This window comes from Malania oleifera, chromosome 8, assembly GCF_029873635.1.
Source record: "Malania oleifera isolate guangnan ecotype guangnan chromosome 8, ASM2987363v1, whole genome shotgun sequence".
Lineage (NCBI taxonomy): Eukaryota > Viridiplantae > Streptophyta > Magnoliopsida > Santalales > Ximeniaceae > Malania > Malania oleifera.
The window spans coordinates 92,314,688-92,458,866 of record NC_080424.1 but is presented as its reverse complement, the minus strand read 5'-3'; the positions used below and the strand labels follow the sequence as shown (position 1 = coordinate 92,458,866).

Below are 144,179 nucleotides of genomic sequence, written 5' to 3'. Positions count from 1 at the left end.
TAATCACCTTATGTAAGAAATTACAAAATGAAAAGGGCTATAATGTAACAAGTTTTAGAAGTGATCAAGGTAGGGAGTTTAGAAACAAAGAGGTTGATAAATTTTGTAATGAATATAAAATAAACCATAATTTCTCAGTACCTAGAACTCCACAACAAAATGGAGTTGTAGAAAGAAAAAATAGAACTCTACAAGAAATGACAAGAACAATGATAAACGAAAATAACCTACCTAAATACTTTTGGGTTAAAGCTGTAAACACAACATGTTATATTATAAATAGGGTATCTATAAGATCAAGTATAGATAAAACACCATATGAACTATGGAAAGGAAGAAAACCTAATATCTCTTACTTTCATGTATTTGGATGCAAATGTTTCATCCTTAACACTAAAGTAATTTAGGAAAGTTTGATGCAAAATCTAATGAAGGTATCTTTTTAGGCTACTCTACAAATAGCAAAGCCTATAGGGTTTATAATAGGATAACTCTTACTATCATTGAATCAATACACATAACATTTGATGAATCAAACAATTATGAAAATAAAATTAAGAATGATGAAAAAGAAGATATTCCACAAAAAGAAGAAGATCTTGAAATAGAGGAAGAAAATAATAATGAAACTTCAAATGAAAACATTGTAGAAAATCTAGAACTACCTAAAGAATGGAAATATGCTAAAAGTCATCCAAAAGAACAAATACTTGGAGAAACTTCAAAAGGAATAACCACTCGAGCCTCATTGAAAAATATTTGCAACCATTATGCCTTTTTATCTCAAGATGAACCCCAAAATATTGAAGATGTTTTAAAAGATGACTCTTGGATTATAGCTATACAAGAGGAACTAAATCAATTTGAAAGAAGCCAAGTGTGGGAACTTATACCTAAACCCAAAAACAAATCAATCATAGGAACTAAATGGGTGTTTAGAAATAAAAAGGATGAAAATGGAGTTGTTGTAAGAAATAAAGTTAGGCTAGTAGCACAAGGTTATAATAAAAAGAAGGCATCGATTACGATGAAACCTTTGCCCCCGTAGCAAGAATGGAAGCAATTAGGATGCTCTTAGCTTTTGCAGCCTATAAAGACTTCAAATTATACCAAATGGATGTAAAAAGTGCTTTCTTAAATGGATATATAAATGAAGAAGTATATGTAAAACAACCGCTAGGTTTTGAAAATTCAAAAAATCCAGATCATGTATTTAAGTTAACTAAAGCTTTATTTGGATTGAAACAAGCTCCTAGAGCTTGGTATGAAAGGCTATGCAAGTTCCTAATTCAAAACAATTTTTCAAAAGGAAAGATAGATAGTACTTTATTTATAAAAATAAAAAACAAAGACATGCTTATAGTACAAATTTATGTTGATGATATTATTTTTGGAGCAACTCATGAGGATTTGTGTAATGAATTTGCTAAGTCTATGCAAAAAGAGTTTGAGATGAGCATGATAGGAGAGTTAAATTACTTTCTAGGGTTACAAATCAAACAAGCAAAAATGAAACTTTCATAAATCAAACTAAATATATTAAAGACATGTTAAAGAAGTTTGATATGGAAGAAAGTAAACCTATAGGAACTCTCATGAGTACTTCAACTAGTCTTGACAAGGATGAAAAAGGGAAACAAGTAGATACTAAGCATTACCAAGGTATGATAGGAAGCTTACTTTACTTAAGAGTAAGTAGACCGAATATTATGTTTAGCATATATATGTGTGCTAGGTTCTAATCGGCTCCTAAGGAATCACACCAAACAGCGGTTAAAAGAATCCTTAAATATCTACTAGGCACACTTGAACTAGGTTTATGGTATCCAAAGGAAACTGAATTTGAAATGATAAGCTATTCCAATGCAGACTTTGCTAGATGCAAGATAGATAGAAAAAGCACAAGCGAACGTGTCATTTTCTAGGACACACTTTAGTCTTATGGTATTCAAAGAAACAAAACTCTATAGCTCTATCTACAGCAGAAGCTGAATACATAGCTGCAGGGAATTGTTGTGCCCAAACATTGTATATGAAATCACAACTAAAAGATTTTAAAATTCAATATCGAACTATTCCAATAAAATGTGACAATACAAGTGCCATAAATATTTCAAAAAATCCGGTATCTCACTCAAGAACAAAACATATTAACATAAGACATCACTTCTTGAGAGATCACGTGCAAAACGAAGACATAACGTTAGAATTTGTAAATACTAATGACAAATTAGCAGATATATTTACAAAACCTCTATCTGAAGAGCGTTTCATATTCATTAGAAGAGAATTGGGTATGATGCATATTCGAGAAGTAAACTAATTTTTTTTTTTCTGCTTAGCAGGCGACTGCCACCAAGGTGTCAAGTGACTGCCAGGCTATTGACTTTTCAAATTCTTCATTGACAAGCGCCTGCCTTATTCTAGCAGGCGACTACCTCGCGGCGGGTAGGGTTTAAAACCCTATTTTATGTCATTTTAACTTCCTTCAGACGCCTGCTCCTTTCTTTCTCTCTCTGAAATTCTTCTTTCCTATTCTTTTCCACACAAATTCTTCTTCCAAATTAGTCTAAAACTGGGCAATCAAACCTACCCTCCACACCAAATCGTGAGTATAACCTAGGGTTTATTAACTTTCCTTTTCCATACAAACATGCCACGGATAAAATCGACTTGTAACAAAGGTTCTTCCTCTTCGACAAGGATCAATAATGATGAAGTGGAGAAATGGCTAGTAACTCCACATGCTAAGCAACTCTATAGGAACCAAATCACTTCAACCGAACCCATTCTAGGTAAAGTTCTTGATGTTACATTCTTCAATTCAGATTTTCCTAAAATTATGGAACTTTTCAAGGAAATTGGGTGGGATCGATTTATTACTTATCAAGCAAAAGGATACTATCCAAATGTGGTTCGGATTTTCTATACAAATATGGAAAGGGATGAGAATGGGATCAAAACAAATCTTCAAGGGCAAAATATTCATCTTACTCCCATTTCTTTGGGAAAAATTTTTCAAGTTAAGCCAGGAGATTTTGAGGTCCACATTGTTGAGAAACAATGAATAATGTCCCAAGGATTTACTTCAGAGGAATTTTTACCCTTAGTCATAACTGATACACCTGTCAACTTTGGGCATCCACCTCTTTACAAACAGCTCAATCTACAAGCTCTAATCTTGCACAAACTTATTGCATACAATATCCTAAACTCCTTCTTGGTTCGTTCCATTTTTTAATCACTATATGACCTTCAGTGATGGAATGCAATTTGGACTTGGTACACTTAGGGAGAAGGTTTCTACTATGGAAACTCATTGTTCCAACCTTATTCAGCGTGTTGACAAGATTGAGTAACATTTGGCCAGCTCTACTAAAGGAAAATCTCCTATGGATATCAGCTCTGCTCCATCAAGTGATGATGAATTTGGTGAAGAAGAAGAAGAAGAAGAAGAAAGTGGATCTATGGAAGCCTCCGATTGATGTGTTTCATCTATGAGCTATTTAAAAACTTTTGTCTATGTATTAGTGCTTTACTGGATAGTATGTTCTTTATGTTTGTAAGATTTATAAGTACTATTAATTGCAGCACTTCACTATATTTTTTTATTACTCTCCTCTCCTTTTTAATTGATGTCCAAAGGGGGAGATGTTTAAGAGAAGGGAGTGCAAAAATGAAAAATACTACTATGCTATGTTTTGTAAGACTATGAATATGTATGGATTGTATTATCTTGTATGGATCTTATATGAATCATTATATGGATCATTTTGCAAGTACCATAAATTCATTACTTATGTGACTATGATTATGAATATATCATTACTTATGTGACTATGATTATGAATATATCATGCTTGTTGAAAGGGGGAGCTATGCATATTATCTCTTAGTATTTTTTTTTTGCTCTCGATTTGTCATCATAAAAAAGGGGGAGATTGTTAGCCTAGCAAGGCTTACAATTCTTATTTTGATGATAACAAATCATGATGTGTTTAATGTGGTTTAAGTGAAAGTTTTTCAGGAAAAAGACAAAGCTTAAAGCTAGTGACAAAACTCAAAAGGATGATAAAGTTTATGGATCAAGAAAGGTCTTGAAGAGCATAAGGATTAAAGATAATTTGGTGGAAGCTCAAAGAAAAGATCAAAAACTCAAAGATGATGGAAGAACAAAGACTTACTTGAAGATCAATAGAATAAAGTTTTAGGGATGTTTGTATGTAAGTACTTCAAGTTAATTTCAAGTATAAACTGAATTAAAGCTCTCATAAAATCAAAAGAAACTCAGAAATATATTTTTAGAAAAGCCCTAAAGTATGTTTTTCAAATCGAAGAAAAGAAAGGTTTTTGAATAAGAAAAGTTTTTAAAAAACAGAAGGGTCAAGCGACTGTCCTCTTGTGGCAGGCGACTGCCAAAATAAAATGAAGAATTTTTCATAAAGGCAGTAGCATGTCAGGCGACTGCTTGAACATAGCCAGGCGCCTGGGTGGTCATGCCAGGTGACTACCTTGGTTCTGGCAGGCGACTGCCAGTGTTCTGTGTTGTGAGTTTATTCTATGACAGGCAACTGCCACTCGAATGTTGGCTTAAAAACTCTCAACAGGAAGATTTTTTAAATAGATTTTTTGGACACTATTATTTTGAAAAACATGGAAACTACTTTAAGGAAACTTTCAGGGTAAGAAATTACTTTTAAACATCTATAAATAGTCCCAAACTTCAAAAAAATTTACACCAAGAAATTTCTAGCAATCAAAGTTCTCTAAAAGCTCTCAAATTCTCTTATACTCATCCATCTTCAACTACTAAGTTATTGCTAATACAAACTTCAAAGTAAAGCCTTCAAAGTTTAAATATTCAATACTTGGAAGATATTTGGTGATTTAAATTGAGTATTGAGCTTCAAATTCTTTTATATTTGAATTACTTTGAAGTATTCTTGTGTTGAATGTTGTACTAACCTACTCTACTGTGAGAGTGTTTTCTTGTACACAAACTCTTCTCTATCTTGGTTCTTGTTTATAGAAGATTCAAGGCTATAGAATCGTTGGACCAAACGAAGGAATTTCTTTTGGAGAGGCAAGCTCTAACCTAACGGAAGGAGTGATTGTAATTGGTATTGTTCCACCCGTCAACGGAACTGAACTAGTGAATCCTTTGGTGGTTTGCCAAAGGTGAGGCCGTAGGATGGGTATAAGCCGAACCTCGTAAAACCTTATGTCTCTCTTCTCTTTCTTACTCTTTATTTTTCATTAATACTTACATCCTGCGTGTATGCTTTAAATTGTTAATTTTGAGTGTATGGTTGTTAAATAGACCAGAGGATAATTTGTTTTGGCTTGATCAGTATTGATTGCGGAAACTGAAAGGGACTATGTTGGTTGATCATCCTAAACTTATTAATTTTAAAATTTGTTTAAAAGTTAAACACAAAGAAGAATTGTAAGTTTGGAATTAACACAGGGCTTATATAAATTTAGCGTGCTTTACAATTTATTACAAGGCTATTGATACAAAGATCAAGATTTTGATTATCTTGTTGATTGGTTGTGGTTGGATTGTTTTTGTATTTATTTTTTGTGATTTTTGATATAAAACAAATAATTAAACTTCAACTAATTTTAAAATTCCAATTCCCCCCTCCCCTCTTGGGAAGCTATCCTAATTTCAAACTCTTATGGTCGGATAAGATTTCGCATCACTTGACATACAAGTAATGCCTCCAAATCTTCAATGCATGTACTACTGCAGCCAATTCAAGATCGTGAGTAGGGTAGTTCTTTTCATACTCTTTTGACTGCCTGGAAGCATACGCTACCACCCTACCATGCTGCATTGCTACACAACCAAGTCCCTTCAAGGATGCATCAATGTAGATAACATAACCCTTACACCCTTACGAGATGATCAACACTGGTGTCGTGACAAACCTTTGCTTCAATTCCTAAAAGCTCTACTCATAGTTGTTGTCCCATTCAAATATGATATTCTTTCTAGTTATCCGCGTCAGAGGCCCTGATAATGTTGAGAATCCCTCAACAAAATGACGGTAATAACTAGCCAGCCCCAAGAAACTCCTAATCTCTTGGATGTTCCTCGGTCTAACCCAATTCACTACCGCATCAATTTTACTAGAATCCATAGAAATTCCATCCTCTGAGATGACATGCCCCAAAAACATAACCTTCTCAAGCTAGAATTCACATTTGCTGAACTTGGCGTACAACTTCTTTTCTCTAAGCGTCTGTAAGACCTGCCTTAAATGCGTCTCATGCTCCTTATAGCTCCTCGAATAGACTAGTACATCATCAATAAAAATAACAACAAACTGGTCTAAATATTGGTGGAAGATTCTATTCATCAAATCCATGAATATTGCAAAAGCATTCGTCAGACCAAAAGGCATAACAAGAAACTCATAATGCCCATACCTGGTTCAAAAGGCTGTCCTTGATACATCTTTTGCCTTTACCTTTACTTGATGATAACCTAATTTGAGATCAATCTTAGAATACACCCGTGTACCCTGGAGTTGGTCAAATAAATCATCTATACGGGATAGAGGATACTTGTTCTTGATTGTCACCTTATTAATTTCCCTATAATCTATACACATCCTCATGGATCTGTATTTCTTCTTTACAAATAACACTGGAGCTCCCCACAGAGATACACTAGGTCGTATAAAACTCTTATCAAGAAAATCTTGTAACTGATTTTTTAATTCTGTCAACTCTGCTGGCACCATTCGGTAAGGTGCTTTAGAGATCAGTACTGTACCTGCAAGTAGATTAATAGGAAAATCTACCTCACGATCACGTGACAAGCTTGGCAACTCATTTGGAAAAACATCTATAACTCCTTTACTACTGGCATACTAGTGAGCTTCAATTCAATCCCTGACATTTCCTTCACAAAGGCCACGAATCCTTAACAACCACTCAGGAGTAGTCTCCTCACCTGAATAGCTGAAACTAACTGAGGTAGGGATTGCACTTACAACCCTATAAACCTGAATTTTGGCCTTCTTGGAGGTCTGAATATCACTTCTCTTGAACGACAATCTACACTGGCAAAGTTAGCTACTAGCTAATCTATGCCAAATATTACATCAAACCTGTTAGTGTCCAGCACTATAAGGTCAGTAGACAAAATTTTCCCCTAAATATCAACTGGACAACCTCGGAGCACCCTACTACACCTTACTCTTGACCTAATCGGTGTAGTTACTAACAGTTCAGTGTCTAATAAATGTGTTTCTGCCCACACATAATTTAATACACCTTATAGACACAAACGAGTGTGTGGCTCCTCAATCAAATAATACAATAACTTTAAATGAAAGCATGCTAGCCATACCTGTCACCACATCGTCGGCTATCTCAACATCACCCAACGTCAAAGCAAAAACTCTAACTGGAGTTGTATTCCTTTTCTAACCTCCACGAGGTGCCTTATAGCCTCCTCGAGCAGGTCTAGGTGCGAGAGCAACTTCAATCTGAGCCTGACAGTCTCTCATCATATGCCCTGGCTCCCAACATCGGTAGCAGATACCTTACCAGGCACGACACTCACCCGGGTGTCTCTTCCCATAAGTCAGTTAAGCTGGAAAAGACTACATACCCTGAAACCAATGATTCCCTAACTCTTGCTGGGAACCAAAAGGCATGGATATCTTCCTCTGTCTCTACTCCTCAGCCTCCAACTGCTCTTCAGCTTTTGCCATAGTTGCCCTGTCTACCAGCTTGGCAAAATCTTACAATTTCAGTATCGACACTTGCTTATATAATTCTCTCCTCAAACTTCTTTTCAAACTGTTTTACCTTCTTTATCTCGACTAGAACATTGTATGGGGCGAAGCGAGATAACTCAATGGACCTCGCCGCATATTGTTGCACTGTCTGCTATCCCTACTTCAGATTCAGGAACTCTTTAATCTTGGCTTCCCTAGACGAGGTTGGAAAATATCTATCGAAAAATATCTCCTTAAATCGCTCCCATGTCATCTCTATAGGCATTGTCCTCTGCTATTCCAGAAGTTTCATTGCCGTCTACCATCTTTCGACCTCTCTAGTTAGTTTATATGTAGCGAACAACACCTCTACTCCTCAGTACACTGTAGAACTGCAAATACTTTTTCAATCTCCTGCATCTAGTTTTCAGCGACTACAGGATGAGTTCCTCCTGAAAAAAGCGGAGAATTCATCTTAATAAACTTCTCAATCGAACTACCATGGACTGCAAACAGACCACCCTACTCTCTGGAGTTCCCTGCAATTTCAGCCATGACTTGCTGAGCCCTGCTGCACAGTACTGCGTTTAAATCGCCACCCGTAGCGCTTGAAGACCTAGCACCCTCATTACCACTAGCATGGGCACTACTGCCTCCAGGATCCATCCTAAAAAGACAATAAACTTACTTTAGGATCCTATTACCATAGCATATCATCTAACTAGTATATTATACCCGTAACTAATTTTTCATCCTTGATCTTAATTGAAGGTTCAATCCTGCAACCTAAATACCCAACTCGTGAATAGTTTACCATGGATTTCTTGAAATCATCACCCCAGGAATGACACACAAATCATCACGGAAGTCCTGCGTCTAGACTATAAGACCAGACCTCAAATTCCTTTATCCTATACTCTGATATTGTTGTTGCTACTGCATTCTAGAGTCTACAGAATCTAGGAACCTAGGCTCTGATAACAAAATGTAACAACCTGCTTAATTTACTACATAATCAACCATATTAAATACCCTGATACCATTAAATTATAACATAACAAAGTCAACTCGAACCCGTGGGTAACGAGGACACACCTGTCATACACAGCGGACACCTAAGCAGCAATAAATATAAATTTCATTCATCCAACCATAGAGCACAATACCTGAGTTACATACATTCCATCATATTACTGTATATATATATATATACAGTAATATGATGGAATGTATATATATATATATATATATATATATATATGCAATCCTCAAAATACCAAAAAATAAAATTAGGATCTTACATCAGAAACCTACTGACCCCGGTTCAAAAACTCACCCTCCTAGCGGGGTAGTAAAAACTGTCTCAACGGCGAGCTTGGTTTGCTTGTCTTTCTGGGTTCCCTGAAATGGTTTAAGCTGGTGTGAGACACCTCTCAATAAGGGAAATAAACTAAATACAATTGTGTGTCAACATGAATATTTACGTGCTATAATAAATATACAGTACATATTGCATGCTTGAAAACACTGATAATATCATAATTGAATAAAAATTATATTTCATAATTATATTGAATCATATTGTATCTCATTGCTCATAAAAATCATCTGATATAATTAGTAGTTCTGAAATTTACCTAGGATGAATAGCTATCTGATGTTATGTATTACCCCCTATGACAGGTTGTGCAGCCCGAAGGTGGGACCCGACAATGACTGGCCGACCATTGCCAAGTTAAAAATATATGTAAGTACGATGAGCCCGCCACACCCTGGTTCGGACTACCAGGTATACGTCTATAACTCTACACTAAAAGCCACATTGACTATCCATCTCCCACTCTCTCTACTAGCAAGGGTAGTTAGCACAAGTTTGAACTGAACTGAACTGTATAGCTACAGTACTGTGCTCCTGAAACTTATATGAACTATCATCTAAGTTCTGATAACATATAGTACATGATAATATACTATTTTAACATAAATACATTGATAACATTTTCTGAATTTTGTCATAACATAAATAATCACGGTCTTACGCCGGATACATACATAACTGCGGCCTTGCACCGAATATCATACATAATTGTGGCCTTGCGTCGAACATATCATAAATATTGAACTAAACATATATACTGTTTATGATACATTCTGAAATTATAATTTCTTGTATTAATCATGTTATTCCTGAAAATAATTGTAAACATACTTTTTTGTAAATCTTACTTAACATAATACAATATACATGAAATAATATTCATGCCACACAAACTGAATAAAATATGAAATCTGTTCTAGAATTACATTTTCTGGCATTTTACACTAAAACATATCCCTATGTAACAACAATATTTTCCCAAATATACTCATACATAATACATGTTTTCTGAAAATTAATCTACTATTAAATAAAAATAATTTTCATGAAAAATTACTGCTTTTGTTTACTCCCTTACCTGACTACTGGAAAACCCCTAAAATCACTAGTCCTACACTCGCAGGTTCCCTGTACAACACCCTGGAAAAAACATTGCTCCGAACAAAATTTCAATATTTCTCCAAATGCTACCATTTCTACAACTGTAGGAATGTCAAATACTCAACATAAAGTCTTACCCTAAACTTGGGATAGAGTCCAAGTTAGCCCCACTAACGATCTACTTCAACAGATTTGAAGAGAACTTCCTCAAGAGTAGCGTGGCGGCTTCAGATTGTCGATCTGGTGAAGAACGGATCCAAAATCTTAGAGTGAAGGGAGGAAAACCGAAGAGGAGAGAGAGAGAGAGAGAGAGAGAGAGAGAGGTTGTTTGCTTGATTTCTACAAAGAAAATCGAATTTAGGCTATTTATACACCTGCGCTCATCAACGAGACACGTCACCTTGTCGACGAGGCCACAAAAGGAGTTCGTCGACGAACGCTTATTCCTCGTCGACGAAATTCAAGACTGAGAATAGCCCCTCGATAAATTCTCATCGACAAGACCCGTGTCCCCGTTGATGATCCCGTCAAGCGTGTTCATCGACGAACGTGCTGCGTTTGTCGACAATACTCCTGTTGAATTCCAATTACAATTTCTTTTTCTCTCCTCCTCCTATTATTTATTTAATATAATTCACCGGGTCTCTACATGACCCGGTGAAATGGTACGCTCCTAGTAACTAATAATGTCATTCCTATATGACAATTTTTTTTTTAATTTCTTAATTGTGTTAACAAAAATATTAAAAATTAAAATAAATTTTATTAAAAAATATAAAGGCTAACTATTTGTGGTTTTACTTGATTACTTTATATTTTGTTTGGTGCAATCCCAAAAGTTCAAAGCTTGCGCCATAGGATATTGGCAGATTGTTCGCTCATCACATAGACCAAAATAAATGGACCACCTCATGAACATTCATTTCTGTCCGTGTCTGGTGTTTGCTTATTGTTCGGCTCACTGTTGAGGTGGTCCGCCTTCCGGTGCTCTCATTGTTCAGCGAGTGTCGCTGCGGTGGTCTGCATGCAAATTTCCAATTGCAATTTGGCACATAGACCAAAATAAATGGTCCACGCTCCGGTGCTCTCATTGTCCAGCGAGTGTTGCTGCGGTGGTCTGCATTCAAATTTCCAATATGCAGTCATTATTATTGCCGTCTGCATGTTCGGCCTTTTTCAAAGCTTGCCTTTCGTCTTTCAATTCTGATTGCCGTGTGCAAATCTTCGGCCATTTTCAAAGCTGCTTGTCTTCTTCAACTTATTTCTTTGACTTGCAGCTGTCATTTTTGCCAGGTCATTAGACCTCGCGGCAATTTTAAATTTGTTTAGAAGGGATAAAGAAAATAAAATAAAATATAAATAAAAAATATTAATTAAATAAATAACATAATATAATGTATTAATATAATAATATTTTATTATATTATATTATATTTTATATATATATATATATATATATATATATATATATATATACATTCAATTGATTTCAATCAATTCTTAAGGGCACCCTGAACGTCACTCACGTCTCTCTCTCTCTCTCCTCGTCTTCTCTCTTTCTCTCTCCTCAATTTTCTCAACTTAATGTGTACCGATCGGAGAATGAAAAATATTCCTGGGTTCCATTCTCCGCCACTAACATTTTTACTGAAGTGGATTTGTGATTTAGAGCGTCATAGGCACCACTCCTAGAATAGGGTAAACTCCCACTTTTTCCTCAATTCTTCCTTAAATCTTCAATCAAATTGATGGTTCGGACACCACCACAGGGTTTTAGGTTCGATCCTCATCATGTTAGTCAGAGTAGATTTTTGATTTGGGAATCTTAGGCACCACTTCAAGGCTGAAGTGAGGAGTTCAAATTATGTCAATTATTTTAGAAATTCAATCGGATAAATTATAATAGGTGATTACTAAATTGGAATATTGGTTTATATCAAATTTTTGGGAATATTTTAGGATTAAGTTAAATTGTAGAGAATTGATTAAATGGAATTTTGGGGGAATATTTTGGAATTAGATTAAACTGCGAAGATTTGATCATACTGGTATTTTTAAATATGTTAAAAATTAAATTTAAATAGGCGAAGTAGATCAAACCCACGTTTTTAGAATTTAGCCGGTTAATAGGAGCGTGTGAGCCTAAGAAATGTTAAAAATAATTGTAATTCTGAGGTTAAGTTAATTGAATTGGAAAAAATGTGATTTTAGGGTTTGGAACTTCGAACACCGTGGGGCATAGATTTAGAATTGTTAGTAGACATCTCAGTAAGTCATGTAAGGAGAATAAATTATAACAGTGATTTTTGAGAATTACTGATTGAATAATATATGAAAATGAAAATATAATATTTTACCTGACAATATTGTGATATGAATATCAAATAAAATTGTGTGACATATGATTTATACTGGAAATGCATTGACTCAATTAGTCCTTCCCGTTTTGATTATGACAAATCAAATAGTTCTTACATGTGCATTGAGCTTATTAACAGGAACTAACCTTTAGCACGCACGGATGGCAAGGATGCAAGGAAACCATAAGGACCGCAACGTTCACATCATATGGTGCCATTTGAAGAAGTAAAGGAAATGAAGGCCAAATAATTTCAATTGTATTTATTACTCATTTCAATTTGGGTCTGTAATATTAATCATAGTGTATAATAATTAATGCATTGCATGTATGTTAAAACAGATAAGCTCAATGATCATAGTTTAATCATATAGGAATCATACCCTCAAAAAGGCTATAGAAAGACCCTAGGTCCTTGTACAAGCACTTAGGAAAGTTCCGTAGTAGTGTCTGATTGTCGAATTGACTAGAGATTTAAAGAAAAATTAAGGAGAGAAAGAGCGAGAGAGATTACCTTATCTTAGGAGTGGTGCCTATGATACCCTAATCACAAATTCACTCCAGTGAAAATATTGGTGGTGGAGAATGGAACTCAAGGGTATTTTCCGTTCTTTGATCGACGCACATTAGGCCGAGAAAATCGAAGAGAGATAGAGAGTTGGCAAAGAAGAGAGAGTGACGAGAGCAGGAGAGAGGCGCAGGCTTCTGTTCTTAATTCAAATCATCTTGAGCTTTCAGGATGATTTGATTCTTCTTCCTTTTTACATATATAATATATATATATATATTATTATATATCTAATGTATATTATATTATTATTATGTACATATATATATATATATATAGTAATATATATATATGTATATAATCATAATATTACTAAATATAATTTATTCAATTTAATAATTTTTAATTAATTAATTAATAATAAATCTTAATTTAATTTTTTTCCTAAATTACTACAAATACATGATATCAGCTAACTATCCATCTAGGAGAAAATTTCAATATTATACAAATATAGAAGATGATTTACATGTTTATGGAAATTTATTATGATATAGTATGATTATGTTGAAAGGTATGATTTCACCAGACTTATAAAAGTATGAGTATAGATTTTTATGATTTATCAGTTATAGTTTAAAATATTACAATTAAATTACTTGCAGTATATATTTATAACACAATAGAACTCATGATGTCACACATTGATGATAATCTATCCCAACTTACTGAAATGTGTTTCCCCCAAAAACTTAAACATTTCAGGAAATCTAGACAGACGAGCGGTGCGAGCTCGGAGGTAGAAGCAGTGTTGGTACTATCATAGTTTCAGGGTAAGTGTTTGAGTTAGGATATATGTTTTGTGAAATTCCTAAGATATTTTATGGATTTTTTAGGACGTACATGTATATTTATGAAGACAGTAGAACTCTGATATTATATATGAGATTCAGGTACATTAAATTTTTCGCTGCATAAATAGTATGTATTTATGGACAGGTATATCTTTGGTATCCCACTTTGGGTTCAGATTGACATAGTGGATATTATCATTAGTATCAGAACATTTAATATTTTTAGTAGTATAATTTTTGGATCGCTATAGATCTTGCCTGGTCATCAAGTGAAAAATTGCAAATAGCTACCTACGCGAGATTATAAGGAATCAAGTACAATAATTATGTTGTTTAATATTTGGTAACATTTTTAATTTTTGTTTGGATTATTATTCAATTTATACTTGTAACCATGCAATTTAAAGGTAGCAATGATTTGGGCTTGATTTAAGTTTCAATTATAATCCTAAATATGACTTGAAATGAACATAAATAGATGTGTGACTTATCTTTTAAGGATATCTCTCCTAATTGGTATCAGTCTCCTCATTAACTAATTGCTCCACTTTTGGGCCCGTTTCCTCTGATTTTTCTTTGAATTCATCTATTTCAGCCGTAACTTCCGGTGCTGGGACAACTGGTTGATTGGCGATAAGCGTTTCAGGTTGGGGATCTTCTTTCTCACTTCTCGAAGTAGAGGCGGTCTTTGTTATCTCAAGAAAAACATCATGTATTTATTGGTGTGGCTGCTGGTACTCTTGAGGACTAGGCTAAGATTCCATTGGTCATTCCTCTCCTTCTAAGATGTCCAACTGTGTGCTCATCACATTGATGGTATCCTGCAATTCATTTAAGTCATGAGTACGCTGAGTGTACTGATTGATCTGAGTTTGCATTAGTTGCTGGAGCATATTTGCCATTTATGTCATGCTATCCTCAATAAGTTTTAACGGCGTACAACTCTGAGGGATCTGTTGTGGGCAGATATTGAGGTGGAGGATCATCTAGATAATATGTTGGCTCATATGCTTCTCTACCACTAATTGTGCTGATAGGGTGTGCAGTCATGGGTTCCTGATTGTATTGTGTGTTTCACTGTGGGACATTTTCAGCTAAGTAATCGAAGAACGATAATACCTGATCTAGATCCTTGCTGAAGAGTTCTCCATTGCACATGGTCTGGACAAAATACTTGCAATCAGGGGTAAGAGCAGTATAAAAATAATCAGCTAACCTCCATGAGTCAAACCCGTGATGTGGGCAAGTACTTAGTAAATCCTTAAATCGCTCCCAACAAACCCGAAATGTCTCGTCATCCTGTTGCACAAAATTAAGAATTTGTTCCTGCAAAAATTGAGTTTTCAGTGAGGGACAAAATGCATGCATAAATTCATGCTCCATATCAACCCAATTAGTGATAAAGTGAGGTCTCAATGAATTAAACCACATCTGCAGTCTATCCTTCAAAGAGCCAAGAAATAAATGTAGTCTAGTAGATTCATCAGTTCTAACACGAGAGAAAAAAATATTGCACGTCAACTCGAACTCTAACAGGTGCCGATAAGGGCACTTAGATTTCATCCCGTAGAACTGAGGTAACAATGACTTCCTCCCACGTTGCCTCATGAGATCAAGTTCTTTATTAGGCAAAGTGAAAGAGGATGCAAATGCGTATTCAGGCTGCAAAAAATCCATTATCGTGCACAGTGCAGGTGCAGCCATTTTTTCAAAATCTCAATTTTTTTCTGTTTTTGTTTTCTGCTTTTTTTTTTTTTTTTTTTTCATAAAACTAATAAAAGTGACGAGAAAAACGCTAATTTGAGACTAAGACCGACATTCCCTGGCAATGACGCCAAAAACTTGACTCACTCAAAAAATGAGCAACTCGGAAGCTATCCAAAGTATAAGAGTTACGTCATGTAATACTCAACCCAAGGGTTAGATTGTCTCCTCAGGGAATGCATTTTAATCTCAAATTTCAAGTTCATCCAATCGAAAATAAAAATGCACTGAACTCAGTTCATATTCGGGATTTTCAAAATTGTTGAGATTCATTCAAACTAATTAAAATAACACGCAAAGTGAAACCCTAAAACTAACATGCATGGAACTAAGGAGCAAACAATGGAAACCCTAATCTACTCTCAAGGAAACATTGGAACATGCATTAATTAAAAAAGGCAACCTAAAACATGGAATTAAAAACACACAATAGAAACTCAACCAAACACACACACGCGCGCAATAAAAGTCGCAAACCACAAACTGAACTAAAACGCAAACAGAAACAAAAATCTACACTTAACCAATAATGAAACACAATAATAAAAAAAAAAAATACAAACTTTGATCAAACCGACCCTAACTAAACCGAGCTTCAACAAGAAAATTAAATCTTGAATAGAAAAACAATTAATTTAATCTCCAAAAGGCAAAACATTTCTTTTTTTTTCTTTATTTATTTATTTTAGAGCCAAACCCAACTTAGTCTATTTAATTAAATTAACCTACCTCTGATTGAAAGAAATTAATTAAATACATAACCTTAATAAAAAATTAAAGTTCTCAACAATATTCAACATAAACAAAATTTCAAATAAAATGAAAAAGCTAAACTTTTACCAAGATTTAATAACTAACAATTAAAAAAAAAAGAAAGGATAAAGAAAGAAAGAAGGGAGGGAGGGAGGGAGGGAGAGAGAGAGAGAGAGAGAGAGAGAGAGAGAGAGAGAGAGAGACAGAGCAAGGAAGGAACAACTGGTCGAGACTGCTGTGGTTGGAGTCAGAGGTTGCTCGGGGTGCTGCTGGTGGATTCTTGGCCGAGGGCGCTGGAGCTTGGTCTGGGAAAAGGATGGAGCTTCTGCTCGGGTAGGTGGGTTCTTTGCTGCTGCCAGGAGTTGGAACTCCAAATATTTGGCCGTGGCTGTGCTGGAAAGTGACCAGGAGGCTAGTCTGCTCATGGGTGGTGTAGCAGCAGAAGCTGCTTCTCGGGAGCCTCACCGGAGTTGCTGTGCAGGGGAATGAAGCTGTTGGTGGTTCAGGTGGAGCAGAGAAGAGAGTAACCGAGAGAGAAGAAAGAGAGGTTGAGGGAGAGAACAAAGGGACAGAGAGAAGGGGAAAAGTTTGAGAGAAGATAGAAGAGAAGAAGAGAGTTTAGGGACTGAGAGACAGAGAATTAACTGAAAACAGAGGGAGTGAGTGAGAGAAAGAAAAAAAAGAACATGCAGGGAAGAAGAAGGGGAAAGTGAAGAGTAAAGAGCAGGGAAGAGAGATGGTGCGCGGGGGCACACCACGAACAGGGAAGAAAAAGACAATAAATAGAAGGAGGAGGGGGTTGCTGCCCTAAGTGAGACCAAGGTGGAGGATCCAAATAACCAACCCGACCCAGCCTGCATGGGCGGGTCACATCAAACCCATAGTCATATTTCTTGTCTTTTCTTTTTCTCATTATTCTTTCCATGAACATGGCCCATTTTGTCCTTCCTGGAGCCCGTTTCTCTTGAAACTCAAAACGCGGAAGTTGTAGATAATCGTTTTCTCTTTCTCCAAAAATTTGAATCGTCTCGATCAAAGCTTGGAAGGAATAGTTATGCATAAAATACGAACAAGTTCTGGTTTTGGTTCCCGAGAATTTCTTTGGGACAAAAAATGACCAAAAATTCATAAATTATGCAATAAAACTCAAAAATGATAAATTCATCACTTTATTAAAATATTAGACATAATTAGACCTTTAATTAAAAATATAAGCCATAAAGACCGAGTTAAGATGCCCAATTACACAATTTTGGCGCGTAATCAATGCATGATTTGGAGTTTGCTACAATAGTCTACGCTTTAAAGTTCTGAAGGCATTATTTATATGGTGGGAAGTGTGAGATTTTCATGAATCACAAGAGCCTGAAATATTTATTTACCTAGAAAGAACTAAATATGAAGTAAAGAAGGTGGTTAGAACTCATTAAAATTACGATTGCACCATTAGTTACCACCTAGGGAAAGCAAATGTGGTGGCAGATGCCCTGAGCAGGAAATCAGTTGGTCCAGTACTGGTAGCTATGAAAATTTAGCACTCAATTTTGGTAGATTCGGAGCGGCTTTAATAGAGGAGAGTTCTTAGGCAATCATTGCCAGTTTAGTGGTTCAACCTATGCTATATGAGAAGATTAAAGCAGCTCAGGGTGATGATGAGATATTGGAAGAGGTAGTGCCAAGAGTACCGGATGGTCAAGGTGAGGAATTCAGCGTATCAGATGACGGAGCCTTGTGTTTCTTTACTAGGCACTGTGTTCCTGCAGATATCGAGATCAGGAGAATTATATTGGAGGAGGCTCACAAATCCCTATACACCGTACATCCAGGTAGCACTAAAATGTACAAAGAACTGCGGGAGTATTTCTAGTGGAGTGGAATGAAGAGGGAGATAGTCGAGTTTGTATGACAATGCTTAACTTGTCAGCAGATTAAGGTTGAACACCAGAGACCACCAGGACAGTTGCAGCCGTTATTCATTCTAGAGTAGAAATGGGATCACGTTTCGATGGATTTCGTTACAGGGTTACCGCCAGTGCGACAGGGATTAAATGCGATTTGGGTGGTTGTTGATCACCTGACAAAGACCGCTCATTTCATCCCTATTAAAGTCGGTTATTCCATGGACAGGTTGGTAGAGATTTATGTTCATGAGATAGTTCGTGTTCATGGGGTACCAGTATCCATAGTTCAAATCGAGATCCTCGGTTCACTTCATGATTTTGGAAAAGTTTTCAGGAGGCTATGGGTACACAACTAGCATTTAGCACTGCTTTCCACCCTCAGACAGATGGACAGACCGAAAGGACAATTTAGAGACTAGAGGATATGCTTCGTGCTTGTGTGCTTGATTTTGGAGGCAGTTGGATTCAATTTATGTCATTAGTTGAATTTGCTTATAATAATAGCTATCAGGCTAGCATCGGCATGGAACCTTACGAAGCACTGTATGGTAGGAGGTGTCGATCTCCTCTTTTATGGAATGAAGTAGGTGAAAGGCGAGTTTTAGGTCCAGAAATAATACAATAGGCGTCTGACAAGGTCCAACTAATTAAAGAAAGAATCAGCACCGTGCAGAGTCGGCAAAAAAGCTACGCAGACACTCACCGCCGAGAGTTAGAGTTCGATGTGGGAGACTGAGTATTTTTGAAGATAACTCCTATGAAAGGAGTTATGAGGTTTGGAAGGAATGACAAGTTGAGCCCTAGGTATATTGGCCCTTTTGAGATACTAGAAAGAATAGGGTTAGTTGCCTATAGGCTAGCATTGCCACCAGTTCTGGATAGAATTCATGATGTTTTTCATGTTACTATCTTAAGGAAATACATCCCAGACCCATCCCACATAATCAGCTATTCAGAAATAGAGCTCAAGGATTCATTAGCTTATGAAGAAATACGAGTACGGATTTTGGATAGAAAGACACAAACATTGCACACCAAAGAGATTCAGTTAGTAAAAATTTTGTGAAAAAATCATGATATAGAGGAAGCTTCTTGGGAACTCGAGGAGAAGATAAGATAGAGATAACTGCAGTTGTTTCAAGAGGTTTAGCGGTAATACAGGTAAAGTATAAGTAGTTAAATAAAGTTTGTTTTGCAGGTACATGTATTAAATTAGTTAGTAAGTAGTCTTTTAGTTCTTATATATGTAATCTCCCAGAACATAACTCAAACCATGATATTCCTCTACCATAGTTGAGGGTAAGTAATAAAATAAGTAGACCCTTTACCTTTACGAGATGGTAGAGTGTATAATGGTGTTCAATCTAGATAGTAAATTTTGAGGACGAAATTTTATAAGGAGGGGAGAATGTAATAACTCGAAAAAAATTAGAAGGGTCCTCATCGGCGAACACAGGGGATTCGTCAACAAGGATATAAGAGGAGCTTGTCGACGAGGATAGATTTCGTCGAAGAGAAAATACCAAAAGAGGTTTTTGGGCAATCTGAAATTTGTCGATGAGGGAGGAATTTTGTCGACGAAATTCCTTAAGGACTCGTCAACCAGATGACATGCCTCGTCAACAAATCCAGGGCTATAAATAGTGAAACCCTGAATTAATTTGCAAAAACTGGCATAACAAACACTCTCTCTCTCTCTCTAAAATGTCTCCCACTCCTCCTCTTTTCAATTTCGGCCCCATTTCTCGGCGGATTGAAAATCCGAGGTGACCATGACGCTCCTGGTGAAGTTCTCTATAAGTCTGCTGGAGCTGATCCTTGGTGGAAGTGGTTTGAAATTCATCCTAAATTCAGGGTAAGGTGTTTTATTCAGAATATGCTTTCCCTGTAGTTATAAAAAAAATGTTGTATGCAGGAAATACTGATATTTTCTTCTGGAGAATGTCGTTTTCAGGGTGTTGAGTGGAGAATCTTGCGGAAGTAGGGCGAAAGTTCAGTGATGGCTTTTCAAAAACTAAGGGAAATATGCTATGCTAGGAGTTTTACAATATCAGCAGAGATTTTATATATACTAGTTTATTATCCAACATTTATAGTATAAGAGTTTTCAAAGTTTGTGTGGCTTGAGTAGATATTTATTTGGTATAGAATCTATATAGCTTTTTACAGCATATCATACTATAGAGTATTTACAGATAAAGATTGATGTGTATCACAATATATTTCAGAACAGTTTATTATAAATGTTTATTCATATTAGTATATTATAGTTTATTCAGAATCAGTATATACAGTTATACAGATCAGTTTATACAGTATGTTATGTTTTCCTAAATGCCATAACACTCAGAGTATATAGAAAGATTATATAGATAGATGATATAGGCAAATTAAATAGTATAACATCAAGATGCTACCGGTATACAGATATTACAGTACTTACAGTATAGAGTTATAGTGTTATGGTTATTTTGGAAATATGATGAAAACAGTAAAAGAGTATATATGTATATATATAGTATCAGATCCCTATGAAAAGATTACAGACAGATACAGATACAGAATACAGAGCATGGTATCGTTGCTAATAGAGATAGAGTGCAACCACATATCTCATATAGTGTGTGGGTACCGTCAACTGTGCTCGGAGAGGATGTACCTCCCCAGATCGCCAGGTTGAGGGGGCCAATTTGACGAGGAAGCAGCCAGTCCCATGCCTAGGAGAGTATGCAGTTTGGCCAGACTGAGGTAGTGTAGAGTATAGTGACTTATCTGGAGGGCCGACTAGATTAAGTTCCGCCTACGGGCCGCACAACCCTGACATGAGGGGTCAAATCATGACATACAAAGTTCTAGGGATAAAGCACAGTTATGTATACGTATATAGTTCTACAATATTTGATAAATATAGTATGATATTAGCAGTATGAAAAGTAGAAAATTCAAATTATACAATTATGTTTTAAACTGCGAAAAATGTAAGATATGCTTTATAAATTTATTCTCTATTATAGCTCAGATGTTATTAAAGTATATGTAACTTAGTCGCCACACACTAGTAATAGCATATTTCCACTTACTGAGCGTCGACTCACCCCATGTCTTTAATATTTTTCAGGTGAGCTAGTTAGGCGAGCAGATCAGGCTCACAGATAAAGAGTTTACTTGGTTAGCCTGGTTATAAGGTAAGTTTGTACAAGGTTTTGTGTTTTGGGGTAGATATTTCTAGAGAAAGATGTATTATATAGCTATGGTTTAGAGATACAGATTCCTAGTATTGTATGGTATTTACAGTTGTATGACTTATGTTTCTGCTATGTAGGTATGATTGTTGTATACAGGATTACCCCAGTGCCTTCCGAGGTCCGAGTTTCATAGCAGGGGGTATTAGAATAGTTCATATGTAAATATAAAAAAAATGGTATAAATTTTGAGGTCGTTACACCATCACTCCGAGAGAGAGAAAAAGATAAAGGGCAGGGGAAGAACAGGTAGCCTTTGGTGCACTCAGTGGAGACTCTAGATTTACCAACGATGCTATAACAGGACTAGTAAGCATATTATCCCTCAAATTCAACCTTTGCGATTCTTTCAACCCTGAAAAATCCGACAATGGACCAGAAGAAGCATTGAAATGCAACCAAACCTCTTTTAAAAATGTCATGTTCTGTAAAACGTCAACTCCCTGACTAAATTTACTACTACCCTTCTATTCATTAACCCACAGAGACTCAATTTGGGAGCCAGCCAAGCTCTGAGGCAAACCACCTTCCAAATTATTTCAAGGAAAAATGCAAATTGATCAATCCTGGAAAGTCGCCAGGGTCAAAAATTCTGGTATTTTTTCGGCAATGTTGGTGGAATTCGCTGAGAAATTCTGAAGTGCCGAAGCATTTCGGAGACTCTCTAGGATCTCCCAAGCAGGAAAGGGGTTCTTATCAATCTCAACGAATTGAAAAGTGGACATTCCGACGAAGAAGTCATTAGGGATGGAAGAAAACTAGTTGTTGCTAAGCAACAACACCTTGAAGGTTCTTGCGTCCCTTTTTAAATTTGAGTGACTCGTTTGCCATTGGAGTAGCCAACGTGGTTCCATTGACAGGGATCTATGTCAGACCATCCAAGAGATTTAGGAGGGGTTAGGCTTTACTTTGGAGCTAACATCACTGAAGCATCACTTTGAGACTCTACTGGGTAGAAGACTGAGGAAGGCCCAGCAAGGAAAATGACTAGAAGCAACTTGTACCCAAGATGGCGTTCCTCTTTCTCCATCCTTGAGAGAGAGAGAGAGAGAGAGAGAGAGAGAGAGAGAGAGAGAGAGAGAGAGAGAGGGAGAGGGAGAGGGAGATACCGGCGAGTGCAGGGGTTTGGCAATATGCCTAAGTTGCAACAATGATAACGGTATTGCAGAGACGGTGCCGGTGCTGCAAGTGGCTAAAGGTACTGTGGAGCTACATGGGGCATGGACGATGGTGACAGTGGGAGGGTGGTGTTGCGGCTCACGGAGGACTGAAGCAAGGGAAGATGATGGCAAAGGCAATGGGTTGCGAGAGAGACTCGGAGAGGGGGTTAGGGAGAGAGGTGGCACGGAGGTGACGATGAAGGAAGGCTGCATCTATAGGAGGGTGAATGAGATGGAGATTGGTAGAATGCCAGAGCGGAGAAAGGTTCATAGGGAAGGTAACGAAGGAATAGTGCTGATGGAATGCCCCTATGCATGTGCCTAGGCTCTCTCTTTATAGAGAGTCTAGCAATAATGGCGCCCAAAGAAGTTACAATAGAAGCATATTTTTCCATGTACACGCGCAGTTCTGTTTGGGAGAGAATATTTTTCCACTACTCATAGGCTCTTCTTTTTTTATTTGTTTCTTTTTGAATTTCTTTTTTCTTTGTTGGATGTACCCACAAGGTTTTTGTCCACACCCATTGTTTGTACTCCCTAATTTCCATGTATTCTTTTCAGTTGGGCATTGTTGCTTTTCCCTTCATTTTATTTTTGGAAATTCTTATATATTTATTTTTGTTGTCCCATTTTGTTTTTCCAAAGTAAAGTTTTGAGTTTTAAAAATAATACTTGATTCCCGACAATAGAAGGACCCAAACTCGAAAAAAAATGACTCAATAAAATACTCGATTTTAAAATCAAAAGACCCAGTTGAAAATTCAAAAATCTTAAAAAATCAATTTAAAATTTAAAAATCCATTCCAAAAATTTGAAAGACTCAGTTTATAAATTCAAAGACTTAAAAAAAAATTGAAGGGCTCAATCTAAAATTAAAAGATTCAACTCAAAAATTCCAAGACTCAATTTAAGATTAATAGGCCCTTAATTAAAAACTCATTTTTTAAATTAAAAGACTCGATTTAAAAACTTAAAAGGACTCTATTTTAAAAATATCCTGAACTCATTTTCGAAAATAACCGGGACTCGATTTTTAAAACAGGACTCCAATTTAAAATAGGACTCGATTTGAAAACTCGGAATTCAAGGACTTAATTTAAAACACTGGGGGTTGATTTAAAAACATCAAGACTCAATTTAAAATATCGGGATTCAATTAAGAATACCAGGACTTTCAAACACGTTCCTCCAACTTCCCAAATTCAAAGTCAACTTTTATTACATCTGATTTTCTCGAAAATGACCTGATCAAAATTGGGGTGTCGACAAATATATCTTTATTTTAGCTGTGGAAGGGCTAAACTTAAAGCATAAGTCACTTCATCATTAAACAAATGAAGGTCTTATATATATATATCTGTGTGTGTGTGTGTGTGTGTGTGTCTGTGTGTGCCGAGGGACTACTTGTGAAAAGCGTTATGAAATTGGATCATCAAATAATTGGTCTAATAGAACTTTGGAAAAACGAAAGCAAACAAAAAAAAGGAGTTTGCGTGTATTATAAACTTCTAACTCAGTTCGCTTGCAGTCATTTTTCTTAATTTTATTACTTCTACATCATTACATAAACTTTGTTTTTTTTTTATTCAAAGAAAAATTTAAATCGTATCGGGAAGATTAATTTGGAATGTTCAAATTTGAATTTATGAAAAATTTATAAAAAATTAAATATAATTTCATATTACACTTTATTTAAATTGACCCAAATCAAAATTATCTCAAAGCTAAAATATTAAACATTAAGCAAGCGATTGGATACCTGAAATCTTCTAACAGACTCTTCTCACACCAACTGGCAAATTACCTTACACATATAGGTGAGAAGGCAGGCGAGGTGAGAAGGGGGACTTCCAGCGGCGTTGCCTTAGTCATGGTTAGCCCAAAGCACTCCCCCATGTCAACTGGGTCGTTGTCTAGAGTCGCAATCTCAAACCTATGCAGCAAATTGGATAGTGTAAAATGCACAACCTGAAGAGCAAAAGAAACTCCAGGGCACATTCTTCTGCCGTTGCTGAATGGGATCAACTCAAAATTCTGCCCCCTCACATCCACATCCTTGTGGGTTGTCAAAAATCTCTCCGATCGAAACTCATCTGGATCGGGCCACACTTGCGGGTCTCGGTGAACCTTCCACAAGTTCACCACTAGGCGTGTGCTGGTGGGGACATGGTGGTCACCGACGGTGCAATCTTCTATGGATTCGTGAGGTGCTCCTAGAGGCGCGGTGGGGTAAATGATGGCTTGGATGTATACCAAGTGTTTGATATGAGTTCCCTGTAGTTGTTGCTGTCTCCCAACCTGGGCGTCCAATTCTTGTTGGACTTTCTTTAGAGTGTGGGGATTGTTGAGGAGCAAGCAGAGAGCCCATACCAGCGTCACAGTTGAGGTGTCGGAGCCCCCCAACATGAGAGCCTGCGGTCAATTATGTATACCATAGACAACACACTTGTAGTATTTGTTAATGAGATCAACTCTAAATATTGGAATCAGAATTGTAATGCTTAATCTTATTCAGATGATTTCTCCTCTTACATACCTTTTCATTTTGATTTCAAACTTTTACTATAAAATCAAAATAATATTTTATAGCAAAATATAATACTTTTAAAATATATACGAGAAAATAATAAAATACTATTGCATAACATAATATAATGCTATGGTGATTGTTTTATTATTTTGTTCTTTTATATTAAATAATAAATTATGTTACAGCGTCATAGCATGTGATATTTTTATTAATAAATTACATATTAAAAGATAATACTTATAAAATATAAGATAAAATATAATATTAATAATATTATTAAAACATAATAATAATAATAATAATAATAATAATACGTAAAGTATAATCAAGTGCATGATTATCAAAATTATTTTATTGTAACAAATTATTTATTGTATAGTAATAAAATAATATTATATAATAATTATATTTATAATATTATTATTTCACACTAAATTAATTGAATAGTATTTTTATACTAACTAGACTCATTTATGATTCCTATATTTATATATACTAACTATTGAACCAAACATGAGAAAGAAATGTGACATTCCGTTTACAATTGAATAGATTTTGATTTTGATTTCAATTCTAATTCCAATTGTGAACCAAACCTTACTTTGGTAAGATGGGCCTGGGCATATATACATTTTCAATCCATATATATAGTTTCTTATGTTTTTAAGGTGAAACTTGAAACTTTAGGGCTAGTTTGGTATCTCTATTAAAAATTATGAAAATGAAAAATAAGAAAAAGAAATTAAAAAGTTGAAATAAAATATCTAAAATTAGCAACCTATTTGATTAATATTTGTAAATTTAAAATAAATTAAAATTTTAATTAAAAATATTCATTTTTATCTATAAATCAAATAATATATTTTAAAAATATAACTAAATCATATAAGTGCAAAATAAAACAAATTTAAAAAAACTCTAATAAAAATTAAAATGATTATAATTATTTTACTTAATTGTTATATTCTAAAAGTGATAATTGAAAAGTAGTAAAAATATTTTTTATTAATTTTTATTACTTAATTTGTTTTTTGAAATCTATGGATATTTTTATTTCAATTTTTTATACTTGTATTATTATTTTATTTCAATTTTAATAAAAAGTGTGTACAAAATAAATGATTTAATTTTAAAAAAAATATTTTTGAATATTTAATTTTTTGACAGCATGTTGGTAAAACAACTTAAAATCATAAAATTTGATTTTCATTCTTTTTTAATAAATAACTGAAAAACCAACAATAAAAATAGAAAATTAGAAATATAAACAAATGCATTTTTATAATATATCTTTTCATTATTCAAAAATGAAATTGAAAAACTAAAACTAACAATAATACTAAATTGACCCTCATTTAATAAACTCTTTGGATTGAATATATAATTCATTCTTTTACAAAAAGTAAGCATGGATGTGTAAATAGGGCTTAATTTTTGTTCTCTAAGTCTATTCGACCCCAAGTAAATATTAGAATTAAATATAGATGCTTGCACTTAAACAGTATAATAGAAGAGAAAATATTAAATTAATTAATAATTATATTTTTCCGTATTTTAACATTAGAAAAAAAATTATATATTTTTAATTAGATCAAGTATTGAGCACTATAATTTTTTAATCTAACCAATAGTTAGCAAGCTTATTAAGAGTGTAGCTAATATTTTTCCAGTAAATACACCATACTTCATCCCCAGCCTAAGCTTTGTGGCGAAAAAAATATTAGGACCTGTTTAGTTTAGAATTTAAAAAATGTTAAAGAAAGAAAAGAAAAGTTTAAAAAAAATTGCATTTTTGTGTTTAGTTATTATAAATATTGAAAAAAAATAAAATAAAAATAGTTATGTAAGATTTAAAAAGAAAATTTTGATTTTATATATCATTAATATTTATTTTTTAAAATTTTTTAATCGCATTAAAATAAAATTTCATATAATAAAAAATATAACCGAAACTAATTTTTTTTCTCTATTTTTCTTTCCTTTTTTATTTTCCAAATGGACCCCATTCCATTTTCAATTTTTAGTTTTCCAAGGAATTATAAAAATTTTAATAAATTTTTAAAAATTTCAAAGTTCATATTAAAAAGGTAAGAAAAAGAAGATTTTGTTTAAATGTGTCAAATAATTTTTATTTTTATTTTTATTTTTAGATTTTAAAGCAAGCACAAAAATAGACGGCTTGTTTTCTAATTTTCTAAATTTTATGTTATATTAATTTGTATATTTCAATTTAGATTTGTGGCTGGTATATCAAGTCAATAAAATGAGTACTTTATTAGAACATTCAATCCCTAATAATTTGTGGTCGGCGAGGAGCAGGTGATGGTTGAATGGAACTGGATACTTGATCCATTTTAGGTATGTTGGTAGGGTCCTCTTGTTGGAAAACAATTAGAATTGGACTTTTCAATTGAACACCAAAAAAAATTTTATTTGTGAAGTTCCAAATATTCCCAAGATGGGTCCCTTTGGTTACCGACATCAATTTTCGAATAAAAAAATAGAAAAAATTCGACCTTTAAATGACGAAGATATTTTAATTGAAAAGAAATAACGATTTGTACCAGCCATGTAGATTTGATGAAAATATCAGGATCATAATTGGACGACATCAATAAAATCTTACTCTCCCGTCGGATTTTATAATCATGAAAATTGTCTTCTCCAAGAGATAAAAAAAAGTAATAAAGACGAAGAAGAAAAAGAAGAAGAAGAAGAAGAAGAAGAAGAAGTTATATTGATTGATTATTTACCAGACAAATCGAAGAAGAAGAAGGAGTTGTATTGATTGATTATTTACCAAGCATGTAGATTTGTTGATAGTGTCGACGCCGTAATCGGAAAGGGGAACTTATCTAGGGTTTAATGGTTTGAGGAACTTTGATCCTTTTTAAAAAAAAAAAAATTAACCTACGGAAAAATAACACATAGATAAGAGAAAACTAGAAAACATAGAAAACACCGAGAAAATCTGTAAAAAACCCAAAAAATATAATAATAATAATAAAAATTGAGAAAAATAGATTTTTGGCTGGGAGAGGAGAAAACCGTTGACGGTTTTCTAGAGTGAAAAGAAAATCGTTGACGATTATGGGGATTTACCGTAGGTCCGTAACAGGTAAACTGTAATTTTGGGCCAGTTAAAGAGAAAACCGGCAATGGTTTTCTGAGAGTCAGAAAAAAAAATCATCGACAATTTTCTCTGCAGTGCTAGCTATAAAGAAAACCCGCAAGCTTCACTTTTATTAAACAAAAAAACAAAAAGGTTAAACATGTGGGGATAAAATGAAAAAAAGAAAGAAAGAAAGAAAGAAAAACCAAGATGAATGGAAGTGGGCCAGTAGTCTTCAATTTGCAACTACTATTTCAAACTCGCTAGGCAAAAAAAAAAGGTTAAACATGTGCCAAAAATAAAATATAAATGTGATTGGCATGAATGATTTACACTGAATTTCTGATTAATAAAATTAAAGGCTAATTGAGCAATTAGAATTAATTAATCAATCACAATTTAATTTAAATCATCTCTCAAAAGTCTATAAATAGAGAGACACATAGAGAGAAGAGAGACAAACAGAGGCATTCACATAGTGAGCGACTCATATGGGGAATTTCACACACAATGTGGTAGACAGAGACAATGAGAGTTATAGAGAGAAATTTTGGCTAGGAGAGGAGAAAACCGGTGATGGTTTTCTAGAGTGAAAAGAAAATCGTCGACGTTTATGGGGATTTACAGTGGGTCAGTAATAGGTAAACGGTAATTTTGGGCCGGTTAAAGAAAAAACCGGCAATGGTTTTCTGAGAGTCAGAAAAAAAAAATCGTCAACGGTTTTCTCTTAAAGGTTGGTGGAGTTGTAGATCAAAGGTAGGTGTCAATTTTAGTTTTATTTTTTGTATCTAATTTGGTATGTGTTGGAATTAGTGTATTCCCAAGAGGGGGTGAATTGGGTATATTTAAAATTTTCTTCTTAGGTCAATTCAAATTCTAGCAACAGTATTACACAAGCCTAGGGTCTTTCTATACAATCATAAACTTAATTAAAAATTAAACGCAAACATTTAAGTGCTGAAATTTAAATTGCATAAATTAAAAGCAGTCACAAGAAATGTTATCTGGATTTGGCCAATATTGCCAACATCCCTACCTCAAGCTCACAAGTAAGAGGATTTTACTAAGGTTCGCGTAACGGATGGAGTGACACTTAATACAATACCTTAATTGGATGGTGCACCTAACTTTCCTAACTGGGTCAAAGCCAATTCAAAACTTTTCATAGAGCAAGTCTCGCTCTTCTGACCACACGTGAGGAACACAACAAATAATCAAATTTGTGTACAAGCAAACATGTTTCTTATACTAAGTAGATATTGTGGCGACCTGCCTAATTTACCATAATATTTTTTTTTCCATAATAATATTCAATATAATAATTCTAACAAATCATAATCAACCTGAACCTATGTAAATAGCAAGAAACGTAAAATCATATAGATATTAAATTATCCAATTAACACAATACCAAAGTTTACCACAACTGTCATATACATACACATATGCCAAAATATCCAAAAGTGGCCTAGGGTCACCACCCAAAAATTTGTCAGACCCTAACAAAATGATTTACCCTTCAGACAGGGTAGAATAGTTTAACCCTAACGCTACGGAAATCTATCCACTCTTCTATCTAGGGCTCCTGAGCTATTTATATAGTTGGGGTGAGACACCTCTCAGTAAGGGTGTTAGATTTGATGTATTCCCAAGAGGGGGGGGGGGGTGAATTGGAATTTTAAAAGTTCTCTCCTAGGTTAAATGAGATAGTCATATAACACAACCTAGGGTCTTTCTAATCATACACTAATTGCGTAGATAATGATATGCAGAAATTAAATCATGCACTGCATTCACACTGTAACATACACTTGCAATAAATATAAAGTGCAGAAATATAAACAGACACACGATATGTTATTGGGGTTTGGCTAATACTGCCAACGTCCCCGCTTAGGCTAACAAGTACAAGGATTACCACTATAGGCTCACTTAGCAGGTGGAGTGGCACCTAAACAATCAGATCAATTAGCACAGGGTTGACCTCAACCTTTACAACTAGGTCAATTAACACGGGCTGACCTCAACCTACACAATCCTTACCGGGCTGGATTACCGCCCCCTCAAGCCACGCCTGGAAATACTACAGTATTGTAAAACAGATATGTACCCCAATACGCATAGTATACTTAATCAATCACACATCAACAATATAGGAAGTGTAAGCTCAGTGATGCAAATAGTTGAACTATCAACACTCAATATGGTATAATTAGTAAGGTGCTCAAGAGTGCTCAAATCAAGCTATTTCTTTGAAACAATAAATATCAAATCTCAATAATGCACCATAGTTTCAAAGATGCTGCAAATACTGAGAACAACTCAAAAATATTTTCTTCAATGAAATATGCTCAAGAGTTGTTTGAAAGAATAATATAGCTTGTTAAAAAATATTTTGCACAACAAAATCAAGCTATAGGAATCTTTGCAATGACAATGCAAAGATCCTTAAGCTACTGGGTTTTTCCCAACACAAGATTTATTGAATAAAATCAGTGGGAAAACCTTGCTTAACTCCCCAAAATTAATACCAATCAACCAAGCAAAGCAATGGGAGTATGAACAATACTATTAAGCAATAACCCAAGCAAGAACTCTCACAAAGCTAAGATTAATCAATGGAATGAAGGTGTGAGAGTGTTTGGAAGTATTATAGGCAAAATGGGATTTTGGGTTTGAGAGAATTTTGGCTAATGATTTTTCTTAATCTCTGCTTAATCCTCACAAATGAACTCATAATTATAGACCAAGGAAAAAATATAACCGTTTAGGACCTACTGGGTATTATTAGAAAAATTCAAAAATGCTTAAGCACATTTAACCCTCATTAACTCAATTTTATCTCAGTTAAATTAAGTTTAACCCGGCTAGGTTCGGGTGGTTGAACTTTGGTTCGGTTGCCCGAATAGACACAGGAATAAAAGGTATTTAAATAGGTTCAGTCGCCCATGTCATGCTTCGGTAACCCGAATCAAAGTTAGTAGTCGTTGTTCGTAACTTTGAGCACCTAGTCATAGGGTTGATCGCCCAAACTCATCTGTTCAGTCGCCCGGGGCTCTTTTTGAACTATATCTCTTGGTAGCCTGAGTTGGTGGAATGTTCCTTTCGAAGGGTTCGAGCGCTCGTGGAAGGTATGCACAAAATGGTTCGATCGCCTGAGAGCCCAAGTCAATTGTTGACTTCTCAACAGTTCGGGCGCCCGAGGAGTTTTGAACTCCCGAGGTTCGGTCGCCCGAATTCTCTCATTTTCCTTAATAATATTCATTTTAAGCACATTTTTAACACTCTTTTATTTTGTATGATATATGTGAGAGTGTTGGGACCTAGAGTCATACTAGGGTCTTACTAAGGCCCTTTTGAGATAGTCCCAAAAATCTAGCGTCGGTCGACTGAAGGGTGCCCTAAGGTCATTCGGTCCCTATGGTCAATCTATGACATGTTTGAGCTTACAAACCTACATGCATGACATGCGAAGATTATTACACACCATGTCCCTAATTGCTATTACAGACCCATATTACATTAATTGTCTTTTTAATATGAAATAGAATCTTCACGGTCTTCAAGCTTCACTTCAGGTTGCCGAATGCCATTATATGAGTATGTGCCAATAAAAACCTGCACACAAAGTTGGCAACCATTAAATACCAAGGTATTTGTCATGATCAAAACAAGGTATGACCTATCAAGTCAACAAAGGGAAATAAACTAATATCAGTGTGTGGCAACATGAGTATTTTTGTGTTATACATATAACAGTACATAAATCATACTTGGTAAAATTATTTGTAACATATTTGGAAAAACATATTTTATCATAACATGGTATAACATACTGAATTTCTATACATATAAATCATCTTAAATAACTGTACATGGAAAACACCCTAGAAGACTAGCTATCTGGTGTCATATCTTAACCCCACATGACTAGGTTGTGCGGCCCGAAGGCGGGTATAAGGACCCAAACCCTAATGGGTTCCTACATATAAATTTTTCAGCGGATGCAAATAAATCTAAATCATTTTTATTACTAGAGCACTAATTAGCTTTATTACAAATATATGTCTCAATTATTAAAATGCAAAGTTTTAAAATTCTAAAATACACAAACATATTTTAAATTGTATTATGTTAATTTTTTTATTCTACTCCCGCCCATGCACTTGTTACTCCAGATTTCTAGTACGCTCCTCAAAATGATCTGAAATGTAAAATAATGATTGGGGTGAGACGACGCTTAATAAGTAAATAAGATTATTATTAGTGTGTGGTTAAAATGAGCTTTCAAGATATTTTAATTTCGTAAAATAATATTTAATACTATAACTTTAAAAATGCTTTTAAAATAAATGTAAATTTAAAAATTTTTGCATAAAACTTTTGTCATCAACTACAGCAATAAAATTTTATAAACATATACTATAACTGTTAAATTAAACTTTTAACTTTAAAAACTGTAATTATAACTTTTAATTATATACACATATATTTTTCTTTATACATTTCCTTTAGATCATCATTTAGGCACAAGAATGACTAAGTTCATATAAACTTATACTTTACTTTCAAATCATCAATAACTCAGTACATGTAATTAAATATGTATATACATATACTGTAAAAATCACTTTTAGGCCTGTTAATTGTAAGTTATGTTTATCCCCATGACTGGGTTATGGGGTCTGAAAACTGGACTTAACTGCCTAGGCGACCAAACTAAATCAACGTACATAATCATAAGTGAGATTTTCCCTGTTAAACCCTAGTCTGACCCAGGTGTGCACTCAGGAGAAATCCACTACCATATAAAACCACTCTGTAAACAGTGTGGGTGTACTCTGATCCATTTAAACTTTAAGCTGCGGTACCGAGCATTTGTAATTTTGAACTTTTTTTGTCATAAGGGGTTTTAAAAATATTTTTATTATATAATTTGTACAATTAAAATAATATGATGAAAATATCATTTTTACTCATATTTTTGTGAAATACGCAACGTAAAAAAATTCAACTCATGTAATCTTTACTCATATTTTGGTGAAATATGTAACGTATAAATAAACCAATGCCACACAATTTTCGTATTAAAATTATGTTTTTGAATAGAAATTAATTATGTAAAATACTCGACGGGTTTAGAACATTTATTAACTCTAGAATAAATGCAAGTATATTAAAGATAAAACTAGTATAATTAAATATGTGTAAAAATAAACTCAAGAGAATTTATGAAACTAACTAACATAATCGAAATTTACTTACAAATAAACTCGAGTATGAATTTTAAATAAAAATCTAACATAATCAAATTTACTTACCTCTTCTTTTACCTTGTGCTACGAATACAATGAATATCTCTGAGAAATGAGATCGGAAAGAGTGGATGAGTGAGAACTTACTCAAAAATTCTCTCTCCACCACTAATTCTTTCACTCACTAATCGTTTTCTTCCTTTGAAAATTTTTATGAAAAATGAAGGTTGAGAGTTTCCTATTTATAGAAAAATTTTGGGGAAGAATTGAAATTTGTAAAAGTGTGGGGAGGGGTGAAATTATAATTTTTTTTTTTAAATTAAAGAATGGGTAAGAGTTGAGTTAGGTATGAGTTTGAGTATGGGATAAAGATAAAGGTCATGTGGGAGTGCTTGCCACCACTCCCATTTAATTAATTCTTAATTAATTTTTAATTTTTTTAAAATCATTACTATTATTATTATTATCATTAACATTGTTATTATTTTTAAGTCATGTTTTAGTATTTTTTTTAAAAGAATTAAATTTGAATTTTGAAAACTCGTGTGTGCCCCACACAACTTCGACACCCAAGTGGGTCCTACGTAACTTCAATCGTCCTCACACGATTTTATGAGCCCTACATAGTTTCAGGACTCATGTAGACCCCACACAACTTCAGAACTCATGTGGGTCCCACACAACTTCAAGACCCAAGTGGGTCTTACGTAATTCCCATAGTTCTCATACGGTTTTATGAGTCCTACACAGCTTTGGGACTCATGTGGACCCCACACGACTTCGGCATTCATGTGGGCCCCACACAGTCTTGTGGGCCCATCATAGGATACGTATATTATTATTAGTATTCTATCATGTATTTCTACAAATTATGTCTATTAAAATATTATTTTATGTATATGTACTTATTTACGCGTACAAATAGTGTTTATCTTATGAAATTTTATTTTGACCAGGCCAACCCTAGGGAGTGACTGAGCCGCAATGGTCTCTGAGCACTCGCTAAGACAAGGTCTTTCTTAGGCATCAAATATGGAATCAAAGATTCTACAGAAAGTACCTCTATATTGATATTAACTTAATAACCATTATTATTATTATTATTATTATTATTATTATTATTATTATTATTATTATTATTATTATTATTATTTAATCGCATATATATTTTTGGGTCATCACAGCGGGACCTAGCAATGACTAACCAACCATGCTAGATCAACATAAGTCTGTAAGTACGATGGGTCTGCCCCTCCTGGTCCGGACACCAGAGGGACACCTGCGCTACAATAAACCACATCTTTTTGCCCCTCCTGGTCCGGACACCAGAGGGACACCTACGCTACAATAAACCACATCGACTTTATTATTATTATTATTATTTAATCGCATATATATTTTTGGGTCATCCCAGCGGGACCTAGCAATGACTAACCGATCATGCTAGATCAACATAAGTCTGTAAGTACGATGGGTCTGCCCCTCCTGGTCCAGACACCAGAGGGACACCTGCGCTACAATAAACCACATCGTTCTGCCCCTCCTGGTCCAGACACCAGAGGGACACCTACGCTACAATAAACCACATCGACTGCCGATCTCCCACTGTCCCTTACGGCAAGTCGTAGCACTAACATAAACATGATCGTGATCATATAGCTATGATACCGTGCTTCGTGAAAGCCTAAACCAAGCCAACCAGATTCTGAAAACATATAATATATTTCCAAATAATGATACATGGCTATCTCATAATAATATCTTTCATGTTAATATCTTCATAAAACTTTGCATAACATATCATATAAATTTACGGACCTTATGCCAGCATTTTGTATCTTGTAAATCACGGTCCTTACGTCGGTATATCATATCGTAAAAACCTTCGGCCCTTACACCGGTATTTTATATAAAACCTCGACCCTTATGCTGGCATATTGTATAAAATTCTCGGCCCTTACGCCAACATATCATATAAATTCCTTAGTTTGAAAAATCCCTCTATCATTTTAACATTTTCGTGAAAAATAACATACTTATTTTGTAAACATAATATTTCATTATCATAATTTTCATGGTAAATATTACTCATGCCACACCAAAGAGATAATAATCCTATTTCTGATTTATACATGAAATCCATATTTGGTCAACATCATTATCTCCAACATAATTCTAATATAAATACATATTTATCTGAAATTAAATGCTGTAAAATAATAAATACATTTTCATGAAATCTTGACTTAGTTTATCCCTTTACTTGACTTTTGGAAAGCCCCTAAAATGACTAGTCCTACACCCGCAGGGTTCTCCATTCAACATCCTGTAAACAACATCACCCCGAACAAAATTTCAGTATTTCTTCGAGTGCTACCTATTCTATAAAGTCTTACCCTAAACTTGAGATGGAGTCCAAGTTAGCCCCACTAGTGATTTACTCTAGCAGATTTGAAGAGAACTTCCCTAGGAGTAGCGTGGCAGCTTCAGATCATCGATCCAATGACGAACAGACCCAATATCTTAGAGAGAAGGGAGTGGGGATGAATAGGAGAGAGAAAACCTATTTTGGCTGAAAAATCTGTGTTGAATCCAAGTTTACGATTAGTTATACTCCTGCCTTCGTCGACAAGCCATGTCACTTCATTGACGAGGGTACAAAGGGAGTTCGTCGACGAATGATTATTCCTCATCGACGAAATTCAGAACCGAAAATTGCCTCCTGGTATCTTCTTATCGATGAGACACGTGTCCCTATTGACGATCCCATCAAGCGTGTTCGTCGGCAAGCATGGTGTGTTCGTCGACGAGACCCTATTTAAATTCCAAATTACAATTTACCTTCCTCTCTCCTTTCCCTTATTATTTAATTATTATAATTTTTTCCGGTCTCTACATTCTCCTCTCCTTATAAAATTTCGTCCTCAAAATTTACCATCCATATGATTCACCATCCCTTAAAGATAAATAATCTACTTATTTTATTACTTACCCTCACTTATGGCGGAGGAATATTGTGGTTACATTCAAAGTTTCGGGAGATTGCATATATATAAAATAAAATTATCTCCAAACTAAAATTCTACTTAGTAACTAAGCTATTATATATACTAACTAACCTATAAAAGAAATATCTCATAACCACTTACACCTTCTTGATTATAACTAAACCCTATTGAATAAATGTAGATATTTCTACCTCATCTCTTCCTCGAACTCCCAAGAAGCTTATTCTATTGCATGATTTCTCCATAGGACTTTCACTAGAGGAATCTTCTTATTACGTAATTCTTGTTTTTTCTTGTCCAGAATCTGTACTGGTACTTCCTCATTAACTAGTGAATCATTGAACTCTAATTCACCATAACTAATTATGTGAGAAGGGTCTGAGACGTATTTCCTCAACATGGGGAGATGGAATACGCCGTGTATCTTGGAGAACACAAGTGGTAAAGCTAACCTATAGGCAACCGGTCCCACTCTCTTTAGAATCTCAAACGGGCCAATGAACCTAGGACTAAGTTTACCTTTCTTCCCAAATCTCATAACCCTTTTTAACGGAGCTATTTTCAAAAACACATGAGCGCCGATATCAAACTCCAATTTCCTGTAGCGGGTATCGGTGTAACTTTCCTATCGGCTTTGAGCTACACTGATTCTGTATCTGATGAGTCAAACATTATCATTTGCTTGCTGGACTAGCTCTGGCCCCATAACTTGCCGCTCACCCATCTCATCCCAATATAAAGGAGAACGACATCTTCTATCATAGAGCGCATCAAACGGTGTCATGCCAATGCTGGCCTAATAACTGTTATTGTGCGTAAATTCCACCAACGACATGAACTGAGTCCAACTACCCCCAAAATCCAGCACGCATGTTCGAAGCATATCTTCTAATATCTGAATTGTCCTCTCAGTCTACCTATCTGACTGAGGATGGAATGTCGTGCTAAAAGATAACTGAGACTCATCTTTCTTCTTCACAAATAACTCTAGAGCTCCCCACGGAGATACATTGGGCCTTATAAAACCCTTATCAAGCTAATCTTGTAACTGATTCTTTAATTCTGCTAACTCTGCTGGTTCTATTTGGTAAGGGGCTTTAGAGATCAGCGTTGTACCTGGAAGCAGATCAATAGGAAAATCTACCTCACGATTAGGTGGCAAGCCTGGTACCTCATATGGAAAAACATTCGTAAACTCCTTTACTACTGGCGTACTAGTGAGCTTTAACTCATTCCTTGAACTTTCCTTCACAAAGGCCACGAATCCCTAACGACCACTCATGAGCAGTCTCCTTGCCTAAATAGCTGAAACTAACTGAGGCGAGGATTGCACTCGCGACCCTATAAACTTGAGTTCTAATTTCCTAAAGGTCTGAATATTACTTCTTTCAAACGATAGTCTATGCTGGCGTAATTGGTTGCCAACCAGTCCATACCAAAAATTACATTGAACCCGTGCATATCTAATACTATCAAATCGGCTAGCAAGAGTCTCCCCAGAATATCAACTAGACAACCTTAGAGTACTCTGCTACACCTTACTACAGACCCTATCAGTGTAGTGACTAACAGTTCAGTGTCTAACAACTGTGTTTCTAGCCCATATAATCTAATAACCTCCATAGACACGAATAAATGTGTGGCTCCTGAATCAAAGAATACAATAAATTTAAATGAAAACATGTTAATCATACCTGTCACCATAACGCCAACTGTCTCTGCATTCCTAAGCGTCAAAGCATAGACCCTTGCTGGAGCTACATTCCTCTGTTGGCCTCCACAGGGCGCCTGATAGCCTCCCGAGTACAGTCTGGGAGTAGGAGCGGTATTTGGTGGTGTAGGGTAGTCTTGCACCAGATGTCGTTGTCTATCGCAGCGATAGCAAATAGCTCCCCCCACTCGACACTCTCCCAAGTGTCTCTTCCCACAAGTTTGACAGACAGAAAAATTATGTACCGCCTGAACCCCACAACCTCCAGTCTCCAGTCTCTATCCCTATACCATAGTTTCATCTCCCCCACTGACCGTGCCTAGGTCCCTGTTGGAAGCCTGAAGGCGTAAATCTCTTCTTCTGTCCTTGCTCCTTTGCATCCATGCACTCATTAGCCTCGGCCAAGGCTGCTTTGTCGACTAACTCAACAAAGTCCTGTATTTTTAGCACTACCACCTGCTTGTATATGCCTTCCCTCAAACCTCTTTCAAATTGCCTCGCCTTCTTTGCTTCATCAGGAATAATATATGGAGTGAAGTGGGAAAGCTTTATAAATTGCGCCACATACTGCTAAACTGATTGTTATCCCTGCTTCAGATTCAAGAACTCTTCCACTTTAACTTCCTTAACAGTGGATGGGAAATATTTGTCAAAGAATAATTTTTTAAATTGGTCCCATGTCATAACTATCGGTGTCGTCCTCTGCTGCCCTAGAAGTTTCACCGCAGTCCACCACCTCTCAGCCTCCCCTGTCAATTTATAGGTGGCAAACAGAACCCTTTGCTGCTCCATACACTGTAATACTACCAAAACTTTCTCGATCTCTTGCATCCAATTCTCGACGGCTGCAAAATCAACTCACCCTGAAAATGTCGGAGGATTCATCTTGGTAAATTTCTCTATTGTGCACCCATGGCCTACAGATGAGCCTCCCTACTCCTTGGAGCTCCTAGAAATCTCAGCCATAACCTATTAAGCCACACTACATAATACCGCATTAGAATCAGCCCCGCCCGCACTTGAGGGCCCTGCTCCATCACTAGCACTCGCATAAGCACTACCTCCTCCCGGGTCCATCTTGAAAAATAATAAACGTGATTTAAAGACCCTATACTTATAATTTACACGCCTAACTTAGTTCCCTATTTTGTCATCCTTATCTTATTTGTAGATCTAGTCTTACATTATAGGAACATAACCCGGCAATAGTTTACTAAAGTTTTCCCGAAATCGTTACCTCAGGAAAAACACAGAAACCACCACAGAAGTCCTACCTCTAGACTGTAGAACAAAACCTTAAATCATTTTCCTATACTCTGGTATCATTTCTGCTACACTCTAAAGTCTATAGAACCTAACAACCTAAACTCTGATACCAAACTGTAACAACCTGCCTAATTTACCATAATAATTTTTTTTCATAATAATATCCAATATATTAATTCTAACAAATCATAATCAACCTAGACCCATAGGTACCAGGGATATACCTAGAATACAACATGGATACCTAAGCAGCAGGAAACGTAAAATAATATACATATCAAATTATCCAACCAACACAATACCAGGATTTACCACAACTGTCATATACATACACACATTCCAAAATATCCAAAAGTGGCCTAAGGTCACCACCCAAAAATCTGCCAAACCCTAGCAAAATGATTTACCCTTCAAACAGGGTAGAATAGCTGAACCCTAACGCTGCGGAGCTCTATTTGCTCTTCTATCTGGGGCTCCTGAAATATTTATATAGCTAGGGTAATACACCTCTTAGTAAGAGAAATAAACTAATATCAATGTCTGACAACATGAGTATTTTCGTGTTATATATATAATAGTACATAAATCATACTTGGTAAAACTATCTGTAACATATATGGGAAAACTTATTTTATCATAACTTGGTATAACATATTGAATTTTTATACATATAAATCATTCATATAACTATACATGGAAAACACCCTGGATGGTTAGTTGGCTGGTGTCTTGTCTTACACCCACATGACTGGGTAATATGGACCGAAGGCGGGACCTAGCAATGGCTGGCCAACCATGCTAGATCAACATAACTCTATAAGTACGATGAGTCCACCTCTCCTGGTCCAGACACCAAAGGGACGCCTGCGCTATAATAAACCACATCGATTGCCGATCTTTATCATATGCCTGCTGCACTAGCTCTGGCCCCACAACTCGTTGCTCACCCATCTCATCCCAATATAAAGGAGAACGAAACCTTTTACCATGAAGCACCTTAAACGGTATCATGCCAATGCTTGCCTGATAACAGTTATTGTACGCAAATTCCACTAGCGGCATGAACTGAGTCCAACTACCCCCAAAATCCAGCACGCATGCTCGAAGCATATCTTCTAATATCTGAATCATCCTCTCATTTTGCTCATCTGACTAAGGATGGAACTCCATGCTAAAAGATAACTGAGACCCTAGAGCCTTCCGAAAGCTCCTCTAAAAACGTGACGTGAAATGCGGATCTCAATCTAACACGATAGACACAGGCACACCATGAGAACAGACTATCTCCTGAATATAAATCTCTGTCAGTCTGTTAATGGAGTAATTGATCTTGATGGGAAGGAAATGGGCGGTTATAGTCAAACGAACTACAATCACCCAGATTGCATTCTGGCTATGCAATGCCAACGGCAGCCCTGAAACAAAATCCATAGATATGTGATCTCATTTCCACTCTAGGTTAAAAAGTGGCTGCAACTGACTTGCCGACCTCTAGTGCTAAGATTTTACCTACTAGCACGTCAAATAATGTGCTACATACTCAGAAATATCCTTCTTCATACCAGTCCACCAATAAGACTCTCGCAGATCCCTATACATTTTCGTGCTTCCGGGATAAACTGTGTACAAAGATTTGTGAGCCTCTTCTAGGATAGTCTTTCTAATTTCAGCATCAGTAGGAACACATAATCTAGAACAGAACCGCAAAGCTCCATCATCTGTAATACAAAATTCCTCTCCCTAACCACTCTGTACTTTGACCATTACCTCTGCTAATTCTAGATCCTCCTTCTGAGCAGCTTTAATAATTTCCTATAGAGTAGACATCACCACTAGACTAGCAATACATGCCTAAGGATCACTCTTGACCACCTCTATGCCGAGTCTCTCTAGATCTATCATTATCGAATACTGAATCTCCATAGCTGCCAGCGCTGGTCCCACAAACTTCCTACTTAGCGCATCAACTACCACGTTTGCTTTCCATGGGTGGTAACTGATAGTACAATTAAAATCTTTAATAAACTCCAACCACCTTCTTTGTCTCATGTTTAGTTCCTTCTGAGTGAAAAAGTACTTTAACCTCTTCTGGTTGGAGAAGATTTCACATCGGTCGACGTACAAGTAATGCCTCCAAATCTTCAATACATGTACTACTGCAACCAATTCAAGATCGTGGGTGGGGTAGTTCTTTTCATGCTCTTTTAACTGCCTGGAAGCGTATGCTACCACCCTACCATGCTGTATTAATACACAACCAAGTCCCTTCAAGGACGCATCAATGTAGATAATATAACCCTTACCCCCTGACGGGATGATCAACACTGGTGCCGTGACAAACCTTTGCTTCAATTCCTAGAAGCTTTGCTCATAGTTGTTGTCCCATTCAAATTTGATTTTCTTCCTAGTTAGCCGCGTCAGAGGCCCTGATAATGTTGAGAATTCTTTAACAAAATGACGGTAATAACCAGCCATCCCCAAGAAACTCCTATTCTCCTGGACGTTCCTCAGTCTAACCCAATTCATTACTGCATCAATTTTACTAGAATCCATAGAAATTTCATCCCCTGAGATGACATGCCCCAAAAACACAACCTTCTTAAGCTAGAATTCACATTTGCTAAACTTGGCGTACAACTTTTCTCTAAGCGTCTGTAAGACCTACCTCAAATGCATCTTATGCTCTTCATAGCTCCTTGGATAGACCAATACATCATCAATAAAAACAATAAAAAACTAGTCTAAATATTGGTGGAAGATTCTATTCATCAAATCAATGAATATTGCAGAAACATTCATCAGACCAAAAGGCATAACAAGAAACTCATAATGCCTATACCTGATTCAAAAGGCTGTCCTCAATACATCTTTTGCCCTTACCTTTACTTGATGATAACCTAATCAGAGATCAATCTTAAAATACACCCGTGTACCCTGGAGTTGGTCAAATAAATCATTTATACGAGGTAGAGGATACTTGTTCTTGATTGTCACCTTATTAATTTCCCTATAATCTATACACTTCCTCATGGATCCATATTTCTTCTTCACAAATAACACTGGAACTCCCCACAGAAATACACTAGATCGTATAAAACCCTTATCAAGCAAATCTTGTAATTGATTCTTTAATTCTGCCAACTCTGCGGGCACCATTCGGTAAGGTGCTTTAGAGATCGGCACTGTACCTAGAAGCAGATCAATAGGAAAATCTACCTCATGATCAGGTGGCAAGCCTGGCAGCTCATCTAGAAAAACGTCTGTAAACTCTTTTACTACTGGTGTATTAGTGAGCTTCAATTCAATCCCTTACATTTCCTTCACAAAGGCCACGAATCCTTGAAAACCATTCAGGAGTAGTCTCCTCACCTGAATAGCTAAAACTAAATGAGGTAGGGATTGCACTCACGACCCTATAAACCTGAATTTTGGTCTTCTTAGAGGTCTAAATATCACTTCTCTTGAATGGCAATCTATACTGGCAAAGTTAGCTGGTAGCTAATTTATGCCAAATATTACATCAAACCTGTTAATGTCCAGCACTATATAGTCAGTAGACAAAATTTTCCCCTAAATATCAACTAGACATCCTCGAAGCACCCTACTACACCTCACTCCCGATCCAATTGGTGTAGTTACTAACAATTCAGTTTCTAAACTGTGTTTCTGTGCCCACATAATTTAATACACCTTATAGACACAAACGAGTGTGTGACTCCTAAATCAAATAATACAATAACTTTAAATGAAAGCATGCTAACCATACTTGTCACCACATTGCTGGCTGCCTCAGCATCACCCGGTGTCAAAGCAAAAACTCTAGTTGGAGCCGTATTCCTTTGCTGACCTCCACGAGACGCCTAATAGCCTCCCTGAGTAGGTCTAGGTGTGGGAATAGCTCCAATCTAAGCCTGACAGTCTCTCATCATATGCCCTGGCTCCCCACATCAGTAGCAGATACCTCACCAAACACGACACTCACCTAGGAGTCTTTTCCCATAAGTCGGTTAAGTTGGAAAAGACTACATACCCTGAAACCCATGATTCCCTGACTCCTGTATCCTATCCCTATAGTAGCCACCCCTCTTCCACGAGCCATGACTAAACCCCTGCTAGGAACCAAAAGGCATGGATCTCTTCCTATGTGTCTGCTCCTCAGCCTCCAACCACTCTTCTGCTTCTGCCATAGAAACCCTGTCTACCAGTTTGGCAAAATCTTACAATTTCAGTATCGACACTTGCTTATATAATTCTCTCCTCAAACTTATTTTCAAACTGTTTTACCTTCTTTATCTCGACTAGAACATTGTATGGGGCAAAGCGAGATAACTCAATAAACCTCGCCGCATACTGTTGCACTGTCTGCTATCCCTACTTCATATTCAGGAACTCCTTAATCTTGACTTCCCTAGACGAGGTTGGAAAATATCTATCGAAAAATATCTCCTTAAATCGCTCCCATGTCATCTCTATAGGCATTGTCCTCTGCTATTCCAGAAGTTTCATTGCCGTCTACCATCTTTCGGCCTCTCTAGTTAGTTTATATGTAGCAAACAACACCTCTGCTCCTCAGTACACTATAGCACTGCAAATACTTTTTCAATCTCCTGCATCTAGTTTTCAGCGACTGCAGGATGAGTTCTTCCTGAGAAAGTTAGAGAATTCATCTTAATAAACTTCTCAATCGAACTACCATGGACTGCAGACAGACCACCCTACTCTCTAGAGTTCCTTGCAATTTCAGCCATGACTTGCTGAGCCGTGCTGCACAGTACTACGTTTAGATCGCCACCCGCAGCGCCTGAAGGCCTAGCACCCTCATTACCACTAGCATGGGCACTACTACCTCCAAAGCCCATCCTAAAAAGACAATAAACTTACTTTAGGACCCTATTACCATAAAATATCATCTAACTAGTATATTATACCCTTAACTAATTTTTCATCCTTGATCTTAATTGAAGGTTCAATCCTGCAACCTAAATACCCAACTCGTCAATAGTTTACCATGGATTTCCTGAAATCATCACTCAGGAATGACACACAAATCATCACGGAAGTCCTGCGTCTAGACTATAAGACCAGACCTCAAATTCTCTTATCCTATACTCTGGTATTGTTGCTGCTACGTTCTAAAGTCTACAAAATCTAGGAACCTAGGCTCTGAAACCAAAATGTAACGACCTGCTTAATTTACTACATAATCAACCATATTAAATACCCTGATACCATTAAATTATAACGTAACAAAGTCGACTCGAACCCGTGGGTAACGAGGACACACCGGTCATACACAGCGGACACCTAAGTAGCAATAAATATAAATTTCATTCATCCAACCATTAAACACAATACTTGAGTTACATACATTCCATCATGTTACTGTATATATATAGGAATTAAGAGTCTAAACTTTGTCTTTGTACTTTTTCAATTTAGAGGAGCTCCATCTAAGGAGTAGTCCTTTGAACAACTTAAGCATAACCTATTGCAAATGGTAGAGTTACTTTGTCCTTGTTTTATTTGGGCTGATGGGCTCATTCTCTTGGGAAAAATGGATACTTTTATTGATGTTGTATAAAATAAATGCATATGCAAAGGTATACCCAATAAATCTTTATACTTTATTTAGAATAATTTTAGACAAAAATAATAGGTTAGTCTTTGTACCATTAACTAAAATTGATTTTAGTCTTAATAATTATTCAATTAAAGTTGTCATAAAATATAATTTGATGGTATTTAGGAATTGGAGGAAAAATTAAGAAAAGATCCCTTTGATATATTGATTAGTGATTAGGCTCTTGAATATCATTGGCTACGAATATATATATACAATATTTTTAAGCAGATTGACTTGTTTTTCCATCACTAGAATAGAAAACCTTTTTCCATTTGATTTATTTCATGTCATATTCTTGTTATTTGAGCTTTTCCTTGTAAACCTTTCACAAAATTCGATGAAATCATGCATTTTCATTATGAGTTCAAGTGCCAAGATTTTTGTTTGCTCGTGTTTCATGTTAAGATTAGGAAAGCGCAAATACTAGTATTTATGAGCTGTAAAAATGATGAGAACTCGAGTTGGGAAAGGGAGGATAAAAAAATGAAACAATTTCCCTCACTCCAGAGATTCACGTGTCCAAAAAGCATGAAATAGCATTGTTTGCTCCGTAAGCTTATGATGCTCGCCACTTTTGTTTTAATCAAATGACAGATGACAATTATTGGCCGACCAGTTTTCCCACAAAAGAACCAAGCATAGATTTATCATTTGTTACACAACTTGAGCCCGAAAGTCAAACCTTTTCTTCTAAAAAGTCATTTTCCCAAAATTAAACTAGGTTCAGGGTTTCAAGGGTCTGGAAAATCGCATGAGACAATAATTGACAATCCAAAATGATGGCAGGACATCTTTCTATTATCGAGAAAAAGATCTAAAAATCCCTTTTCTAACCCTTTTGAGCTCAGAATATTCAATTCTTGATCTAACCCGTCGAAGGATCACACCCCCATACTGGGGCAATTTTAAAAGATTCAGTCCCAATTGGAGATCAAATGAACAAAGTCAAAAATACTCAATAAGAGAGAAAGCAAAAAGAAGAAAATGCAGAAGAAAAGAAAAGAGAAATGAAAATGAAACGAGACATGCTTAAGATGTGATCCTTGACCAATGACTACCCTTGATGATATTAACAAAATTTGAGCCTTGTCATATCTTTTTCTTCGATAACCGTTATCCCATAGCCTACATTACAATCCGAACAAAGTCCTGACCAGATTGGTAATACATTGTTGTCTCAAACAAATTGTTAGACTCAATTTTGAGTCCGAAGTACGTAATGACCTGATCTCGAAAGGGTACGTAGGCAGCCTTTTCGAAAGGACAGGTTCGGTCAATACTTTGTGAGTACCCCGCCACAAACTGGGGCAAAAGATATCATTTGAGGAAGGGAATTTTGAGCCTTAGTTTCCTTATTTTTCTAAGAACCCATATCCTAAGGCCAATGGACTTCTTTCGGAAACTTGTGGAAATCCATAACAGGAAATAGAGGAAGAGAAGAGCAGTGAAGGCGGAAGCAGTGTAAGTAGCAGAGGAGGCAAGGAGAAGGAAAAACTCCATGCCTGTCTACAATTTTTCTTTCATTGGCATCCTGAATGAAATGAATTACTTGGGGTTGCTAAGGGTCGGGTACGAAATATCTTTGAATTATTAGAACAACCAATACGTCTACATCTTGTTAATGTCAAACGAAATGTTAATATCTATATGGATGATTAATCGGGAGTTTTTTTCCATTTTATTATTAAAATAAAATAAAATATTAAATAATACTCTATTTGGGAAAAAATTTCTCAAACTAATACTCACGTAATTTCGCAACTTGATACTACGAAATTTAAACTAGTGGGGGAGTGGGAAGGTGATGCATGGCACGGGGCTGAGCAAATCTCGCAGCACCAAGCTGCGAGATTGAAAGCGACCTGCAAGTAGGAAGGTGACTTGTGGCACGGGGCTCTGTAAATCTCGCATGACCAACCTGCAAGATTTCTTGTGCAGAAGTTTACTGAGCTGACGCGTCGCAAATCTCGCAAGTTGGTCCTTCAAGATTTGCTTCGCCCATTCTTCAGCCCCTTCCTGCTTCAATTATCTTCGCGTTGCAGAGCAGAGAGTAGAGACCGGACAATTTTCTTTGCGTTGCAGGTTATCGTTGGCGAACGAACGTTGCTGGGTTACCGTTGCTAGTAGGAGTTGCTTGAGGAGGAAGATTATAAAAGGAGGAGATGGGGTAAGGCCTTTGAAACCCTAAGCTCATTATTTTTTAAGAGGAAAATACATATTTTTTGATTGATTGGTTGATTTGTTAGTGTGCATTATTTAGTCCGAATTACCTTCAAATCGTTGATTGAAGGTTTTTATTTCAAACTCCCAAATTTGAGGTATGTATTTTAATTTTGATCGGTTTCCATTTAATTTTTCTATTGCAATTTTTATTATAAGTGTATTGGAAATATATAACAATGATGAGATGATATATTGATAATTTTAGATCCAATGCATATAGTTCAACAATCATGCGATGATATGTTGATAATTTTAGATCCAATAATTAATAGATGATTTTTTTCTTAATTTTAAAATTGAATTATATTGCATCACTAATTAATATGTTAAAATATATGATTAGTTTCTAATATGTTTTACGCTAAAATTAAAAATATTTTTAATTAAAATTTTAATTGATAATCATGTTCTTATTATTTTAACTAACATTAAAATGTTTTTATTAAATGATAATAATAAATATATTATTATGTAATAAAAAATAATCTTATTCTTGATGTATATATGTAACATGTTATAATTTACTTCCTAACTTAGCACTTGAAATCATATGCTGGATATTTTCATAATATATGTTTTTGATTTTCTAAAAAAACTTATTTATTTTATTTATTCATAATTCTAGGTCATATTGTGCATAATAGTAGTAATAAATTATATAAAAATATGGTACCTGTTGGGGGAGAGGACAAATTAAAAAGCATGCATTGAGATAATAATTTTTCATAATTCTAGGTCATATTGTGCATAAAGTGATAAAGTGATAATTGAATTATATTTTTCGAAATGAGTTTATATAAACGACTTAAAACTTCTCAAATTGTATTTAATAAGAATTTCTGAAGAATTTAAAAATAAGTTTTATAAAAACTTACAAAACTGTCCAAACTTTAATGAAGAATACATAGAAGTACGTGGCAATGTAATTTTAATTTTTTTAAATTATATTGTATTTATATGTAATAAATATATAAACATGTAAAAATAATTAGAAAATTCAATCACATTCTTCTTAATTATATTCTATACATGTGTTTGAAAGAATAGCTAGTTTTATGACAAATTATAAATAGAATACGAATCATGCCTGATTGAACTGGGTATCCTCACGTTAATGTCATGATTTTATTAGAAGAAGTTTCATAAATTTGTCAAGATTCCATTTCTCATCTATTTATGTTACGTATCAAGATTGTTTGTACTTAGGTGATAAAGTGAAGGGGTGAAAATTATTTATTTAGTTTAGAGCTTTCATTTAAAAATTAAAAATCAAGCAACTTATTTTTAATTTCATGTACTTAGGTGATTGCTAGGGAGATCGTGAATATGATAAGGGATGATGCGTCGACATCAATTGCTACATTAAAAGAGTTCATAAATCGTTGTTTCGGCTATTCCATCTCATATAAGAAGGTTTGGTTGGGCAAACAGAAGGCAATTGCCACTACAAAAAAAAAAAAAAAAGAGTATTAGTGACGGATTTTTATTAGTCGTTATACCCGGCGTTACTAATACTTATTAGTGACGAATATTTCAAATCGTTACTGATAATAGAGTATTAGTGACGGATTAAAACCGTCACTAAAAACCTAAGCCCATCACTATAGAGTTTACACTGGATCGATCAAAAATCATCACTAAAGCCATAATATTAGTGACGGTTTTAAAACCGTCGTTATTTCTCCATTATTAGTCATGGTCGTAAAACCGTCACTAATGCTCTATTATTAGTGACGGTTTTAAAACCGTAATTAATGCTCTATTATTAGTGATGATTTTAAGACCATGACTAATACTCTATTATTAGTGACGGTTTTACAACCGTCACTATTACCCAATTATTAGTGACAATTATGAAACCGTCAGTAATGGTCTATTATTAGTGATAATGTTAGAATCGTCACTATTGCTCTACAGAGCTATTAGTGATGGTTTGAATTCCTTCACTAAAACTTTTTAAAGGGTATTAGTGACGATTTTGAAACCGTGACTAATACTTAAATTAATTAATAGTGAAATTAATTTTGTTTCCAATTACTAATTCCTGTAAAAATCTGTAATTAAATTACATTTTCTTATACATTCATAATTGCAATAAAATTCATAAATTATTCAAAATTCTAATTCAAATTAAAATACAAATATGTTATACAAATTCAAATTCAAATACAAATATTATACAAATTCAAATTTACATACAAATACATTATATAAATTCAAATTCAAATACATTTCATCTGTTCAGATAACAAAGAAAGTGAAAAGCCGCATCCGTAGTGCATGAGTCTTAACGTTGTCATAGTTGCAAACACTACAAATTAATTAAGAAAGTTAAAAAAATTAGTATACGCTTTTTGAAAAATTTTGGCAATATTTCTCCTGTAAATATGACATTTTCCATAGAAATACTCCAAACCCTAGGTATTTACGATAAACAGTTCACAATAATCCAACTAGTAATTAATTTTGCGAGTGCACAGGAGTTTCATATAATAAACATTAAATAATGTTACGTGTTCATGCATCCCATAAAACACATATATCAGAATATAGTGGATTATCCCCATAAACAACATATTTCATAGAGTAGACACAGTTGGTTTGAGATTCACTATAAAATGAAAATCCTAAGAAAGAGAGCTCCTCTCCAAAGAAAAGAAAGAAATGATACGTGCACTGTGAAGAGTGGAAATCTTAAGAAGATGAAGTATCATCTACTCCAACGACTGTAACTAGGCCAAGCATCCTCCCAAAATCAAACACTATTGCCATTAGCTACTCTAAAATGAGTGGGAGGAAGGAACAAACAAACAAAATGGGAAACAACTTTCTACAGACTTGTATGGGAAACAATGTCACTTCCTTTAGTATTCCATCCATCCCGATGGACCCTATATTACTTTTAATCTCCATTTTTGGAAATTAACAATTAATTTTTGGTTGCACATAAATTAAACTTAAACCTTGAAACATAAATAACAGACTCCAACGAAAATTAGCATAACTACCAAGCAAGCAAGAAATCAACGGAAAATAAAATCACATAGTCCAAAATTGGTCTCATGAATTTTTCTTTCCTTTTCCTAAAATTTTCAACAAATTTTCGGCAGCATGCCGTTTATAAATAGGACATTTCCCAAACCTGCAAGTCACAAAAGCATGCAATTCACAATATTTTTGCATCATACAGATGTCATTTAGATTAAGACATGCAACAACCTAAAAGTATCCACCAGTAGGCAATACACATCAATGCATCAGCCATGTAGGTGGCGTTCCAATCAAGCATGCAGTCCTAATGTCCACTACCAGCCAAAGTTCACAAGATATATCAATCCAAGCATGCAGTCCAGAAGTTAAATCATCTATTAAATTGAAGTTAGATATATACCAATCTCTAGCTGCAATGAAGACATGGATGACAGAGAAGGACGACGAGGCCGTGGATGGTGGTGGCTGCATCAACGATCCTTTACTCAGAGATTCTTTTCAAAATTGATTCGAAATGCGATAAGCCTGCCCATGTAGACAAAATGAATTTTAGCCTTTCATTTGATAGGTTATCGCTTATAGTTAAGGTATGATTTAAATATTAATTTTATTTCTCTTGAATCTTGATGCCCTTATTGTGGATGCAATATTAATGACCGCAAGAAGAACATCAAGATTCAAGCAAAATAAAACTAATATTTAAATCATACCTTAACTATAAGCGACAATCTATCAGATGAAAGGCTAAAATTCATTTTGTCTACATGGGCAGGCTTATCGCATTTCAAATCAATTTGGAAAAAAAACTCCCGGTAAACTAGATAAAGCCCCTCCATTCATTGTATACACACTGCAAATGATATGCCCACTAACAAAAATAGAAGTTATCAAAAGTAGACCTAAAGGTTAATTAACAAACCCTTCTCAATGATGGCAAAATCTAAGGAAAAATAAATATACTTTTTAAACTATTTTTTAGTCATTCAAAATACTAACTTAAATTCATTAAGTACATAAAGCCAAGAGAAAGTTATAAAATTGCAAAGTTCATATTACTTTCAAGATTTATGATACGCCTCCCCATTATTCCTATATTGTTTCCAAATCTCATCCAAATCCCAATTATTCCTATATTGTTCATATTACTTTGAAGTTTGGAGTACTAGACTCTGAATCTCCTCTTTAGTAATACTATTTCTTTTGCACAAAGTGTTTTTTGTGGGAGAGAGGCAGATTGTGTATGTTATTTTTAGTAGACATTGAAGTGATAGGATGTTCGTTGTACAAAGAAAACAGGCATTGTGTTCAAATTAGATTTTCTGATTTTTAGAAGGCGTGTGATTGAGCTAGTTGGGAGTTCTTGGATATAGTGCCTTTGAGGAAGGGGTCAGGTGTTACGTGGAGGAATTGGGTAGGGGGCTGTTTATCTAGTGCCTTTGTGAACCACCAATATGGATTGGAATCTCTAAAATCAAGCAAAACTAATATAGAAAACAACCCACCCTAAACATATGTGAACCACCAATATGGATAATCTTTAAAATCAAGCAAAACTAGTATAGAAAACAACTCAACTAGTCAATCCTTAAAAGAAGGTCCGCTTGTGTCCCAAATCATAATTTGACTGTTTGATGCACTCAAAAAGGGTTCTTAGATTCCCATCTGCTTCTAATAACAAACTAAATGTAATTAATAAATTTTATTTTCAAAATTATTTTCTAATTTATTAACATTTATATGAAAATTTTGAAAATTAAACAAAAGTGGCTTTTTCAATTTTTGATCCAAGTGTTATAAGAACTAGAAAACACTACAATTTTACTTGCTCGAACATGGCAAATGTTTTTACTCATCCTTTCAAAAATATTTTAACATTAAATGACTAATCCTATCTTTCATTTTTGTTTGGGAAAATTTTAACACAATTTCGGCAACATGTCGTCTGTAAATTGGACGTTTTCTAATAAAACTTGCACCTGATAGGTTCAAATAGAGCATTTATAAGATGTTCAAGGCACACGAGAACCTATATCCACTACCAGCATGCAATACACATCAACTGCATCTGCCATGCAGGAGGCATTCTAGACTAGCATGCAATCATGTATCATATTCACGACATTAATACATGTAACCATATCTTAAATTCCGAATATAAATAGCAGAGAAGATGCTTAAGTTTCCATTTGTTGGACGAGGAGCAGATAAGCAGTGTCATCAATGGGGAAGGGGAGAATGAATTGGAATTGGACTAGTGGGTAAATGGGTATGTCCGAAAACGTGACATGTTTGAACTCGGCTTATGTAAAAACGTCTGTTTTTTTCAACTTAAGATATGCTATGCTCATTTAGCAGCTACTCAGGTGGGACAATTCATGAAGTTTGAAGAAGCATCCGAAACATCTTCGAGACATGGTGGGATGACAACTGCAGGAGCAATTCCTGTGCCTCAGTTGCCAAAATTACAAGAAAATGTGTACAACTTCATGTTCTTCTGTTGAATGGCTTGGTTAAACCCTTCTTTTTAGAAGTAATAGTCGAGGTAGTAGTGGTGATAAGCAATAAAATATTACTACCTCGACTATTACCTCTAAAGATTCAAGTTGGCCAACCACACGAAACAAAATCCAAAAACTATACAGAAGCCATGCATGATGTGCTCTGTCATTTTAGCCCCCCCCCCCCCCCCTCACCCCCCCCCCCCCCTCCTAAAAAAGAAGGGTTTAACCAAGCCATTCAACAGAAGAACATGAAGTTGCACACATTTTCTTGTAATTTTGGCAATTGAGCCACAGAAACTGCCCCTGCAGTTGTCATCCCACCATGTCTTGATGATGTTTCGGATGCTTCTTCAAACTTTATGAATTGTCCCACCTGAGTGGCTGCCAAATGAGCATAGCATATCATGAGTTGACAAAAACAGACATTTTTACATAAGCTGAGTTCCAACATGTCACATTTTCAGACACACCCATTTACCCACTAGTCCAATTCCACTTCATTCTCTCCTTCCCCATTGATGACACTGCCTTATCTGCTCCTCGTCCAACAAATGGAAACTTAAGCATCTTCAAACTTCATAAATTGTCCCGCCTGAGTGGCTGCCAAATAAGCATAGCATATAATAAGTTGATAGGTTCAAATAGTGCATTTATAAGAAGTTGAAGGCATACGAGAACCTATATCCACTACCAGGATGCAATACACATCAACTGAATCTGCCATGCAAGAGGCATTCTAGACTAGCATGATTTAACATGAAACTCAATTTGTGATTATAATGCCTTATAATCAATTAGAGGAGCCACTTGCATCATCTTGTCCAGATCGGCGCATCCTTTCCTCTAATCGCGGTCTCCTATCAGTCATAGCTTGCATCTAGGCTCGAACGGTGGAGAGGTCTGATCTCAGTTTCGCATTCTCCATAGTGATCTTCTGCATCTGTCAAGCCATCTCCTGCTTATCACACTTGGCCTCTTGACATTGTCGTTCCATCTCTGCACGAGCCGCCACACCCATGGATGATGATGTTGTTGGGGCGATGTATCCACTTCCAAGATCTTTCACCCAGCCCACCGCTCATTGCCCAAGCACCTCGAAAGTGATCTCGAAATCTATCATGTGCGAACTCCCCTCTGAAACAAGTGCATCCCTCAGCTTGACCATCTGTGCCTAATTTCAATCATGAAAATAATAGAAAGGAATAAGTAAGACTACAACTTTGATGTTTTGAATAAAGTAATAAACTAAATCTTTTGCTTCACTTACATGTCGATCCTGCGCACCCTCGCACCACTTCCCCGATCGCCATTGGTGTGTTCTCTGATACAGATCCGGCAGTGGCTCCTCTATGCCAGCCTCGGGATCACGCTACATTATCATATAATTCATCATTACTATTATGTCATGTAATGGTCAGATCATTTTATATATAATAATTACCTGGCGATGATTTACAAATAACCTTGATCCACCACAAGCGTCGTAGGGAGTTTGCTGCGGTTCGAAGCATTTGTTTCACATATGGCCTGCAAGGAAGATGTTATGACGACATAGTAGTAACACCATTGTGAAAAATTAGTGATTAGAATACAAACACATCACCTGATGGTGTGGGTCGCGAAAATGGCGACACACCACATCCCAATCTTCTTAGGATATCTTATCGTATGGCCGCGCTTCTGCTTCATCTCCCATTGTTCGAAAATGGGCGCACATTTTCGAGCAATAGCTATTAAATTTATTACACAATTGGACGTCGACCGCCCTTCTCACATGGTCATCCTGGAGGATGTCCATATCAAACTCCTCCTGTATATATAGGTAATACAATTACAATGTTAGATAGTTGTTAATTGGCTCGTATATTAAAAGTAAAAAAATATTGAAATTAAAAATAGCTATATAAGGTTAGGGAACTTACCAAAATGCGCATGTAAATGACCATGCGCTGCTCCTAAGTCACCTGAGGCTAGCTGAATGCGGTGACTGGAGCATACTATCGGCATATAATGCCGAGCGACCTCGTCCATGCGATGCACCAATCGTTTAGAGGGGCGGTGTATCCTGGAGGAATGTCGATCTGAATCCGCTGTTTAGTCCTATCCATGTGCTCCTTTAGCGACATGTTCTTTCCTGTACCACGGCTTGACCTGACCATGGACGTAGATGCTGAAAGTAGAGTTAATTTAAAAACAACATTATAATCATACACGTGAATAACTATCATCAACAGTTGACATGTAAATAAATGAATCGTATCCATACCAACACTGCTCATGACGGTCAAAAACTCACCCTTCCTGTCAGTCGCATAAGTGGTATCCATGTTTGGCCGAGGTGCCGAAGGCTCAGACAATGGTGCTGCCGTATCAATAAAGATGGGCTCCGCCGGTCTCGAGGATGTCGGATCATCCTCATGCGATGTAGTAGTGGGCCTGAAAGGAAGTCTCCAACGTCGACCTCCTGGTGCCATACTTGCAAATAATTATACAAGTCAATATAAGAAGAATGAATTTCTAAGCTATTTACTCATGTCAGATACATAGTGACAAAAATAGACTAGTACATATATGAAGTACGAATATTAGATGGATGTAGCAGACATGTATTTTTAAGTTATTTACACATGTCAGATACCTAGTGACAAAAATAACATGCTTGCCCCCCTATACGTCCTCAATATCCGTATCATCCTCACTTTCTAAAGTGTCTTCCTCTCCACTATAGCACTCGATCCCTGTTTCATCTTCCCCATCAGTTTCCTCATTGTCAATGAAGTGAACGTCTACATAAGGATTAATAGTAATGTCAGCAGCTCCTACGTGTTCTGTCCTAGCACCATCCCTATGCAATGCTATAGGATCAGTGCTTTCTTCGACAATATTTGTTTAAGATTGCGCTGCTGCGTGGACAGATGGCTCATCTTCTTGGAATGCAGTCTCACTAGCACTCATTTTACTATCTGCCACTTCTACAATTGTGTACAAACTTCAGGGAGGAATATTTTGGGCCACATGCCATTCACCCTTCAATTTGGTGCCTTTAAGGTAAAACACTTGTTTTGCCTACGTCGCAAGCACGAAAGGGTCATTTTGATATCAGGTCTTGCTAACATTAACACTGGTGAAGTAGGCATCAGTATTTATCCCAATCTTTTTATTGTCGATGTCCCAACAGGTACACTTGAACAAGTGGATGACTCTGTTTGCTCCATAGCTAAGCTTTATAATGTCATTCAACACACCAAAGTAGTCAATATCTTTATCTCCTTCTATGCCTAGCACCACAACCCCACAATTTTGGATTCTTCTATGCAATTCGAGGGACGTTGTATGAAATCGTAACCCGTTAACAATACAACCACTACAGTGGTTAACTCGTTGATCTGGGTCACATGCCAACACGTACAAATCTTTACTTGTCATTGGTTCCTTATTGTAAAACATGACTTTCATCTATAAAATAAACATGAGTTTAGAAGAATACCGTCAATAGTGAAACCATACATTGCTTCTAACTGAAGCAGTTTTTGTTACTTACACGACTCCCAAACCAATTGATAAACTCCTTCTTATGTCTTTTGTCAACATTTCGTTCATTTTGGGCCAGGAGTTCAGCTTTATGTTCGCTATATGCAATAGTAGTACAAGTTAATATCAAGAAAGTATATAATTATGCATATGTAAATACAATGCAAAGTAAGGAATTTGGAACAATGTACTCGATATATGGAACAGTTTCATCACATTTGCTAAGGACGTAAAAATGAGCTTTTTCTAGGTCATCCATGTCAATGAAATCGTAAACCCGTATTCCCATGTCTTCCAAGCTGATGGCATGATGGCATGAGAATTTTGTCCCCATAACGAAACAGGTGCAGCTCAAGTCGTATTCCCATGTCTTCCATATCTCGGCGAACATTTGCAGTGTCCTTTGTCTTCCCATTTATATCAAGCAATGTACCAATGACATTCTCCCAAATGTTCTTTTCGATGTGCATGACATCCAAGTTGTGGCACAGTAGAAGATCTTTCCAATATGGCAACTCGAAGAAGATGCTTCTCTTTGTCCAATTCAACTCCCACTCAGCGCGTTTTCTTTTTCTACTGGTCGGTGGTTTCCCAAATTTCACATCTCCGATCAACCTTAGCTGGTTTAATATCTCTTCCCCACTTAGCTGCTTTGGCGGCAACCTTCGTTTAGGTTTTCCATTGAAGCTCCTGACGCCACGTGTCCTCCAAGGATGTCCAGTTCGTAGAAAATGGCGATGACGCATAAAGCATAATTTGCAGCCATGCTTCAAGGATAAGGACCCAACATCTTTATTACATAATGGGCATGCTAAGTAACCTTTTGTGCTCCAACCTGATAGGTTGTCGTATGCGGGGAAATCATTAACTGTCCACAAGACTGCAGCATACATCCGAAATGTTGTCCCGATTTGCACATCGAATGTCTCCACTCCTTTTTCCCATAATTCTTTCAACTCGTCAATTAACGGACGTAGGTAAACATCAATATCATTACTAGGTGCTCTCAGTCCGGGAATCAGCAGAGACGTATAAGTGAAAGGTTCTTTCATACATCGCGATGGCAGCATATTGTATGACATCATCATAACTGGCCACATGTTATATGGGTTGGTCAAGTTACCGAAAGGATTGAAGCCATCTGAAGTAAGGCCAAGTCTAACGTTGTGAGGATCACTAGCAAACCACAGATGCATTTTATCAAATTCGGCCTAAGCTTCAAAGTCCGCTGGATGGCTAAGGGTGTTTCCATCTTGAAGACGTTTCTCTTGATGCCATATCATATCTGTAGTAGTCTTTTTGCACATATACAATCGTTGCAACCGCGGGATTAATGGACAATATCGCAAAACTTTTTTGGGAATCTTTTTACCCTTCATCTGATTAGTTCTATACCTCGGTTCACCACATTCTGGACACTCGTTCGCATTTTCTTGTTCACCATAAAAGGGTGCACAATCATACCTACACGCATGTATTATAGTATAACCAAGACCCAATTCACACATGTATGTCTTCGCCTCATAAAAAGACTTGGGAAGTGTTTCACCCTCCAGCAGTGCTACCTTAATGAGGCTTAAATGCATGTTGAATGCGCTCTGAGATAACCCATGCAGTGTCCTTGCATGAAGCAACTTTATCAGAAACTCTAATTTTGAGAACTTTTTACAGTTTGGATATAGGGGCACCCGTGCATCCCTCATGAGATTAGCAAATGGTTTACCGAGTCGATTCAACGTACTAGGATCGACTACTCTGAATTCGTCACCACTACTCTAAAGTAAATTTTTTTTTTTACAAAAATAATAGTAGTGACGGTTAAGTAACCATCATTGAAGTTTACCTTTTAGTGACGGATTAATTCGTCACTAATGCAACAAAAATCATTACTAATATTTTACCGAGATAAATTCTACGCCAAAAATATTTTCCCGCGCTTTTTTTGGATTTTTTGTGACGAACTATTAGTGACGGAATCAATTTCATCACTAATAGTGTTGTATTAGTGACGGTTTATAAATCCGTCACTAATACCCTACTATTAGTGACGAAATTGAATCCGTCACAAATAGATTCGTCACTAAAAACCAGTTTTTTTTTGTAGTGTGCCCAAGTATTTAGTGATTGGGAGATGTCTTATCAGACTTTGCTTAGGTGGATGGAAGCAATGTGCACGTATAATCCTGGTACTGTTGTCAAGTGGAGGAGGACTCCTATACCAGGTAACGATCAGACCGTAACATTTGTATCAGTATTTTGGACGTTCGCAGCATCTATTCAGGGTTTTTCCCATTGTCCTCCTATTATATGTGTAGATGGGACACACTTGTACGGTAAGTTCAAGGGCAAACTCCCTATTGCGACGTGCCCGGATGCAAATAGGCAAATATTTCCCCTTACATTCACTATTGTGCAAGAGGAAATTTTGGACACATGGAATTGGTTTCTATGTTGTCTTTGTTCCATTACTGATAGGGACGACATTTCCCTTATATCAAATAGGCTTCCAGGGATTCTCGCTACAATGCATCGTAATCCCGATTGGCAACCACCACGTGCCCACCACCGATTCTGCCATCGACAAGTGGTCAGCAACTTTAGCGTGAAAGTGCACATTGTCAATCTTAAGCGTATAGCTAAGCGAGCAGGAATGGAGAATTAGGTAAGAAATTTTAACATGTGGATGGAGAGGATATTCGATGAGGGTGGGGAACTCGTGAAGATTTTTTTTATCAGATCCCTCCTCATATGTGGACTCAGTGCCACGACGATGGCAGAAGGTATGGGAACATGACGACTAACCTCGTCGAATGTTTAAATGCCGTCTTGATGGGTGCTCGTAGCCTCCCAATCATTGCCCTTGTGCAATTGACATTTTATCGCATTGTATATTATTTCAACAACCGACGGAAGGCTTCTTGTAAGGCAATACCAGGAGGAAATGCATTCACTCCTCATATATTGCTAGCAATGGAAAGAAGGAAGTTGAAGGCGACCGAACATCGCGTGGCGACGTTCAACTGGTCTAGGGGTACTTTTAACATCGCGACTACGTAGTTGGGACCTCATAAAGGAAATAACGTGCAAAATTTTCGCAATCAAAATATGCATGAATGCTCGTGTGGGAAGTGGCAAGCGCTACACTTTCCATGCTCCCACCTTCTCACTGCATGTGCGGAGACACGACTGAATGCTATGCAGTGCGTTGAGTCATGTTGGAGCACTGTCGAACACTATGCGACATATGCGATGGATTTTCATCTGATTATGCATGAGGCATACTGGTCAGCATCCTCTTTGCCGACTATACAGGAAAATCCCGCATTTACTCGACATAAAGGTCATCCTAGGAGCTCCTGTATACACAATGAAATGGACGCAAGGGAAGGTAGGAAGAGGAGCACCTGCAGTATATGTCATCAAGAAGGACATAATTGCACAAGGTGTCCAAGAAGGACCTAACCCAAGAATGCAGCTTTACCTTCGCATTGATTTCGTAGGCAGTTTGGGACTCATTTAGACCCTTCTTCTTTTGTATATACTTATTCTAACGCGATGATGCATTTTGCAGGATTGATCTAGGGCCGTCTTATCCGAGCGTATTGATGATGGGCGATGATCACAGGGCCAGCTGAGCATGGACTGATGGGCACGCCGACCCCTTATTATGCCGAGGGGGGACGCAGTTTGTGGAGCGCTAGTTGGAGGTAGACCCTCACATCGTCCACCTAATACGCGATGTGGGATTTTATGGCATTTATCGAATTGCCCATATCCAGCTCGATTGGCATCTTTTCATAGCTTTGGTGGAGCGATGGAGACCTGAAACGCACATGTTGCACCTACCTCATGACGAAGCGACCGTCACACTCCAGGACGTCACCGTTTTATTCGGGCTGCCGATTGATGGGCGAGCCATGACCGGTCGTACTACCGGACTTATGGAGGGACCTATGGACTGTCAGGGAAGACTCGCCCTACGTACTATGTGCGAGCATTTTTTATGGGTTGTTCCACCTGACAGTGAGTTGGTTGGTGCACGCATCCGTATGTGGTTCCTCGAGGGGGATGTGTTTCGTCAGCTCCCGGCAGATGTAGATGCACGGACGATAGCATGCCACGCACGAGCCCACTTGTTGCATTTGATCTATGGGGTGATATTTTCTGATGTTTCGGGTAGCTATGCGCATCTGATGTTCCTTCCACTCCTTGAGAACTTTGGAGTGTGTCACTTATGCAATTAGGGGTCCGCTACTTTGGTGTGGCTATACAGGGAGAAGTGTTGCGCCGCTCACCACTCGAAGAAACAGATTGCTGGCCCCCTTCACGTTGTCCAGGTTTAGGCCTAGGAGAGATTTCCTTCCTACGCGATGAGGTTTCCTGCAGATTCAAAGGAGTCAGCACAGTCATCCGGTTGATCCACTCCCACTTGCATACTGGTTAGTACCAACATCATCTATCCCTCCTCATTCACTCTATAAGTACTATGAATACTAATCGTAGTACATACTAGTCGTTACATTCGGAAACTTATGTTTCACCTTATACAGATGGAGGGACGACTTGATGGCACCGATGGTTGCGCTTCACACATTGACCTGGTACAGGTTCGAGTTGGACATGCACCGGGAGCATGAGGTATAAACTAATTAAAGTATAGCACATGGTCTCTTTCTTTCTTTTAGTTATTTATAGTTCGCTTAACTTTTGTTTATGTCTAAGTGCAGTTCTTATGGATGCCCTATACATCTGAGATTCTAGCCATCCTGCCTCCTGACTATGTTGTCAGGAGGGACCTGTGGGTAGCTTGAGTGCCACTCATATGCTTTCATACTATCGAGTGGTATCTCCCCGACCGAGTCATGCGACCTCGCCACAGTTGGTGTCGACTATTTAGGTGAGGAGACTGCTACAGGGTGGTTTCCAGAGGTATGTCGCATTCATAAAAGAATTGTCGAAAGAAGAAATGAGACAAGCTGACATACCGATGGTGAGAGAATTTCCATATGTATTTCCAGAAGAATTACCTGGTTTGCCGCCTGACTATAAGATTGAGTTTACTATAGATCTATGGCCGGGATCTGTACCAGTATCTAAAGTACTATACCATATGGCCCCAGTAAAGTTAAAAGAATTGAAAGAATAGTTACAGGAATTGCTGCATAAAGGTTTCATCAAGCCTAATGTGTCACCTTGGGGTGCGCTAGTTCTGTTCATGAAAAAGAAAGATGGGACCATGAGGTTGCGTATCAATTATAGGGAGATAAACAAATTTTAAGGAGAGAAATAGAAATAGAAGGAGGCCGTAGACTTCGTCGACGAAAGCAGAGCGTTTGTTGACGACATTGCATTTTGAAGAATATAATAATTTCAAGGAAACTGCCAAGCTTCGTTGATGAACATAGGGTTTTGTCGACGAAGGCCTTCAGGATTTCGTCAACGAATACAGGGCTTCGTTGATGAGAAAATATCGAGAGACGGTTCGGGCTGCTCTGAATTTCATCGACGAGTACAGGGTTTTCGTCGACAAATTTACTAAAGGATTCATCGACAAAGTGAGGTGTCTCTTCGACTCTCCGCGCTCCTCTTTCTCTCTCCTACGTATCTCTCTCCCTTCTCTCTTCGATTCTGGCCCCGTTAGTCACCGGATCGACGATCTGAAGCCACCACAATGCTCCTGGCGGAATTCTCTTCAAGTTTGCTAGGGGGGATCGTCGGTGGGATTAAGTGGGATTTCATCCCAAATTCAAGGTAAGACCTTTTAGTCCCTTTTTGGCCTTATGACAGTTATAGGAAATGATATAGGCAGAGAAATACTGATATTATGTTATGGCATATGTTGTTTTCAGGGTGTTTTGTAGGAGGCCCTGCAGGTGTTAGGCTAATATTCCCTAGGGGCTTTCTAGTAGTCAAGTAAGGGAAATATGTTATGCTAGGTATTTTTAAAATGTTATACAGTTTATTAAATGATAAAAATTAAGTATTACAGTATCGTGTGGCTTTTGAATATGAATATAGTACAAATGTTTGTTTTACGATATTTCAGTAATCTGATTTTACGATATTTCAGTACCATGATTTTATGAATCTTATTGCCATGATTACACGAATATCAGTATTATGATTATGCAGTTTCAGTATCATGATCATGCAGTTTCAGTGTTATAATTATACAGTTCTCAGTATTACGACATATGAATTGCAATACAGTTATGCAGCATCATGGTTATTACGATTATTTCAGAATCATGGTAATTCAGATAGTTGTATATAGAAATACATTATATAGTATCAGACCCTGTTGGATTTGTAGCTACAGAGCACAGTACCTTTGCTATAGACATTATGTTACTTTATGAGTGCAACCACCAATTTAGATAATACGTTGCAAGGTTGATCACCTAGGCCCTTGAAGAGGTTACGCTCCCCATCCAGATATGGGTTGAGGTGGGCAGATCGATCGATGGAGTATAGTGATTTATTCCTGGTTGGCCAATCAGGGTAAATCCAGCCTACGGGCCGCACAACCCTATCATGAGGGGGTAAGTCATGACACACAGATAGCCACAGTGAACAATTTCAATTATTATTACGTATGTATAGATTTATAGAAACAGGGAACATATTTACTTATATTAGAAGTATTTTGAATAATAAACTCCAATACTTTCATGTTAAGCAATAGGGACAGGGGTGGTGGATTTTATCACTTATACTTTGTTTATATATTCAGTTATACATGTTTATTTGAAAATAGATTTCATGATATAGTAGCTCATTAGCCACACACTAGTAATAGCATATTTCGTCTTACTGAGCGTTGGCTCATCCCAGTGTTGAAATATTTTTCAAGTGATCCAGGTAGGCGAACAGACCAGGCTCACAGATAGAGGGGCTTCAGTAGTGCCCTGTTAGAGAGTGAGTATATTTTGGGAATGATTTTGTAAACCCTAGCTAGTTGAGGGTATTTTGGGAAAATAGTGATATGTGTATATTTTGGGGAACATGTAGTACTCTGGTATTGTGTGGTATTGTATATAATGGTTTATGGTTATGTTTATATGATTTCTACTTCTCGCTGCTTAGGTTAATGTTTGGGTTTACCCCCAGTATGGTATCAGAGCATGTAGAACATTATTGTATATATAAAAAAAATAATTATGTAACACCCCAACCCCGAGGGGCCTAGGATATTAACTTTTTACCATTGATTTATAACGGAAGCAAATAAACTCAATTATTATTAAACCAGAGCACTAATTATCCATATTACAATAATTTATTTTAAAAGAAGAAAAATTACATAAGCATAAATATCTGGCATCATACTAATATTTCTAAACAATCTTTATTTTTCTATCCCACCCGCATGCTTGCTAAGCCTAATTTCCAACATACTCTTCAGAGTTATCTGAAATAAAAATATGATTGGAATGAGACGACGTTCAGTAAGTAAATAATATTATTATTAATGTGTGGCAAAAATGAGCTTTTTAAAAATTTCATAAAACAATATTCAATATTATAACTTTAAAACTGTCTCTAGAATAAATATAAATTTAAAAATTTCTACATAAAACTTTTACCATCAACTATAATAGTAAAATTTTATAATCATACATATACTTTTCCTTTACCTAACTGTTAAATTAAACTTTTAACTTTAAAACTGTAAAGATATTTAATGATAAACATACATATACTTTTCCTTATACGTTTTCTTTAGATCGTCATTTAAGCATAAGAATGATCCTTTCTATGTAAATTTACACTTTTCCTTCAAATCATCAATAACTTTGTACACGTAATTAAATATGTATAAATATATATTGCAAAAATCACCCTTAGGCCTATTTGTCGTAAGTCATGTTTACCCCCATGACTGGGTTGTGTGGTCCGAAAACTGAACTTAGTTGGCTGGCCAACCAAACTAAATCAACGTACGTAAACTTTAAGTGAGATTTTCCTTATTAAGTCTTGGTCCGGAACCAGGTGTGCACTCAGGAGAAATCCACTAACATAAATAACCACTCTGTAAACAGTGTGGGTGCACTCTGATCCGTATAAACTTTAAGCTGCGATACCGAACATCTGTAACTTTGAACTTATTTTGTCATAAGGGGTTTTAAAACCATCTTATTATAATTTATGCAATTTAAAATAATCTCGTGAAAATCTCATATTTTCATGAATAATGCAACGTAGAAATAAACTTATGCCACACAATTTTTGTGTTAAAAATATATATAATTTTTTTTTTCAATAGAAAGAAATGCTGAAAATTTACCCGAGGGAATTAGAACATTTCTTAACTCAAAAATAAATGCAAGTATATTAAAGATAGAACTGGTATAATTAAGTATACGTAAAAATAAACTCATGGAAATTTTATAGAACTAAGTAACATAATTGAAATTTACTTACAAAATAAACTCGGGTATGAGTTTTAAATAAAAAAGAAACTAACATAATCAAAATTTACTTACCTTCTTCCTTACGAACACTGTAACTATCTCTAAGAAATGAGATCGGAAAGAGTGGGTGATTGAGAACTTATTCAAAAATTCTCTCTCCACCACAAATTCTTTCACTCACTAATCCTTCTCTTCTTTGAAAAATTGTTGTGAAAAATGAAGGTTGAGAGCTCCCTATTTATAGGAAAATTTTGGGGAATAAATGAAATTTATAAAAGTGTGGGGAGATGGGTGAAATTATAATTTTTAAAAAAATTAAAGAATGGGCAAGGGATGGGCAAGGAATGGGCAAGGTATGAGTTGAGTATAGGATGGGGATGGAGGCCATGTGGGAGTGCTTGCCACCATTCCCATTAAATAAATTTTTAATTACTCACTTACCTAATTAATTAGTCAATTAGTTAATTTATTATTTTATTATTTTATTATTTTTCTTAATCATTATTATCATTATTATTATCATTGTTTTCACTTTTAAACTATTTTTAGTATTTATTTATTTTATTATTTATTTTTGAACAAGAATTAAATTTGAATTTTAAAAACTCATGTGGGCCCCACACAACTTCGAGACCCGAATGGATCCTACGTAACTCGAATAATTCTTATACGATTTTATGCATTCTACATAGTTTTGAGACTCGTGTAAACCTTCATACGGTTTCGGGACTCATGTGGGCCCCACACAGTCTTGTGGGCCCCGCATAAGATACCTATATTATTATTATTTTATCATATATTTCTACAAATTATATCAGTCAAAACATTATTTTATGTACTTATTTACGTACATAAACAGTGTCTTGTGGCTCCGGGACTTATGTGGACCCCACATAGTCTTATGGGTCCCACATATGATACCTATATTATTATCATCTTATTATGTATTTCTACAAATTATGTCAGTCAAAACACTATTTTATGTATATATACTTATTTACGTGTACAAACAGTGTCTATCCTGTTTATCTTATGAAATTCCATTTTGACCAGGCCGACCTTCAGGGAGCGACTGAGCCGCAATGGTCTCTGAGCACTCGCTTAGACAAGGTCTTTCTTAGACATCAAACATGGAATTAAGGATCCTACAGAAAAAAAACACTTCTGTATTGATATTAACTTAATGATCATTTTTATTATTTTATTATTATTGTGCTTTAATCGTATATATATTTTTGGGTCATCACAAATTAAGTAGGTCGTTACTGATTGGTATCAGAGCCTAGGTTTGCTAGGTTTTATAGACTATAGAGTGCAGCAGAAGCAATACTAGAGTATAGGAAAAAGGACTTGGGGTTTGTTCTGTGTCTGGGTACAGGATTTCCATAGTGGTTTATGTGTTTTTCCTAGGGTGACGATTTCAAGAAAACCATAATAAACTATTGTCGGGTCGTGTTTCTAGATGACAGAATTGGATATTGAGTTAAGATTAAGGAGGGTAATTAATTTTGGGTTGGCACAAGATAGGTCTATATAGGAGATAAAGTGCTCAAGTGTGTTTCTTGTTTTCAGGATGTACCTAGGAAGCAGCGGCATGAATGCTGGGGAGGACAGACCAGGACCTTCCAGCATAGGTGGAGGAGATACTAATGCTGTGTTGCATAGTGTCACTCAGCAGGTGATGGCTGAGATGGCCAGGAGTTCTGGGGAGCTTGGCTGTTCGATTGAGCAGTTTACGCGTATGAAGCCCCCATCCTTTGCTGGAGGAGATGACCTGATTGTAGTTGAGAATTGGGTCCAGGACATCAAAGAGACATTGGCAGTACTTCCATGTACGGATGGCCAGAAGGTAGCATTTTCCACATTTAAGCTGACAGGGGAGGCGAAGCGCTGATAGAGAGCAGTGCGTCTGATAGAGGAGCAGAGGCCGGTTCCAGTTCCACTGACGTGGGACTGATTTAAGGATCTGTTCTTTGAGTGGTATTTCCCTTCTATCGTTCAGAGTGTGAAGGCAACAGAATTTCTACATTTGGTACAGGGGCAGATGACTGTATCTCAGTACACGGCTCGGTTTGTCGAGTTGTCACGTTTTGCTCCACATCTAGCACCTGATGAAGAGAAGAAGGCAAGGAAGTTTGAAGAGGGGCTGAGGCAGAATCTGTTTGAGCAGGTGATTAGTTTCAGGGCTCAGACATTAACAGAGGTTGTAGACAGAGCTACAATTATTGAGAGTGGCATTCAGAGGGGCGTAGCAGATCAAAGTCAGAGGAAAGAGTCCTGCACCTCAGGGTTTTCAGGCTGGCTCCAGTAGGGCTCCATGGAGAGGAGGTCGTGATAAGGGTGACCAGAGGCAGATGGCAGGACCTCGTGGGAACCAGGGTGCGCAGACTTACCCAGTGTGTCAGATGTGTGGAAGACATCATTTAGGGGAATGCCGGGTAGGCAAGGGTGTATGTTATCGTTATGGGAGACCCGGTCACGTGATGCATGAGTGCCCAAGTCAGCAGGACCAGGTCCTAGCACCCAAGCCTTATCAGGGAGGACATCAGGCAGCTCGGAGAGAATACCAGGCGCCTTGAGGTGGCGAGCAGAGGAATGTTGCCCCAGCACGAGTATACGCTTTGACGCCAAGAGATGCAGAGGCTGCTACGAATGTGGTGACAGGTACATTTACTGTTTCATCATATCTAGTTATTGTTCTCTTTGACACGGGTGCTACTCATTCTTTCATTTCTACATCCTATGTTAAATTATCTGAGAGTGAGACCCAGCCATTAGATATAGCACTGTCGGTAGCTATGCCATCAAGATCAGTGATCAAATGTCAGAGGGTATTTAGAGGCTATCCGATAGAAATTCAGGGGAAAGTACTACTGGCATATCTGATTGTGTTTGATATGTGTGGGTTCGATATAATACTGGGTATGGACTGGTTGGCTGCCAATCACACTAGCATTGATTGTCGTTAGAAATAAGTAATTTTCAGACCTCCTAGAGAGCAGGAATTCAGATTCGTTGGTTCACGGGTACGTACTCCAACATAGCTAATATCCGCCGTGCAGGCAGGCAGATTACTCATGGACGGAGGTCAGGGGTTTATAGCATTTGTGAAAGAAGCATCTGAAAATGAATTAAAGATTGACAGCACTCCAGTAGTACAAGAATTTCTAGATGTTTTTCCAGAGGAGCTACCAGGGTTGCCTTCTATGCGTGAGGTAGATTTTCTTATAGATTTACCTCCAGGGATTGCACCAATCTCTAGGGTCTCGTATTGTATGGCTCCACTTGAATTAGGAGAATTAAAGGAGCAGTTATAGGATTTATTGAACAAGGGGTTTATACGACCCAGTGTATCGCCATGGGGAGCTCTAGTGTTGTTTGTAAAGAAGAAAGACGGGTCCATGAGGATGTACATTAATTACAAAGAGATAAACAAGGTTACTATTAAGAATAATATCCTTTACCCCGTATAGACGATTCGTTTGATCAGCTCCAAGGTACACGGGTATATTCTAAAATTAACCTCAGATTTGGGTATCATCAAGTGAGAGTAAAAGTGGAGGACATCACAAAGACAGCCATCAGGACCAGGTACGGGCACTATGAATTTCTTGTTATGCCTTTTAGTTTGACGAATGCCTTGGCTGTGTTCATGGATTTGATGAATAGAGTTTTTCACCAGTATCTAGATCTATTTGTAGTAGTTTTCATTGATGATATACTGGTGTACTCGAAGAGTTTTGAGGAGCATGAGGTGCATTTGAGGCAGGTGTTGCAGACACTCAGAGAGGAGAAGCTTTATGCTAAGTTTAGAAAGTGTGAATTCTGACTCAAGAATGTGGCATTCTTAGGCCACGTGATCTCAAGGGATGGTATTTCAGTGGATCCCAACAAGATCGATGCAGTGGTAAATTGGGCTAGGCTGAGAAATGTGCAGGAAGTTAGGAGCTTCTTAGGACTGGTAGGTTATTACCGTCGTTTTGTTGAGGGTTTTTCAGCCTTGTCAGGTCCTCTCACGCAATTGACTAGGAAAAATGCCAGATTTATGTGGGATGAAGATTGCGAGCAGAGTTTCCAAGAATTAAAGCAGCGGCTCGTCACTGCACCAGTTCTGATGATTCCATCAGGAGGCGATGGGTATGTTATTTGCAGTGACGTGTCCTTGAAAGGGCTCGGTTGTGTGCTGATGTAGCATGGTAGGGTAATGGCGTATGTGTCCAGACAGTTGAAGAGATATGAGAAGAACTACCCTACTCACGATCTAGAATTGGTTGCGGTGGTACATGCACTAAAGATATGGAGGCATTACCTTTATTGTGAGAGGTGTGAGATATTTTCTGATCATAAGAGTATAAAAATACATCTTTACACAGAAAGAGTTGAACATGCGGCAGAGGATGTCGTTGGAACTCATCAAAGATTACGACTGCACCATCAGTTACCACCAAGGTAAAGCAAATGTGGTAGCTGATGCACTAAGCCGTAAATCAGGAGACACAACATAGATAGCAGCGGTAGTTCAGCATCTGATTCAGATAGACTTAGAAAGACTCAGTGTGGAATTATTGGAGAATGATCCTCAAGCGCCTATTGCTAGTTTGGTTGTATTGCCCACATTATATGAAAAGATTAAAACTGCTCAAAGAGATGATCCAGAGTTAGTGGAGGTGATAGCCAGAGTTCAGGACGGTCAGGGGGAAGAGTTTAGTATTTCTGATGATGGAGCTCTGAGATTTCGCACCAGATTGTGTATGCCTGCAGATGATAGTATCAGGAGGACAATTCTAGAGGAGGCACACAGGTCTCTATACACTGCTCATCTTGGCAGTACGAAAATGTATAGAGATCTACGAGATTATTTTTGGTGGAATGGCATGAAGAGGGAGATAACAGAGTTTGTGCAGTAGTGTTTGATGTGACAGCAGGTTAAGGTTGAGCACCAGAGGCCGGCTGGTCAGTTGCAGCCACTTTTCATTCCTGAGTGGAAATGGGACCATGTGTCCATGGATTTTGTTACTGGGCTGCCGTTGGCATTGCATGGACAGAATGTCATCTGGGTGATAGTCGATAGATTGACGAAGACAACGCACTTTCTGCCTATTAAGGTCAGCTACCCTATGAACCGGTTAGCAGAGATTTACATACAGGAGATTATTCGATCCCATGGAGTGTTGGTATACGTAGTCTCGAATCGTGATCCACATTTTACATCACGGTTCTGGAGGAGTTTACAGGAGGCACTAGGGACTCAGCTAGCATTTAGCACAGCTTTCCACCCTCAGACCGATGGTCAGATTGAGAGAATCATCCAGGTATTGGAAGATATGTTTCGTGCCTGTGTGCTAGACTTTGGAGGTAGCTGGATTCAGTTTTTGCCACTAGTTGAATTTGCTTATAATAAGAGTTATATGGCTAGCATTGGCATGGCACCCTATGAGGCATTATATGGTAGGAGATGTAGATCTCCTCTTTTCTAGGATGAAGTAGGCGAAAGGTGAGTTTTGGGTCCAAAGATTATTCAGTAGGCGTGTGATAAAGTCTGACTTATTCGAGATAGGATTAGTGCAGCGCAGAGTCGGCAGAAAAGCTACGCGGATACTCGCCGCCGGGAACTGGAATTTGGAGTAGGTGATCGTGTTTTTTTTAAGATAATTCCACTGAAGGGGATTTTGAGATTTAGGAAGAAGGGTAAGTTGAGCCCTAGGTTTATTGGCCCTTTTGAGATACTTGAGAAGATTGGGTTAGTAGCCTATCGACTAGCTTTACCACTATCTTTATTTCGAGTTCATGATGTATTTCATATTTCTATGTTAAAGAAATACGTCCCAAATCCTTCCCATATCATCAGCCATGTAGAACTGGAAGTCAGTGAGGCTTTAGCATATGAAGAAGCTCTAGTACAGATTTTAGATAGGAAAGAACAAGAATTATGTAGTAAAAGGATACCACTAGTAAAAGTTCTATGGAGAAATCACGTGATTGAAGAAGCCTCATGGAAACTTGAACATGAAATCAGATGGAAATATCCCTATTTATTTGATGAATCATAGTATTGATGTATATGCTAAGATAGTAATTTTATTTTGTTGAGTTCAGTGTAATTGTAATATAGAGTATAGGTTAGGTAGTATTTTGGTTTTGGAAGAAATTTTCTTTTATGGTTGTAATCTCCCAGAACTACCTATGTAACTACGGTATTCCTCTGCCATAAGTGAGGGCAGGTAATAAAATAAGTAGACCATTTTCTTTACTAAATGATGGAAGTATAAATAGAGACATAGATAGCAAATTTCGAGGATGAAATTTTATAAGGAGGGGAGAATGTAGTGACCCGAAAAATAATAGTATTTAAATAATAAGAGGGAGAGAAATAAAACAAAAACAGAAGGAGGACGTAGACTTCGTCGACAAACACAGGGTTTCGTCGACAAAGGCCTTTAGGATTTCGTCAACGAATGTAGGGCTTCGTTGACGAGAAAATACCGAGAGACAATTCGGGCTACTCTGAATTTTGTCGACGAATACAGGGTTTTCATCGACGAATTTACTGAAGGATTCGTTGACGAAGTGACGTGTCTCGTCGACGAATCTGGCCCTATAAATAGCTAAAAATCCTATTTTTATTCACTTTCCGTGCTCCTGCCTCTCTTCTCTCTCTCTCCTACGTCTCTCTCTCCCTTCTCTCTTTGATTCTGGCCCCGTTAGTTGCTGGATCGACGATCTGAAGCCACCACGACGCTCCTGGCAAAATTCTCTTCAAGGTTGCTAGGGCGGATCGTCGGTGGGATTAAGTGGGATTTCATCCCAAATTCAGGGTAAGGCCTTCTAGTCCCTTTTTGGCCTTACGACAGTTACAGGAAATGATATAGGCAGAGAAATATTGATATTATGTTCTAGCATATGTTGTTTTCAGGGTGTTGTAGGAGGCCCTGCGGGTGTTAAGCTAGTATTCCCTAGGAGCTTTCCAGTAGTCAGGTAAGGGAAATATGTTATGCTAGGTATTTTTAAAATGTTGTACAGTTTATTAAATGATAAAAATTATGTATTACAGTATCGTGTGACTTTTGAATATGAATATAGTACGAATGTATATTTTACGATATTTCAGTATTTTAATTTTACGATATTTCAGTACCATGATTTTATGAATCTTATTTCCATGATTACACGAATATCAGTATTATGATTGTGCAATTTCAGTATTATGATTATGTAGCTTCAGTGTTATGATTATATAGTTCTCAGTATTTCGACATATGAATTATAGTACAGTTATGCAGCATCATGGTTATTACGATTATTTTAGAATCATGGTAATTCAAGTAGTTGTATATAGAAATACATTATATAGTATTAGACCCTATTGGACTTGGAGCTATTGAGCATGGTACCCTTGCTACAGACATTATGTTACTTTATGAGTGCAAATACCTATTTAGATAATATGTGGCAAGGTCGATCACCTAGGTCCTTGAAGAGGTTAGGCTCCCCATCCAGATATGGGTTAAGGTGGGCAAATCGACAGATGGAGTATAGTAATTTATTCCTGGTTGGCCAGCCAGGATAAATCCAGCCTACGGGCCACACAACCCTATCATGAGGGGGTTAGTCATGACACACAGATAGCCACAGGGAACAATTTCAGTTATTATTACGTATGTATAGATTTACAGAAACAGGGAACATACTTACTTATACTAGAAGTATTTTGAATAATAAACTCCAATACTGTCATGTTAAGCAATAGGGACAGGGGTGGTGGATTTTATCACTTATACTTTGTTTATATATTCAGTTATACATGTTTATTTGAAAATAGATTTTATGATGTAGTAACTCATTTGCCACACACTAGTAATAACATATTTCGTTTTACTGAGCGTTGGCTCATCCTAGTGTTGAAATATTTTTCAGGTGACCTAGGTAGGCGAGTAGGCCAGGCTCGTAGATAAAGGGGCTTCAGTAGTGCCTTGTTAGAGAGTGAGTGTATTTTGGGAATGATTTTGTAAACCCTAGCTGGTTGAGGGTATTTTGAGAAAACAGTGATATGTGTATATTTTGGGGAACATGTAGTACTCTGGTATTGTGTGGTATTGTATATAATGGTTTATGGTTATGTTTATATGATTTCTGCTTCTCACTACTTAGGTTAATATTTGGGTTTACCCCCAGCATGGTATCAGAGCATGTAGAATATTATTGTATATAAAAAATAATAATTAAGCAGGTCATTACACAAACTGACAATCAATAATAAATATCATCTCTCTCTAGGATCGATGATTTATTTGATCAGTTGTAGGGGACCCAGGTTTATTCTAAAATTGACCTGTGGTCGGGTTACCATCAGGTGAAGGTTAGAGCAGAAGATATATCGAAAATCGCATTCCATACTAGATATGGGCATTACAAGTGTTTAATGATGCCATTTGGGTTGATTAATGCACTAGCTGTATTTATGGATTTAATGAATCAGGTGTTCCATCAATATTTAGATCAGTTTGTGGTTGTGTTCATTGATAATATACTGGCCTATTCGAGAAGTTTTGAGGAGCACGAGCATCATTTGAGACTGGTATTGCAGATGTTGAGAAAGAGGACATTATATGCAAAATTCAAGAAATGCGAATTCTGGTTAAGGCAGGTTACCTTTCTCAGCCATGTGATCTCTGAAACAGGTGTATTAGTTTATTCGAGTGAAATAGAGGCAGTGGTAAGTTGAGAAAAGCCAGGGAATGTTCAAGATGTCAAGAGTTTTCTGGGATTAGCAAGCTATTACCGGCGTTTCGTAGATGGCTTCTCCAGATTTTGGGGTCCATTAACATGCCTTATGAGAAAAATGTGAAATTTGATTGGACCGATGATTGTGAGCAGAGTTTTTGGGAGTTAAAGCGGTGGTTAGTTTCAGTTTTGGTATTAGCTATCCCATCAGAGGAGGACAGTTTTGTAATATATAGTGATGCCTCTTTGAAGGGTCTTGGATGCGTGTTGATATAGCATGGTAGGATCATTGCTTTTGCATCTAGAGAGCTTAAAGAATATGAGAAGAATTACCCTGTGCATGACTCACTCAAAAAATGAGCAGTTGGGAAGCTATCCCAAGTATAGGAGTTATGTCGTGTAACACTTAGCCCAAGGGCTAGATCGTCTCCTCAGGGAATGCATTTTAATCTCAAATTTCACATTCATCCAATCAAAAATAAAAGTGCACTGAACTCAGTTTAGATTTGAGATTTTCAAAATTGTTGAGATTTATTCAAACTAATTAAAATAACACGCAAAGTGAAACCCTAAAACTAACATGCATGGAACTAAGGAGCAAACAATGAAAACCCTAATCTACTCAAGGAAACATTAGGACACGCGTTAATTAAAAATGCCAACCTAAAACATGGAATTAAAAACACACAATGGAAACTCAACCAAACACGCACATGCACAATAAAAACCGGACCTTTAACACGAACCACGAACTTAATTGAACTAAAACGCAAACAGAAACAAAAATCTACACTTAACTGATAATGAAACACAATAATAATAAAAAATACGAAATTTGATCAAACCGACCCTAACTAAACAAAGTTTCAACAAGAAAATTAAATCTTGAATATAAAAACAACTAATTTAATCTCCAAAAGGCAAAACAATTCTTTTTTTTTTCTTTTTTTTTTTATTTATTTTAGAGCCAAACCGAACTTAGTCTATTTAATTAAATTAACCTACCTCTAATTGAAAGAAATTAATTAAATACATAACCTTAATAAAAATTAAAGTTCTTAACAATATTCAACATAAACAAAATTTCAAATAAAATGAAAAAGCTAAACTTTTACCAAGATTTAATAACTAACAATTAAAAACAAAAGAAAGGATAAAGAAAGAAAGAAAGAAAGAAGGGAAAGAGAGAGAGAGAGAGAGAGAGAGAGAGAGAGAGAGAGAGAGGAAGGAAAAGCTGGCCGAGACTACTGCAGTTGGAGTCTGAGGCTGCTCGGGGTACTGTTGGTGGAGTCCTGGCCGAGGGCTGCGCTGGAGCTTGGTCTGGGAAAAGGATGGAGCTGCTGCTCGGGTAGGTGGGTTCTTTGCTGCTGCCAAGAGTTGGAACTCCAAATATTTGGTCGTGGCTATGCTAGAAGGTGGCCAAGAGGCTAGTCTGCTCATGGGTGGTGTAACAGTAGAAGCTGCTTCTCGAGAGCCTCACCGGAGTTGCTGTGCACGAGAATGAAGCTGTTGGTGGTTCGGGTGGAGCAAAGAAGAGAGTAGCCGAGAGAGAAGAATGAGAGGTTGAGGGACAAAACGGAGGGACAGAGAGAAGGGGAAAAGTTTGAGAGAAGATAGAAGAGAGGAAGAGAGTTTAGGGACTAAGAGACAGAGAATTAACTGAAAACAAAGGGAGTGAGTAAGAGAAAAAGCCAATAACATGCAAGGGAGAAGAAGGAGAAAGGGAAGAGTAAAGAGCAGGGAAGAGAGATGGTGCGCGGGGGCACACCACGAACAGGGAAGAAAAGGACAATAAATAGAAAGGGGAGGGGGTTGCTGCCCTAAGTGAGACCCAAGTGGAGGATCCGAATAACCAACCCGACCCAGCCTGCATGGCCGGGTCACATCAAACCCATATTCATATTTTTTTTTCTTTTCTTTTTCTCATTATTATTTCCATGAACACGGCCCATTTTTTCCTTCCTAGAGTCCATTTCTCTTGAAACTCAAAACACAGAAGTTGTAGATAATCCTTTTCTCTTTCTCTAGAAATTTGAATCATCTTGATCGAAGCTTCAACAGAAAAGTTATGCACGAAATACGAACATGTGCCAGTTCCGGTTCCCGAGAATTTCTTTGCAACAAAAAATTATCAAAAATTCATAAATTATCCAATAAAACTCAAAAATGATAAATTCAGCACTTTATTAAAATTTTGGACATTTAATTAAAAATATAAGCCGCAAAGACCGGGTTAAGATGCCCAATTACAAAATTTTGGCGCATAATCACACTCCCCAACTAACGTTTTGCTAGTCTCTAGCAAATGACGTGAATGAATTTCAAGGTAGTGTCTATAACTACAAACTCCAGTAATCACGAAATCAATGCACATGCGACACAAGATACCATTTCACATACAAGAATATCACTGAATTTCACACAGGCTCGTTCAAATTCGATGCACATTCTCCAAATTACGTCACTCATGCAAGTTTCATCATTTAAGTGTCATTTAAGAGGAATTTACTCACATGAAGTTAATCGGCGGCACAATTCAAGGTCAATGCAGTCATATAAGTCCGAGTATAAACAGGTAAACTCTCGAGATGTGTGTGATGTATGTGACTCAGTACACCTAGGATACCAGTGGACACCTACAGAACGGTCGCTTTGACTCGGCCTAACTAGTATACCCTCAAGAATTCTCAAAGAAGATTGGTTCACTCATCATATGTGAGGAGGAGTGTCGCGATCAAACATTTGACACATTAAAAGGAACAAATGCTAAGTGTATGGAGTGGACTAGTCTGGAAAGGATCTAACCTATTTGTGAGGCGTCGGGTCCTTCACCCTAGCATCTTCTCACCTACTCGCCACATCCAACCGAGACCACCCTAGATCAACTTATTCACAAACTTGTCATGAATCCATCTGAGGCATTAACCGGTTGAAGAATCTTCATACGTGAAAAATATGTGTCGTGTCTTTGACTTTTTGTGATATGTGTTTGGGTCGGCATTGACATTTCATTTCATGCGCATGCTTATTTCTTATTCTTTCTTTTGCTCATTCTTTATTTTCTAACTTTTCTTGATTAATTAGGAAAATTTCTACACTTCTTTTGTTATCTTCATACCATCAATGGGAATTGAACTCGAATACTAGTCCATGAACTAAGTCTATCTTTAGGGGTGGCTTAGCCTTCACATCTTGAGTAGGCTACAAGACCTAGGTTTCTATCTCCCCTCTAGGTGTCACCTCTAGGCCAGCAAATCAAAAACAAAGACTAGTGTACAAAGGATATCCAGAGAAAAAAAAAAAAAAAAGGAAAGTTGAGTTTCACGAACTCTAAGCTGATGTCAAAAACTCAAAAGAACGATAATTGGCTCAACAATACCTCACAAGGTGTCATAGTCATCACGGGTGTTCTCTCAGTGCTCACAGGAAACCCTAAGTGTAATGAATCACATATATGTGTTTATTTAGCCTTGTGAGATATCGTGTAAATACAAGAAATTATATAACCAGATTAACACGAGTGTACTAACAATCAATTCCTTTTGGAGTCATAATAATCACATAAAGAGAAACTACACATGATTGACTCAAATGTGTAATTCGTAAGTTATACGCAAGTATGTTAAGGGTATGCAGCAGTGTTAAGCATGACATAATGCAGTGTAATTCCTTAGTGCCCTTCCCTTCTTTTCTCTCTTTCTTTTTGATTTTTTTTTTATTTTTTTTAATAATATAAAACCCATATAAAACCTGGTACGTGTATGTACACAATGTTACATGTGAATGCTCACCCCCCCCCCCCCCAACTAAAGTGGAAAATTGTCCTCAATGTGAAAGCATAGGGGAAATAGAAGGGACTGTGCACAAGAAAAGTAAAGCATACCTGAGTAACAGGGTAATGGAAAAGAAAGACAGAACTATGAGAAAATAGACCTGAAAACTAACTAAAAATAAAATAAGATGAAATAAAAGGAAAAGAAGAAAAAGAAAAACATCACAATTGTCTAGTGGAGGCTCAGGAGGAAATTCGTCTGGTGGCCGCAGGTCTATAAATTGCATCGGCGATTTTCCAAATTTGAGCCGCCACAATGGATTAGTCTTTATGCCTGCACGAAAATCATCCTCAATGAATTAATATGCGTCAATATACCAAACACTATGTGTGCAAGTCGACCCTCGTGTGTTGACAAGAAAGGGTCTTTATTCAACATCGTGTCTAGGAAATTTTCTTCTTTACGAACTAACATGTGATGGGAACTTATTAGAGCAATTACCTTTAGTTTTTCAGAAGTATTAACATTAAAGGTTTTACCTGGTTCCTTAAAAATTAAACTCTCACCAGTCTGGTCACCCTTTTTATCGGGTGTACAAATTATCGTACCACTGCAAGGGTCTGCTTCCACATTGGGTTCCTTGACATCTAATTCAGGTGGGAATGACAGTTCCACGATTTCTGGGCTCTGAGAGGGAGGTACCACAGGTTGGTACTCCTCCCTGGTACCAGTATCCTCATTAACGAACTGCTCCACTTTTGGGCCCGTTTCCTCTGATTTTTCTTTGAATTCATCTATTTCAACCGTAACTTTTGGTGCTGGGACAACTGTTTGACTGGCGATAAGCGTTTCAGGTGGGGGATCTTCTTTCTCACTTCTCAAAGTAGTCGCGGTCTCTACTATCTCAAGAGAAACATCATGTATTTGTTGGTGTGGCTTCTGGTACTCTTGAGGACTAGGCTGAGGTTCCATAGGCAATTCCTATCCTTCTAAGATGTCCAACTGCGTGCTCATCGCATTGATGGTATCCTACAATTCATTTAAGTTATGAGTACGCTGAGTGTACTGATTGATCTGAGTTTGCATGAGTTGCTGGAGCATATTTGCCATTTGTGTCATGCTATCCTCAAGAAGTTCTGACGGCGTACAACTCTGAGGGATCTGTTGTGGCTGATATTGAGGTGGAGGATCATCTAGATAATATGTTGGCTCATATGCTTCTCTACCACTAATTGTGCTGATAGGGTGTGCAGTCATGGGTGCCTGATTGTATCGTGTGTTCCATTGTGGGACATTTTCAGCTAGGTAATCAAAGAACGATAATACGTGATCTGGATCCTTACTGAAGAATTCTCCATTGCACATGGTCTGGACAAAATACTTGCAATCAAGGGTAAGAGCAGTATAAAAATAATCATCTAACCTCCATGAGTCAAACCCGTGATGTGGGCAAGTACATAGTAAATCCTTAAATCGCTCCCAACAAATCCGAAATGTCTCATCATCCTGTTACACAAAATTAAGAATCTGTTCTTACAAAAATTAAGTTTTCTGTGAGGGACAAAATACCTGCAGAAATTCACACCCTATATCAACCTAATCAGTGATAGAGTGAGGTCTCAATAAATTAAACCACATCTGCAGTCTATCCTTCAAAGAGCCAAGAAATAAATGTAGTTTAGTAGATTCATCAGTTTTAGCACGAGAGAAAAAAATATTGCACGTCAATTCGAACTCTGACAGGTGTCGATAAGGGCACTCAGATTTCGTCCCGTAGAACTGAGGTAACAATGACTTCCTCCCGCGCTACCTCATGAAATCAAGTTCTTTATTAGGCAAAGTGAAAGAGGATGCAGTGGCGTATTCAGGCTGCAAAAAATCCATTATCGTGCACGGTGCAGGTGCAGCCATTTTTTTCAAAATCTCAATTTTTTTCTGTTTTTGTTTTTTGTTTTTTTTATTTTTTTATTTTTCATAAAACTAATAAAAATGATGAGAAAAATGCTAATTTGAGACTAAGACCGACGTTCCTTGGCAACGGCGCCAAAAACTTGATTTACTCAAAAAATGAGTACCTCGAAAGTTATCCCAAGTATAGGAGTTATGTCGTGTAATACTCAACCCAAGGGCTAGATCGTCTCCTTAGGGAGTGCATTTTAATCTCAAATTTCACGTTCATCCAATCAAAAATAAAAATGCACTGAACTCAATTCATATTCAGGATTTTCAAAATTGTTGAGATTCATTCAAACTGATTAAAATAACACGCAAAGTGAAACCCTAAAACTAACATGCATGGAACTAAGGAGCAAACAATGGAAATCCTAATCTACTCAAGGAAACATTGGGACACGCGTTAATTAAAAATGGCAATCTAGAACATGGAATTAAAAACATACAATGGAAACTCAACCAAACACACACGCGCGCGCAATAAAAATCGGACCTTTAACAAAAACCACGCACTTGAACTAAAACACAAACAGAAACAAAAATCTACACTTAACTGATAATGAAACACAATAATAAAAAAAATACAAACTTTGATCAAACCGACCCTAACTAAACTGAGCTTCAACAAGAAAATTAAATCTTGAATAAAAAAACAACTAATTTAATCTCCAAAAGGCAAAACAATTCTTTTTTTTATTTTTTTATTTATTTTAGAGCCAAACCCAACTTAGTCTATTTAATTAAATTAACCTACCTCTGATTGAAAGAAATTAATTAAATACATAACCTTAATAAAAATTAAAGTTCTCAACAATATTCAACATAAACAAAAATTCAAATAAAATGAAAAAGCTAAACTTTTACCAAAATTTAATAACTAACAATTAAAAACAAAAGGAAGGATAAAGAAAGAAAGAAAGAAGGGAGAGAGAGAGAGAGAGAGAGAGAGAGAGAGAGAGAGAGAGAGAGAAAGCAAGGAAGGAAAAGCTGGCCGAGACTGCTACGGTTGGAGTCTGAGGCTGCTCGGGGTGCTGCTGGTGGAGTCCTGGCCGAGGGTTGCGCTGGAGCTTGGTTTGGGAAAAGGATGGAGCTGCTGCTCTGGTAGGTGAGTTCTTTGCTGCTGCTAGGAGTTGGAACTCCAAATATTTGGCCGTGGCTGTGCTGGAAGGTGGCCAGGAGGCTAGTCTACTCGTGGGTGGTGTAGCAGCAGAAGCTGCTTCTTGGGAGCCTCACCAGAGTTGCTGTGTAGGGGAATGAAGCTGTTGGTGGTTCAGGTGGAGCAAAGAAGAGAGTAACCGAGAGAGAAGAATGAGAGGTTGAGGGAGAGAACATAGGGACAGAGAGAAGAGGAAAAGTTTAAGAGAAGATAGAAGAGAGGAAGAGAGTTTAGGGACTGAGAGATAGAGAATTAACTGAAAATAGAGGGAGTGAGTGAGAGAGAGAAAAAAAAAAAAAAGAACATGTAGGGAAGAAGAAGGGGACAGGGAAGAGTAAATAGCAGGGAAGAGAGATGGTGCATGGGGGCACACCACGAACAGGGAAGAAAAAGACAATAAATAGAAGGAGGAGGGGGTTGCTACCCTTAGTGAGACCTAGGTGGAGGATCCGAATAACCAGCAGGCCGGGTCACATCAAACCCATATTCATATTTCTTTTCTTTTCTTTTTCTCATTATTATTTCCATGAACACGGCCTATTTTGTCCTTCCTGGAGCCCTTTTCTCTTGAAACTCAAAATGTGCAAGTTGTAGATAATCCTTTTCTCTTTCTCTAGAAATTTGAATCGTCTCGATCAGAGCTCGTACGGAAAAGTTATGCATGAAATACGAACAAGTTCCGGTTTTGGTTCCCGGGAATTTATCTGCGACAAGAAATTACCAAAAATTCATAAATTATGCAATAAAACTCAAAAAATGATAAATTTGGCACTTTATTAAAATATTGGATGTAATTAGACATTTAATTAAAAATATAAGCCGTAAAGACCGGATTAAGATGCCCAATTACGTAATTTTGGCGCGTAATCAATGCATGATTTGGAGTTAGCTACAATAGTCTACGCTTTAAAGTTCTGGAGGCATTATTTATATGGTGGGAAGTACGAGATTTTCATGGATCACAAGAGCTTGAAATATTTATTTACCTAGAAAGAACTAAATATGAGGCAAAGAAGGTGGTTAGAACTCATTAAAATTATGATTGCACCATTAGTTACCACCCAAGGAAAGCGAATGTGGTGGCAGATGCTCTGAGTAGGAAATCAATAGGTTCCGTACTGGCAGCTATGGAAATTCAGCACTAAATTTTAGTAGATTTAGAGCGCCTCAGTATAGAGTTAATAGAGGAGAGTCCTCAGGTAGTCATTGCCAATTTAGTGGTTCAACCTACGCTATACGAGAAGATTAAAGCAGCTCAGGGTGATGACGAGGAATTGGCAGAGGGAGTGGCAAGAGTACGGGATGGTTAAGGTGAGAAATTCAGCATATCAGATGACGGAGCCTTGTGTTTCTTTACTAGGCTCTGTGTTCTTGCAGATATCGAGATTAGGAGAATTATATTGGAGGAGCAAATCCCTAAACACCATACATCCAGGTAGCACTAAAATGTACAGAGAACTGCGGGAGTATTTCTGGTGGAGTGGAATGAAAAGGGAGATAGCCGAATTTGTGCGGCAATGCTTAACTTGTCAGCAGAATAAGGTTGAGCACCAGAGACGAGCAGGACAGTTGCAGTCGTTATTCATTCCAGAGTGGAAATGGGATCACATTTCGATGGATTTTGTTATGGGGTTACCACCAGTGCGACAGGGGTTATATGCGATTTGGGTGGTTGTTGATCACCTGACAAAGACCGCTCATTTCATCCCCATTAAAGTCAGTTATTCCATGGACAGGTTGGCGGAGATTTATGTTCATGAGATAGTTCGTGTTCATGGGGTACCGATATCCATAGTTTCAAACCGAGATCCTCGATTCACTTCACGATTTTGGAAAAATTTTACAGGAGGCTATGGGTACACAACTAGCATTTAGCACTGCTTTCCACCCTCAGACAGATGGACAGACCGAAAGGACAATTCAGAGACTAGAGGATATGCTTCGTGCTTGTTTGCTTGATTTTGGCGTCCGACAAGGTCCAACAATAAAAGAAAGAATCAGCACCACGCAAAGTCGGTAGAAAAGCTACGCAGACACTCGCCGCCAAGAGTTAGAGTTCGATGTGGGAGACTGAGTATTTTTGAAGATAGCTCCTCTGAAAGGAGTTATTAGGTTTGGAAGGAAGGACAAGTTGAGCCCTAGGTATATTTGCCTTTTTGAGATACTAGAAAGAATAGGGTTAGTTGCCTATAGGCTAGCATTGCCACTAGTTTTGGCTAGAATTCATGACGTGTTTCATGTTGCTATGTTAAGGAAATACATCCCAAACCCGTTCCACATAATCAGCTATTCAGAAATAGAGCTTAAGGATTCATTAGCTTATGAAGAAATACCATTACGAATTTTGGATAAAAAGACACAAACACTACGCACCAAAGAGATTTAGTTAGTAAAAATTTTGTCGAAAAATCATGATATAAAGGAAACTTCTTGGGAACTCGAGGAGAAGATAAGACAGAGATACCTACAGTTGTTTCAAGAGGTTTAGCGGTAAGACAGGTAAAGTATAAGTAGCTAAATAAAGTTTGTTTTGCAGGTACATGTATTAAATTAGTTAGTAAGTAGTATTTTAGTTCTTATATATGTAATCTCCTAGAACATAACTGTAACCACGGTATTCCTCCGCCATAAGTGAGGGTAAGTAATAAAATAAGTAGACCCTTTACCTTTACGAGATGGTAGAGTGTATAATGGTGTTCAATCTAGATAGTAAATTTTGAGGACGAAATTTTATAAGGAGGAGAGAATGTAATAACTCGAAAAAAATTAGAAGGGTTCTCATCGATGAACACAGGGGATTTGTCGACGAGGATATAAGAGGAGCTCGTCGATGAGGATAGGTTTTTGGGCAATCTGAAATTCATCGACGAGGGAGGAAGTTCGTTGACGAAATTGCTTAAGGACTCGTCAACAAGATGACATGTCTTGTCGACAAATCCAGGGCTATAAATAGTGAAAACCTAAATTAATTTGCAAAAACTGGCACAACAAATGCTTTCTCTCTCTCTCTCTAAAACGTCTCCCACTCCTTCTCTTTTCAATTTCGGCCCCGTTTCTCATCGGATCAAAAATTCGAGGTCACCACGACGCTCCTGGTGAAATTCTCTACACGTCTGCTGGAGCTGATCGTTGGTGGAAGTGGTTTGAAATTCATCCTAAATTCAGGGTAAGGTGTTTTATTCAAAATATGTTTTCCGTGTAGTTATAAAAAAATGTTGTATGTAGGAAATACTGATGTTTTCTTCTGGGGAATGTCATTTTTAGGGTGTTGAGAGGAGAACCCTGCGGGAGTAGGGCCAAAGTTCAGTAAGGGCTTTTCAAAAACTAAGGGAAATATGCTATGTTAGGAGTTTTACAATATGAGCAGAGATTTTATATATACTAGTTTATTATCCAGCATTTATAGTATAAGAGTTTTCAAAGTTTGTGTGGCCTGAGGAGATATTTATTTGAAATAGAATCTATATAGCTGTTTACATCATAACATACTATACAGTATTTACATATAAAGATTGATGTGTATCACAGTATATTTCAGAACAGTTTATTATAAATGTTTATTCAAATCAGTATACCTATACAGAAGTTTATTCAGATTAGTATATTACAGTTTATTGAGAATCAGTATATTACAGTTATACAAATCAGTTTATATAGTATTTATAGTATGTCAAGTTTTCCTAAATGCCATAACACTCAGTGTATACAGACAGACTATACAGATAGATGATATAGACAAATTATATAGTTTAGCATCAAGATGCTACAGTTATACAAATATTACAGTACTTATAGTACAGAGTTATAGTGTTATGGTTATTTTGGAAACATGATGAAAACAGTAAAAGAGTATATATGTATATATATAGTATCAGATCCCTATGAAAAGATTACAGACAGATACAGATACAGAGCACGGTATCGTTGCTAATAAAGATAGAGTGCAACCACATATCTTAGATAGTGTGTGGGTACCGTCAACTGTGCTCGGAGAGGATGCAGCTCCCCAGTTCGCCGGGTTGAGGAGGCCAGTTTGACGAGGTAGCAGCTAGTCCCACGCCTAGGAGAGTATGCAATTTGGCCAGGCTTAGGTAGTGTAGAGTATAGTGACTTATCTGGAGAGCCGACCAGAGTAAGTCCCGTCTACAGGCCGCACAACCCTGACATGAGGGGTCAAATCATGACATACAGAGTTCTAGGGATAAAGCAAAGTTATGTATATGTATATAGTTATACAGTATTTGATAAATATAGTATGATATTAGCAGTATGAAAAGTAGAAAACTCAGACGATACAGTTATGTTTTAAATTGTGAAAAATGTAAGATATGCTTTATAGATTTATCCTCTATTATAGTTCAAATGTTATTTAAAGTATATGTAACTTAGTCACCACACACTAGTAATAGCATATTTCCACTTAGTGATCGTCGACTCACCCCATATCTTTAACATTTTTTAGGTGAGCCAGTTAGGCGAGCAGATTAGGCTCGCAGATAGAGAGTTTACTTGGTTACCCTGGTTATAAGGTAAGTTTGTACAGGGTTTTTTGTTTTGGGATTGATATTTCTAGAGAGAGATGTATTATATAGTTATGGTTTCGAGATACAGATTCCTAGTATTGTATGGTATTTATGGTTGTATGACTTATGTTTCCGCTGCGTAGGTATGATTGTTGTATAGAGGATTACCCCAGTGCCTTCTGAGGCCTGAGTTTCATTGTAGGGGGTATTAGAATAATTCATATGTAAATATAAAAAAAATGGTTTAAATTTTGAGGTCATTACACCAACACTTCGAGAGAGAGAAAGAGATAAAGGGCAGGGGACGAATAGGCAGCCTTTGGTGCACTCAGTGGAGACTTGAGATTTACCAACGATGCTATAACAGGACTAGTAAGCATATTATCCCTCAAATTCAACCTCTGCGTTTCTTTCAACCCTGAAAAATCCGACAATGGACCTGAAGAAGCATTCAAATGCAAGCAAACCTCTTTAAAAAATGTCATGTTCTGTAAAACATCAACTCCCCCACTAAGTTTACTACTGCTCTTCTGTTCATTAACCCGCAGAGACTCAATTTGGGAGCCAGCCAAGCTCTAAGGCAAACCACCTTCCAAATTATTTGAAGGATAAATGCAAATTGATCAATCCTAGAAAGTCGTCAGGGCCAAAAAATTCTGCTATTTTTTCGGCAATGTTGGCGGAATTCGCTAAGAAATTCTGAAGCGCCGAAGCATTTCAGAGACTCTTCGGGATCTCCCAAGCAGGAAAGGGGTTCTCATCAATCTCAAAGAATTGAAGAGTGGACATTCTGGCGAAGAATTCATTAGGGATGGAAGAAAACTGGTTGTTGCTAAGCAGCAACACCTTGAAGGTTCTTGCGTCCAATTTAGATTTGAGTGACTCGTTTGCCATCGGAGTAGCCAACGTGGTTCCATTGATAGGGATCTGTGTTGGACCATCCAAGAGATTTAGGAGGGGTTAGGCTCTACTTTGGAGCTAACATCACTGAAGCATCACTTTGAGACTCTACTGGGTAGAAAACTGAGGAAGGCCCAGCAAGGAAAATGACTAGGAGGGGGGGGGGGGGAGATGCCGGTGTGTGCAGGGGTTGGCAATATGCCTAAGTTGTAGAAATGATAACGGCGTTGCGGAGATGGTGCTGGTGCTGCAAGTGGCTAAAGGTACTCTGGAGCTGCATGGGGCATGGCCGATGGTGACAATAGGAGGGTGGTGTTGCGGCTCACGGAGGACTGTAGCAAAGGAAGACGATAGAAAGGGCGATGGGTTGCGAGAGAGACTCGGAGAGGGGGTTAGGGAGAGAGGTGGCGCGGAGGTGACAATGAAGGAAGGCTACATCTGTAGGAGGGTGAATGAGAGGGAGATTGGTAGAATGCGAGAGCGAAGAAAGGTTCCTGGGGAAGGTGACGAAGGAATAGTGCTGATGGAATGCCCCTTTGTGTGTGCCTAGGCTCTCTCTTTATAGAGAGTCTAGCAATAATTGGCGCCCAAAGAAGTTACAATAGAAGCATATTTTTCCCCGTACGCGCGCAGTTCTGTTTGGGAGAGAATATTTTTCCACTACTCGTAGGCTTTTCTTTTTTTATTTGTTTCTTCTTGAATTTCTTTTTTCTTTGCTGGATGTACCCACAAGGTTTTTTTCTGCACCCATTGTTTGTACTCGCTCATTTCCATGTATTATTTTCATTTGGGCATTGTTGCTTTTCCCTTTTTTTTATTTTTAGAACTTCTTATATATTTATTTTTGTTGTCCCGTTTTGCTTTTCCAAAGTAAAGTTTTGAGTTTTAAAAATAATACTTGATTCCCGGCAATAGAAGGAGCCAAACTCGAAAAATAATGACTTAATAAAATACTCGATTTTAAAATCAAAAGACCCAGTTGAAAATTCAAAAATCTTAAAAAATCAATTTAAAATTTAAAAACTCCATTTCAAAAATTTGAAAGACTCAGTTTATAAGTTCAAAGACTTAAAAAAAAGTTGAAGGACTCAATCTAAAATTAAAATATTCAACTCAAAAATTTCAAGACTCGATTTAAGATTAATAGACCCTTAATTAAAAACTCAATTTTTAAATTAAAAGACTCGATTTAAAAACTTAAAAGAACTATATTTTAAAAATATCATGAACTCATTTTCGAAAATAACTGGGACTCGATTTTTAAAACAAGACTCCAATTTAAAATAGGACTCGATTTGAAAACTTGGGACTCAAGGACTTAATTTAAAACACTGGGGGTTGATTTAAAAACATCAAGACTCAATTTAAAATACTGGGATTCAATTAAGAATACCAGGACTTTCAAACATGGTCCTCCAACTTCCAAAATTCAAAGTCAACTTTTATTACACCGGATTTTCTCGAAAATGACCCGATTAAAATTGGGGTGTCGACAAATATATCTTTATTTTAGTTGTGGAAGGGCCAAAGTTAAAGCATAAGTCACTTCATCATTAAACAAATGAAGGTCTTATATATACATATATATATATATATATATATATATGTGTGTGTGTGTGTGTGTGTGTGTGTGCGTGTGTGTGTGTGCGCGCGCGGGACTATTTGTGAAAAGCGTTATGAAATTGGATCATCAAATAATTGGTCTAATAGAACTTTGGAAAAACGAAAGCAAACAAAAAAAGGAGTTTGCGCGTATTATAAACTTCTAACTCAGTTCGCTTGCAGTCATTTTTCTTAATTTTATTACTTCTACATCATTACATAAACTTTGTTTTTTTTTATTCAAATAAAAATTTAAATCATATTGGGAACATTAATTTGGAATGTTCACTTTGAATTTATGAAAAATTTATAAAAAGTTAAATATAATTTCATAGTACACTTTATTTAAATTGACCCAAATCAAAATTATCTCAAAGCTAAAATATTAAACATTAAGCAAGCAATTGGAGACCTGAAATCTTCTAACAAACTCTTATCACACCAATTGGCAAATTACCTTACACATATAGGTGAGAAGGCAGGCGAGGTGAGAGGAGGACTTCCAGCGGCGTTGCCTTAGTCATGGTTAGACCAAAGCACTCCCTCATGTCAACTGGGTCGTTGTCTAGAGTCGCAATCTCAAACCAATGCAGCAAATTGGATAGTGTAAAATGCACAATCTGAAGAGCAAAAGAAACTCCAGGGCACATTCTTCTGTCGTTGCTGAATGGGATCAACTCAAAATTCTGCCCCCTCACATCCACATCCTTGTGGGTTGCCAAAAGTCTCTCCGGCCAAAACTCATCTAGATCGGGCCAGACTTGCAGGTCTCGGTGAACCATCCACAAGTTCACCACCAGGCGTGTGCCGGCGGGGACATGGTGGTCACTAACGGTGCAATCTTCTATGGATTCGTGAGGTGCTCCTAGAGGCGCAGCGAGGTAAAGGCGTAGGGTCTCCTTGATGATGGCTTGGATGTATACCAAGTGTTTGATATGAGTTCCCTGTAGTTGTTGCTGTCTCCCAACCTGGGCGTCCAATTCTTGTTGGGCTTTCTTTAGAATGTGGGGATTGTTGAGGACCAAGCAGAGAGCCCATACCAACGTCACAGTTGAGGTGTCGGAGCCCCCCAACACGAGAGCCTGCCATCAATTATGTATACCATAGACAACACACTTGTAGTATTTGGTAATGGAATCAACTCTAAATATTGGAATTAGAATTGTAATGCTTAATCTTATTCAGATGATTTCTCCTCTTACATACCTTTTCATTTTGATTTCAAACTTTTACGGTAAAATCAAAATAATATTTTATAACAAAATATAATACCTTTAAAATATATGCAAGAAAATAATAAAATACTATTGTATAACATAATATAATGCTATGGTGATTGTTTTATTATTTCATTCTTTTATATTAAATAATAAATTATGTTACAGCGTCATAACATGTGATATTTTTATTAATAAATTACATATTAAAAGATAATACTTATAAAATATAAGATAAAATATAATATTAATAATATTATTAAAACATAATAATAATAATAATAATAATAATAATACGTAAAGTATAATCAAGTGCATGATTATCAAAATTATTTTATTGTAACAAATTATTTATTATATAGTAATAAAATAATATTATATAATAATTATATTTATAATATTATTATTTCACACTAAATTAATTGAATAGTATTTTTATACTAACTAGACTCATTTATGATTCCTATGTTTATATATACTAACTATTGAACCAAACATGAGAAAGAAATATGACATTCCGTTTACAATTCAATAGATTTTGATTTTGATTTCAATTCTGATTCCAATTGTGAACCAAACCTTACCTTGGTAAGATGGGTTCTATTATGGGCCTCGGCATATATACATATTCAATCCATATATATAGTTTCTTATGTTTTTAAGGTGAAACTTGAAACTTTAGGGCTAGTTTGGTATCTCTATTAAAAATTATGAAAATGAAAAATAAGAAAAAGAAATTAAAAAGTTGAAATAAAATATCTTAAATTAGCAACCTATTTGATTAATATTTGTAAATTTAAAATAAATTAAAATTTTAATTAAAAATATTCATCTTTATCTATAAATCAAATAATATATTTTAAAAATATAACTAAATCATATAAGTGCAAAATAAAACAAATTTAAAAAAACTCTATTAAAAATTAAAATGATTATAATTATTTTACTTAATTGTTATATTCTAAAAGTGATAATTGAAAAGTAGTAAAAATATTTTTTATTAATTTTTATTATTTAATTTGTTTTTTGAAATCTATGGATATTTTTATTTCAATTTTTTTATACTTGTATTATTATTTTATTTCAATTTTAATCAAAAGTGTGTACAAAATAAATGATTTAATTTTTAAAAAAATATTTTTGAATATTTAATTTTTTGACAGCTTGGTAAAACAACTTAAAATCATAAAATTTGATTTTCATTCTTTTTTAATAAATAACTGAAAAACCAACAATAAAAATAGAAAATTAGAAATATAAACAAATGCATTTTTATAATATATCTTTTCATTATTCAAAAATGAAATTGAAAAACTAAAACTAACAATAATACTAAATTGACCCTCATTTAATAAACTCTTTGGATTGAATATATAATTCATTCTTTTACAAAAAGTAAGCATGGATGTGTAAATAGGGCTTAATTTTTGTTCTCTAAGTCTATTCGACCCCAAGTAAATATTAGAATTAAATATAGATGCTTGCACTTAAACAGTATAATAGAAGAGAAAATATTAAATTAATTAATAATTATATTTTTCCGTATTTTAACATTAGAAAAAAAATTATATATTTTTAATTAGATCAAGTATTGAGCACTATAATTTTTTAATCTAACCAATAGTTAGCAAGCTTATTAAGAGTGTAGCTAATATTTTTCCAGTAAATACACCATACTTCATCCCCAGCCTAAGCTTTGTGGCGAAAAAAATATTAGGACCTGTTTAGTTTAGAATTTAAAAAATGTTAAAGAAAGAAAAGAAAAGTTTAAAAAAAATTGCATTTTTGTGTTTAGTTATTATAAATATTGAAAAAAAATAAAATAAAAATAGTTATGTAAGATTTAAAAAGAAAATTTTGATTTTATATATCATTAATATTTATTTTTTAAAATTTTTTAATCGCATTAAAATAAAATTTCATATAATAAAAAAATATAACCGAAAATAATTTTTTTTCTCTATTTTACTTTCCTTTTTTATTTTCCAAATGGACCCCATTCCATTTTCAATTTTTAGTTTTCCAAGGAATTATAAAAATTTTAATAAATTTTTAAAAATTTCAAAGTTCATATTAAAAAGGTAAGAAAAAGAAGATTTTGTTTAAATGTGTCAAATAATTTTTATTTTTATTTTTATTTTTAGATTTTAAAGCAAGCACAAAAATAGACGGCTTGTTTTCTAATTTTCTAAATTTTATGTTATATTAATTTGTATATTTCAATTTAGATTTGTGGCTGGTATATCAAGTCAATAAAATGAGTACTTTATTAGAACATTCAATCCCTAATAATTTGTGGTCGGCGAGGAGCAGGTGATGGTTGAATGGAACTGGATACTTGATCCATTTTAGGTATGTTGGTAGGGTCCTCTTGTTGGAAAACAATTAGAATTGGACTTTTCAATTGAACACCAAAAAAAATTTTATTTGTGAAGTTCCAAATATTCCCAAGATGGGTCCCTTTGGTTACCGACATCAATTTTCGAATAAAAAAATAGAAAAAATTCGACCTTTAAATGACGAAGATATTTTAATTGAAAAGAAATAACGATTTGTACCAGCCATGTAGATTTGATGAAAATATCAGGATCATAATTGGACGACATCAATAAAATCTTACTCTCCCGTCGGATTTTATAATCATGAAAATTGTCTTCTCCAAGAGATAAAAAAAAGTAATAAAGACGAAGAAGAAAAAGAAGAAGAAGAAGAAGAAGAAGAAGTTATATTGATTGATTATTTACCAGACAAATCGAAGAAGGAGAAGGAGTTGTATTGATTGATTATTTACCAGGCATGTAGATTTGTTGATAGTGTCGACGCCGTAATCGGAAAGAGGAACTTATCTAGGGTTTAATGGTTTGAGGAACTTTGATCCTTTTTTAAAAAAAAAAAATTAACCTACGGAAAAATAACACATAGATAAGAGAAAACTAGAAAACATAGAAAACACCGAGAAAATCTGTAAAAAACCCAAAAAATATAATAATAATAAAAATTGAGAAAAATAGATTTTTGGCTGGGAGAGGAGAAAACCGTTGACGGTTTTCTAGAGTGAAAAGAAAATCGTTGACAGTTGACGGTTATGGGGATTTACCGCAGGTCAGTAACAGGTAAACTGTAATTTTGGGCCAGTTAAAGAGAAAACCGGCAATGGTTTTCTGAGAGTCAGAAAAAAAAATCATCGACAATTTTCTCTGCAGTGCTAGCTATAAAGAAAACCCGCAAGCTTCACTTTTATTAAACAAAAAAAAAACAAAAAGGTTAAATATGTGGGGATAAAATGAAAAAGAGAAAGAAAGAAAGAAAGAAAAACCAAGATGAATGGAAGTGGGCCAGTAATCTTCAATTTACAACTACTATTTAGAACTCGCTAGGCAAAAAAAAAAGGTTAAACATGTGCCAAAAATAAAATATAAATGTGATTGGCATGAATGATTTACACTGAATTTCTGATTAATTAAATTAAAGGCTAATTGAGCAATTAGAATAAATTAATCAATCACAATTTAATTTAAATCATCTCTCAAAAGTCTATAAATAGAGAGACACATAGAGAAGAGAGACAAACAAAGGCATTCACATAGTGAGCGAATATGGGGAATTTCACACACAATGTGGTAGACAGAGACAATAAGAGTTACAGAGAGAAATTTGGCTTGGAGAGGAGAAAACCGGTGATGGTTTTCTAGAGTGAAAAGAAAATCGTCGACGGTTATGGGGATTTACAGCAGGTCAGTAATAGGTAAACGGTAATTTTGGGCCGGTTAAAGAAAAAACCGGAAATGGTTTTCTGAGAGTCAGAAAAAAAAAAAAAAAATCATCAACGGTTTTCTCTTAAAGGTTGGTGGAGTTGTAGATCAAAGGTAGGTGTCAATTTTAGTTTTATTTTTTGTATTTAATTTGGTATGTGTTGGAATTAGTGTATTCCCAAGAGGGGGTGAATTGGGTATATTTAAAATTTTCTTCTTAGGTCAATTCAAATTCCAGCAACAGTATTACACAAGCCTAGGGTCTTTCTATATAATCATAAACTTAATTAAAAATTAAACGCAAACATTTAAGTGCTAAAATTTAAATTGCATAAATTAAAAGCAGTCATAAGAAATGTTATCGGGATTTGGCCAATATTGCCAACATCCTTACCTCAAGCTCACAAGTAAGAGGATTTTACTAAGGTTCGCGTAACGGATGGAGTGACACTTAATACAATACCTTAATTGGATGGTGCACCTAACTTTCTTAACTGGGTCAAAGCCAATTCAGAACTTTTCACAGAGCAAGTCTCCCTCTTCTAACCACACGTCAGGAACACAACAAATAATCAAATTTGTGTACAAGCAAATATGTTTCTTATACTAAGTAGATATTGTGGCGACCTGCCTAATTTACCATAATATTTTTTTTTTCCATAATAATATCCAATATAATAATTCTAACAAATCATAATCAACCTGAACCTATGTAAATAGCAGGAAACGTAAAATCATATAGATATAAAATTATCCAATTAACACAATACCAAAGTTTACCACAACTGTCATATACATACACACATGCCAAAATATCCAAAAGTGGCCTAGGGTCACCACCCAAAAATTTGTCAGATCCTAACAAAATGATTTACCCTTCAGACAGGGTAGAATAGTTGAACCCTAACCCTACGAAAATCTATCCACTCTTCTATCTAGGGCTCCTGAGCTATTTATATAGTTGGGGTGAGACACCTCTCAGTAAGGGTGTTAGATTTGGTGTATTCCCAAGAGGGCGGGGGGGGGGGGGGGTGAATTGGAATTTTAAAAGTTCTCTCCTAGGTTAAATGAGATAGTCATATAACACAACCTAGGGTCTTTCTAATCATACACTAATTGCGCAGATAATGATATGCAGAAATTAAATCATGCACTGCATTCACACTATAACATACACGTGCAATAAATATAAAGTACGAAAATATAAATAGACACACGATATGTTATTGGGGTTTGGCTAATACTGCCATTGTCCCCGCTTACGCTAACAAGTACAAGGATTACCACTATAGGCTCACTTAACAAGTGGAGCGGCATCTAAACAATCAGGTCAATTAGCACAGGGTTGACCTCAACTTTTACAACTAGGTCAATTAAATTGGGCTGACTTCAACCTACACAATCCTTACCAGGCTGGATTACCGCCCCCTCAGGCCACGCCTGGAAATACAACAGTATTGTAAAACAGATATGTACCCCAATACGCATAGTATACTTAATCAATCACACATCAACAATATAGGAAGTGTAAGCTCAGTGATGCAAATAGTTGAACTATCAACACTCAATATGGTATAATTAGTAAGGTGCTCAAGAGTGCTCAAATCAAGCTAGTTCTTTGCAACAATAAATATCAAATCTCAATAATGCACCATAGTTTCAAAGATGCTGCAAATACTGAGAACAACTCAAAAATATTTTCTTCAATGAAATATGCTCAAGAGTTGTTTGAAAGAATAATATAGCTTGTTAAAAAATATTTTGCACAACAAAATCAAGCTATAGGAATCTTTGTAATGACAATGCAAAGATCCTTAAGCTACTGGGTTTTTCCCAACACAAGATTTATTAAATAAAATCAGTGGGAAAACCTTGCTTAACTCCCCAAAATTAATACCAATCAACCAAGCAAAGCAATGGGAGTATGAACAATGCTATTAAGCAATAACCCAAGCAAGAACTCTCACAAAGCTAAGATTAATCAATGGAATGAAGGTGTGAGAGTGTTTGGAAGTATTATAGGCAAAATGGGATTTTGGGTTTGAGAGAATTTTGGCTAATGATTTTTCTTAATCTCTGCTTAATCCTCACAAATGAACTCATAATTATAGACCAAGGAAAAAATATAACCGTTTAGGACCTACTGGGTATTATTAGAAAAATTCAAAAATGCTTAAGCACATTTAACCCTCATTAACTCAATTTTATCTCAGTTAAATTAAGTTTAACCCGGCTAGGTTCGGGTGGTTGAACTTTGGTTCGGTTGCCCAAATAGATATAGGAATAAAAGGTATTTAAATAGGTTCAGTCGCCCATGTCATGCTTCGGTAACCCGAATCAAAGTTAGTAGTCGTTGTTCGTAACTTTGAGCACCTAGTCATAGGGTTGATCGCCCAAACTCATCTATTCAGTCGCCCGGGGCTCTTTTTGAACTATATCTCTTGGTAGCCCGAGTTGGTGGAATGTTCCTTTCGAAGGGTTCGAGCGCCCGTGGAAGGTATGCACAAAATGGTTCGATCGCCTGAGAGCCCAAGTCAATTGTTGACTTCTCAACAGTTCAGGCGCCCGAGGAGTTTTGAACTCCCGAGGTTCGGTCGCCCGAATTCTCTCATTTTCCTTAATAATATTCATTTTAAGCACATTTTTAACACTCTTTTATTTTGTATGATATATGTGAGAGTGTTGGGACCTAGAGTCATACTAGGGTCTTACTAAGGCCATTTTGAGATAGTCCCAAAAATCTAGCGTCGGTCGACTGAAGGGTGCCCTAAGGTCATTCGGTCCCTATGGTCAGTCTATGACATGTTTGAGCTTACAAACCTACATGCATGACATGCAAAGATTATTACACACCATGTCCCTAATTGCTATTACAGACCCATATTACATTAATTGTCTTTTAATATGAAATAGAATCTTCACGGTCTTCAAGCTTCACTTCAGGTTGCCGAATGCCATTATATGAGTATGTGCCAATAAAAACCTGCACACAAAGTTGGCAACCATTAAATACCAAGGTATTTGTCATGATCAAAACAAGGTATGACCTATCAAGTCAACAAAGGGAAATAAACTAATATCAGTGTGTGGCAACATGAGTATTTTTGTGTTATACATATATGTTGACCTTATAGGTCACGTCCGGTTTTGATAATGACAAATACTCCTGTATTTAATAAATATCTAGTTCATATACAGGTTCATATTAGCATATCATCAATGGCACGCAAAAGCTCAAAGCTTGAAGACATTCATGCTCTTAATTATAATAACTTTGTAGTGAGTTTTGTCTGTAATAGTAATTAGGGTATTCGGTTTGTAATAAGCACACACATCACATGCATGATTTATTTTGTAAGCTCAAACCAGATACAAATAAAAAATGACCTTAAAAATACCTTAGGGCAGGTCGACCAATACCGGACTTTTTTGGTATTTTCAAATTGGACCCCAAGTGCCCCTAGGACACTCACACTTTCACATATATTTGTTAGGCACTAAAATAGGATTTGATTGTGTCAAAACGAGACCGAAATGCACACTTGGTGCACTTTCGGTCAACCAGGACAAAAATGAACTAATTTGGCTGGTCGACCGAACCATACCTGGGTTAACCATTGACCAAGGTCCCAGTGGACCGAGACCCGATAGTTCATTTGACCCCGATCAACCGAACCACCTAGGAGTCAACATTTTGACTTCCCGGTCGACCGACCACTTTTGTACTCCAACTACCTGGTCGACCGGAGGGTCTTGGGAGAATTCCCAGCGGTCTGATCGATCGAGCCTTTCAGTTCAAAAGTCCCTTGGTCGACCGAACCTCGGAAGTTTGGGAAATTTCCCTCTCCGGTCGACCGAGCCTTTCAGTTCAAAAGTCCCCTGGTCGATCGAACCTCGGAAGTTTGGGAAATTTCCCTCTTCGGTCGACCGAGCCTTTCAGTTCAAAAGTCCCCTAGTCGACCGAGCCAGTTGAGTCCTGGTCGACCGAACCATTTCTGGTCGACCGGACCTCTCAGGTTGCTCCTATTTTTTTACCGCGGTTAAATGTTTTAAATAGGGTTAAATTGATTTAAATGTCATTAATCTTTTCTAACAATCCCTAATAGGTCCCCAACGGTCAAAATTTTCAGTATGTCTATATATACTCTTTCATTTGGTGGATTAAGCACTGATTAGCAAAAAGATTAAGAAAACTCTCTCAAGCAAAAATACTCTACTTTGCCTCTCACTGCTCGTACTCTTTTGAAAATCCACTCAAGCTTACGTATTCATCTATCTATATCATTTGTAAGTGTATTGAGTATTAATGCTTAGAGGTTTGCTCTCTCATTTGTAGCATATTTGAATCGAATTTTCTTCGAGAGCATAACCTAAGTTTTCTTAGGAGGCTTTGCCAATAAGCCTACCCTAAGAAGACTTGTGGTGAACTCCTGAGTATTGCATTCTCATTGCAATAACTTAGGAAGTTCGTATTTGTTTGGGGCTTGCAAAAATACTTTCAAACATGCTCAAATATCTTGTGGTATTTATATTGATATATTTGTGAAAAAGCATTTGTGTGTGTGTTATATTAATCTTTGTAGCAATATCCATACAAGTCTATATCATCTGCTGAAATACAAAGATTTCATATATCTTGCAAACCAAACATATACATTGCTAGAGCTTCATATATATATAGGTATTGAGAAAACTTGTTGATTGAAATATATGAAGTTTGGATAATATCTTTGTTTGAGCACTTAGATTGAATATCCTGTGATACAAAGATCATCTAGGTTTGCACTCTCACGCACTCATTACAACGATAGTAAATCTATCTAAGAGTTGAAACTATTTAGACCACACTGAGCTTACACTTTAAATCATCTGTGGTGTTTGTGTCTGTATGCATTTGTGGTACAAATTTGCTTTACGTGAAAGCACCCATATATTGTATCGTTTGATTGTATACCTGAGAGATTCCAGGCGTGGCCTAAGGGGGCGGTAATCTAGCCTAGTAAGGATTGGTGTAAAGGTTAAGGTCAGCCTGTGATAATTTGACCTGGTTTGTATAGGTGCCGCTCCACCCATTTAAGTGAGCAAGTTATTGTGATAATCCTTGTGCTGGTTAGCCAAGGCGGGGACGTAGGCAGTTGGCCGAACCTCGATAACATATCTACGTGTCATCTTTTCTTTACTGCTTTCTGGTGCTTGCGTGATTGTTTAAACTGCTTTATTCAATTTCTGGTATATTTACATTATTAACTCTAGAATAAATGCAAGTATATTAAAGATAAAACTAGTATAATTAAATATGAGTAAAAATAAACTCAAGAGAATTTTATGAAACTAACTAACATCAAAATTTACTTACAAATAAACTCCGATATGAATTTTAAATAAAAATCTAACATAATCAAATTGACTTACCTCTTCTTTTACCTTGTGCTACGAACACAATGGATATCTCTAAGAAATGAGATTGGAAAGAGTGGGTGAGTGTGAACTTACTCAAAAATTCTCTCTCCACCACTAATTCTTTTACTCACTAGTCATTGTTTTCCTTTGAAAATTTTTGAGAAAAATGAAGGTTGAGAGCTTCCTATTTATAGGAAAATTTTGGAGAAGAATTGAAATTTGTAAAAGTGTGAGGAGGGGTGAAATTATAATTTTTTTTTTTAAATTAAAGAATGGGCAAGAGATGAGTTAGGTATGGGTTTGAGTATGGGATAAAGATAGAGGTCATGTGGGAGTGCTTGCCACCACTCCCATTTAATTAATTCTTAATTTATTTATTTATTTTTAAAAAATTTTTAAATCATTACTATTATTATTTTTATTATCATTATCATTGTTATTATTTTTAAGTCATGTTTTAGTATTTTTTTTTTTAAAAAGAATTAAATTCGAATTTTGAAAACTCATGTGTGAGCCCTACATAGTTTCAAGATTCATGTAGACCCCACACGACTTCAGAACTCATGTGGGCCCCACATGATTTTGTGGGCCTCACACAACTTCAAGACCCAAGTGGGTCTTTCGTAATTCCAATAGTCCTCATACAGTTTTATGAGTCCTACACAGCTTTGGGACTCATGTGGACCCCACACGACTTCAAGACTCATGTGGACCCTACACAGTCTTGTGGGCCCATCATAGGATACCTATATTATTATTAGTATTCTATCATGTATTTCTACAAATTATGTCTATCAAAACATTATTTTATGTATATATACTTATTTATGTGTACAAATAGTATTTATCCTGTTTATCTTATGAAATTCTATTTTGACTAGGCCAACCTCCAGGGAGTAACTGAACCGCAATGGTCTCTGAGCACTCACTAAGATAAGGTCTTTCTTAGGCATCAAATATGGAATCAAGGATCCTACAGAAAGTACTTTTGTATTGATATTAACTTAATAACCATTATTATTATTATTATTATTATTATTATTATTATTATTATTATTATTATTATTATTATTATTATGCTTTAATCGCATATACATTTTTGGGTCATCACAGCGGGACCTAGCAATGACTGACCGACCACGCTAGATCAACATAAGTCTGTAAGTACGATGAGTCTGCCCCTCCTAGTCCGGACACTAGAGGGACGCCTGCGCTACAATAAACTACAACGACTACCGATCTCCCACTTTCCCTTATGGCAAGTTGTAGCACTAACATAAACATGATCGTGATCATATAGCTACGATACCATGCCTCGTGAAAGCCTAAACCAAGCCAACCAGGTTCTGAAAACATATAATATATTTCCAAATAATGATACATGGCTATTTCATAATAATTTCTTTCATGTTAATATCTTCATAAAACTTTGCTTAACATATCATATAAAATTTACGGACCTTACGCCAGCATTTTGTATCTTGTAAATCATGGCCCTTACGCCGGTATATGATATCATAAAAACCTTCGGCCCTTACACCGGTATTTCATATAAAACCTCGGCCCTTATTCCGACATATTGTATAAAATTCTCGGCCCTTACGCCAACATATCATATAAATTCCTTAGTTTGAAAAATCCCTGTATCATTTTAAAATTTTCCTGAAAGTAGTAATAACATACTTATATTGTAAACATAATATTTCATCATCATAATTTTCTTGGTAAATATTACTCATGCCACACTAAAGAGATAATAATCCTATTTCTGATATTATACATGAAATCCATATTTGATCAACATCATTATTTCCAACATAATTCTAATATATATACATATTTATCTGAAATTAAATGCTGTAAAATAATAAATACATTTTCATGAAATCCTAACTTAATTTATCCCTTTAGTTGACTTCTGGAAAGCCCCTAAAATGACTAGTCCTACACTTGCAGGGTTCTCCGTTCAACATCCTGTAAACAACATCACCCCGAACAAAACTTCAGTATTTCTTCGAGTGCTACCTATTCTATAACTATAGGAAAGTCAAATACTCAACATAAAGTCTTACCCTAAACTTGAGATGGAGCCCAAGTTAGCCCCACCAGCGATTTACTTTAGCAGATTTGAAGAGAACTTTCCTAGGAGTAGCGTGGTAGCTTCAGATCATCGATCCAATGACGAACGGACCCAATATCTTAGAGAGAAGGGAGAGGGGATGAACAGGAGAGAGAAAACCTGTTTTTGCTGAAAAATCTATGCTGAATCCAAGTTTACGGTTAGTTATACTCCTACCTTCGTTGAGAAGCCACTTCACTTCATCGACGAGGGTACGAAGGGAGTTCGTCGACGAATACTTATTCCTCATCGACGAAATTCAGAACCGAAAATTGCATCCTGGTATCTTCTTATCGACGAGACATGTGTCCCTATCGACGATCCCATCAAGCGTGTTCATCGACAAGCATGGTGTGTTCGTCGATAAGACCCTATTTAAATTCCAAATTACAATTTACCTTCCTCTCTCCTTTCCCTTATTATTTAATTATTATAATTTCTTTAGGTCTCTACATTCTCCCCGCCTTATTAAATTTCGTCCTCGAAATTTACCATCCATATGATTCGCCATCCCTTAAAGATAAATAGTCTACTTATTTTATTACTTACCCTCACTTATGGCGGAGGAATACTGTGGTTACATTTAAAGTTTCAGGAGATTACATATATATAAAATAAAATTCTCTCCAAACTAAAATTCTACTTAGTAACTAAACTATTATATGTACTGACTAACCTATAAAAGAAATATCTCATAATCACTTACACCTTCTTGATTATAACTAAACCCTACTAAATAAATGTAGATATTTCTACCTTATCTATTCCTCGAACTCCCAAGAAGCTTCTTCTATTGCGTGATTTCTCCACAGGACTTTCACTAGAGGAATCTTCTTAAATGTAGATATTTCTACCTTATCTATTCCTCGAACTCCCAAGAAGCTTCTTCTATTGCGTGATTTCTCCACAGGACTTTCACTAGAGGAATCTTCTTATTACGTAATTCTTGTTCTTTCCTTTCCAGAATCTATACTGGTACTTCCTCATTAACAAGTGAATCATTGAGCTCTAATTCACCATAACTAATTATGTGAGAAGGGTCTGAGACATATTTCCTCAACATGGGGACATGGAATACACCGTGTATCTTGGACAACACAAGTAGTAAAGCTAACCTATAGGCAACCGGTCCCACTCTCTTTACAATCTTAAACGGGCCAATGAACCTAGGACTAAGTTTACCTTTCTTCCCAAATCTCATAACCCTTTTTAACAAAACTATTTTCAAAAACACATGAGCGCTGATATTAAACTCCAATTTCCTGTAGTGGATATTGGTGTAACTTTTCTGTCGGTTTTGAGTTACACTGATTCTGTATCTGATGAGTCGAACATTATCATATGCCTGCTACACTAGCTCTGGCCCCATAACTTGCCGCTCACCCATCTCATCCCAATATAAAGGAAAATGACATCTTCTATCATAGAGCGCATCAAACGGTGTCATGCCAATGCTGGCCTAATAACTGTTATTGTGCGCAAATTTCACCAGTGGCATGAACTGAGTCCAACTACCCCAAAAATCCAGCACGCATGTTCGAAGCATATCTTCTAATATCTGAATCGTCCTCTTAGTCTACCTATCTGACTGAGGATGGAATGTCGTGCTAAAAGATAATTGAGACCCGTCTTTCTTCTTCACAAATAACACTAGAGCTCCCCACAAAGATACATTGGGTCGTATAAAACCCTTATCAAGCTAATCTTGCAACTGATTCTTTAATTATGCTAACTCTGCTGGTTTTATTTGGTAAGGGGCTTTAGAGATCAGCGTTGTACCCGGAAGCAGATCAATAGGAAAATCTACCTCACGATTAGGTGGCAAGCCTAGTACCTCATCTGGAAAAACATTCGTAAACTCCTTTACTACTGGCGTACTAGTGAGCTTTAACTCATTCCTTGACATTTCCTTCACAAAGGCCACGAATCCCTAACGACCACTCATGAGCAGTCTCCTTGCCTGAATAGCTGAAAATAACTGAGGCGGGGATTGCACTCGTGACCCTATAAACTTGAGTTATGATCTTCCTAAAGGTCTGAATATTACTTCTTTCAAATGACAGTCTATGCTGGCGTAATTGGTTGCCAACCAGTCCATACCAAAAATTACATTGAACCCATGCATATCTAATACTATCAAATCAGCTAGAATGAGTCTCCCTTGAATATCAACTGGACAACCTCAGAGTACTCTGCTACACCTTACTACAGACCCTATCAGTGTAGTGACTAGCAATTTAGTGTCTAACAACTGTGTTTCCAGCCCACATAATCTAATACACTCCATAGACACGAACAAATGTGTGGCTCCTGAATCAAACAATACAATAACTTTAAATGAAAACATGTTAATCATACCTGTCACCACATCGCCGACTGTCTCAGCATCCCTAGGCATCAAAGCATATAACCTTCCTGGAGCTACATTCCTCTGCTGGCCTTCACAGCGCGCCCGATAGCCTCCCGAGTACGGTCTGGGAGCAGATGCGGTATTTGGTGGTATAGGGTAGTCTCTCACCAGATGTCCCTGTCTATCGCAGCGATAGTAGACAGCTCTCCCCACTCGACACTCTCCCAAGTGTCTCTTCCCACAAGTCTGACAAATAGAAAAATTATGTACCGCCTGAACCCCACAACCTCCAGTCTCCTGTCTCTATCCCTTTTCCATAGTTTACTCTCCTCCACTGACCCTGCCTAGGTCCCTGCTGGAAGCCTGAAGGCGCAAATCTCTTCTTCTGTCCCTACTCCTTTGCATCCATGAACTCACTAGCCTCGACCAAGGCTGCTTTGTCGACTAACTCAACAAAGTCTTGTATTTTTAGCACTACCACCTACTTGTATATGCCTCACCTCAAACCTCTTTCAAATTGTCTCACCTTTTTTACTTCATTAGGAATAATATATGGAGTGAAGTGGGAAAGCTTTACAAACTGCGCCGCATACTGCTAGACCGACTATTGTCCCTGCTTCAGATTCAAGAACTCTTCCACTTTAACTTCCTTTATAGTGGATGGGAAATATTTGTCAAAGAATAATTTTTTAAATCGGTACCATGTCATAACTATCGGTGTCGTCCTCTGCTACTCCAGAAGTTTCACCGCAGTCCACCACCTCTCAGCCTCCCCTATCAATTTATAGGTGGCAAACAGAACCCTTTGCTCCTCCATACACTGTAATACTGCCAAAACTTTCTCGATCTCCTACATCCAATTCTCGACTGCTGCAGAATCAACTCCCCCTGAAAATGCCGGAGGATTCATCTTGGTAAATTTCTCTATCGTGCACCCATGGCCTGTAGATGAGCCTCCCTGCTCTTTGGAGCTCCTAGAAATCTCATCATAACCTGCTAAGCCACACTATGTAATACCGCATTAGAATCAGCCCTGCCTGCACTTGAGGGCCCTGCTCCATCACTACCGCTCGCATGGGCACTACCTCCTCTCGGGTCCATCCTGAAAAATAATAAACGTGATTTAGAGACCTATCCTTATAATTTACACGCCTAACATAGTTCCCTATTTTGACATCCTTATCTTATTTCTAGATCCAGTCCTACATTATAGGAACACAACCTGGCAATAGTTTACTATAGTTTTCCTAAAATCGTTACCCCAGGAAAAATACAGAAACCACCACGGAAGTCCTACCTCTAGACTATAGAACAAACCTTAAATCCTTTTCCTATACTCTGGTATCATTTCTGCTGCACTCTAAAGTCTATAGAACCTAACAACCTAAGCTTTGATACCAAACTGTAACGACCTGCCTAATTTACCATAATAATTTTTTTCCATAATAATATCCAATATATTAATTCTAACAAATCATAATCAACCTGGACCCATTGGTACCAGGGATATACCTGGAATACAACATGGATACCTAAGCAGCAGGAAACGTAAAATAATATACATATCAAATTATCCAACCAACACAATACTAGAGTTTACCACAACTGTCATATACATACACACATTCCAAAATATCCAAAAGTGGCTTAAGGTCACTACCCAAAATTCTGTCAAACCCTAGCAAAATGATTTACCCTTCAAACAGGGTAGAATAGCTAAACCCTAACGCTGCGGAGCTCTATCCGCTCTTCCATCTAGGGCTCCTGAAATATTTATATAGTTAGGGTGATACATCTCTTAGTAAGAGAAATAAACTAATATCAGTGTGTGACAACATGAATATTTTCATGTTATACATATATATACGAAATATTATAATATAATTTCGATTCTAATTTTGTTGTCGAACCAAATATGAGAGATGAATGTGACATTTTGCTTCCAATCTAGTGAAATTTTATTCTGATTCTGATTCCAACTCCAATTGTGAACCAAACAATACCTTGGTGGGATAAGCTCTACTTTGGGCCTCAATACGTAATGAATCCATATAGCGTGTTATGCTTTTAAGGGGAAAATTTCATGGTTAGTTTAATTAGTATCACTATGAAAAATTGTGAAAACGAAAAATAAGAAATAAGAAATTAAAAATTAAAAATATAAATCAAAAACCCAAAATTAGCAACCTATTTTATTAATATTTGCAAATTTAAAATAAATTAAAATTTTAATTTAAAATATTTATTTTTATCTATAAATCAAATAATATTTTTAAAAGTACGATTAAATAATATATGCGCAAAATAATGCAAATTTTAAAAACTATAATAAAAATAATAATAATTATAAATATTTTAATTAATTGTTATATTCTAAAATTCACTTTATAATAATGTTATTATTAATGATAATTGAAAAATAGTAAAAATATTTTTAAAATTTTATTATTTAATTTTTTTGAAATCTATGAACATTTTTATTTTAATTTTATTTAAATTCATAAGATTATTTTATTTCAATTTTAATCAAATGTTTGTACAAAACAAATGATTTAATTTGAAAAATAATTATTTTTGAATACTAAAATTTTTTAATAGCATATGGCTAACGCAATTGAAAATCATAGATTTAATTTCCAATTTGGATTGAATATATTATACATTCTTTTAAAAATAAGTTACGTGGAATTGGGCTTGATTTTTGTAAATATCAATTGGACACCAAAAAATATAGAAAGAATTTGATCTTTAAATGACGAAGAAATTTTACTTGAAAAGAAAAATCCATATGTACCAAGCATGTAGATTTGATGAAAACATCAAGATCATAATCGGACGGCACGTCTCTGCTGTCGATGACGGACAGCATCACATCAATAAAGTCGTCGCCGTCTTCCGCCGTAACCGGCCTCTTCCGCTTGTGCTCCTCCAACCACTCCTCCATCACGCGATCCAATTCCGCCGCGGTTCTTTTCATTTCCCTCTCGTATCCCCCCACATCCAACCACCTCAGAAACGGAATAGCATCTCCCACCACGAACGACCCCATCAGCTAGAAAAACTCCTTCAACGCCCTCTGAAACCGATCGTCGGTGGAGCCGCCATCTTCCAAACATCGGTCTCCTATCACCATCCTAAGAATCACCTTCAGATTTATATCCCCAAACCACTTGCTCATCTCCACCAGCACCGCATTTGAACCACCGCCTCCGCTGCCACTGGCTCCGGACCATCTCCGATAGATATCGGTTACGGCCTCCTTAACTTGGGATTCAGGGATGTGCTTGAGGGTCTCGAGGCGGTGGCTGGAGAGGAGATGGGTCACGGCTATCTTGCACACGTGGTGCTAGTAAGGGCCGTGAGGGGCGAACGCGAACATGGCGTAGTTGTAGCCCATGTGCTCCACGCCCACTGCCCTGGTGCGGCTGGTGAAGACTTTGTCGTGAGTGGTCAGACACTCCCAGGCCATCGCCGGATTGCTCACGACCAGGGCCCGGTGCATGCCCAGCTTTATCGTGAAGATTGGGCTGTGCTTGTTGGCCATGTTCCCCAGCTTCCTGTGGGGGAGTTGGGATCCTCCGAGGAGATGGAGGTGGCCGATCACCGGCCACGCTCCGGCCGCTTCGGGGGCTGCTACTTTTTGGCCGACGGACTTCTTTTGGAAACTTGTGGAAATCCATAACAGGAAATAGAGGAAGAGAAGAACAGCGAGGGCGGAAGCAGAGTAGCGGAGGAGGAAGGGATAAGGAAAAACTCCATGCCTGTCTACAATTTTTCTGTCATTGGCGTCCTGAATGAAATGAATTTACTTTAATAACTTTTCCCTTCCAATGCACAATTATTGTCACTATCTGTTTCAAGCTTTGCAGTTTGCAATATGCCAAAATTTGGTGCTTAGAGACCTTTGGGCTTTTACACCAAAACAAAATTGAGGCCTGCAATTTGCATGCACCTTATTGCCTCGCCATAATAAAATAATAAGATTCGCTATCAAAGCACAATCAACATTGGAGAAGTTGATGCCGCAAAATACTATGTTAAGCAGTAGGATAAGTTCTTCCTGAGAAAGCAAGAGAATTCATTTTAATAAACTTCTCAATCAAACTACCATGGCCTGCAAACAGATCATCCTACTTTCTGGAGTTCTTTACAATTTCAGCTATGACTTGTTGAGCCACACTGCACAGTATTGCGTTTCAATCGCCACCAGTAGCGCTCGAAGGCCTAGCACCCTCATTACCACTAGTATGGGCACTAATGCCTCCAGGGTCCATAATAAAAAGACAATAAACTTACTTTAGGACCCTATTACCATAACATATCATCTAACTAGTATATTATACCCTTAACCAATTCATCATCCCTGATCTTAATTCAAGGTTCAATCCTATAACCTAGATACCCAACCCGTCAATAGTTTACCATGACTTTCCTGAAATCATCACCTCAGGAAAGACAAACAAATCATCACGGAAGTCCTACGTCTAGACTATAAGACCAAACCTCAAATTTCCTTATCCTATACTCTGGTATTGTTGCTACTGCATTCTAGAGTCTACAGAACCTAGGAACTTAGACTCTGATACCAAACTGTAACGACCTGCTTAATTTACAACATAATTAACCATATTAAATACCCCAATACTATTAAATTATAACATAACAAAGTCAAGCCGAACCCGTGGGTAGCGGAGACACACCTGTCATACACAACGAACACCTAAGTAGTAATAAATATAAATTTCATTCATCCAACCATAGAACACAATACCAGAGTTACATACATTCCATCATATTACTATATATATATATATATATATATATATATATATATATATATATATATATACAATCCTCAAAATAACAAAAGATAAAACTAGGATCTTACATTAGAAACCTACTAACCCCAGTTCAAAAACTCACCCTCCTAATGGGGTAGTAAAAACTGTCTCAACAGCAGGCTCGGTTTGCTTGTCTTTCTGGTTTCCCTGAAATGGTTTAAGCTGGGGTGAGACACCTCTCAATAAGGAAAATAAACTAAATACAATTGTGTGATAACATGAATAATTACGTGCTATAATAAATATAGAGTACATATTGCATGCTTGAAAACACTGATAATATCATAACTAAATAAACATACAATTTCATAATTATATTGAATCATACTGTATCTAACTGCTTATAAAAATCATTTGATATTATTAGTAGTTCTGAAATTTATCTAGGATGAATAGCTAGCTAGTGTTATGTATTACCCCCCATGACGGGTTGTGCAGCTCGAAGGCAGGACCCAACAATGGCTAGCCAACTACTGCAGAGTAAAAAATGTCTATAAGTACGATGGACCCGCAACACCCTGGTTCGGACTACCAGGTAGACGTCTATAACTCTACACTAAAAGCCACATTGACTATCAATCTCCTACTCCCTCTACTGGTAGGGGTAGTTAGTACAAGTTTGAACTGAACTTAACTGTATAACTATGGTACTGGGCTCCTGAAACTGATATGAACTATCATCCAGGTTCTAATAACATATAGTACATGATAATATACTATTTTAACATAAATAGATTGATAGCATTTTCTGAATTCTGTCATAACATAAATAATCACGGCCTTACACCACATACATACATAACTGCAGGCTTGCGCCGAATATCATACATAATTGTGGCCTTACGCCTACTATCAATCACGACCTTGCATCAAACATATATCATAAATACTGAAATAAACATATGTACTGTTTATCATATATTCTAAAATTATAATTTCGTGTATTAATCATGTTATTCCTGAAAATAATTGTAAACATACTTTTTCTATAAATCTTACTTAACATAACACAATATACGTGAAATAATATTCATGCCACACAAACTGAATAAAACATGAAATCTGTTCTAGAATTACATTTTCTGGCATTTTACACTAAAACATATCCCTGTGTAACAACAGTATTTTCCCAAATATACTCATACATAATACATGCTTTCTGAAAATTAATCTACTATTAAATAAAAATAATTTTCATGAAAAATTACTACTTTAGTTTACTCCCTTACCTGACTATTGGAAAACCCCTAAAACCACTAGTCGTAGACCCATAGGGTTCCCTATACAACACCCTGAAAAAAACATCGCCCCAAACAAAATTTCAGTATTTCTCCAAATGCTACCTTTTCTACAATTGTAGGAATGTCAAATACTTAATATAAAGCCTTACCCTAAACTTGGTATGGAGTCCAAGTTAGCCCCACTAACTATCTACTCCAACAGATTTGAAGAAAACTTTCCCAAGAGTAGCGTGGCGGCTTCAGATCGTCAATCTGGCGAAGAACGGATCCAAAATCTTATAGAGAAGGGAGGAAAATCGAAGAGGAGAGAGAGAGAGAGAGAGAGAGAGAGAGAGGTTCTTCACGTGATTTCTGCAAAGAAAATCGAGTTTAGGCTATTTATACACTTGCGCTCGTCGACGAGGCCACGAAAGGAGTTCGTCGACAAACGCTTATTCCTCGTCACCGAAATTTAGAACTGAGAATAACCCCTCAATAACTTCTCATCGACGAGACTTGTGTCCCCGTTGATGATCCTATCAAGCATGTTCATCGACAAACGTGCTGCATTTGTCGACGAGACCCCTGTTGAATTCCAATTACAATTTCCTTTTCTCTCCTCCTCCTATTATTTAATTAATATAATTCACCGAGTCTCTACATGACCAGTCCTCTCTTTTTCATTTTTGATATTTAAACTCTAATTCATTTTGAAAAAACTTAAGTACCACTATTTCAAAATCATTTTCAAGGATTTTAGAAGAAATAGTTTCTAAGTCTTCTTATCCTAAAGAGTTTCACATATCTAAATAGTAATGAATTTGAAGTACTTACAAACATTTTTCTAAGCATGATCACCTTAATCATTAAGTCTTGCAGCCTTTTGAAGTTCAATCTTTACTTTAAGTTATGTTTAGCCTTTAAACTCTTCATTTGTCATTCATTACTTCAATATATTGAGAAGCTTTCACTTGATTGACTTTGCTTTTCAGCTTACTTTCCATGATGAACCATGAGAGCCCTTTTACTTAGACCTAAAATAAAGTCACTCAACAACACAAGTTAAAACATCATTCATTTGTTATCATCAAAACAAGATTGAAAAACTCAGTTAGGCTAACATCAATAATTTGCGGAAACCGTAAGAGAGTGCGTTGATTGGTTAACACCCAAAGACTCTTTAACTGAAAGTTTATTTAAAGTCTAAACTTTTGTAAAGAGTGTTGGATTTTATATTGCACATCATATTGAGAAAGCAAAATCATTAATATAGGTCTTTATATCAACAAGCATTAAAATTTACCTTTGAATTAGTCTTGATAATGCTGCAGTGCATACATTGACTTGTGCTTGGTAAATCAATTGATTGGTTGTTCAAGTTTTGTTTAACTTGTGTGGTTGCAGATTGAATAAAAAGACCTAATTTTTTGTGTGATTGTTAAATCAACAAAAAGTTAAGAATGTATTGAAAGAATTGAAAGAGTTTAAGAATTCATAAAAAATTTTAAAGAAAAATTTTAAACCCAATTCACCCCTCCTCTTGGGGCTACACCTTGGTTTTTACAATCAATTATATTTTCATTTTTACATTAAAAAATATAGTTTAAGTTTATTTCCTATAAAAGTACATAAATTCATTAAAATTTTAGACATAACTTAACCAAATAAAACATTGACTACTCATAAATTTAATAATAGTGTTCTTGTAAAGTGACTTTGAAATATAATAATTAAGTAAAATAGTTTTATTACTTTTTAATTTGTTACAACAAATTTTATAGGTGAGTTCCCTTTTTAATTAAATTAGGAGTTGTAATGATTATTTTCTACTTAATATAATTCACATTATTACTTTATAATTAACAACAATACATATCATATAGTGAATTAACATATGATTGTGAAATTTTTTAATAATATTTCAGTAATTTTAATTATTATTTTTATAGTTAATATAATTCATATTATTATTTTTTAATTAAAAACTATATATTATGATGCATATATTTTTGGCCAAATCCACTGCAAAAAATCAAATCAATTTTTGAACACACCCTTAATTATCAAAACCAAATCAATTTTCTTAAGATATTTTAAGAACACATGTAATTTTCAAATTCAATTACAAATAAGGAATTCAACCCTAAAATACAATATATATTAATTAACAGCAAATTAACCTCACATTAAATGACAACAAATTAACACATTAAATATATAACAATTACACATACACAATACCGTCTAAAATACAATATATATTATTTACAACATACTTTAATTTTTTTCAATAACAATTACACATATAGTACAAATAAATTAAACAATTTTTTCTTTCAATACCAATTACACATACACAACACAGTATAAAATAATTTCTTTTTCAATAACAATTACACATACAGTATACATTTGCATGAAATAAATTGTAGGAAATACAATATCAAATTCAAGGAAATAAAACACAAAATCAGAATAATCATAACCTCAATATTGGGGGTTTCCAGCAAATGCTTGCAATCAACAAATTGGAAGTGTTACGTACTAATTTATTAAACACACTAATGAATATTTGGATCAAACTAACAAATTCTCTACAAAATCAATAATATGAGCAAGGGTTGAAGAAGTTACATGCATCATCTCTCCCTCTTTTTTTTTTTTTTTCTTTTGCTAAAAGAGGGTGGCACCTCCATTTATTTATTAATAAACCCTCACTTTTGGCGGAGGAATACCGTGGTTACAAGTTAACACCAACCAACCAAATTAGGACAAACAAAATTAAAACATAACTAACAAAGGAGATAAAAACATAAAAACAACCAAAAACAAAACGAAATACACTAAACTAAACTCTAGAGATGAACTAACGACGAACGGAAACAAGACCCCACCTATCCATCCAAATGATACCCTTTAAAATAACGTGGTAGAAAATGTTGTTCTTCGTAGATTACATTGTTTCTCATTTCTCCTTCTTTAGCAAGAAAATTAGCCGCACTATTGCCTTCCCTATACTAATGCATCACCATGACATTCATTCATTCTAACTCTGCCACGAGCTCCTCCCAAATTCCCAAAGATATCACAAAGTACATCTACCTTTCCGAAACCAATCAACTACAATTTGCGAGTCACTTTCAATAATCACATTAACATAATGTAAACATTTACACAAATGAATTCCTTCCCTGATTGCTTTTAATTCCGCACTATTATTCGTACCATTTCCAAAATAACTTGAAAAAACCGCTTTTACCATGCTATAACAATCCCGAATAATTCCTCCACCTCCTGAAGTACTTAGATTGCCCCTAAAACTCTCATCACAATTAAGTTTTATCCACCCTACTGAAGGTTTAACCCATGAAATAATTTTTCCAGGCCTATCGCAAACTCTCTCATGCTTAATTTGAAACTCACTCAAATCTTAATGTCCTACTTCTTCAATTTTTGAAAAGAAATGGTGCTCTCAGCAATAAAACTAACCTAGAATCAAACACTTCTCCACATCTGATTTGTACTTTGATAAACTCCTTCCATTCTCGCTTTACATCTTCGATTCCAGAGGCACCACGTAATCAAACATGGAATCAGCCCGATTAAAATACCTTCAATAGACGATTTTTTTGCATAGTGGAACCAATTTGCCATTTTATTTTTCTAAGGAAGAGATCATTGGAAAGGAATCCCCAATGCCACACTAGCCCGACGCCAAACCTCTGAAGCCACCTCTCCTAAAGAAAGAATATGATCAATGTTTTCTTGACTTCTCTAAACGCAGCAATCACAAGCCGAAGTCATTGATATTCCTTTGGTCTGAATTCTATCATCTACAGCCAAGCATCTAAACCAGACTCTCCATAAACACATTGAGATTCTTCTGGGCAATAAAGAATGCCAAAACCAGTCATTCCACAAAAAGTTATCACTTCTGCTCCTCACTGCCTCCCAAGTCGTTTTTGTAGAAAAATTATCGTTCGGGGCATGCTGCCAGACAAAAATATCCTGCCCACTTTTACCCGCCGGCACTTGTTGCAAAATTTCCCTTGTTTTATCCGTACCAACCAATTTCCATACTAAATCAGAGTTCCAATTATTATTAGGCAAGCAATCCTTAATACACAGTTTATTGTTCAAAATATCCTTAGTGCTCACAGATAACGGGCCTGATGACAACCACCTATCGAACCAAAAAAAAGAGTTCCCACCTTTCACCAAAATTTTAACATTATCTATAACTTCTGGAATGGTGGCCATAATTTATTTCCAAAATCGAGAGTCATTTGGTCTCCCCTTCCTTATTAATAAATGAACATTTCTGCAATATTTAGCTCTGAAAAAAATCGACCCACTGATTGTTAGAAGTGAGCAATCTGAAGGCAAATTTCATGAGAAGAGATTTATGAACTTCCTTAAGATCTCTCAGGCCCAAACCCCTTTTTGAGATAGGTTTACAAATTTTCCCCCAATAGCGCCAATGAATCTTCCTTTTATCTTTCACCTCTAACCATAAAAAAAATTGAAAGAAGAGAGTTAATGTGAGAATATGTGACCTGCGAAATCTTAATAATAGATATCAAATGAATAGGCATGTTAGACAACACACGTCTTATTAAAATCAATCTTCCACCTCGCGAGAGCAACTTAGATTTCAACCCTACAATTTTCTTTCTAATCTTCTCCACAAGAGGCTCCAATGTCTTGGAAGACAATTTTCCAGACACCAAAGGCACACCTAAATATGAAATAGGGAATTTACCTTCTATGAAACCCGTGATTCTCAATAAACCACGCTTCCTAGCGGGAGTGATGTATTTTGAGAGGAATAACGCTGACTTAGTCTTACTGATTTTTTGACCCGACCACTTCTCATACTTTTCCAGAGCATAAATTAAATTTCTCATAGACCTCTTCCCACCATTCGCAAAAATAAGAATATCATCCACATATAACAAATGTGAAACCAATGGGGTCCCAATCGGATGATTAAATTTACCAATCCTACCAGTCTCATAGTTTTTCCTAAGCAACCTTGTCAAAACCTCCTCCATTATGATGAATAAATAAGGAAATAGTGGATCCCCTTGCCGCAAGCCTCTCATAGATTGAAAAAAAACCCTTAAAGGTTCCGTTCATCAAAATAGAAAACCGTGGAGACTCAACACAATTTTTTATGAGCTTGCAAAACCTCTCAGAGAAACCAAAAGCCTTAAGTACCTCCAGAAGAAAATTCCAATTCACTCTATCATAAGCCTTAGTCATATCTAGTTTTATCATCACATTGCTGCCAGCTATTTTTTTGTGCAAAGACTGAACCATTTCTTGAGCCAGTGTAATATTTTCAAAAATACTTCGCCCAAGAATAAAAGTGTTTTGTTCATGCGAGACCAACTTATCAACAACCTTGGTTAGTCTAAAAACAAGAATCTTGGAAAAAATTTTATAAGCCACAGAGCATAAACTAATAGGCCGGAATTTATCAAAGCTAGAAGGATTATCCACCTTCGGAATTAAAACAATAAATGAAGAGGAAAAAAACTTAGAAAGAGTAGTGCCCTGAAAAAAATCCATTGCCGCATCCAAGAGATCTTTTTTTATAATGTCCCAGCAAGATTTATAAAATTCAGATCCAAATCCATCCGGTCCTGGACGGCTTTCTTTGGGAATAGAGAACGCCGCTCTTTTAACTTCTTCTTTTGTCAGATCAGTGCAGAGTAAATTATTATCAACATATGAAATTTGCCTTTGAATTTACTCAGAGAGATCGCATGGTTCGATCGCTGAAGAATCTGAAAGAAAATTCTAGAAAAAAATAATTGCTCATTATGAATTGCTTCCGCACCCTCGAATATCCTTCCATCGTTTAGAACCATACGGTCTATACAACTTTTATTTCGCTTTTGATTGATAACTGAATGAAGAATTTAGAGTTTTGATCCCCCTCAGTCAACCATTTTTTTTCGCAATTTGTCCTAAGCGAGATGTTTCCCTCTTCTCCCACACCTAAATCTCCACCTTAGTAGTCAAGTAATCAGCTTCGACGTCCTCAGAAAAACCTGTTTGTAGTTGATTTTCTAGATATTCCATCCTTTCCTCAAGAACTTTTAAATTTTCTTCCACTCTTCCAAAGACATTTTTATTCCATGCACGTAATGCAAATTTAGTTCTCTTAAGGCGAATAGCAAGTTTCAGAAAACCCGAGGCCGAGTCATTCTTGATCTAGACATCTTTAACGTACAACAAAAACATATCATGTGAGCTCCACATATTTAAGAACTGAAATAGGGTAGGGCCATACCGGGAGAAAGACGTATTTGTATACACCACCATAGGGCTATGATATGATGATTTCCGACTCAGATATTTGAATTGAGCCAAACCATATAGGTTGAAAAAACCATTATTAATAAGAACATGATCAAGCTTATCCCAACTATGAGCCACCCCTTCATGGCCATTGCACCACGACATTCATGAGTCTGTGTTTGATAAATCAAAGAGACCACAATGATGTAAGTAGTCATTAAACTCCATCATAGGTAACTGTGGTCTTGGATTTCCACCAATTCTTTCAGTATCCGTTTGAATCACATTAAAATCACCCATGACCAACCAAGAAAAATCTGATTGGTACTTCTCCAATTGCCGCCATAACTCTCTTCTTTCAACATAAGAACATTTGGCATAGACAAAACTCACCAAAATTCTTTGTCCATCCTTAAAAAACCACCCAGAAATCTTCTGAGTCATGATTGAAATCACCTCAAAGGCATCTATATCCTTCCAAAATAGCCACAATTTACTGCCCTGATTTTCATTAGATATAAAATGGTGGTAATTCAAAAAATTACCCAGCATTACCATTCGCTCCTCAGCCGCGAACAGTTCTGAAATAGCAAACAACCCAACATTAAACTTTTTAGTTAGTATCTTTGACCTGCCTCTAGACCTGCCTAACCCCTAATATTCTAGAAAAGAATTGTATTTGTCATAAATTTAATTTATGCGGTCGGACGAGAACCCTCTGAGATTTCCTCACCGAATTTTTTACGAAAACCCATCCCTGCCCTCTATCAGACTCATACATTTTTTCTTTATCCTTTAAAACTGATATTTCACCTTCCTCCCTCTCAGACGAATAACCCCAAGCCAAATCCTCCTGTTGCAAACCTTGGTCTCGACCTTCAGTTAGTTTAGAACTATCCATGTGATCCACTTTCTCTTGAGATAGAGGTTCATCGTTTGAAACTCGAGGATCATCATCACATCTGACTTCTTCACACTCCCCTTCATTCCTCTCTATTGAATCTTCATTCCCATTATTTTATAATGCTCTCTGCGGTATATTAGAGTTTTTCCTTGCATGATCCCCATTTTCTTGAACTACAGGAGTTTCTGCAATTATCTACTTCGTCATATGCACATTACTGGGTCCTGCTTCTTGCACCACCTTCTTTGCTCATTTATCCATGTCGGAATTGGTTTCTATTATACCGTCATTAGTCTTTGGTTTCCATATCTTTTTTTCTTTATATTTTTCCTCCTCCCTTCGCTTCTCTCCTACTCTACAAACAGTCGAGGTATGTCCTTGCCTGCAACATTTAGAGCAAAAAAGCCCCATCTTTTCATATTTGGCCTCTTGCCAAATACATTGTTTCGAAGATAAAACAAGAGGAAATCCCTTTACCGGCTCCATTGTTAGGCCAACTTCCACACAAATACGTGCCCCTGATGCTCTCGTACGATTAATTGTTGCATTATCAGTTCCAAGATAATGACCAAAGCGAGTTGCTATTATTTAGAGAAAATCCGTTCGGTAAAGATCTATTGGTAACCTCGGTAAGAAAATCCATTGAGGAGCCAATGGGGATTCTTTTTTGGTATCAAAATCCTTCGTCCACTTGAACATCCAAAAAGAATTGTCTTCCATAATTCTACCTTCCCTTGCCCAACCATGCAGAAAGTTGCGTTCATTTTTCATATGAATTAACACGTGATAATCATCCATAATACTGATCGTTGGAATTTCCATCAAACCCCACATTTTCACAATCAAAAGCAGAATTTTATCAATAGATGACTGATTGCTCAAAAATTTCATTATTAATACAAAACGAAATTCTTCCTCAGCCTTAACCATCTCTGCTTCTGAGAAAATAAATCTTAATTCCCCATTGATATTAACGAGCAATCTCATGGAAAATTTGAACGCAAGCATCTCCACTTTTTTACTCACAATTTGCGCATATGACTACACCTCGGGACTAGCCTGGATGACATTCCCTGCCGAGGGTGTGGCCATTGGCGGGGGACGACACTGTACTGCAAAATATTGATAATAAAGACAAACTTTTCTAAATAGAAAATAGACTGACCTGCATTGTTTGGCGACTCCCTGAGCAGCGATGGCTTTTAGTTTCCATGATTTGTCCTCGACGGCGACGGCTGCGGTTTTTGGCACAGATCGTTGTTCTGTGTTACCCCTCGTGTGTCTCCTCAGAAACCTAGAAGGGAACTCTAGCGAGTTGGGTTGGTTGTCTGGAAGCTGTGGGCGTCTGGCCTCAGCTGGAACAGAGAGGAGTGAACTATCGGCTTGGCTTCGTCGGAGTTGCAGAGAGGATGGGTGCTCACGTAGAGAGAAAGGTTGCTGCTGTTGTGGCCAGAGCGGCGGCTGGATGTCTCGGCTGCCGGGGACAATGGCTGGGCTCGGTGGTGTCTACTGGCAGGAGCAGAGGACTGTACTGTAGCTTGTCTCAGCACGAACTCAGGCGATGGCGAGGATGGTGCGACGACTGCGATGGTGGAGAAGAGGCTGCGAGTCGCTTGGCCTGGCATGGCTTCTTGTGGCCTTCCATGCTGATGAAGAGGAGGTCGTGGAGGCTCGTCGGGTAACTTGGCCGCGAGGCAGAGAAGCTATGGCTGGGTGGTGCTGTAGGAGGGGCGGCTGGGGAGGCTGGGTGCGGAGGTTAGGGCTTGCAGTCAATGGGCTTCAAGCTCTGTTGAGTCTGTTCTTTTATGGCAGGACCTTGTTTTACATCTTCCCAAAAAGCTTTCTTTCAATCTCCCCCTTTTATACCTTCTCCCCAACATTCAACGAGCAACGCTCGGCAAGTCCTCTCCAATGGTCACTTGCTCTCTCGCATCCAATCATCCAGCCAGCAGCTCTGCCCTCAACTTTGCAACACCACTCTCTGCTCTCTCCGCAATTCACGAGCAAATGAAGGAGGAATGGGACATTCAAAATTCGAGCAAAACTCGCTGGATGGTCTAGCGAGTTTTGCCATGCATCAAAAGCCGGTTGATTTCCAAAACAAAACTCGTTGGACCATCCAGCGAGTTTTGCTAATTCCCAAGAAAATCTCGCTAGATAGTCCAGCGAGATTTGCCAAGCATCGAACGCTGCTTCACTTTCCCAAGAAAATCTGGTGTTGATGCGTGACAAATCCTACTAGACCATCTAGCGAGACTACGTAAGCATCAAAACAGAAACATTCTTCCCAAACAAACTATTATTTAATATTTTATTATAAAATAAAATAAAAATGGGAAGGAACTCTTGCTTGATGGCCTTGTACTTGTTTGCTCTCTTGTTATTAATTACATACCTTTGCCTTTCAAAAAAAAGTACACCAAGAATAACTTCAATGAAGTTTTCTACAAAAATTCTTTTTTATTTAATGTTTTATAGTAAAAATTCAGTATGTGCTTAGAGATTAAAAGATTCATAAGAGCTATTTTATCCTTTTTTTTTAATTATTCTTTTGCATTCCCATTTTATATTAAGTGGACAAAATGAATTTAATAGAACTCAGCCCTGATGAACAAGCAAGAAGCCTGACCAGCAAGGGAAAAAGGAGAGCTTACAATATTGGGAACCCACTTAGTCAAAGGAAAAAGGAGAGCTTACAATATTGGGAACCCACTCAGTCAAATGTTGAAGCCCTCCCATGCGCTGTAACTAGAAAAAAAAACAAAAATCAAAGCAAAAGATAGAGAGGTTGCAAATCAATGGCAACAAGGATATGCAGAAATTCCTCCTACTCCAAATGAAAACTAATCACAAGAATTACTCTAGTAGAACATGTTGTTTTGTACTTTAGCAGCTACTAGTGAAGTCAAATTGAATTGATCATAGAAAATCCTAGGTTACTCTCCTTTCAAAATTCCAAACTACTCCTATAGGAATTAAGAGTCTAAACTTTTTCTTTGTACTTTTTCAATTTAGAGGAGCTCCATCTAAGGAGTAGTCCTTTGAACAACTTAAGCATAACCTATTGCAAATGGTAGAGTTGCTTTGTCCTTGTTTTATTTTAGTATTTATAATTATTCAATTAAAGTTGTCATAAAATATAATTTGATGGTATTTACGAATTGGAGGAAAAATTAAGAAAAGATCCCTTTGAACTATAGATTAGTGAGTAGGCTCTTGAATATCATTGATTACATATATATATATATATATATATATATATATAAAATATTTTTAAAATTATTTTATATTGTTCATGTAGTGTGCAATAGAATGACAAATCATAATCATTTCATGCTAAAACTTCTGAAATGGTATGCTCCTAACAACTAATAATGTCATTCCTATGTGTCAAAATTTGCTTAATTTCTTAATTATGCTAACAAAAATATTAGAAATTAAAATAAATTTTATTAAAAAATATAAAGGCTAACTATTTGTGGTTTTACTTGATTACTTTATATTTTGTTTGGTGCAATCCCAAAAGTTCAAAGCTTGCGCAATAGGATTTTGGCAGATTGTTCGCTCATCACATAGACCAAAATAAATGGACCACCTCATGAACATTCATTTCTGTCCGAGTCAGGTGTTTGCTTATTGTTCGGCTCACTGTTGAGGTGGTCCGCCTTCCGGTGCTCTTATTGTTCAGCGAGTGTTGCTGCGGTGGTCTGCGTTCAAATTTCCAATTGCAATTTTTCACTGTTCACTACACTATCAGCGCCCAAGCATGTGCAGTCATTATTATTGCCGTGTACATGTTCGGGCTTCTCAAAGCTTGCTTGTCTTCTTTCAATTCTTATTGCAGTGTGCAAATCTTCGGCCATTTTCAAAGCTGCTTGTCTTCTTCAATTAATTTCTTTGGCTTGCAGCGCAACTGTCTTTTTTGCCAGCTCATTAGACCTCCCGGCAATTTTAAATTTGTTTCCGAAGGGACAAATTGATGGATCAAACGTTTAAAAAATAATTATTACATAAATAAGTAAATATATATATATACATTCAATTGATTTCAATCAATTCTTGAGGGCGCCCCCTCAACTTCACTCACTCACTCTCTCTCTCTCTCTCTCTCTCTCTCTCTCTCTCTCTCTCTCTTTCTCTTCATTTTTCTCGGCTTAACGTGCACCGATCGGAGAATGAAAAATATTCCTGGGTTCCATTTTCCGCCACTAACATTTTTATCGAAGTGGATTGTGATTAGGGCGTCGTATGTCACGCCCAAAATCCCGAAACGGGACCCAATGGTGAAAATGTAACCTAACCTGTCCCTGTATCATACAAATCATTACAGATATAGTATAATGGATGAGGATTCGACCCCGTGGGGTTCCCAGACACCCTAAACACATCCAACCACAATCATATACGCAGCAGAAAAAATCATTCTATATCAACATATGAGTACCATACCAGAGTCTATACACGAGCCAAACACAGCTCTATACAAACCTACAAACTGGGTGCCCAAATACAACTCAAAATAGCAACCAACGAAACTACAGTCCTAACACTTATCCAAGCGCTAATGCAGTACACCGGCCACTACGCTCCCTATATCAGGATGCTAGTTCCAGTTACTCGAAGGACTTATAAAAATGTACGTACAGCAGGGGTGAGACACCTCTCAGTAAGGAAGAACACATGTTATATCGGTGTGTGGCATTTGAGTGTTATCATGATGCAACATACACGCAGTTAAATGCAAATCCAATACTAATTTACACAGTGCATACACGCACACACAACACATGATCAGAAATCCTTGTGTCATCACACCCTTCGGCCCGAAGCCGGTTTGGCATTCAGACGTTGGCCTGTAGCCAACCCGCGAAGCACGGCGCCACCGGCACATGGCTAGTCCTCGACTCCCATGGCATCGTATCGGCACTAACTGGTGGATCCACACCCTTCGGCCTGATCTGCCGGGATAGGCTCACGCCCTCAGATATAGAGTCGGACACTCTTACCTACGTGAAAGGCGATAAACACACGCCCTCGGATATAGAGCCGGTCACTCTCAGTCCCTGGAATCATTAGAATCGCAGTCCCATTAGCAATTTCGCATATTACACACACATGCATGCTCATATAACCAAACAAGTCACACTCATTTGGTTATCTAAATCATGGTTTTCCAAACAAATACAGTTTAAGCAAAGTCAAGGCACGGCTATCCCAATATCACAGTATAAATCACACATATACTCGGTTTTCAACAAAACCCGGGATTCAGCCCGTCGCCCCCTTTTTCCCCAAAACTGCAATAATGAAAAACCCATAGTTTTTCCCGTTAGATCCCCCCAAATGAGTAGCCAAAACACACACAGGACTGTAGACCACAGTTCCACCGAGTCCGATTTCGAAAAGAACCAATATAAACATAGTTCCCCTTACCTTAACCTTGTATAACAAAAATCCGAACTCCATGGCTCCTAAACAGCGAACTGACTTTCAAAACCTACAAATCACAGTACAGAATATACTCACAAGACCATCCTCTACAAAACTACCAGATCAGAAATGAAAACCGAGTCTTACCTCGATTTTTCACCAAAACCTGAAAACCTCCGAAACGAGATTCCGATCCGTAGAAGTTGTAGAGAATCCTTCGACGATCCTCGTGATAACTTCCATTTCCCAATTCTATCGACGATCGGCGAAGAAATTTAGAGAGAGAGAGAGAGAGAGAGAGAGAGAGTAGGGAGAGGTTTAGAGAGAAAGAGAGAGATATTTGAGAAACTTAATGAAGAAGAAAAGAGAATTTCTTTTTATAGCCCCTTGACCCTGGGGAATTCGTCGACGAAATGTTGCCTTCGTCGACGAATCTTTCACTAGCTTCGTCGACGAATCGGTGGCCTCGTCGATGAATCTAAGATCACCGATTTTTTCGAGACCCCACGGCTTCTCCTCGTTGACGAATCTTTGAATTTCGTCGACGAGAAGAACACAGGCTTCGTCGACGAAATTTAGCTTCGTCGACGAATCTTCTCTTTTACCAAAATGTCCCTCTCTTTATATATATAAACCCATTATCATGGTTCGGGTTCTTACATCGTAGGCACCACTCCTGGAATAGGATAAACTCCCACTATTTTTTCAATTTTTCCTTAAATCTCCAGTCAAATTGACATTCGGACACCACCACAAGGTTTTAGGTTCGATCCTCATCATGTTAGCTAGAGTAGATTTTGGATTTAGTGGTCTTAGGCACTACTTCAAGGCTGAGGTTAGGAGTACAAATTATGTCAATTATTTTAGAAATTTAACTGGTTAAATTATAATAGGTGATTACTAAATTGGAATATTGGTTTATATCAGATTTTTAGGAATATTTTGGGATTAAGTTAAATTGTAGGGAATTGATTAAATGTAATTTTGGGGGAATATTTTGGAATTAGATTAAACTGCGAAGATTTGATCATACTGGTATTTTTAAATATGTTAAAAATTAAATTTAAATACGGGAAGTGGATCAAACCCACGTTTTTAAAATTTAACCGGTTAATGGCATCGTGTGAGCCTAGGAAATGTTAAAAATAATTGTAATTCTAGGGTTGAGTTATTGAATTGGGAAAAATGTGATTTTAGGGTTTGGAACTTCGAACACCGTGGGGCATAGATTTAGAATTGTTAGCAGACATCTCAGTAAGTCATGTAAGGGGAATAAATTATAATAGTAATTTTTGGGAATTACTAATTAAGTAATATGTGAAAATGAAAATATAATATTTTGCCTGACAATATTGTGATATGAATATCAAATAAAATTGTGTGATATATGCTTTATATTGGAAATGTATTGACTCAATGAGTCCTTCCCGTTTTGATTATGACAAATCAAATAGTTCTTACATGTGCATTAAGCTTATTAACAGGAACTAACCTTTAGCACGCACGGATGGTAAGGATGCAACGAAGCCATAAGGACCGCAATGTTCACATCATATGGTGCCATTTGAAGAAGTAAAGGAAATGAAGACCAAATAATTTCAATTGTATTTATTGCTCATTTCAATTTGAATCTGTAATATTAATCATAATATGTAATAATTAATGCATTGCATGTATGATAAGACAGATAAGCTCAATGATCATAGTTTGATCATATAGGAACCATACGCTCAAAAAGGCTTTAGAAAGACCCTAGGTCCTTGCACAAGCACTTAGGAAAGTTCCGTGGTAGTGTCCGATTGTCGATTTGACTAGAGATTTAAGTAAAAATTGAGGAGAGAGAGAGAGATTACCTTATCTCAGGAGTGGTGCCTACGACGCCCTAATCATAAATTCACTCCGGTGAAAATATTGGTGGTGGAGAATGGAACCCAGGGGTGTTTTCCGTTCTCCGATCGGCGCACATTAGGTTGAGAAAATCAAAGAGAGATAGAGAGCTGGCGAAGAAGAGAGAGTGACGAGAGTAGGAGAGAGGCGCAGGCTTCTATTTTTAATTCAAATCGTCCTGAACTTTCAGGATGATTTGATTCTTCTTCCTTTTTACAAATATATATATATATATATATATGTATATAATCATAATATTACTTAATGTAATTTATTCAATTTAATAATTTTTAATTAATTAATTAATAATAAATCTTAATTTTTTTCCTAAGTTACTACAAATACATGATATTAGCTAACTATCCATCTAGGGGAAAATTTCAGTATTATACAAATATAATAGATGATTTACATGTTTATGGAAATTTATTATGATATAGTTGATTATGTTGAAAGGTATGATTTCACCAGACTTATAAAAGTATGAGTACAAATTTTTATGATTTATCAGTTACAGTTTAATATATTACAATTAAATTACTTGCAGTATATATTTATAGCACATTAGAACTCATGCTACCACACACTGATGATAATTTATCCCAACTTACTGAGAGGTGTTTCATCCAAGAACTTAAACATTTCAAGAAATCTAGACAGACGAGCGGAGCGAGCTCCGAGGTAGAAGAGGTGTTGGTACTGTCTTAGTTTTAGGGTAAGTGTTTGAGTTAGGAGATATGTTTTGTGAAATTCCTAAGATATTTTATGGATATTTTGGGACGTACATGTATATTTATGGAGATAGTAGAACTCTAATATTATATATGAGGTTCAGGTACATTAAGTTTTCCGTTGCATAGATAGTATGTATTTATGGACACGTATATCCTCGATACCCCACTTTGGGTCCGGATTGACATTGTAGATATTATTATTGGTATCAGAACACTTAATATTTTTAGCAGTATAATTTTTGTATCGCTACAGATCTTGCCTGGTCATCAAGTGAAAAATTGCAAATAGCTACCTACGCGAGATTATAAGGAATCAACTACAATAATTATGTTGTTTAATGTTTGGTAACATTTTAAAATTTTGGGTAGAATTATTATTCAATTTATACTTGTAACCATGCAATTTAAAGGTAACAATGATTTGGGACTGATTTAAGTTTCAATTATAATCCTAAGTATGACTTGAAATGAATATAAATAGGTGAGTAACACAATGAGTCTTTCCCGTTCTGATTATGACAAATCCAATAGTTCTTACATGTGCATTGAGCTTATTAACACGAACTAACCTTTAGCACGCACGGATGGTAAGGATGCAAGGAAACCATAATGACCGCAACGTTCACATCATATGGTGCCATTTGAAGAAGTAAAGGAAATAAAAACCAAATAATTTCAATTGTATTTATTGCTCATTTCAATTTGGGTCTGTAATATTAATCATAGTATATAATAATTAATACATTGCATGTATGATAGGACAGACAAGCTCAATGACCATAGTTTGATCATATAGGAACCATACACTAAAAAAGGCTTTAGAAAAACCCTAGATCCTTGCACAAGCACTTAGGAAAGTTCCGTGGTAGTGTCTGATTGTCGATTTGACTAGAGATTTAAGGAAAAATTGAGAAGAGAAAGAGAGAGAAAGAAATTACCTTATCTCAGGAGTGGTGCCTACGACGCCCTAATCACAAATTCACTCCAGTGAAAATATTGGTGGTGGAGAATGGAACCCAGGGGTGTTTTCCGTTCTCCGATCGACGCAAATTAGGCCGAGAAAATCGAAGAGAGATAGAGAGCTGGCGAAGAAGAGAGAGTGACGAGAGTAGGAGAGAGGCGCAAGCTTCTGTTCTTAATTCAAATCATCTTGAACTTTCAGGATGATTTGATTCTATTGGGAATAAAGAACAAATTCCCGAAAACCTGTGAGAAACAAAATGGAGAAAAAATAACGCCAAAGAAAAAATCAACCACACGCACAAGACAATATTTACGTGGTTCGGAAATTTTGCCTACGTCCACGGAGTTGCAAGGATTTCAATATTATCAGAAAGAAAACACAGAGAGTGCAGCAATACAATGCTCTCCCTCTCGCTCTCTCGCAGGTACAATCACACAAATCCTAATCACCCGAAAGCAATCCTTTTTATATATTGCGCCTAGGGTTCCGTTCCGAATGGACTAAGCCTTAGGATAGAAATCTCTAATTAAATAGGGGTCGGGTCGGCATCCAAAATTAAAACACAACTAGGCTCCACAAAAGCCCAACAGATTCTTCTTCCGTTTTACATATATAATAATATATATATCTAATGTATATTATTTTATTATTATTATTTACATATATATACATATACATATATATATATATATGTATGTATATAATCATAATATTACTTAATGTAATTTATTCAATTTAATAATTTTTAATTAATTAATTAATTAATAATAATAAATCTTAATTAATTAATAACATTTTAAAATTTTGGTTGGAATTATTATTCAATTTATACTTGTAACCATACAATTTAAAGGTAGCAATGATTTGGGCATGTTTTAAGTTTCAATTATAATCCTAAATATGACTTGAAATGAATATAAATAGGTGTGTGACTTATTTTTTAAGGATATCTCTCAATCAATTCAATACACAAAATATAATACCATTTTGGTTCAAGGAAAAATTTAAATCGTATTTGGGGCATCAATTTGGAATGTTCAGAATTTATAAAAGTTTAATATAATTTTATATTACATTATATTTAAATTGGCCCAAATCAATATTATCTCAAAGCTAAAATATTAAACACTAAGCATGCGCTTGGAGACCTGAAGTCTTCTAACATACACTCTATCACCAATGGCAAATTACCTTACACATATAGGTGAGAAGGTAGGCGAGGAGAGAGGAGGACTTCCAGCGGCGTTGCCTTAGCCACGGTTAGCCCAAAGCGCTCCCCCATGTGAATTGGTTCGTCGTCTAGAGTCGCAATCTCAAACCCATGTAGCAAATTGGCTAGTGTAAAATGCATAACCTGAAGTGCAAAAGAAACTCCAGGGCACATTCTTCTGCCGCTGCTGAACGGGATCAACTCAAAATTCTGCCCCTTGACATCCACATCCTAGTGGGTTGTCAAAAATCTCTCTGGTCGAAACTCGTTTGGATCGAGCCACACTTGCGGGTCTCGGTGAACCCTCCACAGGTTCACCACCAGGCGTGTGCCGGCGGGGACGCGGTGGCCACCGATGGTGCAATCTTCTATGGATTCGTGAGGTATTCCTAGAGGTGCGGCGGGGTAGAGGCGCATGGTCTCCTTGATGATGGCTTGGATGTATACTAAGTGTTTGATATGAGTTCCTTGTAGTTGCTGTTGTCTCCCAACCTGGGCGTCCAATTCTTCTTGCGCCTTCTTTAGAGTGTGGAGATTGTTGAGGAGCAAGCAGAGAGCCCATACCAAGGTCACAGTTGAGGTGTCGGCGCCCCCCAACACGAGAGCCTGCGATCAATTATGTATATCATGGACAACATACTTGTAGTATTTGGTAATTGAGAATCGACTCTCAAAATTATAATCAGAATTGAAATGCTTCAATTTGTACATTTTAATTCTGGACTTAATTTTTGTACATTTTAATTCTGGACTTTTACTTTAAAATTAAAATACTATTGTATAATAAAATATAATACTTATAAAATATATACAAAAAATAATAAAATATTATTATATAAAAAATATATTGCTACTATAGTTATTTTATTATATTATTTTTTAATATTAAATAACAAATTATGTTACAGTGTCACAACATATGATATTTTATTAATAAATTATATATTTAAATATAATACTTATAAAATGTAAGATACAATATAATATTAATAACATTGTTAAAACAAAATAATAATAATAATAGTAATAATAATAATAATAATAATAAAATACAATAGGTAAGGATAATCAAGTACATGATTATCTAAATTATTTTGTTATAAAAAATTATTTATTATATAGTTTAATAAAATAATATTATATAATAATTATATTTATTATATTATCATGTCATACTAAATTAATTGAATAAATTTTTTCATACTAACTAGACTCATTTATGATTCTTATATTTATATATACCAAATATTATAATATAATTTCGATTCTGATTTTGTTGTCGAACCAAATGCGAGAGAGGAATGTGACATTTTGTTTCCAGTCAAGTGTAATTTTATTTTGATTCTGATTCCAACTCCAATTGTGAACCAAAGAATACCTTGGTGGGATGAGCTCTACTTTGGGCCTCAATACGCAATGAATCCATATAGCGCGTTATGCTTTTAAGGGGAAAATTTCATGGTTAGTTTAATTAGTATCACTATTAAAAATTATGAAAATGAAAAATAAGAAATAAGAATTTAAAAATTTAAAAAAGAAATAAAAAAAACAAAATTGGCAACCTATTTTATTAATATTTGCAAATTTAAAATAAATTAAAATTTTAATTTAAAATATTTATTTTTATCTATAAATCAAATAATATTATTAAAAATATGATTAAATAATATATGCCCAAAATAATGCAAATTTAAAAAACTGTAATAAAAATAAAAATAATTATAAATATTTTAATTAATTGTTATATTCTAAAATTCACTTTATAATAATGTTATTATTAATGATAATTGAAAAATAGTAACAATATTTTTAAAATTTTATTATTTAATTTTTTTGAAATCTATGGACATTTTTATTTTAATTTTATTTAAATTCATATGATTATTTTATTTCAATTTTAATCAAAAGTTTGTACAAAACAAATGATTTAATTTGAAAAATAATTATTTTTGAATTCTAAAATTTTTTAATAGCATATCGCTAAAGCAATTGAAAATCACAGATTATATTTTCAATTTTTTTAATAAATAACTGAAAACCAACAATTAGAATAGAGAACTAGAAATATAAACAATTGTATTTTTATAATTTATTTTTTCATTATTCAAAAATAAAATTAGAAAATAAAAACTAATAATGATATTAAGTAGACCCTCAACCATTTGGATTGAATATATTATACATTCTTTTAAAAGGAAGTTAGCATGGATGTGGAAATAAGGTTTGGTCTTTTTCAACCCCAAGTAAATATTAGAATTGAATATAGATAACTGTGATCATAGTTCTTAGAGTGTGTTAGACAATGTTAGAGTGTGTCTTCGTGTATTTCTAAAATCATTCAAAACCAGTAAAAACCCTAAAATATGGTTGGTTATCTTCGTGACATGATTAGGCCACACATTTAACAATTTTCTCTATCCAACAAGAAATACTTATAAAAAAGTTTTTCGCCTGAAATTTGGAACTCATCAATAAAAAAAAAAAATATTATATCAATATTTGAACCATTTAAGTGATGTGGGTACGTACCAACATCACCCAAAAAAAAAATATTAACCAACATTTTTATTTTAATTATTAACTTGTAAAAATATATAGAACTTCACACAAAAATTATAAAAATAATTAATATTCAATTTGAAATACTGCCTAGTCTCATTAATTAATAGCATGCGTGCTTGCACTTAGATAGTATTACAAAGGAGAAAATATTAAATTAATCAATAATTATATTTTTTCATAATTTTGCATCAGAAAAAAATTATTTATTTTTTAGTAGATCGAGTATTAAAGATTGTCCAAACATGTGGCAACATTATAATTTTTCAATCTATCAATGGCTAGTAAGCTTATAATTTTTCAATCTATTAATAGCTAACAAACTTATTGACACAAATTATATAAGCCGATCTATACAAATTAAAATTTAAGGTTGATCATGATCTTAAAAATTTAGAAAAGTAATTAAAATATATTTTTCAAAATTTCTATACAAATTTTAAAAAAATTAAAAAAATAAGATGATATTTTTATAATTTTTTTAAAAAAGTTAGAATAAAAATAAAACTATTTTTATAAACAAATAGTATAAAAAATATTTACTGTTATTCATTTATTTTATATAAATATTATAAAAATAAGAATTATTTTAATTAACTTTTTTGTAATTTATTGAAAAATTAAAATAAAATATTTCAGAACTAAACTGAGTGTACTTTAATATAATGGGTGTACTAGTTGGCTGTATATTAAGTCAATGAAAAATGAGTACTTTATTAGAACATTAAAATATATTTTTCAAATTTTTTATACAAATTTGATGGAGGAGTTGGAGGAGCAGGTGATGTTTGACTGGAACTGGATGCTTACGTCATCCATTTTAGATGCGCAGTGCCCTTTCCCTTTGTAAATATCAATTGAACACCAAAAAAAAAATAGAAAGAATTTGATCTTTAAATGATGAAGAAATTTTAATTGAAAAGAAAAATCCATATGTACCAGGCATGTAGATTTGATGAAAACATCAGGATCATAATCGGACGGCACATCTCCGCTGTCGACGACGGACAGCATCACATCCATAAAGTCGCCGCCGTCTTCCGCCGAAACCGGCCTCTTCCGCTTGTGCTCCTCCAACCACTCCTCCATCACGCGATCCAATTCCGCCGCGGTTCTTTTCATTTCCCTCTCGTATCCCCCCACATCCAACCACCTCAGAAACGGAATAGCATCTCCCACCACGAACGACCCCATCAGCCGGAAAAACTCCTTCAACGCCCTCCGAAACCGATCGTCGGCGGCGCCGCCATCTTCCAAACATCGGTCTCCTATCACCATCCTAAGAATCACCTTCAGATTTATATCCCCAAACCACTTGCTCATCTCCACCAGCGCTGCATTTGAACCACCGCCTCCGCTGCCACTGGCTCCGGACCATCTCCGATAGATATCGTTGACGGCCGCCTTCACTTGGGATTCAGGGACGTGCTTGAGTGTATCGAGGCGGTGGCTGGAGAGGAGATGGGTCATGGCTATCTTGCGCACGTGGCGCCAGTAAGGGCCGTAAGGGGCGAACCCGAACATGGCGTAATTGTAGTCCATGTGCTCCACGCCCACTGCTCTGGTGCGGCTGGCGAAGACTTTGTCGTGAGTGGTCAGACACTCCCGGGCCATCGCCGGATTGCTCACGACCAAGGCCCGGTGCATGCCCAGCTTTATCGTGAAGATTGGGCCGTGCTTGTCGGCCATGTTCCCCAGCTTCCTGTGGGGGAGTTGGGATCCTCCGAGGAGATGGAGGTGGCCGATCACCGGCCACGCTCCGGCGGCTTCGGGGGCTGCTACTTTTTGGCCGACGGACTTCTTTTGGAAACTTGTGGAAATCCATAACAGGAAATAGAGGAAGAGAAGAACAGCGAAGGCGGAAGCAGTGTAAGTGGCGGAGGAGGAAGGGAGAAGGAAAAACTCCATGCCTGTGCAATTTTTCTTTCTTTGGCGTCCTGAATGAAATGAATTACTTGGGGTTGCTAAGGGTCAGGTACGATTATTTTAAAATTTTAAATTACTATTCTTATTTTGAAAAATATTCTTTATAATTTATTATTTCATTTTTTTTTCAAAAAATATTAGCTGGAGTTGGTGTATTTGTTGTTAGCTATTTATTAATTTATTTGATTTTCTTTATTTTATTCAAAGAAGATAGAATTTATTAGTTTGGGAAACTTAACTTGAATACAATGTATAAAATATACTCCATCATTTAATATAGCCAACAGATTAGGACATGTTCTCTTTCCCATACATCATGGATTTAAGTCAAGCCCCTTTGCTTTCTGTAAACATCTTTTTTTTTGTTTTTTTTAATTTTTAGAGTAAAGGATCACGTTGACCAATCTTCAATTCTGGTTCAGATCCGTTGTGGCCGGTTTGAATCAGTTTGATTGAGTCAATCCTGGTTAAACTCATTTCTAGTTCTAGTGAGCTAACCGGACGAGGCTGGTGATTCATTCTAGTTGAATCGAATCAAGCCGGTCGGTCAGGTCCAAGTTTTCAAACCATACGATACGATGGATGTGGGATACATTTTTATTTAATTTAAAAATAAAATAATAACATTCTTTTAATATTTTGATACATATGGTATCTAACCCGTTTCTATTGATTGTTGTCATTGGACATATAAATGAGGGCAAAAGATACTTATTGATTGGTCATGAGGTTTAGAAAAAGACATAGATTTTCACTGCAATTTCAAAAATTTCAAGAACCTTCCATAAGGTTTCGAAAATTTTAAGTATCTCTTCTTAAATTTGTAAAAAAAAAAACATAAACAAATCCTTATATTTTTGTAAAAAGACAAGTCTTTTAAGGAAAAATTTGTATCTTTTTGTCAAACCTCAAGAAAACTTTGTGATATATTAAAATCTCAAATGAGGTTAATGAAATTTTGGAACCTTAAGGGGAAGTCTTTATCTTTTTTCCAAATCTTAAGAGGAGGTCGGTATCTTTTGACCTATAAATAACTAATAGTTGATGTTTTAGTTGAATTTTATAATTTGTAACACAAAAATTATTGATTCTAAAGTGATTTTAAAAAATTATCTATCTAGTTAAATTAATTCATTTATAAGATTTATCTTTAATATGTCCTAAATATATCAGCTTATAAAAGGAAGTCAAAACCCAGCAATCATTACTCAAGTCAAATGTCCTGGTAAGAGCAATTAGCTCTAATTTATTAATGAAGGGAGAGATCCACGCTGGAATTTTAAACCTCCTGAGGAATCCACACCCCCGTATCATAATGGTGGATCACTCCAAGGGTCAAAACTTGCCATTATAGAGAGAGATAAAGCAAACAAGCAAAGGTAACTAACTCTTAACTCAATTTTACTATTACATTCAACCTCTTCAAAGCACTCCCTTACTTAAGCATCAGACTGATCTCCCGGAGTACACTCCGGGTCCTCCAACCCTACTTTGTTTTCATCCTTTTCAGGTCATCGAAATTCGAACAGTAACATCGTAGATCATCACCATTTTTATCCTACAACTATCTTTGTTAAAATAAGTTTAACGATTTTTTATTAGTAGTAACTACTATAGTTTTAAGTTGGGACCATAATAATCTATGAACATGAGCTTTTAAAAACTTAATCTCACAGGCAAAAAAATTGCTCTCACTCTACTATATATTAAATGTATGGGCAGGAAATAATTTTTTAAAAATATTTTCTTCCAGTAAAAAATTGAACGACTTTCACAATCCTTAATCAGACCACTTGAAAAGAGATAAATAAGTAAGGCTTGGAGGACCCGGGGTGTACTCCGGGAGATCTCTCCGATGCCTAAATTAAGGATTGACTTTAGAGGTTTTTTATGCAATAGTAAAGAAGAGTTTAGAATGAGATACTTTAATCTCTTTTCTGAATTCTCATTTATAGCGATGAAGTTTGACCCAAGGGTGATATGTCATTTATTGGCAAATTATAGTGTGAGCATGAATTGCTATGATTATTACAGCGTTGGCGTAAATTACTCTGGTCATCATGGCGCTGTCGTCAATTGCTCTGTCCGAGTAGTTGACTTGGGTGGTAATTGCCCTAATCAATGTTGAGTTTTAGTCTCCTTTGAACTTATGGTAGGTTAAATTTAAATTTTAAAATAGTTTTTTGCTTTTTCATTGTTTCCACAATCTTAGTGGTAATATAACACTTGTTGGTATTGAGGATTTACGACTTAAAGACTGTTAAAACTAAAAATATATTTTCCTTTTGTCTTAATAAATTATTATATTTTATTAATAATTATGAAATAAATATGTGGCAAAATATTATTATATTAATTCAAAATAGGTTCACTTTAAAAACCAGAACTATTTCACGAGATCTTATTTAATTTGAATTTAACATAATTAATTTCACCTTTTATTTTTTAAGAGGCAATTAAATATAAGAATATATTTAAAAAATTAGACAAACGCGCAAGTAGCTTGGACAATTGGGGTTAAAACTTACAAAGAGCTAACAAAGAAACACGAGAAACAAAGAAATAGGGGATACAAATAAAAAAAATAAAAAATACATCAAATCTATGAACAAAATTTTGATTATACACATAATTAATATTTGGTTTTTTCTATTTTTAATCATATTAAAATAAATTTTTATTTTCAATAAAATTTAATATAGAAGGAAAATACAATTAAAAATAACTTTTCTCTTCTTTTTCTTTTCCTTTCCTTTCCTTTTCTCCAATAAAATTTTTTATCCAAACGGACCCAAAAATAATGTGCTTTTGGAATACCATTTTTTTTAAACTATCATATTTCTACATCCCTCAATTACATTGTAAAGAAAAGAAAATTAAATACTTTTTTTTTTCTCTCTTTTCTTCTACAATTTCTATGAATTTTGTGATTTTATCCCTTGTATTTACAAATCCCCAAATTCTCACTCCAAAGTCTGAATACTAACTGTTTGAAAAAATAAAGAGGAAAAGTGTGTGTATGAGAGAAAAATACGATTATGACGATAAAATGTACATAAATATATCTATATTTTAAGGGTGGAAGAGTTATAAAAGTATAGGTCACTTCTTCGTTAAACAAATTAAGGTCATATATATATATATATAAGTTCCCAGGGCTACTCTTGTGGAGCATTATGGAATTGGCTCATAAAAGTAATAGGTCTAATAAAACTTTAGAAAAACCAAAACAAACATAAAAAGAAATTTGTATCATTACATCAAAAAAAAAAATTTCCTTTTTTTTTTTTGTTTCAAATAAAAATATAAATCGAATTAGGAGCATGAATTTGGAATGTTCAATTTGAGTTTATGAAGAATTTATAAAAATTAAATATAATTTTAAAAGTAACAATACTTTGGGAATGATTTGAGTTTCAATTACAATTCTAAGTTTGACTTGAAATTGGTATAAATTGGTGTGCGATTTATCTTGTCAGGATATCTCTCAATCAATTCAATACACATAATATAAATTATAATAGCCTAAGAGTAGGACAACCCCACTGCCTTGAATTCCCTTATCATTTTATCTCTGTCTCCTCCTATCTTTAATATATTATTTCTTATCTCCTTTCCACCTTCTTCTAATTTAAATCATTTCACTTCCATTTTTTCTTCTTCTTTTAAAATTTTTACAAATTCTATGAGCCTATTCCTATCCATGCACATTTAATGTTGGTTATTTTCCTACCTACACATTTACATATCCCCAAATTCCCGCTCTAAGTGTTGGGTCCAGTCCACATAAGTACATAAATAATTTTTTTTAAAAAAAGGGGGAAGCCGATGTGCTTGAAGCCAATTAGGGCAATTAAAGGAGGCAGCAACGTGGTGACCGCAACAGTGAAAAAAAATAAAAAATAAAAAAAGGTGTCATTGGTAGTGTGTGAAGCAGCAGTAGTGTGTTGTGCAGTTTTTATCAACTCGATGATCGGAAGGTCTTTTGTGATCCGATTTTGCTAAAATTTGGAAAGTATGTTCGGGATTTGTCAACCTTCAATCTGGACGGTGGAGGTTTATTTTAGAGCTTTGGAGGACCTAATTTTGTAGTATTGGAAGTAACTGCGTTCAGGTGACTTCTTTCTACTTATTTTTATTTTATCGCAATTCTTTTGGGAATCCTTTTTTGCTCTAAGTTTGTGAGCATTTTTTTAGTAATTGTACTGCTGTAATTTTTACCTCTAGTATAGTGGAAATTTTATTAGGTTTCATAGGCCCCGTGGTCTTTACTCTTCACATTGGAGGGGTTTTCCACGTTAAAAATCGTAGTATTCCTATTGTGGTGTGTGATTTATTATTATTGTTGGTTGGTTATTTTTGCTCATCACAGATTTAATTTTTAGGAAAGATTTATCCGTTGTGCTAACTGTCTTGTTTGTAATGACCCAAAAATTACACCATTTTTAAAAAATATAAATTACTCTATTACTTCTGTAATACCTGCTATAACATCTCAAGGCCCAGATGAGCTCCGAGGTATCTGACTCACTTATAAAAAAATGAGCAATACTATGGTTATCCCAAGTATAAGAGTTATTTCGTGTAATAATTAGGCCAAATAGGCTAGATCGTCTCCACGGGGAATGCAGATTATTTTTAAACTAGTGGGAAACAGATAAAGAAAATAAGAAAACAAATTTCACTGAACATGGTTCAGATTTGAAATCTTGAAGTTTTTGAGATTTTATGATGAAATTAAATGACACAAAACCTAAAATGTGAATCTATCATGCATAAAACCAACCAAACAACTCATCACTTAAACATTCAAATAACAAAACAAGGATAACTAAGATCAGACTTCAACAATGACTTAAGGATAATGAACCAACTCTACACAATAGTGACTTAGACAGAATGGATAGATCCTACGATACCTAGACATAAACCGAACCTAACAATGACTCAAATAAATGAAAATAGATTAGGCTAGACATTAAATAAAGCTTAACTAAATAAATAAAATAAACCTAACAATAGATAAACTCAAACAACTCTTAAATAAAGATAACTAGATTTAAACTAATTAGAACTCCAACAAAATATTCAACATGACATTAACTAGAACAAAACAACAAAACAACAACTAAGTTTTTCAGCCTTGAAGCTTCTAAAATAAAAAAAATAAAAAAAAAGAATTTAATTTAATCTAATGAACATACTCAACAATAAAATAACATTTAATACTTAGTCTAATATTAAACTACTCCAACAATCCATTAAAACAAGTATTCAAACAAATAAACCAGTTGAGAGAGAAAGCAAAAATAAAAACAAATTAATCCCACCAATACAATATTCAACATTAACTTTAAATAAAGTGCTCAATACAGTAAATGACTTAACCAATACAAGGAAATATCTATTGAAAAGTTAAAGAACAACAAATAATAATTTAACAAAACATTTAATTAAAGAGAAGAAGAAGAAGAAGAAGAAGAAGAGAGAGAGAGAGAGAGAGAGAGAGAGAGAGATAGAGCAAAGGAAATGGCTGTGTGTTGAGCTGGAGAGGAGAGGCTCGGGTCTCACAAAATCCCAATTGCCGTGCAGCTCCCAAGACCTCCAACAATCCCCCACAAGCAACCTTTTTTTTCCCCAAGAAACCCTAGCTTCAATACCCCCTTTTCTCCCTTCCTTTTTCCCCTCTTTGACCGGCCTGCCCCTGCCAACTGGCCCTTCAGGCCTCACTTCAGCGCACCACTCCCAAAACACAAGCAGCGCCTCACTCTTCCTCTCTCTCTTTTTTTTTTTTTTTCTTTTATTGTTTCCTTTGGGCTCCCTTCAAGCACATACTACCACCAAACTTTTTTCTTTCAAATTGCTCCAACCCACCAAGCCCACACTTTTTGACTTTTGTTTGTAATATATATCATTTTTTTACTTTTGTTTACTTTTGCATCAAATAGCCCACATTGCACAATATATATATATATATATATATATATGTTCACATATATTTTTTTTCTTCTTGATTTTTTGTTAAATATCCAAGGGAATCTTCGGTGCATAAATTCTCAATCGATGCGCACGGATTACATAGTTTACGTTATAAGCATGGTTCGGCCTTAATTTCCAATAAATATCCTGCAATAATAAAAAAATGAATATCCGTAAATTTATGGCAAAAGTAGGTTAATTATTCCAAACGAGCTTAATGTTGAAATATCGAACATAACTAGGCATTTAATTAGAGTTATAATCTTTAATTAATAATTTTAAGTACCTAATTATGCACTTTTGATGTGTAATCACTCCCTCCAATTAACGTTTTGTTAGTCTCTAACAAATAACGTGAATACATTTAAAGTAAGGGAGTAGCAACTAAAATTCCAATACTTATGAAAATTACATGTCATGAAAAATATGCTCAATGAGTTTAGGAATACAGGACACAGATTAACCTAAGTTACGTCTTAATTGAAAGATTTATACATAATTTAGTAAAATAACCAAGATAATGGAGTGTAACAAAGCTTACGTGTACAAGAGAGGATCAGAATTCCAAGCTTGACCACCAGCAAACATTAACGGTTTCAAATACACCAATTAATTTGAGACAACCGCACGGTCTTACTCTAATTCAAAACCATTATATTAGTGGCTTTCACACTACTACACTTTAAAAGACATCCACTTTCTTGATTAGTTAGGATCCCGGTAGTAGGCCACGCTACTACAAGGTACCCACTTTTTGTTTAGTTAGGAGCCCGGTAATAGGTAGCCCTTTTCAATACACAATTGCTCCCCTCTTTTTATTCCTTTTTTTTTTTTCTTTTTTCTTTTTTTTTTTCTTCTTTTTGCATCTGATCCTTGGCTTGTTTCTTATTTTCATTTACTTCAAACTTTTTCTATTTTTTCTCTAAGCCAATAGGATATGGTTCATCAGAGTCCCAAACAATTGAAGTGTATATTAACCAAAAATGATCTAAGGTAGTCTTTCTAAGTCTTCTAACCTGTGAAGTGTGTGTAGCAAGACTTTCAACATCCTTCTCTTGTTTACAACTACAGGAATGGATAAAATTCTCTTTTGATTCAAACTTTGATTGCACTACATCCTACATGTTCCATATCCTCAAAAAAGAAAGAAAGAAAATTTGGGCATGTAACGTTCATAAATAAGGAATTTAGCATGCTCTGAGCTCAATAATAGTATTTCTCAAAAGTGGACCTAGCTAACATGCAAACATCACATGCAATTTTTACATTGAAATTCTATCACATGGAAGCACACAATTGCACATGCAAATTCTATCCCCCCAACTAAAATGAGACATTGTTCTCAATGTGAAAGCATAAGGGAGATGGAAAAGATATGCACGGGGGAGACAAACCAACCGAAAGAAAACAAAACAATAGAGAGTCACAACCAAAAAACATAGTAGAAAAGGAAAAGAAAAATGTAAATAAGAACAAATAAAATGAAAAGAAAAAGAAAAAGAAAAGCAGTAAAATAGAAAGGTTAGAGGACTCCTCTGGGGTCTTGCAGAAGCAAGGCCTCCTCATGTGGATCGAATGGAGTCATGAAAGGCTTGAGACGTTGGCCATTGACTGTGAAGCTGTTGCCACTCCTTAGATCTACAATCTTTACCACACCATGAGAATTAAATTTTTCAACGATGTACGGGCCACCGCATTGGGACTTTAGTTTTTCAGGAAACAGATGCAATCTGGAGTCATAAGGAAGCACTCGCTGAGTAGGGAAAAGTTGTTTGTCTTTGATTTTTCTGTCATGCAGCAACTCTATCCGTTCCTTTGCTAAGAGGGCATTGTCCTAAGCTTCCGTCCTAGATTCTTCAAGATCATATACCTACAATTTCCACAAACCTTTGACATCGTCAAGTGAAAAGTTAATCTGTTTTATAGCCCATAAAGCATGATGCTGAATCTCAACAAGTAAATGACATGTTTTACTGTAAACTAACCTGTAGGGAGACATTCCTAAGTTTTTCTTGAAAGTAGTTCGGTAGGCCCAGAGTGTATCAACAAGTTTTTCTAATCAATCTTTTCTATTAGGACACACCGTTTTCTCAAGTATGATTTTGCTCTCTTTATTGGCCAACTCAGTTTGACCATTAGTCTGAGGGTGGTATGGAGCAGAGACCTTATAGGTCACTCCATACTTTTGCATGAGTTTTTCAAAAGGTCTGTTACAAAAGTATAACCCTCCATCACTAATGATCGCCTTGGGCATGCCAAAACATGCAAATAACTCCTTGAGAAAACATATGATAACCCTGCGGTCATTTGTCCTATAAGGTATAGCTTCCACCCATTTTGAAACATAGTCCACATCAACTAAAATGTAAGAATACCCAAAAGAGTTTGGAAATGGTCCCATAAAGTTAATCTCCCAACAGTAAAAAATTTCAAGAGTCAAAATGGGAGACATAGGCAGTTCATTCTTTGCTGTGATTTTCCCTAATTTCTGGCAAGTCTCATGGGTTTTACAAAAATTTTCAACATCTTTGAACATAGTAGGCCACTAGAGTCCACTTTGTAAAATTTTTGAAACAGTTTTCTTTGCAGAAAATTGGCCTTCACACGCTCCACTATGACAAAAAGGCATCATCGAGCACACATTTGCGAACCAATTGATCAAAACAATATTAAACAGATATGGGTTGTCAAAATAGTAGTGTCATACCTCTTCAAGGAACTTACACTTATCTTGACTTACCCAATGGTCTGGCATTCGATCGGTGACAAGATAGTTCACAATGTCAGCAAACCAAGGAGCGTGCGACACTGCAAAAAGATGCTCATCAGGAAAATTATCATTTAAGGGAGAAAGGGATATAGATATATCAGGTAACTGCAAAGGAGAAATATGGTTAGCTACAACATTTTCTACTCCCTTTTTATCTTGAATGGTGATGTCAAACTCTTGAAGAAGTAGAATCCATCTGATCAACCAGTGCTTAGCATTTTTTTTGTCAACAAATATTTCAACGCAGAATGATTAGTAAAAATAATAACAGGAGATCTAATGACATAAGAGCAAATTTTTTCCAAGGCAAACACAATAGCCAACAACTCCTTCTCAGTGGTGGGATAATATTTTTGAGCATTATTCAAGGTACAACTTGCATAATAGATGATAGAAGGCTTGTTATCAACTCTTTGAGCTAGAACGGCCCCAAGAGCAAAATCACTAGTATCAGTTATAATCTCAAACGGAAAGTCTCACCAAGGGGGTTACATAATGGGTGTTATGGTCAAATATTTTTTCAGTATCTCAAAAGCCTGTTGGCATGCATCGGTCCATAAAAATTTAGTCTCATTTTGCAATAAAGAACACAGTAATTTAGCAATGCTACTGAAATTTTGAATGAAACGCCTATAGAAGCCGGCATGACTAAGGAAGGACTGAATATCCCTCACTGTCTTAGGGACAGGTAATTAGGAAATTAACTCTACCTTGGCTCTGTTGACCTCTATACCACGCTCAAAAACTAAATGGCCAAGTACCAAACCACTACTTTCAAAAAATTGACACTTTTCCTAATTCAACAACAAGTTCTTTTCTTTACATCTTTTTAGGATAGCAGTCAAGTTTTTCAAATAGGTATCAAAAGACTTACCAAACATAGAAAAATCATCCACGAAAATTTCACATATCTTATCTAACATGTCAGAGAAAATACTCATCATGCAGTACTGGAAAGTAGCGAATGCATTGCATAATCCAAATGACATCCTGCGAAAGGCATAAGTACCAAAGAGGCAAGTGAAGGTGGTCTTCCCTTGATCCTCTAGTGCTACAACAATTTGATAATACCTAGAAAAACCATCCAGAAAACAATGAAAAGCATTACTAGCTACTTTTTTGAGTATCTGATCTAGGAAAGGTAACAGGAAGTGATCGTTTCGGTTAACCAAATTCAACTTACAATAATCAATGAAATAACCCGTTACTTTCCTAGATGGGATCAACTCTCCACTAGCATTCTCAATGACAGTTAAACCAGATTTTTTTGGTACTACTTGTGTCGGGCTTACCCACTTCCTATCGGAGATAGGATAAATGATGTCAGCAACTAATAGTTTCAACACTTTTTTCTTTACCATTTCTTTCATGGTTGGATTCAATATTCGCTGTGCATCACGAACTGGTTTTGCATCTCCTTCTAGAAAGATGTTGTGAGTACAGATTGCAGGATCAATCCCCTTGATGTCTACAATAGTTCAGCCTATTGCTCCTTTATAGTGCCTCAATGCCTGCAATAACTTAGTTTCCTGCTTAAAAGTAAGGTGAGAAGATATTACCACAGGGAATGTGCCCTCAGTTGGGCCCAAGAAAACATATTTCAAGTCCTTAGGTAGTTGCTTCAACTCAAGTGTAGGGACTTCTTCCTTCGATAACTTCATGACTTCTGGTAAGTCAAGAGCTTCAAAAGTTGGCTTATGCCAACTACTCATATAACTTGCATCTAACAACTGAGGGGAACCATCTATCTCCGTGCAATGCCCCTCAGATTCTGTTAACTCTCTAGATAAAGGAATTGTCTCATCAAAAACATCAGGTTGCTCGGGAGAGTTGTTCTCAAATGCACTGTCAGAATCAAACATTGATAACAACTCTGAAATATCAAAATCATCTATCACATCAACTGCACATACCTCATGGTCATCAAAACCACTCAACATCTTGCAAGCATTAAACACATTCATCTCCAATGTCATATTCCTGAATGTGAGCTTCAGCACTCCACTTCAACAATTGATCAATGCATTGGAGGTAGCAAGGAATGGGCATCCATGTATTACAGGTGTCTGGGAAATGGTGGAGATAGGTTGCTGCATATCCAAAACAACAAAGTCCATTGGGTAGTAAAATTTGTCGACTTGAACCAATACATTCTCAATAACACCCCGTGGTATCTTCACTGATCTTCCAGCAAACTGTAGCACAATGGAGGTCTTCTTCAGCTCACCCAACCCCAGCTGCTTATATATCAAGATTGGTAGCAAGTTCACACTACTCCCTAAATCAAGTAGAGCTCTCCCAATGTGGGATTCACAGATGATAATGGAGATGGTGGGAGAACCAAGATCTCTGAGTTTCTGAGGAGTTTCACTCAATATCAATGCACTAACCTACTTTGTCAAGAAAGTCTTCTTCTCTACATTCAATTTCCTATTCACTGTGCACAAGTCCTTTAAAAATTTTGTATACGAAGGAACCTGCTGAATGGCATCCAGAAGTGGGATATTGATCTTCACCTGCTTGAAGATCTTCTGAATCTCAGTATGGTACTTGTTCTTCTAACCAGCTGTCAAACTCTAAGGATAGGGTACCACAATTCGGTACTCCTTACTACTTTTGGCCTCCACATCAACCGACTTCTTTAATTCTAGGCTTACTTCCTCTAATTTCTCTTGGGCCTCATCTGCCTCAACTGCTACTTCCGGTGTCAGGGCAAGTATTTGCCTCTTTGTAGATATCTTGGGTTAGGGGACTTCCTTCCCACTTTTCAAAGTAATGATGGCTTTTGTCGTCTCAATAGAATCCCCTGAAATATTATGCAATGGTTGCTTTTGCTGCCGATATACCTGAGGATTAGGCTGAGGCTGCACTAGAAATTTCCCCTTCTCTAAGGTACTCAACTGTGTACTGATCTTATTAATGGCGCCTCGCAGTTTATTGTTAGTTGTGGCCTGAATTTGCATGAACTGCTGAAGAGTATCCTCAAGAGACCTTTTCAGTGGAACGGGTGCAACATTAGATGGAAACCTTGAAGGTGAGTAGTGCTGAGAAATCAGATGTAGCTGATACATGTAATGACCCGAATAAAAATGGAATTTAAATAATAAAAAGGAAGGGAAATGGAGACCGTAACAGAAGGAGGAAGTCAACTTCATTGATGAACACTTCGTGTTTGTCGACGACATTGCACTTTGGAAGGAATAACCAAGGGGAATCATTAGGACTTCGTCGACGAATACAGGGGATTCGTCGACGAAGGTATAAGAAAATTCATCGACGAATATAGGGGACTCATCAACGAGGGTGTAAGAAAATTCGTTGACGAATATAGGGGATTCGTCGATGAAGAAATACTGAGAGAGGTTTGAGCCGATTGAATTTCGTTGACGAGGACTGAATTTCGTCAACGAATTTATTGAAGGATTCGTCGACGAATGATGTGGCTCGTCAACGAATCCTCTGCTCTATAAATATCAAAATCCGAGTTTTAACTTCATAATTAAGCAAAACCTCTCCTCACTCTCTCTCCTTCGGTTTTCTCTCTTTCTTTCGTTGATTTCAGGCTAAATTTACGTCGGATCAACAATCCGAAGCCACCACGATGCTCTTGGGGAAGTTCTCTCCAAATCTGCCAGAGTGGATCGTTGGTGAAAGTAAGTTGGAAATCATTCTTGAGTTGAGGTAAGACTTTTTAAGCCAAATTTGGTCTTGCAATAGTTATAGGAAATGATGTACGCATGAAAATACTAAAGTTTAATACTGGGAGTTTTCATTTTCAGGGTATTGGTAAGGAAATCCTATGGGTGTTAGACTAGAATATTTTGGAGGCTTTCTCAGTGACCAGGTAAGGGGATAAACTAAGCTAGATCTTTTTGAGAAAATGTATATATATATATATATATATATATATATATATATATATAGCATTTGATTTCGAGAAAGTCATATGTTTACATAAATATGATTTATATTTGGGAAAATACTGTTTAAAATGATGGTATGTTGAATATGCGGAAAATTTGTTCAGTGTGGTATGAGTATAAAATGTTATGAAATATTGTTTTCCGGAATGTGATTATGACACAGATTTTTATAATGGGAAAACTGGCGTACTGGCCGAGATTTATATATATATATATATATTTTCCAGCGTACGGACCATGCTATGATATGTTTGCCAGCGTACAGGCCGTGCTATGATGTGATTTGCCAGCGTACGGGTTGTGCTATGATATGTTTGCCTACGTACGGGCCGTGCTATGATGTGATTTGCTAGCGTACGGGCTATGCTATGATATGTTGCCGGCGTATGGGCCGTGCTATGATGTGATTTGCCAGCGTACGAGCTATGCTATGGTTTATCGGCGTATGGGCCAAGGTATGATAAAATGTGTAATACCGACGTACGGGCTGATGATTTTCATGATATACGTATATATGCAAAATGATATGATTAATGTGAAAATTAATGATATGAAATATCCATGTATCACAGCTTCAATATATGTTATATGGTATCAGAACTTGGTTGGCTTGGTCTAGGCTAGCACTTGCACGGTACCGTTGCTATGTGTCTATGGTTTTCGTGATCATGATATTTGTGTTAACGCAGCTGTATGGAGTGGTGTGAGATTGGATGGTCGATGTGGTTTTTTAGAAGTGTGTGATCGCCCTTAGTGTATGGACCAGGTCAGGTAGACCCATCAGACTTACAGACTGTACTTTTGACTTGGCAGTGGTCGGCCAACCATTGTCAGGTCCCGCCTTCGGGCCACACAACCCAGTCATGTGGGGGTAATATATGACAATAGCTAGCTAACCTACTAGGAATGTTTTTATGTTATTATTATTATATGAGATGATATATGTTTATGAAAATGCAGTATGTTCTGCCATGATTTGATATTTATATGTTTTCCCAGATTTGACAAACAGTTATAGCATATGTTATGTATGGTATATGTAGAACATGGAATACTTATGTTGTCACACACTGGTATTATTTTATTTTCCTTATTGAGAGGTGTCTCACCCCTAAATTTTATAAACTTTTTAGGAG

The 144,179-nt window shown here is 36.1% G+C and overlaps 2 protein-coding genes and 1 pseudogene across 2 annotated transcripts; all 3 read right to left on the bottom strand.

The window, feature by feature from the left end:
* Positions 1-24,561: 24,561 nt before the first annotated feature.
* Positions 24,562-85,941, bottom strand: LOC131162816 (cytochrome P450 82A3-like; annotated as a pseudogene).
* Positions 85,942-88,007: 2,066 nt separating this feature from the next.
* LOC131162815 (flavonoid-6-hydroxylase-like) lies at positions 88,008-105,651 on the bottom strand. Its single transcript, XM_058119411.1, has 2 exons — positions 105,182-105,651; positions 88,008-88,631 (listed from the first exon to the last, which is right to left on the bottom strand). Exons 1-2 carry the CDS (start codon positions 105,434-105,436, stop codon positions 88,008-88,010), a joined length of 879 nt encoding a protein of 292 aa, XP_057975394.1. The 5' UTR covers positions 105,437-105,651.
* A 20,016-nt stretch (positions 105,652-125,667) lies between these two features.
* On the bottom strand, positions 125,668-130,403 carry LOC131161867 (cytochrome P450 CYP82D47-like). The gene is made up of 2 exons (XM_058117859.1): positions 129,385-130,403; positions 125,668-126,492 (listed from the first exon to the last, which is right to left on the bottom strand). The coding sequence occupies exons 1-2, from the start codon at positions 130,351-130,353 to the stop codon at positions 126,118-126,120; spliced, it is 1,344 nt and encodes a 447-aa protein (XP_057973842.1). The 5' UTR covers positions 130,354-130,403; the 3' UTR covers positions 125,668-126,117.
* Positions 130,404-144,179: the final 13,776 nt, after the last annotated feature.

Bases quoted from the DNA above. Each gene is read 5' to 3' on its own strand.
- LOC131162815 (XM_058119411.1), bottom strand. From the start codon at position 105,436: ATGGGGTCGTTCGTGGTGGGAGATGCTATTCCGTTTCTGAGGTGGTTG. The intron at 88,632-105,181 runs GTACATATGGAT...AATTGATGGCAG, and splicing joins TCATCAAATCTACATGCTTG to GCTCTCGTGTTGGGGGGCTC.
- LOC131161867 (XM_058117859.1), bottom strand. From the start codon at position 130,353: ATGGAGTTTTTCCTTCTCCCTTCCTCCTCCGCCACTTACACTGCTTCC. The intron at 126,493-129,384 runs GTACATATGGAT...AATTGATCGCAG, and splicing joins TCATCAAATCTACATGCCTG to GCTCTCGTGTTGGGGGGCGC.